Source organism: Lithobates pipiens, unplaced genomic scaffold, assembly GCF_037356315.1.
Source record: "Lithobates pipiens isolate NorthernLeopardFrog02 unplaced genomic scaffold, aLitPip1_a1.2 Scaffold_23, whole genome shotgun sequence".
NCBI lineage: Eukaryota > Metazoa > Chordata > Amphibia > Anura > Ranidae > Lithobates > Lithobates pipiens.
The window spans coordinates 125849742-125993920 of NW_027507785.1; the positions used below are offsets into that span (position 1 = coordinate 125849742).

The 144179-nt window shown below is 44.5% G+C and overlaps 1 protein-coding gene across 1 annotated transcript; it reads right to left on the bottom strand.

Annotated features, from left to right (window-relative positions):
- Positions 1–36425: 36425 nt before the first annotated feature.
- PDGFB (platelet derived growth factor subunit B) lies at positions 36426–72005 on the bottom strand. Its single transcript, XM_077452316.1, has 7 exons — positions 71697–72005; positions 60339–60435; positions 50626–50718; positions 49655–49848; positions 47275–47422; positions 43557–43732; positions 36426–38809 (listed from the first exon to the last, which is right to left on the bottom strand). Exons 1-6 carry the CDS (start codon positions 71751–71753, stop codon positions 43596–43598), a joined length of 726 nt encoding a protein of 241 aa, XP_077308442.1. The 5' UTR covers positions 71754–72005; the 3' UTR covers positions 36426–38809; positions 43557–43595.
- Between the last annotated feature and the right edge of the window lie 72174 nt (positions 72006–144179).

The following is a 144179-nucleotide window of genomic DNA, read 5'->3' on the forward strand; positions in this document are numbered from 1 at the left end:
CATGAACTTGAGAATAACATCACAATCAAAGAAATGTCCACGTAGCCCATGCAGCAAAAACATAACTGAAATGACTGTGCCGCACGTCCCTACATTTGTGATCCTTTAGATGTCCTGGTTTTATTAAACAACATTACACTAAAGCAAAATCTGTTTTTTTGTAGAGAACTTATTTAATTTTCATAAAAAATTTTATGTGGCCAATTTAAAAATCAAGAGTAGCAAAAGTAACATGAGTTATTAGTTAACTAGCGGTTAGCTTAGGTACAAACCCAGCAAAGAGTCCCTAGCATTTTAGACGTTGGCTAACATTTGCTGGCTAAATTTAATAGCTGACAAGATATCACAATAAAGAAAAAAAAATTTCAGATGCTTCTGTCACACAGGAAAGGTCATAACATTTTTCACACAAGTAACAAAATACTGGGATTGTATGGGATGGTGATAAAAATTCAAAAAAATAAATATTCACATTTACTGATAGAAAAAATGTTTACAAAGCAAAGGTACACCATTTCAGATTTTCTTTTTACTAAAGACTTTAAACAGTTTATTAAGAATGATAAATATGAATTTGATTGTGGAAGTTAACTTGTACAGTTTGTTTCTTCACAAAAATATGTAGGATTAATTCATTATTGTATACAAAAACACCTGATGAATGTGAAGAAAAATGGAAATGGAAATGGAAGCACAAACATGGCTCTCCTTCAAGCACACGTCCACCCTTCAAGCAGGGAATGGAACAATACCTTTAAAAGAGTAAGTCATGGATGAGAGTGTGAAATAGGAGTGAACTGAAGCACACCTGGCCAGCAGGCTGAACAAAGAAAAGCTAACGGTTTCCTCCATCCTCACAGCATAGTACAGGTGGAAGAGTGTCCCACTGCAGCTATTTTATTTTGACACCCATCCCTGGCAGCTGTCAAAATTCCCAGGCAGCCGCTGCAAGCGATTGGATGCAGCTGAAATTTTCCAGCAAGCATCTTTGACAAAATTCTATTGAAGGATCGACTTTTGTTGAATGGCATGAGACCAGCAGTGCCAACCACAGAGCAAATTTACGAGGCACTGGCAAAAATTTGCACAGTGCATGGCCGGCTTTAGCCAAAGCAGCTATGCTGTTATCTGGAATGACAAACCTTATCCTTAATCAGTCTTCATTTATTATGCCTTTATTGAGTAGCTGTTCATATTGATTTTTAGTTTTGTAAACTTCCTCAATGGTAATATACGAACATTGAAAATAGCAAGTGTTTACTTTTTATCATACTTTTTTTTTTAAAACAAAATAGCAGATTTAACCAAATCTGCTTCACTTGCAATTCTTTAGGTTGCACAACTTCTAAACATTAAGCTGATGACTGTTTTTTTTTTTTTTAAAGGAAAAGTGTGGAAAGTAAAAAAAAAAAAACAACATGTTGCTGAAGCATCGGTCCAATGCAGCAGTTGTCTATAGGGAAAGATACAACTAATATATCCCCCATGGCAGTGCCTCGCTTTTGTTTGGAAGGAGCTAGCTTATTAGCCCTCCAATAGCAGCCCCCCCCCCCCTTTTCACCCATAGCCTTCATTAAAGTTCACTGCAAAGATTGTAAACTTCAAGAAAGATTTGGCAGATGGGCAGCACCGTGGCTGATGGAGTAACACTTCCGCTTAGCTGTACTAGGGTTGCCAGTTTGAATCCCAAACATGGCACTACCTGCATAGAGTTTGCATGCACTCCCTGTGTGTAGGTTTCCTCTCATACTCCAAGGACATTCTGGTAGGTTAATTGGCTCCTGTCACAGAATGTATTAAGGTAAAAAAGCTTCTGACTTTAGAACCATTTTAGGGTGAAAAACCTTCTACATACAGTGCCCCTTTAAATACATACCTGAGCCTGATCTCAATCCAGCAATGTGCAGCAGCTCTCTCGGTTCTCTCTCTCCTCCATTGACAGAGAGGCAGAAGTGGAAGCCATTGGCTCATGCTGCAGTCAATCACAGTCAGTAAAGGGGATAGGGTCAATGTCAGGGACCTACCAGCCATAGACAGGAGCATTTGCGTGCGCGCATGCGAACTTCACGAACTGAGCTTCAGCGCATTCCTACTATCAGGCATTGGTGCATGCCACAGGCGGGCGCGCATGCGTGAGAAATGCGCGCGTGCGTTGGGCGCACGTGTGTGTGCGATAGTGCTGTTTGCCACCACTGAGCGCTTAAAGGTTTTCCAAGTGCGCTGGTGCGGCGCTGTTTCGTCTCAGCTCCTGTGTGCCTGATTACCTGTATCTGAACATCTCCTGTTGAACCGACCCGGCTTTGTCTGACCTCTCTACTCTCTCCAAACCCAACCCAGCCTGCCTGACCCTGCTACCACCTCTGCCTGTGATCCGTTGCCAACCTCTGCCTGTTTTACCAATGCTGTCTTTGCCTGCTGTTTCCACCTGCCTGATTGCCTACTGACCCGGACCATCCGACCTTGCTCCAGCCTGCTGCCATGTCTAGTGTTCTGCTGTGCCTTTGGCTCTTCTCATTGGCTCCTGTAACTGCTGCTTGCACTCATCAGCACTTCAGTCTTCTGCCAGCCCTGGTCCACCATCATCTGCCGTCCAGCCATCCCAGAGGGATCTCTACTCTGCCACCGATACCAGCGGACCCTACTCCAGCAGGCACTCCTACCCACTGTGTTCTCGAGACCACTGTTCCCATTCCAGTGGCTCCTGAACCTGCGTTGTAAGAGAGGTCTCCTCCTACAAGTCGGGCTTTGACACCAAGTACCTAACAGTCAAGCTGCGCTCTGTGTCAATGGCCACACGGAGCCAGCTTGGGAGAGTGCACACGCAAGTGCCCCCAGATCAAGTAGCTTGCTATGGGGACACTCAGCAGAGGGGAGGAGCCAGGAGCACAGGCAGGGGACAAGAGTAGAGGATGATAGGGACTGCTCTGTGCAAGGTAAAACTGGGAACCAAGGTAAAACTGGGAACCAAGGTTTATGAAGACACTGTTGAACAACTGTTGGTGCCCCACCCATACAGTTGGGTGGTCCTTAATCTGGCACATTAGGATATTTTAGGAGAAACCTGGGGTCTGGGAAAATAGAGGAGTGTTTCAAAAATTAGCTTTCATGGCCAGGGTTGAAAGCTCAAATAAGAAATACTGTGCATATTGTCCCACCTGCCAATTAACCAATCTGGTGTTAAACTTCTTCAGACCCTTGAGGCTCTTGCCTGTAAAGGAAGTTTTATTCAAACGTATATATCCATACATTTTGTAGCCTCACTATGAAAATCTACCCAAGGTCACCAGTACATATTGGTGATCCTCAACTATGTCACCTGATACCCCAAAGCTATTCCTCTGAGAAATATTTTGTCCATGTGAACTGTTCCAAATGTTCACTAGAGTTGGTTTTCCCAGGAAAATTCTTACCGACCAGGACACTGTGTTTATGCTGAGGGATTATGGTGAGCTATGTTCAGCAAATGCACAAATCTGTCTACCATCCACAGACAGATGGTAAATATTTCAACAAGACTCTTAAAGCCATGTTTGGGTGGTTGATACAAAAGGATGGGAATAGTTTTGACTCTTGTAAACTTTAGGTGGGTCAGGGATCACATGTGCAATCATATAAAAGGAATAAGTTTTATTTTTGAAAAAGCTAACAAAATAACGCTTCCAGCAGCAAGCTAAAATATGGCTTTTCAGCACTACAGCAACATAAAGTCAGCTTGTCTTCAAAACAAAATAAACAAGATAATATCTCACTGACTTAGGCCTTATAAAGAAGGGATATCACAGTCCAAAGAACATTTGGAGTATTGTCCCAGCCTTGACAGCTCTTAGCAGTGCTCAGCAATCCAGCAGTGCAAACAGTTTCTTTAGACACCTGTCTTACTCTCACAACTCCTGCCACTCCACACATGCTCCCAGGAGTTTCCTGAATCCAAACCCCTCCTGCAGGTAAGTTACCCACTAGTGGCCCTTAAAGGGACCATAACCCATCGCTGGTGTCCTGTACACTACCATTTGCTTTCACAGTTTTTTACCATACATGAGGTGCCTCAAACTTCCACTCATCTCTCAAAAGTTGAACTGGTATGTGGAAGGAGAGCCTAGGTATTGCTTGACCTAGTGATAGAAGAATCAGAGAGTGAGTCTACCCCTCCCAAGATTGTTCTAGAATTTTTCTCTTAAATGAAAAAAAAGATTGTCAATTTAATGTCTCTGGTCAAGGGACATTTGCAGAGTGGCTAAGATGCACAACATCGGGTTGATAATAGGTCAGTTAAAGTTAGACACTCCCAGATAGGGGATCGAAAGGGCAGTACTAATTCTTTACAGTGGAAAGTATGTTTCTGGCCAGTGGGCAAGGCCCATTTTAGATGTCTCAAGTGGGGGATGTAAATTACAGAGTGCACCAACCAGGAAAGAGGAACTCACTCTATCAAGTCAGTTTTTAGATTTGGAAAGACAGGGAACCAGTGACTGCCCTGGTGAGAGACTTGAGCCTTGAGTTTGTGCCCAATTTTGCAACTCTGTTGGCTCTGTTGACTAAGGGTTGAACATTCATAGTTGAGTGAAACACAGATGCTGAAAAGGCCTTCCCAGAGCTCAAGTTGGCACTGTGCCAACATCCTGTCCTGGTAGGTCCTGACTTCTCAAAAGAATTTGCCTCCAGTGTGGGTCTAAGAGCTGAGCTAGCCAAGATAATCTATGTTATAGTAGAACAACAACTCTTGCCCATTAAGTGGGCCCTAAACTTGCTCCAGTATTACCTTAATTATTAATGCAGCGTACACACAATCAGACTATCCGGTGGACAATCTGCCGGACTTTGCACTGGAGGTACTCCAGATTTTACAAACAAGTGGACCTGCCCACACATGCCCGTCTGTGTGCTAGTCTACCAGACTTTTGAAATGAACGGACTTGAACACACATGGAGTAAAGTCCGTTCATTTTGAACGTGGCTCCAGGTAGACGGAACCAGTCTACCTCCATTGGCGAGATTGACACCTCACGAGCCCTGTCACCTGGTATGGATTTAAAGGGGAAGCCCTACGCTTAAAAAATGACGTGGGGGTCCTCCCAAAGTCCATAGCAGACCCTTATCCGAGAACGCAGCCCGGCCGGTCAGGAAAGGGGGTGGGGACGAACGAGCACCCCCCTCCTGAGCCGTACCAGGCCGCGTGCCCTCAACATGGGGGTGCTTTGGGGAAGGGGGAATGTTGATGAGGACAAGGGCCTCTTTCTGGAAACCCTGGCCGTTGTTTGTCGGGGTCTGCGGGCGGGGGACTTATCAGAATCCAGGAGCCCCCTTTAATAAGGCGGCCCCCAGATTCTGGCCCCCTACACTATGTGAATGAGTATTGGGTACTGGATGGATGTACCCCTACCCATTCACCTGGGGAAAAACGTGTACATAAAAAAAAAACACAACACAGGTTTTTAAAATACTTTATTAGAAAGCTCTGGGGGTCTTCCCTTCTTCCGTCTTCGGGGGTCTTCTCGCCGGACTCCAGCTATCTTCTGCTCTTTTGCTAGCTCTTTTACTAGCGGAGGAGCCCGGCTTTCTCCTTCGTCGCCACCGCCGTCCGAAGGTCTTCTTCCGACTTCCGGGGTCTCTTCCCGCTCTTCGGGGGTCTTGTCCCGCTCTTCGGTTCTTCTTGCCTCCGCTTTCTTCTTCCAGCTCTTTTACTAGCGTTGGCCTGGTCTTCTGTCGCTGTCACCGCCGCCGCCTTCTGCTTTTTCTTCTTCCTCTTCTTCTTTTCTTCTTCTTCTTCCTTCTTCCGATGTTGACATGACACTCTCTCCAGCCTTAATGGCAGGGACACATTGTGTGGCGACTTATATAGGGACAAGGGGCGGGTCACCGGGTGATGTCATATGGTGACCCCGCCCTTATGATGTCACAGTCCCAGAGCATGGTGTGATGGTGACATCATAATGGGCGGGTCACCATGTGACATCACCCAGTGACCCCGCCCCTTGTCCCTATATAAGTCGCCACACAACGCGTCCCTGCCATTAAGGCTGGAGAGAGAGCGTTTTGTCAACATCGGAACATCAGAAGAAGGAAGAAGAAGAGAAGAAGAAGAAGAAGAAGCAGAAGCAGAAGAAGAAGCAGAAGGCAGCAGTGGCGACAGTGACAGCAGAAGACCGGGCCAACGTTAGTTAAAGAGTTGGAAGAAGAAAGAGAAGGCCCAGCAAGAAGAACCGAAGAGTGGGACAAGACCCCCGAAGAGCGGGACAAGACCCCCAAAGAGCGGGCTCCTCTGCTAGTAAAAGAGCTAGCAAAAGAGCAGAAGATAGCGGAGGAGTCCAGCAAGAAGACCCCCGAAGACAGAAGAAGAGAAGACCCCCGGAGCTGTCTAATAAAGTATATTAAAAACCTGTGTTGTGTTTTTTTTATGTACATGTGGCCCTTGCCCTCATCAACATGGGGACAAGGTGCTTTGGGGTGGGGGGGCACACCATGTTGAGGGCACGCGGCCGGTATGGCTCAGGATGGGGGGGGGCACTTGCTCGTCCCCACCCCCTTTCCTGACCGGCCAGGCTGCATGCTCGGATAAGGGTCTGCTATGGACCTTGGGAGGACCCCCACACCGTTTTTTCGGCATAGGGCTTCCCCTTTAAATCCATACCAGGTGACGGGGCTCGCAAAGTTGTCAATCTCGCTGATGGAGGCGGCCACATTGCTTCCTTCACTAGTTCTGTCTACCTGGAGCCACGTTCAAAATGAACTGACTTTTCTCTGTCTGTGGGCAAGTCAGTTCATTTCAAAAGTCCGGCAGACTAGCACACAGACGGGCGAATTGTCCGCCGGACTGCCGAGTCCGGCGGACAATTTTGAGTCAAAACTTCTTTCTAAGTCCACCGGATAATCCGATCGTGTGTACGCGGCATTAGTGAGGAATTTCAGGCTGATCTCAGACTGTCAAAAAAATAGGAACAAATGCCAGGATAACCCAATTGTTTTTGGCTCCACTGGTGCCTCAACCCAGAGGAAATTACTAGGACTATATTGATCCAACAAAGGTGCACCAGCATACAGGGAAATTCAGAATTTGTCAATCTCACAGCAACAGGGAAAAGGCTGTTATTCAGCCTGGTGGTTTTAGCCATTACTGCAAAACCTCTGCCCTTATGGGAGGAGAACAAACAGTTCATAAGCAGGATGATAATATTTAAGACCATCTTCCTACATATACTATTGTTAATATTACTGATGGTGGGCAGATTGCTGGCAATAATTCCTGGGCAGACTTTAGCTCCTGCTGCTGTTTATCCACAACAGAACAATTACCATACCTAACCTAATGGTAATGCAAGTATGATCTTCACCACATATCTATAAAACAAGATGAGAACTGATGTACCAAGGCCTCCGTGCTTCAATCTGCTCAGATGTTTCACCCAGCATGCCTAGACCAGCAATGTGTACAGTAAAGGGCTCAAGATGCATCCTTGGGGGAAACTGATATTGAGATAGATGTAAGAGAATTAAATATGGTGACTTTTAACAGGCTGGGACCTATTTGTTAAAAAGTTTAATGCTCATTTGTACAAATTCGCAAAGAGACAATCTAGCAAAAGAATCCTGATTTTCTGAGTGCTGGGGGTCCAAGGTGCACAGCAGACACCAGCCAGATACAGGGGAACCTCTGGAAGGGGTGGTGACTGTCTGGGGACCCTAAAGTAAGGGGGGCTCTCTGGGGACCCTAAAGTAAGGGGGGGCTGTCTGGGGACCCTGAAGGGGGGCCCTCTGGGGACATTGATTTAAGGGGGGCTCTCTGGGGACCCTGATGTAAGGAAGGGGCTCTCTGGGGACCCTGATGTAAGGAGGGGCTCTCTGAGGACCCTGATGTAAGGGGAGGCTCTCTTGGGACACTAATGTAAGAGGGGGGCTCTCTGGGGACCCTGATGCAAATTCAGGCTCTCTGGGGACCCTGATGTAAGGGGGAGCTCTCTGGGGGCCCTGATGTAAGGAAGGGGCTCTCTGAGGACCCTGATGTAAGGAGGGGCTCTCTGGGGACCCTGATGTAAGGAAGGGGCTTTTTGGGGACCCTGATGCAAAGGCAGGCTCTCTGGGGACCCTGATGCAAAGGTAGGCTCTCTGAGGACCCTGGTGTAAGGAGGAGCTCTCTGGGGACTCTGACATAAGAGGGGAGGCTCTCTGGGGACCCTGAAGTAAAGGGAGGGGTCCGCACTAAACAATGTAATAATATTTTATATACATATGAAGTAAGGGGGGGTTGGGGACCCTGATGTAAGGAAGGGGCTCTCTGGGGACTCTGATATAAGGAGGGGCTCTCTGGGGACCCTGATGTAAGGAAGAGGCTTTATGGGTACCCTGATGTAAGAGGGGGGCTCTCTGGGGATCCTGACGTAAGGAGGGGCTCTCTGAGGACCCTGATGTATGGGGGGACACTCTGGGGACCCTGATGTACGAGGGGGACTCTCTGGGGATCCTAATGTAAGTAGGGAGGCTCTCTGAGGATCCTGATGTTAGAGGTGGCTCTCTGGGGACCCTGATATAAGGGGGGATTTGCACTGTAACAATATTTTATATATGTAGGAAGGCCAGTATGGTGGCCTGAATTTATGGGAGGAGCCCAGGGGGTATTTAACCAGCCTGTGGTCTTTGTCGGTTTCCTGTGCGTGATACTACATCACTAGGCTGACTATTCGAAACTCAGCATCTGTGAATTCCCGTGTTCGTGAGTTCTCATATTCGTGAGTTCCAGTATTAGAGATTTTTTCGAGGCTCTCATTACCAATTCGCAGTTTCGTACAACGTGTCTGGCTCGGCTGTCACAGGTACTGTTTCGGCTGACATTTTTCATTTCATGCATTTGTTAGATATCATGTCACTAAACCATGATATCAAATTTACAAATCATTCGTAAAACATTACACGTAGCTGTAACGTATACCACTCACTCGTAACTTCGTTATATCAGTAATTTCTTTATTTTTGTACCTCACTCAAACACAGACACCGCTTCATTCAGGCATGTCTAAAACTGTTTTTTCCATGCTTTACAAGACAAGTCAATGTCACTCGCAAATTTTTTTCACTGATCCGTGCCGCATCAACGCTAATTCATTTCACAAACATTTCAAAACATTTCAAGCATTTCAAACCATTTTGAATCATTTCATTCATTTTTGTCACGTACTGCTCTCCGACTCGAATCCAGTCGCATCCATGATGCACCGATTCGCTCCGGTGTGCCCCAGTTGTTTACGGCCTCATTTCAGTACATGCTCCAGAGTCGGATTCATTGTCAGTCGCAGGTTACGGCTCTCCGATTCATGTCTCTGTCATGGCATATGATTTTACTGTCACGTATCACACTCCGATATGAATCCAGTCGCATCTAAAATGCACCAATTCGTCTCTGCGCGCCCCAGGTATTTCAGACGCATTTTTCGGCAGATGATCCAGAGTCCGATTCGTAGTCAATCGCAACAGCGGCATGATCGATTTGTTGCCTCTGTCATGCCAATCAAATTAATTTCACTGTCACGTATCGGGCTCCAATTCGAATCCAGTTGCATCCGTGATGCACCGATTCATTCCGGTGTGCCCTAGTTGTTTTTGCCTCATTTCAGTACATGCTCCAGAGTCCAGTTCATTGTTAGTCGCAGATGCGGTGCGACTGATCCGTATCTCTGTCATGGGAATTAATTGTCATCCATTTCACTCCCACATATTGCACCCTGTTTCAAATCCAGTCGCATCCGAGATGCACCGATTCGTTCCGGTGTGCCCCAGTTGTTTCGGCCTCATCCAGTACCTGCACCAGAGCTTGGTTCGTTGTCAGTCGTAGTCGCGGCATAACCAATTCGTGCCTCTGTCAACGCAAAACATTTAATTAATTTCACTGTTATGTACGGTGCTCCAATTTGAATCCAGTCGCATCCGAGATGCACCGATTCGTTACGGTGTGTACTGTTTTCTGTTGCCTCATTTCAATACATGCTCCAGAGTCCGGTTCGCTGTCAGTCGCAGCTGCGGCACGACGTCGTGCCTCTGTCATGGCAAGATGTTTTATTAATTTCATGTTAAGGCAAACATTTTATCCATTTCATTATCGACACACCGCACCCTGATTCAAATCCTAAGGCATTCGTGAGGCATCAATTTATCCCGGTAGGCTACAGCGGTCTTGGCCTTGTTTCATGCTATGCCCCACAGTTCGATTCGTAGCTTGTTGCAGTCGCAGCATAACATTTCATGCCACCATCAAGGCATTCACATTTCACTCATTTATTTTGTTTCATGCACCTGTCATTTAAAGTCACTATACAATTCACTTCTTCAAGTTAGTTAGTCAAAACCCTTCACTAGTTGTCACCTTTCAGGTTGGATGATATTTCCCCAGATAAAAAAAAAAAAAAAAAAAAAAAAGCACGAGCTGGGTACGCATGCCTTTTTAAGGAAATTAAGCAAACTTGAAATTCATGTCACCCTCAATAGGTTCCGGTCGACCAAAATTCAACCCCAAGGACAGGACATCGTATCTAGGGCACAAGGCACCCAGAGCCATGTCCCAGGCCGGCAGCGAAGACCTCATGGCCGCTCTGTCAGCTTCTCCGGTCTCAGAGAGCGGCAGCGTGCAGTCCCTCAGGGCATGGACCATCCCCAAGTTGACAGCAGAACTAAGGCGCATTGGTGTGCCCTTTCCCGCCACAGCTAGGAAGGGTAAGCTCTTCAAGCTCCTCTTCCCTCCACCAGCTGTAGCAGGGCTCAGCACTCAGCAGCATCGCTCCAGTCAATATCTTCTGCCATCTCAGGACTCCACACCATGGTATCATCTTTATCTGCCACAGTCACGGATGTCCAGACTAGAGTGACACTCTTAGAGGCTCGCCCAATCGCTGCTATTCCTGACCCTACCACAGTCCAGGTTCTGACACCCCTTCCGGTAGGTACCACAGGGTGGAGTCCCATCGTCTACCCATCCCATTTGGTTCCAGCCAACATTAGGAAGGACATCCTGGATGGCAGAGACATCAACCTTGCCTCCCTTCTCATTTCAGTCCACGATCTGATGAGGAACAAAGCCTATACCTGGAGCAATGTGTCAGTGGTCCTTAAGGCCAAAGACCCCAGGTTCAACTTGAAATTGTCCGTCCCAGAATTCACATTGGCCTTCGGCATGCTGAGGGATGTCATATGTTCAGCCTCTCTCAGCAGGAGGCAAGAACTGGACTTATACCTCCATACTGTCGTAGACTTGGGCTAAAAGTATGGAGGATTTTCTTTTTACGATTATCATTGTTCCTTCTCTGCCAAGGCAGCAGCCAGGCTCACACAATTCCAGGCAACTGGAGCCTTATGGACATAGAGCTGTTCTGCCGCCACTTTGCCGGCTTGCACTCACCATTGTGCGCTATTTGCCAGTCCTCCACCCACACCGCCACCTGATGCACCAATGTGAATCGAATTTCACATTGGCGCATCGAATTTTCCTCCACCTCCGGTGCAGTTCAAGGCCAGTCGGCCCCTGTACAGACGCCTCCGGTGGACAAATTTGGACATCCAGTCCGGACTGTGGGAGGAGCAGCTATCTGTAACAATTTCAACTATGACTCATGCAACTTCAGCCAGTGCTGCCTGCTCCACATCTGCACCCTATGCCATAGGGCACATCCAAGGAACTTACGCGAGGTCAAGCAGCAAAAGAAGTCGTGACTAAGCCGAGTTAATGTCCTGTGGCTAGGTCTCTACCTCACTTCACACCCCACTCCCTCCCTGGCCACCTACCTTATCCAGGAATTCACAGCAGGGTTTCACACCAGCCTCATTTCTCTTCCCCACACTACCTTCGAATGCAGGAACCTCCACCCAGTGGCCACTGACGAGCAGGCCATAGACCAGCTCTTACAGGCTGAATTAGACTGAGACTTCATCATAGGCCCTGTCACTCAGCCCCCTTTCAACACTTGAAGAGCCAGCCCTATTAAGCTTGTCAAGGGCAAGTTCTCTAATAAATTGTGTTTGGTGTATGACCTGTCTGCACCTCATTCTTCCCACATTGCCAGTCTCAATTCCCTAATCCCCTCCGAGGAGTTCTCCCTGAAGTATGCCTCTGTAGACATGGCAATTCAAGCGATCATCAAAGCAGGCACAGGAGCCTGGCTCTCCAAGGCTGACATCTCACCTCTTTGGTGCTAGCATGGCATTAAGTGGAAGGAGGCATACTATTTTGCCGACAAATTGACTTTTGGCTCGAACAGTAGCCCCTGGCTCTTCGACACCTTTGCGCAGTCCCTCTCCTGGATATTGTTGCACAAAGCTCAGTGTCAAGAGGTCATCCTTTACCTGGACGACTTTTTGTTAATCGAACCACCCAGCATGTCCCCAGGAGACCTCGACAAACTGAGAGTCGTATTTGGGAACCTCAATGTTTCCATCATTGAGCATGAAGTCGACGGTCCAGCACACACCATCACCTTTCTCTGAGTCAACCTGGACACCTACTCCTTGCAGGCCAGCCTCCCCCTCAACAAACTGACCCGCATCAGGACAGTTCTCAGAGACTTCACCCATACTAGGGGGTGTACCAAGAAGCAGCTGCAATCTCTGTTAGGAATGCTTAATTTTGCCATGCAGATCATTCCACAGGGTCGCTCCTTTGTGTCACGTCTGCTGGTATTCCTTTCACAAACACAGGATCCTGATCAGATCCTCAATCTGGATACCGCAGCAATAGCGGACCTATCTATGTACAGTGGTGTGAAAAAGTGTTTGCCCCCTTCCTCATTTCCTGTTCCTTTGCATGTTTGTCACACTTAAGTGTTTCGGAACATCAAACCAATTTAAACAATAGTCAAGGACAACACAAGTAAACACAAAATGCAATTTGTAAATGAAGGTGTTTATTATTAAAGGTGAAAAAAAATCCAAACCATCATGGCACTGTGTGAAAAAGTGATTGCCCCCCTTGTTAAAACATACTATAACTGTGGTTGTCCACACCTGAGTTCAATTTCTCTAGCCACACCCAGGCCTGATTATTGCCACACCTGTTCACAATCAAGGCATCACTTAAATAGGAGCTGCTTGACACAGTAAGGTCCACCAGAAGATCCTTAAAAGCTACACATCATGCCGAGACCCAAAGAAATTCAGGAACAATTGAGAAAGAAAGTAATTGAGATCTATCAGTCTGGAAAGGGTTATAAAGCCATTTCCAAAGCTTTGGGAATCCAGCGAACCACAGTGAGAGGCCTTATCCACAAATGGCGAAGACATGGAACAGTGGTGAACCTTCCCAGGAGTGGCCGGCCGCCCAAAATTACCCCAAGAGCGCAGCGACGACTCATCCAAGAGGTCACAAAAGACCCCACAACAACGTCCAAGGAACTGCAGGCCTCACTTGCCTCAGTTAAGGTCAGCGTTCATGCCTCCACCATCAGGAAAAGACTGGGCAAAAATGGCCTGCATGGCAGAGTTCCAAGGAGAAAACCACTGCTGAGCAAAAAGAACATCAAAGCTCGTCTCAATTTCTCCACAACACATCTTGATGATCCCCAAGACTTTTGGGACAACATTCTGTGGACCGATGAGACAAAAGTGGAACTCTTTGGAAGGTGTGTGTCCAAGTATATCTGGCGTAAAAGGAACACTGCATTTCATAAAAAGAACATTATACCAACAGTAAAATATGGTGGTGGTAGTGTGATGGTCTGGGGCTGTTTTGCTGCTTCAGGACCTGGAAGACTTGCCGTGATAAAAGGAACTATGAATTCTGCTGTCTACCAAGAGATCCTGAAGGAGAATGTCCGACCATCTGTTCATGTACTCAAGCTGAAACAAACTTGGGTTCTGCAGCAGGACAATGATCCTAAACACACCAGCAAGTCCACCACCGAATGGCTGAAGAAAAACAAAATGAAGACTTTGGAGTGGCCTAGCCAAAGTCCTGACCTGAATCCTATTGAGATGTTGTGGTATGACCTTAAAAAGGCCGTTCATGCTCGAAAACCCTCTAATGTAACTGAATTAGGACAATTCTGCAAAGATGAGTGGGCCAAAATTCCTCCAGGACGCTGTAAAAGCCTCATTGCACGTTATCGCAAACGCTTGGTTGCAGTTGTTGCTGCTAAGGGTGGCCCAACCAGTTATTAGGTTTAGGGGGCAATCACTTTTTCACACAGGGCCATGATGGTTTGGATTTTTTTGCACCTTTAATAATAAACACCTTCATTTACAAAATGCATTTTGTGTTTACTTGTGTTGTCCTTGACTATTGTTTAAATTGGTTTGATGTTCCGAAACACTTAAGTGTGACAAACATGCAAAGGAACAGGAAATGAGGAAGGGGGCAAACACTTTTTCACACCACTGTATATGTCTATGTCTATCTATATCTATCTATATCTATATCCTTTCCGCCTGGAATGGTATATCCTTATTTATACCTGCTATTTCGTCCCTATCACCCCAGGTAGTGACAGATGCTGCAGCCTCCACAGGCTTTGCGGCAATTCTTGGCCACCACTGGTTTGCAGGACCCTAGCCTTCACAGATACTTTTAATTCCTGGCTTCACCCAAACATCCTCTCTCTTTATCGGATAGTGGCAGCTGCCCAGCTCTGGGGTCATTGTTGGACAGGACAAACTGTGGCCTTCACCACCGACAATCAGGCCACGGCAGATATTATTAACAAAGACAGGTCCAAGTCCCTCTCGGTCATGTCCTTCCTGCGCAGGCTGGTACAACTGTCTTTACAACATCAGTTTAATATCCACTGTTCATTTGTTCCAAGCAACCTCGGAGCAGATGCACTATCACGCTTTAACTAAACCTCCTTCTTCTAACAGGTGCCCGGAGCCGATCCAGTTTCAGCCCCTATCCCTGCTTGGTCTCAGCTGACCCTGGATTAGTACAACATCTACATGGAGCGACCCAGCTCATCAACTACTCACTGTTCCACAACATGCTCAAAGCCTACCAGACAGTTTGGAGTGCATTCAACAAATTCCTGGTACACTGCTCCAAGAAAGCAACAGACGTCAAGCACATACTGGCCTTCATCTCATATTGCCATACTCAGTTGGCCTTATCCCATAACACTATTCGGCTATACCTAGCCGGCATCCATTTCTTGGCTCTACGAGACCCCGCAAAACCTTCCTTATACGCATCCCACGCGATCCGGTCTATCCTACTTGGCACCCAGAAACACCAACCGGTGGTCAGTGCCAAACGTCTACCATCCTGACTACTTCTCCATTTGGTCTTCTCCCCAGCGTGGTCTTACAAGCGGCCATATACTTGGCCTACTACGGGTTCTTGTGACCTGGCAAGTTCACTTGTAGCAACCCCGCAGGCCAAGTGCTACATAGACGTCACTTGCTCCGCTACCAACACCATTTCGTCCTCTACCTTACAGTTTCTAAAACCCAGCAGGCAGGCTCTGGGGTAGATATCCACCTTTACAAAACTAATAATAGCTGGTGTCCAGTTACCATACTCAATCATCTACTGTCACTCCTGCCCTAACAACTGGACTCCAGTCCCCTTCTACCTTTTTCAGTCAAATCTTTGAGTGCTTGTCAGTTCGTGAAACACATAAGGATTCTTCCCCGCAACCTTCACCTTGACCCCAGCCAGTACTCCAGCCACTCCTTCCGCATTGGAGAGGCTGCGGTGGCATAACGCCATGGGGTCCCAGACCACATCATTAAGAGACTGGGGAAGTGGAAGTCTGCCTGCTTTGCCCAGTACGTCCCCAATCCCCAAGTGGAGATGGCACCGACATTTACCAAACTAGCTTAATAAACAACTAAAAGCTAATAAAATACTATTTCCCTACTTGAATGTTTTTGCCCCCTTATTTTGGTATACCGTCCATCAAACCAGGACACACTTTCAGGTTCATTTCATGTGGTAAGTCTTATGCTAGTTCTAAATGTTATCCATAGGGCTTTAACCATAATATATATATATATATTTATGGTGTGGAGCCCTCTGACCGATATGGTTAAGGATGACAAACAAGGTTAACATAAACTCGCTTACTTGAAATGGACCTGAAAGTGTGCCCTGGTCTGACGTACGGTATACCAAAATAAGGGGGCATACCTTAGATAGAAAGTGGGTGATAAATGAAATGAATATGCATGGAGTGAAATGAGTACTCTCATGAGGAGTATGATGCTGAGAAATGCCCTGAAAAAGGGGATGGGTGGGTGGGTATCGCGCACCGGAACCGACGAGGAGGACAGGCGAGCGGGCTGGTTATATATTCCACCGGGCTCCTCCCATAATTTCAGGCCACCATACTGGCCTTTCTATTTATGGTGTGGAGCCCTCTGACCGATATGGTTAAGGATGACAAACAAGGTTAACATAAACTCGCTTACTTGAAATGGACCTGAAAGTGTGCCCTGGTCTGACGTACGGTATACCAAAATAAGGGGGCAAAATCATTCAGGTAGGGGTTGTATTTTATTGATCCAAGTTTGTTACTGGGTGCGCTCGACAAAGGCCTGGGTCATCTCCGCTTGCGGATTGGGTATGTAGCGGGCGAAACAGGTGGACCTCCATCTGCCCAACTTCTTGATAATGTGAGTAGGACAGAGGTGAAGGACACCCGGGAGTATCCTGACACGTTGCACCGGGCAGCGTTCAGAGGTTTAGTGAGAAATGGCAGAAGAGGACTAACTCCTGGTTGATCAGCCAAAAGGGGCCGACAGGCGCGTGAAAATGGCGACCGGGTACCGACGGTTGTTGGACTTATAGCGGTGTATGTCCGAACCCGAGCCAAGCTGCTGCGTCTTGGAGACTGCTAAGTGTAAGGCGAAATGGTCTTTGTATCGGACCAGGTGGTGCTGGTACAGCATGCGTGCCGTGAGGCTACAACAAGTAAACTTGCTTGGCCGTAAGAAGCCGTGGAAGGCGAGGTGTATGGCTGCTTGTAAATGACACCAATGTGGAGACCGAAAAGGTGAAGTAGCCAGGAAGTCTGACGTATTTCTAAACGTCTCCTGTGATAGGCGGTCGTTTTGGTGCCGGTCATCGGCTGGCGCTTCCTGGATACCGCGCATAACAGCCCGAACGGCGTGGTAAAATAGGAAGGGTACGGTAGGGTCCTGGAGGGACGTAAGATGTTGTACACCGGTCATGTATAGCCGGATCGTATTAAAGGATGACGCCAACTGCGAGTGACAGTAGGAAATGAAGGCTGTGACTTGCTTGACACGGGACGTCTCTGTACTGTGACACGTGACGAAGTTGGTTAAAGGCCCTCCAGGCTGATTGATAGGCCTTGAGGGTATTGCGGGAAAGGGAGTGATCAAACGAGTTGGGTAGCCGCTAGGAGGTGAGGGGCTAACCCAGGGTCAGTTGAGACCAGTCCGGGATAGCTGCTGATGTTGGTCCGGCTCCGGGTACCTGAATGAAAACGCGACAAGGTTAAAGCGGGAGAGGGCGTCCGCTGCCTGATTGAACTTACCGGGGATAAAGGAAGAATGGATGTTGAACTGAAACAACAACAAGAGCTGGACCAGTCGACGTAGGAAGTACATACCACCAGAGAGGGCGCCTTGGCGCAGCCAGGAATTGCCAGTAACTGGGGAGGCCAGGGAGCTGCGAGCCAGAGGTGGCCAAAAAATCAGCGGCAAGCCCGTGGAGGCCGCTGCGTCAGTCATCACCTGGGGAGAAAGGGAAGACGCGAAGGGAATGAACAGAGAGACGTCACTCCCAGACGATAGGAATTCCTCCCGCATAGCAAGGACTGCTATTGCCGCGGGGACCCGGCTGAGGACTTGCTCCGGATCCTGTGAGAGAGACAGTAAGACCAATCGGCGTGACACAGAGGCGCGACCCCTGAGGGATGACGTGCATAGGGACGCTCGACATGCCGTGAAGGGACTGTAGGTGTCTTTTGGATGACTAAACTGGGGAATATGCGAGGGTATTATATGTCCGTAAAGATGGCAGTTGTAATGGGCGAGCATTGGCCGAAGATTATGGGCTGATGCCTCTGGACGCATCGTAGTGGGGATCTTGCTGTATGGGCTGTAACAACAGATGGTTCTCCGAGCATTGTAAGAATAAGAAATGTTGAACGCTGGCTAGAAATAGCCTGGGCGTGCTACAGGAAGAAGCCAGTCGCGTGTGACAACATGATCCTGGTGCGGACGGAGGTTGAACTCAACTGTCCCAAGGAAGAGACAGCCGGACAGGCGACAGTGAGTGGCTTGTAAGAAAGGCCACAGGAGACGAGTGGCCAATTAAGTGCTGCTGAAAATGAGGTGTAGCCAGTTAGCGTACCACTGAGAACGTGCTTGCAACAAACGATTGCAAGAAGTTATGCTAAGTCGCGAGCCTTGGCATGACTAAAGGTTGTGTTTGTACGTGTGCTTGCGACAATTGCCCGGGAGTTTGTCGGAGGAGATGTGTACGTGGTGACTGTGAGCAATTCGCGTTCCGCATGTGCACTGCGAAGACTGCGGGAGTTATGCTTGCATGTATGTTAGGACGCGTGCTTGCGACGGTTGCAAGATGTTACTCAGTATGCGTGCTTACCATGATTGCAAGATGTTATGCTAGGACGCGTACTTGCGACGGTTGCAAGATGTTACCCAGGATGCGTGCTTGCCATGATTTGCAAGATGTTATGCTAGGACGCGTGCCTGCAGCGATTGCAAGGATTTACAGTAGGCTTCGTGGGTAGCCAGGCCGGAAAAGACAGAAGTCCATCCGGTCCAACCACAATTGAAATAATAAGGTATCACACCACCCGACACCCCAATTCTACGCCCGCAGCTGATCCAGAGGAAGGCAAAAAACCCCAACAGAGCATGGCCAATTTGCTACAGTAGGGGAAAAAATTCCTTCCTGACCCCTCGAGAGGCAATCGGATTTTCCCTGGATCAACTATGCCTATAAGTATAAGTACCCTGTAATACAACGAACATTTAGGAAGGTATCCAGGCTTCCCCCAAAGCAACCTATTGAGCAGGCAGAAGTGCCTGCCAGCAACGATTGCCATAAGTTGAGCCCGGACATCAGCTTGCAATGATCGCAAGAGGCTTATGCTTGAATGCGTGCTTGTCATGATTGCAAGAGGTCTACGCTCGAATGCGTGCTTGCAACGATCGCTAGAGGTGTATGCTCGAATGCGTGCTTGCAACGATTGAAAAAGGTCTATGCTCGAATGCGTGCTTGCAACGATTGCAAGAGGTTTATGCTCGAATGCGTGCTTGCAACGATAGCAAGAGGTTTGTGCTCGAATGCGTGCTTGCAACGACCGCAAGAGGTTTATGCTCGAATGCGTGCTTGCAACGACTGCAAGAGCTCTATGCACGAACGCGTGCTTGTAATGAGTGCAAGAGGTCTATGCTCGAATGCGTGCTTGTAACGAGTGCAAGAGGTCTAGGCTCGAATGCGTGCTTGCGACGACTGCAAGAGGTCTCTGCTCGTATGCGTGCTGGTACAATGATTGCGATTAGTCTATCTCTGGATGCGTGCTTGCAACGACTGCAAGAAGTCTGCGCTTGGATGTGTATTTACGACGATTGCACGAAGTCTGCGCTTGAATGTGGAGAAAAACAACGCAACACGCCTAAACGAAGCTGTTTTCCTTTTGAGGCAACTTTATAATGAAATGAGGCCGAGGAGCAAGGCCCCCCTGGTAGGCATCCAGACCGCATGTGATAGTGAGATGAGAGAAGCTGCCATGACAGAGATCCGGATCGCCATGCCACAACTTTGCGACTGAGCACGAAACGGATTCTGGAGCATGTACTGAAATGAGGCCGTTCCTGGGGCACGCCGAGACGAATTTGGTACACCGAAGTGACTATTCGTACCGGAACGTGATAAGGTGAAATGAAATGAAAAACCCATGACAAAGACAAGAATCAGAGGACGAGGCCCTTGAACCAAACGGATGAATCCTGTCCTTGGAGCATGTACTGAAATGAGGCCATTCCTGGGGCACGCCGGGATGAATTTGGTACACAGATGTGACTATTCGTACCGGAACGTGATAGGTGAAATGAAATGAAACCCATGACAAAGACAAGAATCGGAGGACGAGCCCTTGAACCAAACAGATGAGTCCTGTCCTTGGAGCATGTACTGAAATGAGGCGTAACAGCTGGGCGCACCGGAACGAATCGGTGCATAAATAAATGCGACAGGATTCGAATCGGAGCGTAATAAGTGACCGAAATGATATGCCATGACAGAGATAAGATTCAACGACTGGACTGATGGTTACAACAAAGAATCCGACTCTGGAGCATGTACTGAAATGAGGCGTAGCAGCTGGGCACACCAGAACAAATCGGTGCATAAAAGAATGCGACAGGATTCGAATTGGAGCGTAATAAGTGACAGAAATGATATCCCATGACAGAGACAAGATTCAACGACTGGACTGATGGTAACAATAAAGAATCCGTCTCTGGAGCATGTACTGAAATGAGGCGTAGCAGCTGGGCACACCAGAACGAATCGGTGCATAAAAGAATGCGACAGGATTCGAATTGGAGTGTAATAAGTGACAGAAATGATATCCCATGACAGAGACAGGATTCAACGACTGGACTGTAGGTTACAAAGAATCCGTCTCTGGAGCATGTACCGAAATGAGGCGTAGCAGCTGGGCACACCAAGACGAATCGGTGCATAAAAGAATGCGACAGGATTCGATTTGGAGCGTTATAAGTGACAGAAATGATATGCCATGACAAAGACAAGAATCAGGGATCGTGCGTGAACCTGCGAGTGATTCGGTCTCTGGAGCATGTACAGAAATGAGGCCAAACCCTGGGGGCACTTCAAAGCGAATCGGTGCACCAGAGGTGCAACAGGATTCGCGCCGGAGGGCGACTAGTGACAGAAATGATGCGAAATGGAAGAAATGACTGGGACTGAAATGACTTGGAATGAAATGAAATGAAATACATAACATAACTGCATGAATGAAGAGATATTCGATTTGAAGCAAAGCAAGCGAAACGTGCGGACTGCTTGCCTTATCGTAACAAGCAGTCGGCTGTGAGTCGAACGATTCGACCGATACTAATAGAAATGCTCGGGCAGTCGAACGGTTTCGAATGCCGTACCTGCGAATGAATCGCCTGACGTGGCGTAATCGAACGTGTCGAAAAAGTGATAACGACTGCATCGAAAGTAGAAAACAGCGACATGCGTACGAGGGTCACAGAAAACATTCGATTTGAAAGCAGCGAGCGGCTCGTGAGTACAGGGAATGTTGGCGGTACATCGAAAACATGGATTGACAAAGGGGGTGCCGAAGCCCTACCTGCGACAGCCAGCCCGACGTGCAGCGACAAATTCGATGGGTACGGCGACACTCCGACGGCGAAAGCGACGGACGCTGCTGAACGAGGAGACAAGCTGTCAAGACGGGGACGAAAAATGCGGGAACTGACGAACGGGCTCACTGCGTCTGGTCTGAACAGCCGGCGCTTGATACCTGACGTATCGGGTATCGCGCACCGGAACCGACGAGGAGGACAGGCGAGCGGGCTGGTTATATATTCCACCGGGCTCCTCCCATAATTTCAGGCCACCATACTGGCCTTTCTATATATATATATATATATATATATAGATATACAGTGCCTTGCGAAAGTATTCGGCCCCCTTGTACTTTTCAACCTTTTGCCACATTTCAGGCTTCAAACATAAAGATATAAAATTTTTATTTTTTGTGAAGAATCACCAACAAGTGGGACACAATTGTGAAGTGGAACGAAATATATTGGATTTTTGAAACTTTTTTAACTAATAAAAAAATGAAAAGTGGGGCATGCAAAATTATTCGCCCCCCTTGCGTTAATACTTTGTAGAGCCACCTTTTGCTGCGATTACAGCTGCAAGTCGCTTGGGGTATGTCTCTATCAGTTTTGCACATTGAGAGACTGAAATTCTTGCCCATTCTTCCTTGCAAAACAGCTCGAGCTCAGTGAGGTTGGATGGAGAGCGTTTGTGAACAGCCGTTTTCAGCTCTTTCCACAGATTCTCGATTGGATTCAGGTCTGGACTTTGACTTGGCCATTCTAACACCTGGACACGTTTATTTGTGAACCATTCCTTTGTAGATTTTGCTGTATGTTTGGGATCATTGTCTTGTTGGAAGATAAATCTCTGTCCCAGTTTCAGATCTTTTGCAGACTCCAACAGGTTTTCATCCAGAATGGTCCTGTATTTGGCTGCATCCATCTTCCCCTCAATTTTAACCATCTTCCCTGTCCCTGCTGAAGAAAAGCAGGCCCAAACCATGATGCTGCTACCACCATGTTTGACAGTGGGGATGGTGTGTTGAGGGTGATGAGCTGTGTTGCTTTTACGCCAAACATATCGTTTTGCATTGTGGGCAAAAAGTTCCATTTTGGATTCATCTGACCAGAGCACCTTCTTCCACATGTTTGGTGTGTCTCCCAGGTGGCTTGTGGCAAACTTTAGACGAGACTTTTTATGGATATCTTTGAGAAATGGCTTTCTTCTTGCCACTCTTCCATAAAGGCCAGATTTGTGCAGTGTACGACTGATTGTTGTCCTATGGACAGACTCTCCCACCTCAGCTGTAGTTCTCTGCAGTTCATCCAGAGTGATCATGGGCCTCTTGGCTGCATCTCTGATCAGTCTTCTCCTTGTCTGAGCTGAAAGTTTAGAGGGACGGCCAGGTCTTGGTAGATTTGCAGTGGTCTGATACTCCTTCCATTTCAAAATGATCGCTTGCACAGTGCTCCTTGGGATGTTTAAAGCTTAGGAAATCTTTTTGTATCCAAATCTGGCTTTAAACTTCACCACAACAGTATTACGGACCTGCCTGGTGTGTTCCTTGATCTTCATGATGCTCTCTGCGCTTTCAACAGAACCCTGAGACTATCACAGAGCAGGTGCATTTATACAGAGACTTGATTACACACAGGTGGATTCTATTTATCACCATCAGTCATTTAGGACAACATTGGATCATTCAGAGATCCTCGCTGAACTTCTGGAGTGAGTTTGCTGCACTGAAAGTAAAGGGGCCGAATAATTTTGCACACACCACTTTTCAGTTTTTTATTTGCTAAAAAAGTTTAAAATATCCAATAGATTTCGTTCCACTTCACAATTGTGTCCCACTTGTTGGTGATTCTTCACAAAAAAATTAAAATTTTATATCTTTGTTTGAAGCCTGAAATGTGGCAAAAGGTTGAAAAGTTCAAGGGGGCTGAATACTTTCGCAAGGCACTGTATATATATATATATATATATATATATATATATATATATATATATATATATATATATATATATATATGTAGCGGCAGGCTCCTGAAGAGCATGTCCTATGTTTTTAAAGTTAAAGCTTTACCCAAACTACAGTTTGATTTGGGCCTATTTGACTAAATTTGGCTTCGGTGTCAGTCTGACTGGACTGTGAGATGTTCAGCCTGGCCACAGGGGGCACTGTCTCTGGTGGCAGGCATGGAACTATGGTCTGGTTGGGGGTTTGAATTATTCCCTCTCGGAGTCAGGTCAGTGGGAGTGGCCCTCCCACTGTGCCCTCTGGGAAAGGGTATTTAAGACACGGACGTCACGTGGTTCTGGGTTACGGTCCAGTATGCTGTGCTGAGTATATGGTCCTGGTCCTCCTGACCAGCCCCCAGGAAGGCTATGGCCCGGGGTGCGGTTCCACCTGACTTTGATGCCTCGGGGCTGGCTAGCCCAAGGCAAAGGAACTAAGGGAGGATTCCGAGGTGGATAGGTGCTGTCTCCGGTCCGGGAGAGACCCAGTGTACTTCGAGCATTCCAAGGGAGGGCTCTTTAGAAAAATACCACGCGTGAGGTTGGTTTTCTTAACAAGAGCCTGGAAGGGCTGAAGTAACCGAGAGAATCCGGTCTTGCGGATATCGCCAAGTGGGCTGAAAGATCCAGGTATCCTACAAGTGTTCTACCGCTTAGTTTCCCTACGTGTTGGGCAACAACGTCAGTGATAAAGACTTTGTTCCTGAGTAAGCACCTTGTTGACTGCTAGGCCTTGTGAGAGAGGGACTGTCCAACCTGAGTGCTCATCCAGTTGCGAATGGCTATTCTCTGGATACAGTCAAAGTAAGCAAGTTCCTTAACATTTATAGACTTTGACATTGAGAGTACCTGAACTTTCCTTTCCAACCCTCTGATCCCAAGTTAAAAGACTGTTCAATGGTTGAAGTTTGCAAATAAAATCCATTCAACTGGATCTATTGTCAATCTCAAGTTACTGGGCCAGCTACCACGGGACATCCCCTAGACGTATCACAAGGAGAATGAAAAGGTAACGGTAAGCCCAAAAATAACCAGCAGCTCCTTTGGGGGTTAGTGCTACACACTTCATAGTTTCCTAGATTCTAGTTACGCCGCTGGCTCTAAGCTATGATGGAAACGAGGCAGGCCAATTATTATTAATGTGCAGAAGTTCAATGGCAAACTCAGGTAAGTAAAAAATGCTTTGAAGGGCTTAAATATAAAAAAAATTTGAAGCTGCTAGTGAGCTCTGTGTGTCTATGAATGCTCTGCCTGCTTGTGTCTGTGTCAGATCTAATTACTCTATATATTTGCACGAGAACTAGACTGAGAGACTCAGGGATAGTGGGATATGTAATTTCTTCAAAGGAAATGTTTGTTCCACCAGGGAGCCCAGGACTGTGGGCAGGCATGTACTGGCTATTGGAACTACCGGAGTTTCCCGGTGGGCCAATGGCTCAGTGGGCCACTCTGATGTAAGGGGGCTGGTGATGGGCCTCTCTGATGTAGGGGGGTGCTGATGGGACACTCTGATGTAAGGGGGTGCTGATGGGACACTCTGATGTAAGGGGGTGCTGATGGGACACTCTGATGTAAGGGGGTGCTCATGGGACACTCTGATGTAAGGGAGTGCTCATGGGACGCTCAAAATGTAAGTGGGCCGGTCTTGATGAAGTCCAGGGCCAAATTTCTGTCCCAGTCCAGCCCTGACTGTGGGAAACTGCATCCCCAGTTAAAGCAGGAGGGAGGAATGACCCAAGTAGCAACATGTATTACATCACTTCTAAGGTCACATCTGTAAAGATCTATGCTGGAATAGTTTCATTGGAGGGCAGGGGAAACATTGGGGGTTTAACAGACCTCCAATGTCTCTATAAAGGGAAACTGTCACCTGCCCTTGCTATCACATTAGAGGGCTAACAAGCCCCCTGTATGATGACAATAAAGTAAAAATAAATAAATATATATATATAAAAGAATAATTTTATAACATAAATTAAAAAATAATTAAAGAAAACATTTAAAGCACCCCCATCACACCTACACATACCTAAAAGTGCAGTATAGGGCAAGCACATGTATGTAACATCAATGGTAGCCTCACAAACGATGGAGTTTTAGCAATAATTCTTGGGTCATAGTTCATGGGTAACTCTAAATTGATGACCTGTAAAGGCTTCTAAAGCTTTGTCTATGGAGAAAAACTGAGCTGCAGCACAGTGGCCGAGACCATACAGCGGTTTAACAGGACAAGTTCCACTCAGAACAGGCCTCGCCATGATCGACCAAAGAAGTTGACTGCCCGTGCTCAACATAATATCCAGAGGTTGTCTTTGGGAAATAGACGTGTGAGTGCTGCCAGCATTGCTGCAGAGGTTGAAGGAGTGTGGGGGGGGGGGGGGTCAGCCTGTCAATGCTCAGACCATATGCTGCACACTCCATCAAATTGGTATGCATGGCTGTCGTCCCAGAAGGAGGCCTCTTCTAAAGATGTTGCACAAGAAAGCCTGCAAACAGTTTGCTAAAGACAAGCAGACTAAGGACATGGATTACTGGAACCATGTCATGTGGTCTGATGAGACCAAGATAAACTTATTTGGTTCAGATGGTGTCAAACGTGTGTGGCGGTAACCAGGTACAGAGTACAAGGACAGGTGTGTCTTGCCCACAGTCAAGTATGGTGGTGGGAGTGTCATTATCTGGGGCTGTATGAGTGCTGCCGCCACTGGGGAGCTACTGTTCATTGAGGGAACCATGAATGCCAACATGTACTGTGACGTACTGAAGCAAAGCATGATCCCCTCCATTCGGAGACTCGCCCGCAGGGCAGTATTTCAACACCCGAAACACACCTCCAAGACTGCCACTGCCTTACTAAAGAAGCTGAGGGTAAAGGTGATGGACTGACCAAGAACGTCTCCAGACCTATTGAGCATCTGTGGGGCATCCTCAAACAGAAGGTGGAGGAGCGCAAGGTCTCTAACATCCACCAGCTCCGTGATGTCGTCATGGAGGAGTGGAAGGGGGCTCCAGTGGTAACCTGTGAAGCTCTGGTGGTGGCAGTGGTAAGGCAGTGCTTGAAAATAATGGTGGCCACACAAAATATTGACACTTTCTGCCCAATTTGGACATTTTCACTTAGGGGTGTACTTACTTTTGTTTCTAACGGTTTAGACAATAATGGCTGTGTGTTGAGTTATTTTGAGGGGACAGCAAATTGACACTATTATACAAGCTGCATTACTGATTACTGCACGCAGCACCTGATGGCTCCAGCTGCATAAACAAACAGCTTATTCATGGTATATGAGTCACAGTGCCTGTGTAAATTAGGCCTTAGCTAAGCTGATCGTCATTTGATTAAAAATGTTAGTATTACAATTCTCATGCTACTGGCTGAGCCCCTAACACTACTCTTGGTTGACTCCTATGCCATTCCATCCAAAATCGCTGCACCACATTCCTGATCTCCACATAGTCCCCCTTTGTCACTGACACATCAGATTATATGATTTATGGGTTAGACATTGGCTGTCTGCACCTATGTGTGCCCACTATTACCGCTTTGGTTGGTTAGTCCCTTCACCCTCCCTTGGGTTATGATTATGAATCACAGTTGTGGGAAACTTTCCCGAAACGAGTTCGCAGGTCGGGTGATGGGAGTACCTAATTCTCTAAAGCTGGATGATATTACCTGTATGTTTTTCCTTACTTGAGCGTTTTCTCTTTCCCATGCCTTTCCCTGGGTAACATGGGGATGTTCGTCAATAAGTTTTATTAACATGTTTATAATCAAACTGCATTCTGACTGTGCTATTGTATTGTAACTCTGTAAAACGCAAATAAAAAGTTTTTATAATTAAAAATGTTAGTATATTATGTTAGCTTTTTGCTGTTTCTAAATATTGTGCACGCCTGGAAATTAATTTAATTGCATATGTTCATTGAAGAATTTTGTTTCGTCATATTCATTATGTTGACCTGATTATTTTCAGAATTCAGTTTTTTTCTTTGGCATTCACTTTTTATATTCGTCAGCCTTTGTGGAATTCGAAAAAAGCTATTTTTCCAGAAGATTGCTATATATTCAATACATTATTGAATCGGACATATTCAAATCGTAAAGATTTGACCTTTTTGGACACTACTCCAACCCACCAAGAGAAATGGCATGAGCCGAATAGACAATATAGACTGGCGTCATGTACACTCGAATTAACAAATGGAACGAAATTCCATTTTCCCCATGGGCCCGAACTTCTAAGCCTATCCAAAAGTCTGTTCAAATATGATCGGTGCACCTACTGCCAAATTATTGCTCTTCGCCTGCTCCCACTGTTAGCACACTGCACTCACCAGAAGTTGTTGACCCCTATGATTAAAAGGAAGGTAAAATACATTCATAATTTATTTCATAAACTGGCCAAAATCCTTTTACGACTGGTAAGCATCCGTCAACACGTAATGCATCTCCCGGTCACCCTTGTACACATGGATAAAATGCGAGCAACTGCACCCTTAAGCAGCTCTGTGCCCAAGAGGGTTTTGACAGGTACTTGCTTCCACTTCTGGCTCAGTACGCCATGGCGAAATGAGATGAAAGTTTGGCCCCTCCGCCTTCATCCCTGCAGCCGACCCATTGAGAAAGGGCAGCATAATTTGCGTGCATGCTAAGTAAGAAACCGTCTGTGAAACCTCAAAGCTTCACTGTTGGTTTCCCTTAGCCAAGATGGCGGCGGTGGCACCTGAAAGCTGATTCAAGAATTTTCTCAGGTGAGGACACCGCTGGATCCCTGGACAGGTAAGTACCCTAATAGTAAAAGTCAAAAGCTACAGTATTTATAGCTGCTGGCTTTTATTTTTATTTTATTTTGGGGGGGGGGGGGGGCAGAAATCCTCTTTAAGAAGTTCAATAGCATGGCAAGCAGTCCACACAGAAAGAGATAGGGAAGTGTGTCAGTGAGTGGACATTCTATCAGTGATTGTTCTCTTCAGAGTTTTATGGCAAGCAGCTTTTCTTTATTTGATTCTAATTTATTGGGACATTTTTTATTTGTGTGGGTGTAAATAAATTTTATAGGGAAAGCTGTCAGAATGCACTAGCTTCAGAAGGAAACTCGTCCATTTGCGCAGTTAACATGGATGATGGAGGAATCTATTAAGATTTCTTCCATTTAGCATGCAGGCTGAGCGAAGGAAATCTGTATGTGTATGACCAACATTAATCTGAGTAAAATGCAAGATTAGCACTGGTCAGTGAAAGGGTTAATCGTAGACCCTGGAAGCACATATATTGCTGTCTGCTCACCTCAAGCCTGACCTTACAGTCTCCGTAGGAGGGGCAGGTGAAGCTATCCCACCCTATTTCTTGGCAGGGCTCCTAAGTTTCAGAAGCAGCTGCTCCCAGCCTTTCCCAAGTTCTTTGCCATCTATAAAATCCCTTCTCACTTTCCAAGGGATATGGCAGCTACCTGATCCTTCCTCCAGCATGGGGTTATCTGTGCAGCTGCTGTCTTCCATCATAAGTCAGGGGAGAGGCAAGCTCCTTCTTAGGAAAAGTAGACTAATTAGTTTTTACAGAAGTGTAGAGGAAAATATTTGTCAGGATATTGGGGTGTATAAAATGAAGTTATCCACACACATGAGTTTTAGATACATCATAAAATCATGCAATAAAGGACAAATATAATAGAGCATCTAGTGGGACACCGACATAAAGGAATAGTTGTGGTCATTTTCTGTTTACATGCATTCACATTTTATGTATCCCACCTGTCAGCAGGATACCAAACATGCTTTTTACAATAACCACACAATGGATCATTCCTTGTTTGTTTTTTAAACAAGTTTCTTCAATGTTTTTCTTATTGCCATCATAAATGTGCAGATCTCTGATCCTTACTGATAAAAGATTAAAGATTTGTCCATGTTAATATTTAACTGTGTGCCTTCAATTAATTGCACTTAACCAGTTGCTTTAGTGCCATCAGAAAACATTAACCTTTATCAAACCTTAGGTCCCTTTGGGCAATATGCCATGTTTTTATTACAAAGACTGCTCAAGCCCTGAAGAAGGGGGGAGCTTTTCACCCTAAAACACATTGACTGTATTTGATGCTCTTAACCACTTCCCACCAGGACACCGTGGAGATATCTGAATGATGCCTGTCCCGCCACCCTCTGGTGCTTCTTCAGACTCGCCCGTGTGATTGGCGAGCTGGGGAATTAAACTGTCGGTGGCGACGGTTTACCATAGAGCTGGCCGGGGTATCATCTGGATCCTCGGAGGCCGGAGGTGATGCCATGATGTAAACCCTGCTGTTTTTTTTTTGCTGGGGAGCTAGTTTTGTTTGTTTTGTTTTTTTATCTCAGGCTTTCCAGCATATAGGAGAGATCGGGGGACTTATAGACCCAAGAATTCTCTGTAAATAGGACATGTCATGCGCTATTCCTATTACAAGGGATGTGTACATTCCTTGTAATAGAAATAAATATGATAAAAAAAATCAAAATCAAAGGAAAAGTGTAAAAAAAAAAAAATAAGAAAAAAAAATTAAAAATTAAAGTGCCCCCATCCCCTCATGCTCACACGCAGAAGCAAGCGCATACATAAGTTGAGATAAAAAATGCTATAAAAAGCCGTGCTCAGGTATATACTAGGTTGCTGCCGCCCTACAGATCCTCAGCCCCCAACAGAAGGCTGTGGATGTGTAAATATAAAAAAAAAAAGTAATAGGGCCCTAGGTGCTACCCCAAAGAATTATTATATGAACTTAATCAATATTTTGGGGGAGTGTCCAAATTCCTCTCTACCACTCGAGGCCAGAGACCCTCCTAAGCAATAGGAAGACCAAAGTGTCTTCTCTATTAGTGAAATCACGCTTTAGTTCATATAATAATTCTTTGGGGTATATAGGGCCCTATTACTTTTTTAAAATGCATACATAAGTTGCGTCCACATATGTAAAAGGCGGTCAAACCATGCATGTGAGGTATCACTCCAAACGTTAGATTCTAGCAAAAGACCTCCTCTGTAACTCTAAACTGGTAAGCTGTAACAAATTTTAAAGCGTAGCCTCTGGAGATTTTTAAGTACTGAAGTTAGATGCCATTCCATGAGTGTGCGCAATTTTAAAGTGTAACATGTTAGGTATCTATTTACTCAGCATAACATCATCATTCATATTATACAAAAAATTGGGCTAACTTTTTTCATTTGTTTTTGTTTAAATGAAAAGTGTTTTTTCTTCCAAAAAATATTGCATTGACAAAATGCTGTGCAAATACTGTTTCACATAAAAAATTGCAAAGCCCACCATTTTATTCCCTTGGGTCTCTGCTAAAAAATATATAATGTTTGGGGGTTCTAAGTAATTTTCTAGCAAAAAAAACCCTACAGATTTTTACATATGTGAGACAAAATGTCAGAAATGGCCCGGATGGCAAGTGATAACCATTAAATGTTTCAAAAAGTTAAGGAAGATGAACTTTTGTACCATGCACCCCTCCATACACATCCATGAATTCAGATGGTAGCAGAATTTCAACACCTTACATTCAGTACATAAACCTTATAAAAATGTGATCTATTTGCCAATACAAGCTACTGTTTTTGTTTTCATCAATATATAAAGTTTCTCAACAAGGGCTCCACCCCAAGCAATATGTTCAGTCACCAGTTTGTGAAATATCCCATCCTAAAATCTTGGATATTAGGGATGTGTTAAGTTCCAAAGGCCAGAGGGCACTAATGTGACACCTAGGTCACAGAATGTCTTTTTGTCCATTCACCTTTCAGCACTGAAACTTGTTCCATCTTAAGTAAAACACAGTGTTTGGCTGAACCTTCCAAAATGGCATAAATGTGAAGACTATTACAGAGAACAAATGTCATTTTCCCGATGACAAAGCGAAAAAGTCAATATTTCCTATTAATAGGATTGCTGAAACCATCACATTAGCTCCCGTATTTGCTATTGATAAAATACTTATTAAATGGCCAAATGCTGTAAATTTTGGCCCACTGAAATTCTAGTATTTGTGACTTGCCATCTTAGGCTCGATTCACATTTATGCATGTTGCTTTTGAGCATTTCAGCAGTGCTTTTTGCAGTGCTTGCCATGTTTTTGGACCCCCTTTTTACCGCGATTTGCATATTGCATTTTTTTTTTCATTGTATATAGCTGGTTGCTAAGGAGGGGGCTGGGGAGCTGAGTCATCAGCTGTCAGTGGGCTTCCCTGCTCAATGCAAAAAAAAATTGTGGAGTCCCCTCCCAGGTTCATACCAGGCCCTTGGGTCTAGTATGGATTTGGAGGAGACCCCCCCATACCAATAAATAAATAACGTGGGTCCCCCCCCAAAATCCATACCAGACAAATATCTGAGCATGCAGCCTGGCAGGTCAGGAAAGGGAGGGGACGAGCAAGTGCCCCCCCCCCGAACCATACCAGGCCATATGCTTTCTGCACCTCCCTACCCCATGTTGTGTTGATGGGGAAAAGGGCCTCTTCTCGACAACCCTTGCCCGGTGGTTGTTGGGGTCTGCTGGTGGGGGGCTTATCGAAATCTGGAAGCCCCCAGATCCCGGCCCCCCCACGTGAATGAGTATGGGGTACATTGTACCCCTACCCATTCACCACAAAAAAGTAGTGTAGTGTTGACAGTTTTTGACAAGTCCTTTATAAAAAATATCTTCTTCCCCACGTCTTTTCCTGCATTTTCCTCCTCCGGGCTTCTCCTTCTCCCGCTTCTTCTACCGCTCTTCTTTCTCCTGTCTTCTTTGTCCAGTGGTGTTCTTCCTCTTTCACTACTCCTGCCGACGACCCTCCTCTGATGCTACGTCCCGCTGATCTGTCTGCGCCGATATCAAGCATGTCTTAGATAACAATGGGGGCGTGGCCATTTGATTACATCACTCGGAGGCCCTACCCCCTTGTCACCGTCACCGCCCGGGGCATGATGGTGATGTCACCCGATGGCCATGGTGATGTCCAGGTGATGACATCATCCAGGTGATGTCACCCGATGGCCACGCCCCCATAGTTATCTAAGAAATGGTTGACATCTGCGTGGACAGATCATCGAGACGCAGCATCGGAGGAGGGTCGTCGATGGGAGCGGCGGCAGAGGAAAAAGAACACCAGACAAAGAAGGCAGGAGAAAGAAGAAGAGTGGAAGAATAAGCAAGAGAAGGAGAAGCCCAGAGCACTACACTACTTTTTTGTGGTGAATGGGTAGGGGTACAATGTACCCCATACTCATTCACATGGGGGAAGGCTGGGATCTGGGGGCCACCTTGTTAAAGGGGGCTTCCAAATTCCTTTAAGCCCCCGCTCGCAGACCCTGACCACCACTGGGCAAAGGTTGTCAGGAAGAGGCCCTTGTCTCCATCAACATGGGGGCAAGGTGCTTTGGGAGTGGGAGGCACAGAGCACCCACCCCCCCATGTTGAGGACAAGTGGCCAGGTATAGTTCAGGAAGGGGGGGGCGCTCATTTGCCTCCTCCCTTTCCCGACCTGCCAGGCTGCATGCTCAGATAAGGGCCTGGTATGGTCCTGGGGTATGGTCCTGGGGGGGGGGGGGGTGGACCCCATGTTGTTTTTTCACAATTTTTTTTTTTTGCCGGCAATGCTTTGTTTTACATTCAGCAGGGAAGCCAGCTGACAGCTGATGACTCATCGGTTGTTAAGGGGGCGGTGACCGGCTTCCCGGCCCCCTGCTTAGCAACCGGTTATATACAGTGAATGTACAGCTGAATGTACAGTGAATGTACAGCAGGAAAAAAAAGTTCCTGAACCTTTCCAAAAATGCAGAGGCACAAAAATGCATTGATGTGAACATGTTCCATAGGATCCCATGTTAAAAAAAATTCCCTGCATTTCTGCAAAATGCATAAAAAAACGCATTAGTGTGAATGGAGCCTTATACCACAGTCTTTATCCGTGCATGCAGTGCTGAAATCACAATAAGATATAAGTGGATATTGCTTTCCCAGGCACACGTCAGTGGGAAGAAGGGTAAGTATTTCTCATATATATTGGTGGTTTAGTGACACATCTAAATCCCTCTGTGCTCGCTCCACTGTTCACATAAGACTCATCAGCTCAAGTCTTAAACTATGCAGAATTAGTGACCTGGATAATCAATCCAATCTACTGAATCACCTATGTTAAAAAGACATTTGCTGGAGCTGCCATTCGCCCCAATTAAAGTACCGGTATTTAAAAAAAAGCATTTGTGGTATTACAATACCCACTATTGGATGCCACATAATATACCAACCACTTACCAGGGGAAGTTCTCTGACCAGCTGATAAAGCCATAACGGAAAATATCTAAACTATTTCACAACGTTAGAACCCACAGGATAGAAGAAGTCACCAAAACAACCTCTGACTACATAAATACCACTTGGGTGATCTTCTTAAATATATTTCTTGTTCTAATGTATTATTCAGTGTTTTTTTTATTTGCGGTTTTATACAGGTTAGCATTGCTATTTATGTGCGGTTACAGTTTTACTTGTATTTAAGGTATCAACCTGTATTTTTAGAATAATCTTTTTTTATTATTTTTTTTTTTTTAATGTGATCAGTCTATAAAATCTTTTGTTACATCTGAGCAGTCTATGACAATCTTTTGTTAACCTGTGCAGTCTATGGCAGTAACATAAGAGCATGCTTGTAATATGTGACATATAACACAAAAGGTAAAAAATCGCTGTAACGTCACCTAAGCTGGAGATATTAGAGAGAATATCATATAGCGCAGCGTCATCACACCTGTGTGGTCCATCTGTAGACAGGACTCTGCAGACACCTGTATACATGCTACTTCACAGCGGGCAAACACTGCACATGCAGGGTGGCACGAACAAAGTGTGCTCGGAAGATTACCTCTACTGGAATCCAGTTTAGGAGACACAGCAGTATCCTAGCATGGTCGGGGAGTGGTGAGATCTCACTGATTTTCACTGTGTTATACTGTCCAGACTCCATAGGACACCCACTCACCCATATACTACTGGCCTCCTAGTGCTTCACTGCACTCATCTCAGGAGGGATTTTGGTCCACTTTTCTTTACAGATCTTCTCTAAATCCTTAAGGTTTCTTGGCTGTCTCTTGGCAACTCGAAGTTTCAGCTCCCTCCATAAATTTTCTATAGGATTAGGGTCTGGAGATTGGCTAGGCCACTCCCTACACCTAAGCACGGAGGTGGAAACATTATGCTTTGGGGTTTTCTCTGCTAAAGGTACAGGCTGAATTCGCTGCATTGAGGGGCCAATGGATGGACCATGTATCGTAAAATCCTGGATGAGAACTTTCTTCCCTCATCTAGAACACTGAATATGGGTCGTGGATGGATCTTTCAGCATGACAATGACCCAAAACATACCATCAAGGCAACAAAGGAGTGGCTCAAGAAGAAGATCATTAAGGTCATCTAGTGGCCTAGCCAGTCTCCAGACCTTAATCCTATAGAAAATTAATGAAAGGAGCTAAAACTTTGAATTGCCAAGAGACAGCCAAGAAACCTTAAGGATTTAGAGAAGATCTGTAAAGAAGAGTGGACCAAAATCCCTCCTGAGATGTGTGCAAACCTAGTCACCATCTACAAGAAACTTCTTACATCTGTGCTTGCCAACAAGGGTTTCTTCACCAAGTACTAAGTCATGTTTTGGTTGGGGATCAAATACTTATTTTACTCACTGAACTGCAACTCAATTTATATCATGTGTTTTTTCTGGATTTTTGGTTGAATTTCTATCTCTATCGTTTAAAATACATCTATGATAAAAATGATAGAACCTTCATTTTTTTGTAAGTTACATAACTTACATAATCTGCAGGGGATCAAATAATTATTTTTCCACTGTACCTCCTCTGCCAGCACCCCCCTCTAGATCAGCTCCATACGCAAGGCCAGCTGTCGAGCTGCCCTTAGTATATCGGTGCACAGATATCGTTCTGTCTTGCTTACTAGAACTTATAGCCTGTCATACATATGCACCGCTGACGGACTCTGATCCAGGGGGGTCTTGCCATCCATACATATCCAGCTTTTCCTTACTGTGTCTGGCTATACATCATGCATGGTTCTATAGACTGACCAATTATGGAAATCAATTATCTTAGCCAGCCTTGCACCGTAATCAATCTGCAGTCTTCTGCGCTAGTGCGGTTGGAACTACTTTCTGGGTTGGATGAACGTGTGTTGTATGAAACTATTTTGTATTTTCAATAAAGCTGTTTATAATTGACTGGCTGATCCTCTCTGAAGTTATCTTTTTGGACCTGTTGTCCTTTTTAAATATATATATGCTTGTAATATGTGAACACTAGCAGTGGATTGCAGGTTGGGACAGCTTTTCTGACACTGAAAAACTTAAAGAAATCTTTGGATTTAAAAACATTTTGCTCAAACTGTGTTCTCCTCTCCTGTGCTAAAACCAGTTATTGCAGGTAAACTATTCCTATTTAGCTTTCTTCAATCACTGGAAGCCACAATTACTTTTCGCTTGAACAGCACTGTGGCTACCCCCCTGTTACTCTGTCCATCACTGCTGTTGCCTGCTTTACAAAGCCACTGTGCCATAAGGGAGGAAGACAACGGTAAGTATGTTGCTAAAACTGTGCCAACCGCTGACCACCACCCGACAGCATTAACTACACCACTAATTGCCACTCTATCAGTCCTGCTACCTAAATTACTTACGAGTCCCAAGATATTTTGTAACACAAGTTAAATTCTGTCCTCTGTTGCAAAGCCCATATATTTTAAGATTGTTACACAATTACTGCAAATGTATTTATATTGTGCAACACTTCAATTATTTGACTAGGTTAAGGCCCTGCTCCCCATATGGGCCTATGAGAAGCCTAAGGAAGGTCAACTACACCGGCAATGAATACCAAATGATCTCAGAAGTGTCCTAATATTGATAACTGCATGTGTCCTTCTAAAACCGTCAACAAAGGCCCTTAGGTAATCTCCAAACAGATTGTTATCCATATTGAGCGTGAACTCAAAAGCGTTGTGGATATCTTCAGGTTCTTCCAGTTTTCTTCCAAAATCCAAAGAATAGGACAATAGTTTAAAGCGGTATTAAGACCAAAGACCAAAAATGACAACTTTCCAGTTAAAACATAATACGTAGCAGTAGATTTGATTGCATTTTAATACAAATTGAGATTTTTGTTGGGTTCTTCTTCATACAATTTAAATATTGCATATAAATTACTTTACATCATAGATCAATATTTTAGTTCTTTTTTAATGACAGGCAGAGCTGTGTGCAAATAGAAAGGAATTGAAGATTGAGAGGTGTTTTTTTACAAAGGGGTTTAAGTTGTACTCCAGACGTGCAAACCTGACAAGCCCAGACTTGATAGACTAACAAATGCTCTAAAGATGGGGCCTATGTATTCTGGTGCCATAGTGAGTTTTGAAAACACCTCCACTTCCCATCTGCACTAGTATGACGAAGGGATGGTTCTTCTAAAAGTTTACATATTACCAGCTGATATTTGGAAAAGCTCAGCAACTGCTAGTGATAGATAATGTTGCATGTGTTAAGAGTTCTTGTGATCCCCTACTGGCTGCTAAACCCATGTTAAGCGGAGTGGCGAAAGTCCAAATTATGTCATACATAAGGGCTCAAAACTTCAAGTCCCGAGCTTCTAGCCAGGCCTTAAAGCATTTGTTACCCCAACACTTCATATTCCTGATATGTGCTTTGTCCTTGTATGAGAAAGTCTCAGGTTCTCTTTGTATTGTTTCCTTTATGTGAAATCCCTGGCGTTCCTGCAAGTCTCCTTGCTTTCCTATGAAAAACTGACCACACTAAGCGGGAAAGCACACTGTGATCAGTTCCCTAGCTCTGCTGGGAGCTCAGTGTGCTCTCCTCCAATGATCTGACTTGTCCTGACATGCCCCTGCTACCCAACACGCCCTCGTAAATGATCTCATGAAATTACACTGTTAAAAGTTTTATGCAGAATTAAGTTACAAAAATAAATATTAACAATATCTTTAACAATAGTAACATAAAGCATATTTCATCGATCTCACTGTGATAAATAAAATAAGGATAAAATATGATTGGCTGCTATAGGCACTGTACACATCATTACTGCCTTGTTAAGTAAATATTTTAATGCTATATTAAATATAGCATTAAAAAAATTAAAACCAATGAATGACACTCACTGATTTAGGATGCAGAGAGACTTACAGCGGAGCACAGCACTGGACAGGGGAGCCGGAGCTTCCAAAGTTAACTTTTCCTATTAACAAGCTGGTGATTGGTTGCTAGGCGGTCTGAGCAACCAATTACCAGCTTGTTAATAGGAAAAGTAAACTTTGGCAGCACCTACCCAACCTCACTACCTGCACCAACCCCACCTCATCTAGTTCTTTGCAGACTCTCCCTGTATGCCAGGCTCTGCTAAGAGAATGACAGGGGGTGGAGGCTGGGAGGAGAATCGACTCTCATTCAATCCCACCTGCCCGGTGGCACCCCCTCCCTTCCTCCAATGCGGCTCCACACTCCCTCTCAGCTCATTTCCACTCACCTAATGCAAGCAGGGGAGTGGAAATTTTGAGGGTTGCCATACATCATCATACTAGGCCCTGTGCATAGTTTTCTGGGGTGCAAAAAACGGAATCTTCTTAGCCTGAAAAGAGTAGAAAGCAGCACAGGTTTACATGGCTGGAGTAAACTTAAATGCATCAATAAACCACCTAAATGTGTCAAGAAATCGTACAAGTGGCACAGATCACTGGGAAAGATTTGATAACAGTAAGAAACATTAAAAAAAAAGCATTAAGTCAGTTTGTAGGGATACATTCTATAACCACTTCTTGTATTATATAACAGCATCAACATTGCACAGTTGTATCTGCTGTTTGGTTGAACTACAACTACTAGTAGGCCTGAAGTTACAGTCACGGCAATTGTTATCCACTGTTTGCTTTCCCTGATATGGCCCATTAGCTTAGAACAGTAACACGCATAGCACGTACAGCTTATGACCTTTCAGTGTATATGACCTGGTAAAAATACAAGGGGGGGGGGGGGGAGGTTACAAGGAAGTCAGTCCCAATCCCATTTTCCAGTCTCTGTCCTGCCTCGTGCAATCTGAGCAAAGAAAACACATTTTTACAAAAATATGCATATATTTATATAAAAAAATACAAAATAAAGTACATTAAATAAGGTGTCTATATACATCCGGTGGTTTCAAAAGAATTTTGAGCTTCCCTATCCCTCCCACCACCCCAAAAAACATTCAGCCACTTAAATTGGCGCGGAAACTGGCAGTTAGTGGTTTTAATCTTGCTGCAAATAATGAAATGTACTTCAGTGAATCTCTTGTTAGGAGAAATATCCAGTCTGGGGTAGCAGGTAGAGATAAAATATAGTCTCTTCTTATTTGAAAATTGTCTTTTACAAAGCACCACTGCCAAGTCTGGCATATACAAATATGCAGTCATAAGTGAACCGGAGGACCCCATGGGGGCCAAATGTATTCTTTAGTCATCCTGTAAAATAAGGAAGGAAATGTCAGTGACTATGAAGTTATACAGCAGACCTGCCAATATAAACCATTTTCTTCACGTTTATATGCTACCACTTGCAGAACATTTGGCTAAATTAAAATTTATGTGAACCAGTGAAGTGCAAGAAAACATTAAATATTAAAAGTATAGCTAAACCCAAAAACAAAAATTTTATATATTGCAGATCCTTAGATGTGGTGGCTCCATTTGTTTTCTTTTTTAGGCTACATAAATTTTTTGCAAGTACAAAAAGTATCTGTTGATTCTTGTATCATGATAACCTCCGGTGTACTGAACTGAAATCTCAAACAACACCGTTTCCAGCTATCTTCTATAAATAACCATACGCATAACCAGTGGCGGCTGGTGCTCCATTTTTTTTTCTGCAAAAAAACTCCCCTAAACTCACCACCCCCATAGCTCGGTGTACTAAACCCCCCCGTTGCTCACCCATCCGCCAGCCTCGCACTTACCCCATCCAGGTCACGGGCAGCTTCGGTGGCTTCCCTCCCTGCTTCTTCTCCCGGCTGGCCAATACGAATGCTTCTCCTCTCAGCCAATCAGGTCTTAAGACCCACTCCCTGATTGGCTGGGAGGAGAAGCAGAAAGACAATAGTGAATATTAATTCGCTATTGTCACATACCCTTTTTGAAGCCAATTAGAGCTTCAGGCTCTAATCATGTGCTTAAAAAAAAAAATCCATTGAAATCCATGCGTTCTGACGCCCTGTATGTAGATTAGGGAGCGACCGCTAATTCACATACCCCTAAGTAATGGGGATGAAAAGAGGGGGATGTGTTTGTACTCCAAATCAAAGGAGCACCGTAGGGTTGCAATGCTGCTCCTCCATATTTATTGTACTGTAAGTGAGGACTGTCGTTCTAAGATTAGAATTGTGTTACTGGAAAGATCACCAAGAAAAAATGCACTGAAATAATAACACAGCCACCTAATCTAAGGACAGGTATGCTGCAATATACTGTATGTTTTACATTTGTACACTTTTAAGAGGAATAAATAAGGATATCGTTTGGACCACAATAGGGCACATTAATGAATACTTGTGCTTGTAATGCCACATCTTCCTCTGTGGTGGTGTGCAATGAACACATTAGGAAATTAAAGTAAACATTAGGCTTCTAGTCTGCCTGTTAGGAGCAGAAGTAACATTCTGTCATCCAAACAGATTTATTTTGCATTCATCCTTTAAAGGAATCTTGTACTAAGAGAAGATGAAGGTTGCCATTGCTGACTTCTCTAAGCCCTGGTTCATACAGCTGCGCAGTCAAAGTCAAAACGCATTCATTTCAATGGGTACCATCTTAATTGACTCAGGTCGCAGAGACAAAAAAAAATAGTTACTGTATTACTTTTTTGCGTCTTACTTTGTCTCATCTTTATCTTAGCGACTTTGGCTGTGACTTCAGAAGGTTTTGTAGGTTCAATAATGTGTGCCACGCTATGTATTGTTGTGATTTGCCAAATACAAAGTAGTAAAACATCAAATTAACATGAAAGTCACACTGAAGTTGCATGAAGTCGCAATGTAAAGGAACTGGAACTGGAAGTGGCACAACTTTGGGGTCGCAGCAGTGTAAACTGAGCCTTAGATTCTAGTTGCCTGACTGTCTTACTGATCTGATGACTTCAATGCTTTCTGAGACACTGACCTAAAGCAGATACACAAATCAGTAGCTCTTATCTCATTGCGACTTTCTAATTTTGGTGCTTGTTCTGGGTCAAAATATTGAAGCTGCAGGCAGCCAGGCAGCTAGTATTCTTAGGAGGTGGGAAGTGATGGCAGTGATGGCAAACCCATATTTTTCTTAGTATGATTTGTCTTAAAAAAACAAAACAAAAAAAAAGTATTTATTTTACCTTATACCACTTAATACTCTATTTGTTACAATATCTGAACACATGGGATTATTAGTGGATTGGTTAATTAGAGAAAGAAAGCATCTGTGCATTTGTAAAACATGGCACATTGGCAGTTTTTGGGCACAGTTGAGGAAAATTTGTCTCGGAGACAAGCATATTATATCATGTAAATAATCCATCTTGCCAAAAATAATAATTGCCTTGACGAAGAAGCAATAAGAAGAGATTAACATCTCAAAATAGAATAATTCCAATTGTACTTTTAGTACCGAGATTTCAGAATTGCAGCTTAGCACATAACAATAAAACAAGATATTTGAGGGTTATTTGATGTGTACCATAAGCCCTGGATGGTAGTGGAGTGGTGGTGTGATCTCCTGTGGGGTTGGAGGCATTTACCATTATCCCATCCGATTTACCCTTTTGCCTGATTAGACCTCATAATTTGGAGGTCAATACAAATGTGATACGTTTTACATATACAGTTGGTTTTGTGGTGTTTATTGGAGAAGGTTACATAAAGTAGATATACTGTGCATCCGGAAAGTATTCACAGCGCTTCACTTTTTCCACATTTTGTTATGTTACAGCCTTATTCCAAAAAATATTAAAATTCATTATTTTCCTCAAAATTCTACAAACAATACCCCATAATGACAACGTGAAAGATGTTTGAAATCTTTGCAAATTTAAAAAAATTACATGTACATAAGTATTCACAGCCTTTGCCATGATACTCAAAATTGAGCTCAGGTGCATCCTGTTTCCACTGATCACCCTTAAGATGTTTCTACAACTTGATCGGAGTCCATATGTGGTAAATTAATTTGATTAGACATGATTTAGAAAGGCACACACCTGTCTATATAAGGTTCCATGGTTACCAGTGATGTCCAAGGAATTTTCTGTAGACAGGATAGTATTGAGGCACACATCTAGGTAAGGGTACAGAAAAATGTCTGCAGCATTGAAGGTCCCAATGAGCACAGTGGCCTCCATCATCTGTAAATGGAAGAAAGTTTGGAACCACCAGAACTCTTTCTAGAGAGAAGGGCCTTTGTCAGGGAGGTAACCAAGAATCGATGGTCACTCTGGCAGAGCTCCGGCATTTCTCTGTGGAGAGAAGAGAACCTTCTAGAAGAACAACCATCTCTGCAGCACTCCACCATCAGGCCTGGATGGCCAGACAGAAGCCACTCCTCAGTAAAAGGCACATGACAGCCTGCCTGGAGTTTGTCAAAAGGCACCTGAAGGACTCGGACCATGAGAAACAAAATTCTCTGGTCTGATGAAACAAAGATTAAACTCTTTGACCTGAATGGCAAGTGCCATGTCTGGAGGAAATCAGGCACCGTTCATCAACTGGCCAATACCATGTGATTTTTTTCAGTTTTTATTTTTAATAAATTTGCAAAAATTTCAACCAAACTTCTTTCACGTTGTCATTATGGTGTATTGTTTGTAGAATTTTGAGGAAAATAATGAATTTAATGAATTTTTGATTAAGGCTCTAACATAACAAAATGTGAAAAAAGTGAAGCGATGTGAATATTTTCCGGATGCGCTGTACATATTTGTATATTTGTTTCTGATCCATTACTGTGTGTGAGCCACAGAACGTGTCGGTTTGTTTTTTTGTGTTTAGGATTGTTACGCTGTGACATTATTTTATTAGATTATTAATTTTAAAGCCTAAATTAACCTAAAAGATGCAAAATAAGCACAAGGGGCATTACCTACCTTCAGAGTGTTGTGTCTTTTTTGTGCATCTGTCTTCTAGTTCAACAGAAATCCTCCTCCTTCAAGGCTCCCCCCTTCACCTGCCACCACCATAATCTTCCAGTGCACAGGGTGGTCCATGGTGTTAATAGAATTAAGGGAGCTATCACAGGCACACATCAAGGGTGCCCAATTATGCTCACCCTTTCTGCCCAGGTCTTTCATTCATAGAAGCCCTACTACAACTTCTATGAATATAGCACAATCTATGAATGGAGGGGGTGGACCTATCAATCATCAACCAATCCTCCTTTCATAGATCCTGTTTCATTCATAGAAGCTGTAGCATGGCTTCTATGAATGGAAATGTTGGGTGCAAAGGATGGGCATAGGGCAGCTCTCTTAATGAATGCCTGTGACAGCTCCTCGGTTCTATTATCTCTTGCCCCACCAGAAGATAATGATGGCAAAGGGGGAGGGGAGGGGGGATGCAGGGGGCACTGGATGGGGAAGATTATTACTGAACGGGAAAACATCTCACTGAAGTGCTTATTTTGTATTTTGTTAATGTAAACTAAGGCTTCAACCTGAATATGATTTCAGTTAAAGCAAATGAACAAATAAATGTTATTTTTTTTTTCAATTTGTGCCTATTTAACCCATTTACTCTTAGTTTGTTTATAAGCTAACACTGATCGTGTAAAAAAAAGTGCATTTTTAACTTTTTTTTGTTTTTGGTCTTTGGATTGCATAAGAAATACAACCATTTTTGAAGACTATATCAGCAATTTCACAAAAAATGACAATATATATTACTTTATCTTAAGTAATGACAAAGTTATTGTATAAATAGTAGAAATGTAAAAATTGCTCTGGTCCATTGGGGTGTACATGTGTGAGAACTGAAATGGTTAAATAATTGTTCCTAGGTCAAATGCAGAGGAATATATTATACTTGCAAACTTAATCTTGTAACTGTTTGTAAATGGAAGCTGCTGATTTAGTGTTTAAAGATTTGCTTTTCCCTTCCAATACCACTTAATCCCACTAGAACTTGTGGCGAAAGCCTCCGGCAGTCCTAGGATTAACTGAATGTGTTAGAAATTGTGGAGGATTACGATCGCTCACCTGTTCAGTGACAGATACTAAGAATCATTTTCACGGTCACTACGTGACTAGGAGGTCTCTCTGCTCCTTCTTGCTTGGAAGATATTTGAATTTTTTATTTTTCTTCTTTGACGGTCGAAGTGGGGGCTCTTCCTTTCGAATTGTAGTGGGGGGAGGCGCTGTAGCTACAGATACACCTGTGAAATTCATAAATACAAAAGCCTTTCAAGTTCAAAGCTGTCATTAGAGTAATTCCAGGCAAAAGTTACTTTTATGTATTTTAAAAAATATACTGTACATGCAAACTATGCAGGAGCAATGACTTTCTTCTCTACTTCATGAAAGCAATGGACAGTGGAAAACTGATTTCTATCGTAAATCAGGACTTAGTAGCAAGTTGGAACAGAAATGAACATACAAATGCTCATGAGTGCAAGTAATTGTTTGCATTCGTGAACATGCAGAGGAACAGCCTAGACATTTAAACTAAGGATACCCATTAATTGACGACTGTGCTATAGTAAATGCAGAAGCAGTATGTATGTACTAAAATGTACCAAGTGCATTAATAGGGAAATCAAAAAGAAATTTAGAAAAACCAGCAAGGAAACGGAACTGAATTTTATAATGAAGGCCCCTTGACCCACTTGTCTCCTAGGGTAAGGGAGCCTTCACTGCTGGGAGATTGCCAGCTATGTAGGCGGTAATCAAAAGCAGGGAGTTTAAGTGGCTCCAACGGGATTGGCCACTAAAGCACAAGGTGACTGGGTGGACCTGGAACTCTAGAAAAAGGCTACACAAGGGCACGTCCCACCACTTTGATGTCACAAGAGTTGCCTGCCCACCGATTGTGATTTTCGTCACAGCTTTATTGGCGGTTTTACCTGGCCAGCGATGGATATTGCTTTACGGACTGTTCCCTTAAGTTTAAGTCTGGGATAAGTTTAATGCCTGTCTCGTATTGATGGTTGGAGACAGGCCTCTTAGACTAGCTGTGTTTGTTATGGAGGCTCAGGGTATAACTGTAACTGACATTATGCGGTATGTTGAACACTTTTACAGTTGTAAGTAAATAAAGCTGTGGCCTTGCCCTAATTCCAACTAAAATAAGTCTGTGTGTCTTTTCTGGTTTTAGTTGGTAATAGCTGGTTAAAACACGCCTACGCTTCTCAGCAGTCATGATAATCCAAAAAGCATGAGAGTCTAATAATCAAATAACTCTTACTCAAAGAGACTTAGCCCACCCCCCATGTTCAGACCTAAGCAGCACTAAGTCCCCAATATACAAGAACAGCCAAAACGACAGCTAGCCCAAGGGACTTTTTAAGTGGCGCTAAAGTAAAATAGTGCAACGAAAGTATATATAAAAAAAATACAAAATGTATTTCATTTGGATGTTCACATTGCATGTGCAGAAATAAGAAACACACTGTTTCACCAATGTACACTTCAGATGCCAAATGCATTATTCATTTGCAGGAGCTGTAATCTCTATGTATTTCACAGGACAACGCCAACTTCATCAGGAGACAGTTGGTTAGTATATGCATATGAAACTTAGGGTGAAGTCAAAAACCACATGTGAAGATTAAAAAAAGTAAAAACCAACTGTGGCTGTCTCCTGAGGAAGTTGGCGTTGACCCGCGAAATGCATAAAGATTACAGTTCCTGCAAATGAATAATAAATTTGCCATCTGGAATGTACATTAGTGAAACAGTGTTTTTTACTTCTACACAAACAATGTGAACGTCTATATGTGGTTTTATGTAATTTGAAATAGATTTAGTATTTTTTTATATATACATTTGTTTCACTATTTAGCTTTAGTACCAAAAACAAAGTCCCTCGGACTAACTGTTGTTTTGGCTTTTCTAAAAAAAAATGAAGAACTGCTTGGTTACCTATCCTATCTCCGAAAAAAATAACCCCAAGCTGTTTCTCCTAATATACAGTACTACAAAAAAATCTGTTGCTTCTAGGAAAAGCAGCTTGCCTCCACCCTCATGTTGGTGCAAGGGTTTAAGGTTTAGCTTCCTTAATACAAATTTCCCAATATGATACAAACAACACTGATCTCCAGACATCAGAGCTTATTCATCCAGTTAAAATTGTAGTAACAGCATGAACAAACAGAGCCTTGACGCATTTTGCTGATGCAGCTTTATCATAAGGCCTTGTTTGCTCACACTTAATCATAAGTGTTGTTTGTTCGTGATGTTTCTTTGCTTGTAACTGAATAAAGAAGATCTTATATCTGGAAATAAATGTGCTGTTTTTCCTGCCATTGGTATTCTTGTTACACATTTTGTAACCCCAACCTTCACTTGAAAGTACAGACCATTTAAAGTCTAATTTTAAGCAATCATAACTTTTGCTACTCATGCTCCGTGTAGCACATGCGCCCAGTTTATGGATGTCCTCGCAGCAATAGGTTACAAGAAGAAATACCTTACCTCTCTAGCTGCTTGTACTGTGAACTAATCAAAGCTGAAGCTTATGCATTAATATTTTTTCCCCTTGGACCAATGTAAGTATGTAATGTATGTGCCATACCTGGCTGATCCCTTTGGAAACTGGAAATCACCAAAGTAGACACTACTACTAGAGTGATCCCCACTAGCTTCCAAGTCCCATGCCCATCACTGCACCAGCTCTCCACCAATGAGAGAATGCTTTGCAGCATTCTCTGAAAGGAAACGGTGCTGAATGAGCAACTCCCTGGGGTTAATTTACTAAAGGCAAAAATATGGTGCACTTTGCAAAGTGCAGCTGCACTCTGAAAAAGCAGTTGCTCCAGAGCTTAGTAAAGTAAATGAGCAGACGTTCTGCTGACTTCCATCGTCCAATCATGTGCAAGCAAAAATGCTGTTTTGTTTTTTTTTGCAATCTAATTTACTCAGCTCTAGAGCAATTCCACTTACAGAACGCAACTGCACTTTGCAAAGTGCATAGTCTATTTTCTTTTAGTAAATGACCCCCCTGTGTTCACTAAGCAGCAGGGGAGCCACACTGCATGAATTTGGACTAGAGAGAGATAGAATAATATCATCAGCAAATAGTCCAATTTTATGTTCCTGTTGACCAGTTTTGATACCTTTTAATGTTAGTGTTTGAGTGGAAGTGTTCTACTAATGGCTCTATGGCTGATAAAAAAATAAGGGTGATAATGGACACCCTTGTCTAGTTACATTTGATAAGTTGAAACTTTTGGATAGCATTCCTGAGGTGTAGACCTTAGCTCAGGGATCCTCAAACTACGGCCCTCCAGCTGTTGTGGAACTACACATCCCACGAGGCATTGTAAAACCCTGACATTCACAGACATGACTAGGCATGATGGGAATTGTAGTTCCTGAACAACTGGAGGGCCATAGTTTGAAGACCCATGCCTTAGCTGATGGTTGCGTATATAATGATATAATGAACATATGAATAAATACGGCAAACCCAAACCTAAGCCCAAGCACTAGAGGTAATCACCATAGTAGCGTGTGAATTCCAGCTTCCACAGGGATTGGCCAGGTATTTGGTTGGCTTCTAACAGCTTAGTAACACCTCATATGTGTTTACTGCTTGTTCAGAATATGTACCAACTATAGGGTGCATGGACTTAGAACCTCTTACCCCCAGCTCATGGTCTTGTTACTTGTTAAAGCTGAATAACATACATTAAAATAGTAAATACATGTAGAAAATTCTTAATATGTACTAAAATGCAAAACATTTAAAGACAATTACCTGCAGCCCCCCTGTGCTCATGGGAAGTGTGGTGACTCCTGACAGATAAGGGACTGACTGCCTCACACCTGCACTCCAGATGGTCCTCCAGAGGAATGGGGACAAGTTGAACATCCTTCTTGGATTTCCTGATCACAATTTTCTTCACCTGTATCAATAGCACATATATTAGAACTACTTCAAGCAGCTGAGTGACTGGCCCTACCAGTGTTCTGATTATTATCTCTAGTAAAATTGTCAGTAAATTGTAAAAAGTAACACTGATGCTTACTGATGATAGCTACAGCTGACATCAGGTCAATCATTACTAATATCTTCATGCAATAGCCAGACCCGAAAACTTTCCATTACCCAATAAGTGGAAATTCTATCTCTTTTCAGATTCACATTAAAACAAACTGGGTTCTTCTCCTCACATTCTGCCTGTAGAATCATCATACTGTGCATTGAGCAGATATTTCCATTGCCCCAATCACAGATTCCATAACACAAATAGTCCAACTAAGAATTTTCCATAAAAAACATCACATTTTTCCAAAGCACAATTTCCTGGAAAGTACCCCCAACAGTGGGGTACATAAGCATCATGAGAGAAATTCTTTGCAGTATAAAATCTGTCTAATGTACTCATAAACCCCCATTTTATCTTTTTTTTTTTAACTAGATATTGTTTCTTAACTCTGGATGTAAAATGTCAGAAATCTTTTTTTTTTTTTTTTGTACAGCATTTTTTACATATTATACACTTCCAAAGAAGTCCAGAAATGAAATGTTCCGGCGACACATGCCACACTGTCAGGAAATTTGGCAGACTGTCAAGTGAAACATTGCTTTGATCCCGTGGAAATGGGGAGGGCTATGCATTCCAGGTGGGATATTTTCATTTATATTTTCCAGTGTGAATGTGTATTTTCAATTAATCAAGTTTTAGAAGTCTTAAATGATATGATGTTAATCAAAGCTTTTGTGCAGCTAACCATGAAGATAGCATTAGTAGCAGAAACGACCAGCATGGATGAGTGTAATCATTAAGGCTGGATACAAACCTTCGCCTTTTTTGCTCAATACCTTTTCTGTTGAAATCAATGGAAACACATCAAAATGCATCTCATCACATACCTTCAGATGTAAATCAACACGGGTTCTAATGCCATGCAGCATATACTGTACACACACACACACACCACAATGTGCATTCAATATAAAGTGCATTTCCGTGCATTGGAAACCAAAGTAATTCACAATAACTGGCATCAACGTCCCTTGACATGCACTCTGATGTGTTTTCATCTGTTTTAAATAGATGATAGGATTGGGGAAAACACATAGGTGCAATTTCAGCATGGCTTTTCTCGTCTTATCTGAAAAATCCTTATTGTTTAACCCCATACACCAACCCAAAGTTTTCTGTATATATATATTTTTTTTCTTTTTTTTTTTATGCAGTAAAATGGTATGTGCAGCTTTAGAACCCATAAACAAGCTGATTAAAAATCATACCGATTAATTTAAAGAGAATGTTACCTCAACATTTCATCTTTTTGATGTGAGTCTGCTATACCATGTACCTGGTTTAAAAAGTATCCTGTTCTCTTTTGTATTTACAGCATAACAACCTTGAAAATTTGTGCTGTAGTGATTAACAACAGATGGTTTGTGAATTCAAGTGACATATAAATCACCAGCACGTTATCATCTTCAAATTACAATTTATTTTTTTAAACAATCACATCATGAAACAATAGGAGAAGGGATGAGTCATAAGAGGGCCAAAGAAAGCTGCAGGGCTGCAGAGTTGGAGGTGTGCCTCTGTGTAAATCCAGGAAGTAAACAGGCAGCAGCTTCAGCTGCCAACAGTTAAAATGGCTGCAGCCAGACTCAGTGGAGGGAGATTTCTGAAGCATATTTGGCAAGTACAGAATCACTATATATATAAAATCACTGTATGTGGAATACATTTTTTTTTCTGTTTGGACGTCAGCTGTAGTAACTTACAGGAGATGGGTCTTAACAGGTTGCTATGAGATACTGCAATTAAAAATGATAAACCTTTAGGGCAGTAGGTTATTATGGCTCATTGGGGTTGATTTACAAAATCAGGTGCAGCTCTACATAGAATCAGCTTCCAGGTTTTTCTGTCAAGACTCAATTGAACAAGCTGAAGTTACAAGCGAATCAGCTACCATGAACAGCGGCACCAGATTTTGCACTCTCCAGTTTTAGCAAATCAATCAACCCCCATTGGCTACCACATTCGGACTTTTTAGCATACTTGTAACCTTAACTAGGCATGGTTGCATGCTAAACAGGACTGCCGAGATATCTTACATATAACATTGTCAGAACTGAAAAGTAAAAAACCTGCAGAGTTATGCATTACCTGCACATGTCGGATGCGCACGAGGGATGGAACACATTTCATGTTTCTGGAGTTACAACACCCTGAGCACCTCTCAACCTCCACACACGGTGGCTGCACAATGAAGTTGGCGTTGGTTGGATCCACCATCTGGCGGGTGATTTCAAACACTTCTGTTCTGGGTTTGCACTCTGCAATCTGGGCCTGCTGCGCATCTGCAAAGAATCAATGTCTAGGGTTAATGATATAGTGAGCATGCTGCTGAAAGTTCGAAATAGTGTGTTGTGAGTCCATGTGACAGAATCCTGATGCTCACATCAAAGATACACATCACAGTAGAGGTGGATTAAGGTAGAATAGGCCCTAGGCAAGGTAAAATCTCTTTGATTGACATTGATAAAGATTACAGTAAGCACAGAGCTACTTACTCATTTGCATTGCCGGTACTGGCATAACCCCCTCCTCATCGGACATCAACTGACTACAGGCATGTGAATTCTCCCTTGTGATGTGACACTCAGTTGTACAACTTTGTCCAACTGTGCTATCTCTCTGGTTTTCAGCATAGCAGTTGTAGCTATGCCTCCTAGATATCCACCAGGTTGTAGGCCCCTAAACAGGTTGACTTGTTAACGAGGTGGCTCTACTAAAATGCGGCATCAATTATCATCTGATTTAACGCCAGTGTATTTTAAACCAATAACTATAATATCTGTTACATTGTAAACGCTTTCCTACTAATAAATTTAGAGGTTGTGCAAAGAGTGCTTGTCCAATATCACCTCTATCATGAAAACGTCTGTTATATACTGTGAACAGCTGTGTGCTTTCTGACTTATATGTAGTTGTGAAACCTTTGTATATGCACAAGTACACACTGTGAGTACAATTTTGATAAGACCAGTTAACCATAAAGTAGGTATGCATGATGTAATTTGCAAGCTATGCTTCTTTGTCATTGAGAAATGGTTTAGCCCAGGGATATCTCTTACCTAAGCTGCGAATGACCCGGGAGTGGCTGGAACTGCCCCTAGGCAAACTTCTTGTTTCATTTCTGGTTAATTCATAAACATCGTCCTCGTCATCTAGCAAGGGGAACAGGATTTAAAAGAAATTTCAACATTTTCATCTACTATAAAAAAAAAAAAGCAATGTGTCCTTCAAGGTCAGTTTACAAAGAAATAGGTGCTCTGCAAAGCAAACATCAGCTGTGGTTAAAGCTTAGATTATATCACTAAAGCATGCAGAGCTGTATGAGCTACAATTTTCACACTTACATTGTCACAGATTTACTTCCTGTAAAAGTTAATGTGTCCACTGGTAAAAGATACGAAAACTTAGTTTATATTACACTGTAGATGGTAAAGATTAATAGGTGTTCTTAAAAGAAAAAAAAAAAGAAACAAGTCCTGTGAGCAGCGCAGTAGTATGTAGACTGCATTCATTTTCTGTAGCTAATAAGCTATGTGCATAGAGTCTGTGTTTGCATTGGTATCTTCTAGTTGCTCTGGCTTGTTCCCAGAACCCATAAAGATACAGTGACGTTATTTGGCGTCGACCCAAAATAACTCTAACATAGTGGGAAACTTAAATTGTTTTTGGACTGATTTGAATGGGTCAATGGTTCCTGTAAAATATGTTAATGCATATAAATTGGTAAAATATATAATAACAAATAAATACATAAATAAATATAAAAATGATCTGTGTTAAGTTTCCTACACTACATCTGTATCTATTTTGGCTCTATTTACAGTTCATTCACCTATCAACATTTAAGTAGGTATCACGTTAAATTAGCAGGAACTATTTCTAACATTAAACAGAAAATGTACATTAAAGCTCTGCTATTGTACAATCTGACCAATCAGATTGTTATTTTTATTTCCAGTAATAGCTGGTATCTGACTTGTTGCTAATGGCACAAAAAAAAAAAACTAAGTATGTATGTTATGCCCTGTACACACGGTCGGACATTCCGACCACAAAATCCATCGGATTTTTTCTGACGGATTTTGGACGAAACTTGTCTTGCATACACACGGTCGCACAAAGTTGTCGGAAAATCCGATCGTTCTGAACGAGGTGACGTCAAACATGTACGTCGGGACTATAAACGAGCCAGTAGCCAATAGCTTTCGTCCCTTAGTTTATTCTGAGCATGCGTGGCACTTTGTCCGTCGGAATTGTCTACACACGATCAGAATTTATGCGATCGGATTTTGTTGTCGGAAAATTTCAGATCCTGCCCTCAAACTTTGTGCGTCGGAAAATCCAATGGAAAAAGTCTGATGGAGCCCACACACTCTCGGACAACATGATCCGATTGCACATTTTCCATCTGAAAATCCGACCGTGTGTAGAGGGCATAATACATAAGCAGCAAGGCTATAATAGACAACCATCTATTTGACAGCTTTCTGGTTTAACATAAATTGGACATTGTCTGCATAATGTTAGCCGCATGCATGATCTTTTGGGTCAGTATGCTCTCAGTGCCCTGTGTGAACTTCATTTTTTACAGTTTTCACTTTTAAGTACAAAAAATAAGGGTCATATTCATAAAGCAGTGAATGTAGCATCCACCAAACGTTCACTGCAGGTAAAAAAAAAAAAAATCCTTAAGAATGGTACCACTGCAATGAAAGGTCTCCAACAATGCTTCTACCTGAGGACAGAAGCAACCACAACTGTACATGTACACCAGCCCTAAGAATAATGTGTAGAGTACTAAAACTCACAGCAACCAATCACCTTTCACTTGCTGACCTTTGTTTATTTTTGTTTAATTACAATTAAAACAGGATCGTACAACAAAGATCCATGTGTTTAGCACTGTTAACACAACAAACCATAAATGGACGGGAGTGGGCACCAAGAGGAATGACATCATCGTTTCCCCCAAAGACCTGGCACCAGTAAAAACACAACCTGCTGAGAGCTTCCATGGAACAAGCAGAATGCTGATGTGACCATTCCCTATCTCAATATGTACATGCATTGGATGCCTCATTTACTTAGAGCCTAAGGGGGATAGTTAATTGCAGTTATCTAATTTACAGTAAAGCATTTAGGATTTAGAATTCGGAGCCTGGGGAGGTTGTACTGTATCATTTCATCTCAACTGGATTTACATAAGGAGAAAACACATTCCTAAATGTTAACAACAAGCCATATTTGTGATTCTTCATAGAACCTCAAAATAAGTTTAAAGAGTATGTAACACTCAAAAACAGGCCGACTATCGGCCTGTGTGTAAGCCAGCCGGTCTGACAGAAGCCAGCCATTTGGCCGGCTTTTGTTGGACGAACATGCTGTAAAACCAGCAGCCGACCGGCTCCTGATCACCGCTCTCAGCCAATGGCCATTCGTTTTGAACGTGATGACATAAGACAGGACTAGAAAAGGGAGTTCAATAGCCAGTAGCCAATAGCTTCCCTTGTGTCGTATTTGTTCCGTCGGACCAGCATACAGACGAATGGTTTTCCCAATAGGAATTGAGTCAGTCGGACAGATTTGAAACATGTTCTATTTCTAGGTCTGTCAGATTTTTAGAATGAAAAATGATCGGATTAGCCCACACACGATCGGATTGTCTGACGGACTGATCCCATCGGACCTAGTCTGCCAGAAAGTCCGGTCGTGTGTATGTGGCATAACACTGAAAGTGTGTTACTGGTTGGATCACCAGGTGCAAATAAAGGAAAATACTATTTTGTTCTAGGGTTTAGATACAGTTTAAGTAAAACGGTATGGGCTTGATACTGTTGAATAAAATTCTATTCATGTACATTTTATATTGCACAGCAAAATTAGAATTTGTATTTTATAGACAATACAGAAACCATAAAAGATACAGAGATCTGACAGATATGAGCTAAGTTGTTGTCTGATTTGTTCAATACCATGGATACACTGTCACCTCTGCAGAAACCTCCTAGTCTGCCTATCTAGAAGGGAAAGAATAAAATGGACCTGCTAGGACAATCACTTTTCTTCAAATTACAATAACATAAAGGGGCCCAGTATATGAATATGCACATTCCACTGAAATCATTATCATCAGTCATAATCAAGTTTATATCATAATGACTTTATGGAATGACTCCAAAGGGATGGATCTTCTGACCACCAATTCATATCTATAGTTGACCTTAGGCTGGCCATAAACGGATTCTGCCATCTACTCAAATTAAGCAGATAGAGGAATCACCCCCAGCGGCACCCGCCACTGTCAGAATAGATGGATCATACAGATAAAAATGTTTCAACATATCTCTTCGATGGAAGTTGATCAAATAATTGACTGGGGGAGGCCACACACTAATTTAAATCTGGACTGTTAGAATTTCGATCATTGTATGACCCACTTAAGGCTTCATAACATAAGATATCGCAAACACTTGCTGCAAACAACATGGAGGCCAGGCATCTAGCATTTTCGAAAAAGAAGGAGCGAGAGCATTGGCAGCCCCTGTGTTTCTCTTAATATAGGTTTCCCCTAATTGTAACTTGGAGAAAAGTTGAAGACTTATAATTAGGGTAAATTTAGGGTCCAAGGCCCTCCATAAACACAAAAGGGATGATTTGATGATAAGGAACAATACTTTAGGCACTATCAGGAGCCAAGTGTGGCCAGGCTAAGGTTTAGTAATACTTAGAATTTTTTCTCGCATTCATTCCCATAGGCTGAAGGAGAAAAATCAATTGATTTCCCCTATACAGCATGGATGATGGAAACCACGCTCCTGTTTATTGTATTCAGATAGCAGCAGCACCTGCGACTATTTAAGTACCCAAACAGTGAATGCATCATAGAAGCAGTTATTGTTGTGCCAACAATTTTTTTCACCTGGCTCTTTTGATTTTGATATCGACTTTTGTTGAGCTGGAAGGTGCCAACAGGGAGATTCAGCAGAAATTGCTCTAAATCTGAGCCTTGTATGACCAGTTTACCTTTTAAGCAGTAACTTAAGTACTTTGAGCTTCCAACATTTTAATGGTTTTTATTAAACATATTACAAGAAACTATATACTATAATACTAATTACCCTCCAGCACTACTCTAGCAAGTTTGGTGATAAATGTCATTAAAACACACAATAAAACTGACAGTAGTATATAACATGTATATGAAATTACAAAGTCTACATAGCTCAGTGTTAATATTATTAACTCATTAAACTGCCTTGAAGCGAAAAATATATTTTATTCTGGGAAAGGAATAAAAGAAGACAATAGCTATTATTTAGATTTTTGGTAACCCTCAGTAAGTTATGTTTCCAAAACAGCACATTCACCACACCCTGTCTGTATGAGAACACACCAAGGACAAACAGTGAATAGGCCAGGAGACGCTGGGGTCTGACTGTCCCCAGGCTTATTAATGACACTTCATTGTGTATGTCACAACTCATGAAATGACCATTTCTAGAAATAAATGAGGCTTCTAGAAGGAATTATAATAGCACACTGGAGTTTCTAAAGTTCATTGTAAGCACCCAAATCCTTGTAAATGAGTTTAAAGTACATGCCCAAGCACATTTCCTTAAGACCTTTTTACATGATATGTCGCTTAAATGCAAATCCAAATCCAAAATATCTAGATCTAATTCCGTGCAACCTCCTTTGCCAAATTTTGATCCATGTATGGCCGGCTTATAGAAGATATATCTATATTTAGTTGATTTAATGCACTGCTGAAATGATAGCTCTTTAAATGTACTTGTTTGGATAGTTTGTAGATGAAACAATTTGTCTCCCCAATTTTGAATCTACTCTCGTATTTACTATGATCAAAACTAAAGCTAGAAACAGGTTAAGCTAACATGCTTGTGTCTGCCATTTTTTGCCCTGTAAATCTTTTTATACTTTCCTGGATTACATATAATATACAAAATAACTCTAAAAGTAAAAAATACAGCAACAGTAAAAATAGTTATTTGAATAAAAGAGGATGAAGTATTTAATATGCAAGTGTGGGGCCTTTACTCTAACTGATAAAAGATCCTTATATGATTAGACTTTCATGTTCATTTGAGAAATGAACACTGACCAGTAAAAAATTGTATCGCCTTGTAGATGGGAAGGTGGGTCTTACTGATAGGATAAATAGCTGTATTCTGTACTATATGGGGCTGTCCTCTTATAATTATACGGAGCATAATTTTTTTTTTTTTAAAACTAGGGTACAAATCCTTTAAAGGTTGCTATGGGTTCCTTGGGCACCAGTGAATTGATCTCCCACCTGCCTGCTTATTTCTGGCACCAACATCACTCAGCAAACCATCCTCTCATTAAGTAACCACCAACACCAATGATCTTTTAACTGTCTGTAAGAGGGCATATTTATCACTGATCTTCAAAGTAAGGGGGCACAACATTGACTACCAATGTGAGGTGCATTCTTCTCGCTAACCATCAACGTAAGGGGCATTCCACATAACACCAGTGTAAATAGTTCCTCTGACCAGAAATGTAAAAGGTTCCTTCTCTGCTGACCACCAACATAAAGGGTTCCATCTCTGCTGACCACCAATTAAATGGCTCCTTCTCCACTGACCACCACTGTAAAGGGTTCCTTCTCCACTGACCACCATTGTAAAGGGTTTCTTCTCCACTGACCACCATTGTAAAGGGTTTCTTCTCCACTGATCACCAATCCAAATGGTTCCTTTTGCACCAACTAAAAATGTTAAGGGTTCTTTCTCCACTAACCACCAAGGTAAAGGGTTCCTTCTCTGCTGACCACCAGTGCAAAGGGTTTCCTCTCTACTGACCACTGATTTTAAGAACTCCTTCTCCACTGATCAATAATTTAAAGGGTCTACTGATGTAAGTTGTACAAAGCATGGGATGGTAAAACATGATTTGTTCTAGGTATCACTAAGTATGTCACATTGTTTATCCCTTTATTTATTATCACATCTACAACATACTAATCATGCTAATATACTGTAAGCTGTAGATATAATATTTTTTTGCTGAGGTTTTTTGAGGCCTGAAAATTGTTTTAAGGGTTCCTCTATCTTATGAAGGTTGAAAAAGGCTGACCAAGAGGTTCAAGAGACAACTGGATACATCTGAAACAAAAAACCCCTTTACACAAAATCTGATTGAGGTTGCCATTGCTGACCCCTTTTTTTGAAAGCCGGCATGCGTGTGTGGGTATGGGAGGGGGAGCGATGATCGTTCCTTCAATGGTGATTGTTACTTCTGTCCTAATATAACTAGCTTAGACCAGGACAACGCATCTGTTGCTGTTGAAACATGTACATTTACAGCATTGTTCACTCCCATCTAAATTTACATAATAATAATTTATTGTTGATTGAGGAAGGAGATAATTAAGAGGGAGCGCATTGGTTTGCAGGAAGATAATTTCATACCAGGGAAGCGTGATATAAACAAGGCCCATCATCAATTGTTTTAACATAATTAGCAGGGAGGGTTAAAAACAAACAGCCCGTCTGCTTGTTTTAAACCTGGAAATACTTCGATTTATATATAAATATTTACACACACAGTATCTCACAAAAGTGAGTACACTCCCCACATTTTTGTAAATATTTTATTATATCTTTTCATGTGACAACACTGAAGAAATGACACTTTGCTACAATGTAAAGTAGTGAGTGTACAGCTTGTATAACAGTGTAAATTTGCTGTGCTCTCAAAATAACCCAACACACAGCCATTAATGTCTAAACTGCGGCAACAAAAGTGAGTACACCACTAAGTGAAAATGTCCAAATTGGGACCAAAGTGTCAATATTTTGTGTGGCCACTATTATTTACCAGCACTGCCTTAAAGTGGATGTAAACCCAAATTTTCTTTTTTTTTTTTTTTGATGTCGTAATGTAGAGTAGATTTCCTATCATTTGAGCCCAGTCTTGCCACAAAGAGTTAATCCATCTCTGAGCAATCATCTTTTATTGTTCAGTCAGATAAATCTTGACAAACAGAGAAAAACTTTGTCAAATCCTCCCCCTTGCTGTGAGTGACAGGTGATTTACATATCTCGTGCACTAGCCTAAGAGACATGCATTATTTTTTAATTCCCTCCAATTCCTTTCTTCTGCTGCATTGCCAGAATTGGATGTTCCCCACCTCAGCATGATTTGGCATGCTGAAGTCATGTGGGGACTTTCCTGTCTTTTCACTGGATGTTCAGTGTAAGAAATACACAGGAGAAATTGCATATTGACAACTGGAGTGTAGAGGTGGGCGGGGAGTCTACTGACATCAGGACTCCACCCACTGAGCTCCAGACAACAGACCCACCCACGGAATATGCAGTTTTTTGGGTCTCATAGCAGACAGAGGGAAGACATTTGACAGGTAAAGATACATGCAGGAGGCATGTATATCCTTCTAGATAACCCTAATGGCAGTAGTTTAGAAAGCATGACATTGGGTTTACATCCACCTTAATTCTCTTGGGCATGGAGATCACCAGAGCTTCACAGGTAGCCACTGGAGTCCTCTTTCACTCTTCCATGATGACTTCACTGAGCTGGTGGATGTTAGAGACCTTTCGCTCCTCCATATTCTGTTTGAGTATGCCCCACAGATGCTCAATAGGGTTTAGGTCTGGAGACATGCTTGGCCAGTCCACCATCTTTACCCTTAGCTTCTGTAGCAAGGCAGAGGTTGTCTTTGAGGTGTGTTTTGGGTCGTTATTATGTTGGAATACTGCCCTGCAGTCCAGTCTCTGAAGGGATGGTATCATGCTCTGCTTCAGTATATCACAGACATGTTGGCATTCCTTCAATGAACTGTAGCTCCCCAGTGCCGGCAGAACTCATGCAGCCCCAGACCATGACACTCCCACCACCATGCTTGATTGTAGGCAACACACACTTGTCTTTATACACCTCACCTGGTTGCTGCCACGCACACTTGACACCATCTAAACCAAATACGTTTATCTTGGTCTCATCAGACCACAGGACGTGGTTTCTGTAATCCATGTCCTTAGTCTGCCTGTCTTCAGCAAACGGCTTTCAGTCTTTCTTGTGCATCATCTTTAGAAGAGGCTTCCTTCTGGGACAACAGCCATGTAGACCAGTTTGATGCAGTGTGCACGTAAGGTCTGAGCACTGACAGGCTGACCCCCCACCCCTTCAACCTCTGCAGCAATGCTGGCAGCGCTCATATGTCTATTTCCCAAAGACAACCTCTGGATATAACTCTGAGCACATGCACTCAACTCCTTTGGTCGACCATGGCGAGACCTGTTCTGAGTGGAACCTGTCCTGTTAAACTACTGTATGGTCTTGGCCACCATGCTGCAGCTCAGTTTAGGGGTCTTGGCAATCTTCTTATAGCCTAGGCCACCTTTATGTAGAGCAACAATTCTTTTTTTCAGATCCTCAGAGAGTTCTTTGCCATGGGGTGCTTTGTTGAACTTCCAGTGACCAGTATGAGAGAGTGAAAGAGATAACACCAAATTTAAAACACCTGCTCCCCATTCGCATCTAAGACCTTGTAACACTAACGAGTGACATGACACCGGGAGGGAAAATGGCTATTTGGGCACAATTTTGACATTTTCACTTAGGGGTGTACTTACTTTTGTTGCCAGCGGTTTAGACATTAATGGCTGTGTGTTCAGTTATTTTGAGGGGACAGAAAGTTTACACTGTTATACAAGCTGTACACTCACTACTTTACATTGTAGCAAAGTGTAATTTCTTCAGTGTTGTCACATGAAAAGATATAATAAAATAATGACAAAAACGTGAGGGGTGTACTCACTTTTGTTTGTGAGATACTGTATATATATATATATATATATATATATATATACACATATATATATATATATATATATATACACACACACACACACATATACATATATATATATATATATATATATATACACATATATATATATATATATATATATATATACATACGTACACACACACAGAAAGGTGTATAATTTATAAACAAGTAAAGGGCAACCAAATGCAAAATCCTCCCCTGCTGCATCCCTAATATTTTCATGCCAGATTCCCATTGGCATGGCCATGGTTTAGCGCCACTTTATATACCCTACAGGTATTAATAGCACACACAGCTGCTACAGCTGGATGAAGTCTGGAAGCGAGAGGGCGGTTAGTGGAAAAGGGGGGGGGGACGCAAAGAATTCTTTTCAAGCACAAGCCAGAGATGGAGACTTGCACAACAGACAAAGAGGGGAAGTTGTGTCCAGACACAGATAGCCGAGTGCAAGGGTCTGACGTGCGTACAGAGACAATAGCAGAAAGGGAGGTCGCAGTGCCGCATAGCAAACTCTGAGCTACAGCAAACACTGTGCTCCTGGCTGAACTCCCTGCACACATGGGTCAGACATGTGTACTAATTAACCTCTAGACTGGGGTGAAGTGTGTGTGCATGTGTATATATATATATATATATATATATATATATATATATATATATATATATATACACACACACATATACATATACACAGTGTATATTTATATGCCATTGACATGAAAAAGGTTTGTACCCACATGATATCATACAGAACATTTCCAGCAGACAGATAGACTTTATGATCAGTCAGAAACTATTTACAATTTGTTACACACAAATGCAAAGATTATAACTATCAGGCCAAAAACTTCACCTGTATATAACCATCTTAAAATAAAATGCGTATGAAAAGACAGTTCTGTAGAGATTTACCTACGGAATCTATTTGCAGTAGTCTTCGTATATCGTTTATAGACTTGACAGATCCTGCTGCAATCTTCTCGTACATCTCTTCTGGAATAGGGTCCCCCTGTCAATGAATTAGCAGTAATCTTTTAATATGATCATCAGAAAAGCATGTTTAATAATTACTGAAAATAATAAATCTATATAAAGACAACAGATTTAATATACATGTTAGAGAAAATGAGCAATGACCATTCTTATCTGCAGACATTTACAATCTCCTGGCCTAGAATGACTTGTCTTATCATGTAATTAGTTTGAAATATACCTCATCACATACTGAGTCAAATACTGTCACTGAATAAATCAGCCGACTGTCTACAGGCAGAATATTTGCATTCAGTCCCTAAATTAAGATTATTTTCTCTTCGGGTGGCATGACTGAATGCTACATGAACATTTGATATGATTTTCGCATCCTTTGTACTTTAATTAGGGGCATTTTATTCAATTAAAAAGGGTGTGGTTCTACAAGAGCCTAGTTATGATATTACCCCCTTACTCCTACATTATACCTACCATTCCAATTTTCTGATCTCTGTAAGATCCCCACCCCCTTTCTGTAGAAGACTGTAGGATGCCTAACCAAACACAACCCCTTTACAGATTGCTGCAGGGAAATATTTTCTTACTGGCAGATCACTGTACAGGCCCCAGTAGCCACCTTTGCCATAATCATTAAAGGGTCCCTAACATACAACTCCACTTGCCGGTAACTGTAGAGTTCCTAGCCACATAAACCACATTACCAGATAACTTTACAGATTACTTTGGGGTCTCTGGCCAACCCACTAACCGTTTCACAGATTATAGAAGGGTACTCAGTGTGAGCTCTTACTGTGGGGTCCCCAATGATCCATCCTGTTTTCTTCACAGATTAATGTGGGGTAAACAGCCTACCACCCCACCATCCCCTTAAAGATCCCTGTGGAGTCCCAAGGCTACCCCTTCCTACCAATATCACTTTGGTGTCCACAGATCTCTGTGGCATCCCCAGTCTCCAACCCCCTCACAGATCACTGCGGGGTCCAGAGCCAACCCCCCATTCCCTACACAGGTGGAATTCCTAGTCCCCTAAGTTGCAGAATGCTTTGTGATTCCAGTCATCTACCTAACAATATCGATTTTGCTAGTGTTATAGGATGGGGACCCCCTTTATAAGTAGGATTCTTATCTAGTGTGTCCCACCCAAAAGACTAACCAGATACTCAAGGTTTGTAGGCCTGAGGAATACCATGAGGCCGCACAGGAAGTGTCCACTAAGGCCCAGCAGAAGTGTAGCAATATGCTACAAGACACAACACTGACAATGAACAGTGTCAGCCTTGCATTGCCAATAGCTAAACTGGCCAGTCAATGTTGCAGAGGCATGTATGTGGAAGTCTAACATGCAAGTAATCAAGCAGGTGACAAAACCCTCTGGTTATATGGGAATTGCACACACACTCCGCTCTGGGCACACTCCACGACACAACCGAAGCAGGACAACAGATTAAAAAGCAGAACTGTCTTTGCAAATCTGGGACTTTTAGAAAGTATGGAATATTTGACGCAGTTTACTCTTCAGATACACGAATGGATGTTTCGTGAACAATTGACATGTTGCTGTTGAGCAAGCACAGCCAATCCAATTCAGTACACAAGCAACAAAATAAGGATAGACTGCCTATTCTTAGTATGGGCAAAAAACAATGGTGATGTGAAAAGTGTAGCCACCCACAGCAAACAATCATATTTTACTTTCATGGAAGAAGATGAATGAAATAAGAGAGATGAAACCTCTGAGAGTAAAGTCAATAGTTCAGTAGCAAAGAAACCTTCTACCACTTCAAGTTTCAAAGCAAAGTGCATTAGAGATAACAATTGCCATCACTAATTGTTCCATTACCGCCATATCAAGATATATGATCAGAAGAGTTAAACTAAATAAGAAATAAATGTGTTAACATGTACACATTGGGTTGCCTCTCCAATACAGTAACTAAGCTGACATCTCTGTTTTGGAGGAGTCAGATAAAACATATCAAGTCAACTGGAAACATCAGAGCACATCTAATACACAGCTTGAATTCCCTTCTTAAATTTTGTGAAGGTGTTTAGGCTCTGCACACAGTTCTCCCACACATAAAAACCCAGCCCAGAGAGAGAAACAAGCTGGGACAAAGAAAATTCTGGCATGCAGCCTTTCTAGGAAAGAAATACTAGGACCACAAGGAACGGTGCCAGCTATTGTTCAGAGATGAATGCCCTGATGTAAAGGTGAGAAGGCTAAACAGAGTAAGCGGAGCTGAGGGAGGAAAGGACTGGAGGTTGGCAATCACAAACCACTTTCTGAAATATTAAGCATCTCTCTACTATAGGCACAAGCATCTTGATAAGTCTCAGCTGCAGTGGAACTACAAGTCCCAGGATTCTCGACAGCCTTTTGGCGATAGGAAGTGCCGTGGCTTCTAAAACTGTATTACTGAGATCCTTCTCTGCAGCTGATGAACTTGACAAATCTCAGGCTACGTTCACACTTGGGCAATATGAAGTGCATTTCCCAAAGTGCTTCAATGCTCAACATCAAGATTCCATATATATGAGTGTCACATGCATTTTTCAGGTGCTCCAACTGAATACTACACGGACTAAAAATACACAACTCTGCCCAAAAAATAAAATTTACTTTTTCAAGCTTCAAGCGACATGAAGCTCAAGTGAAAGGGTCAGTTCACAACATAGAAACGCTGTCCGGATGCGTTGCAGATGGTTTTCTGCATGTGTGTTTTTGATGCAGTCCAGAGCATTTTCTCTCTCTCTTTTTTCTGGAACTGGAACGCACTAGAACTGCAAGCACTAGTGTGAACTATGCCATTGGAAACCAGGCACTATATATATGGTCACTGTAGGTTGGTGTAAGGGTACTAAATCTAAAGGCTCCAAGGAACAAGGAAGAGCACAAAAGGAACAATTGATGAAACCACAGGAAGCAGAAAGTCGACCCCCTATAGGTCCATAGTCATCCGTATAGTTGTGCATATAGATGTCTCCCTTTACTTAAGGTGGTGAGGAAAGCCAGAAATATTTCAAAAACGGGCTCCAAAAAACAAATTCAAAGGGACCTTCAAAAGATTGCTCCCCAAATTTGCTCTCCCTCTCCTCTTTGGTTTCACCAATTGATCCTTTTTTGCTCTTCCTTGTTCCTTGGAGCCTTTAGATTTAGTACTCTTACACCAACCTACAGTGACCCTATATATAGTGTCTGATATAAAGTTCTTCTGAAGAAGCCATCGTTATGGCGAAACATGTAGAGACGCAATCAGTTGCACCTATTTATGTACTGTATGGCCTTGTTTCAACATTAATATATTGAATTTTAAGATGCTTGTCTTCATAAAATTTTAATATTTTTATATATACTTTTTTTGGTTGTGTCGTCAGCACCTTATAAATCCAATTTCTCTTGATTTGTTATACCATGTATAAACAAGCAATGCAGCGCTAATGGTTATTCAGACAATCAGGGAACCTCCTTTCAACTTGAAGAAGCTCAAGTTCAGGTGTAAACCTAGCCTAAAGCAAAGAATTGCATATATATGCATAGAGTAAAAGTACCGAAATACTAATGTGTTAATATGTCTTATCTAAGAGGAATGCTAAGAGAACATTGCTATTATTAAACAAAGATAAGAGTAGCAATAAACTGAACTTGTAAAAAGAAAAAAAAAAACATACTATAAACAAAGAAACAAAGGAGGCAAGGAGGTCCAGACATCCTGACATGTTGCACCTGTACTGGAAGGCAGCCAAGGAACATGTATCATTACAAGAAGTGCTTCAAAACCTGCCCAGTCTAAGCGCCCCAAATGTTTTCACATTCCTGTTATGTCCTGCCAGGCAGGTAGGCAACAGCTGGAAAGCCAGCTCCTGTCTACCCCTGCCATGACACGTGCTCTTAGATGTACTGAAGTTCTAGACATGGGGCACCACTAAACCCATCCTGTACAATTATGCATCAAACCCAAGTGCTGTTACTTCAGTTAACCACAGCTGGGATCTACATGCATAACTTTGACATTACTTGGGGAGAAGCTATTGGTTAATTCACATTGCTTAGACCTAAAACTGACACAGGATGAGTCCTAACTTAGTTACAACCAGCAACCAGCGTACGTGTATGGGCACCATGATGCCATTTCCTCCACCATGTATAAACTTTAGAAGATAACAAAGCTAACAGACAAGTCCTTACTTTCAAAAAAGTGACAGTTATTTTTCATTACAGTCACATGGCTGAAGACAAAGATCATCATTAAAATTTGTGACTTGAGTCCTATGCATGTTTCTTTCATTTACGTTCTATGAAACAGTCATGTGTACATTTTCATCCTGCTTTTTATGTGCCTTGCACCCAATTAGTAATGATATACAAACAATTGTTTTCCTGTTCATTTTTTCTCTGATGTTCCACAGCCACTTGGATGCCAAGTCCACAGTCCACACTACTCATCTAAACCAGAGTTCCATTGAAACCACAAGATTCCTCCAGATGTTGCTAGGGGTAGCTAGCGCAATGGCGATTTCTGCATCTAAGATACGCTACCACTGACATCAATGAGCTTTTCGACTGTCTGTAAAGGGGGAATTCTTCCCACTGACCAGCAATGTAAGCAGCATTTTTTCAGTGACTGCCAGTATAATGGGGCTCTCTTTCACTGCCCACCAATCTAAAGGGGGTCCTTCAGTCTAAGAGGCCCTTCTCAACTGACCGCCAATGTAACAGAGCACTTTACTGACCAGTAATGTAACTGAGCACTTACAGACCAGTATTGTAACTGAGTACTTTACTGACCAGTAAAGTAACTGAGCACTTTACTGACCAGTAATGTAACTGAGCACTTACTGACCAGTAATGTATGGAGCAGTTTTCTCAGTGATCATCAGTGTATTGGCTCTTCTCCACTGCCCACCAATCTTAAAGTAGCTCTTCTCCGCGGACCTCCAAATTACGGGGGTCCTTCTCAACTGAGCAACAATGTAACAGGGCACTTCACTGAGCAACAATGTAAGGAGAAATTTTCTCACTGACCACCAATGGAAGGGGCACTGCACTGACCACCAGTGTAATGGGACCCTTCTTTACATCCCATCAATGTAAGGGGACTCTTCTTCAATGACTCACAAAGCACCAATGTTAGGGAAATCTTGCTGACCGCCAATGTAAACGGGGACTTTATTGACCACCAGTGTAAGGGGTACCACAATGACCACCAATATAGCAGAGCACTTCACTGACCACCAATGGAACCTGAGCACTTCACTGACCACCAATGGAACCTGAGCACTTCACTGACCACCAATGTAAGGGGCACTACACTGGCCACTAGTGTAGTGGGCTCTTCTTCACAGACCACCAGTCTCATGCCGGGTACACACTATACTTTTTTTTTTTTTCGTTTTTTCGTTCAACCCATCTTAGCCGCTGTAATAACATGCAAGGTTAGTTCAGTGATCTCCCACGCTGAGCTGTTGTGTTCTGACAAGGGGATGCCGCCCCCCCCCAAGAACACTCCAATCAGCACTCTCTGCCATTGGCCCATGTGTATGACTGGCTTCTGTCAGACAGATCGGACATATACAGGGGCCAAATGTCCGACGTTTTTTTTTTAACCACTTGCCGACCGCCTCACGCCGATGTACGTCGGCAGAATGGCACGGGCAGGCATAAGCACGTACATGTACGTGATTTGCCTCCCGCGGGTCGGGGGCCCGATCGGGCCCCCGCCCGGTGCCTGCGGCGGTCGGTTTTCGTTCGGGAGCGATCCCGGACGAGGGGACGGCCATTCATTCATGGCCACCCCCTCGCGATCGCTCCCGACGAATGGAAATCCCCGGTGACATCACTTCCTCTCCTGTAATGTAAACACAGGAGAGGAAGTGATGTATTCTCTCCTCCGTGTCGGTATTTTTCGTTCCGACACGGAGGAGAGCGGATCAGTGAGTTGCACCAACACATCCCACACACAGTAGAACATGCCAGGCACACTCACACCCCCCCTTTACCCCCCGATCACCCCCCCAATTACCCCTGCCCCCCCAGTCACAGTGACACCAATGTCATTTTTTTTTTTTTTTTTTTTTTTTTTGCATTGGTGTCATTTGTGACTGTAATAACTGTTAGGGCAGTTAGGGTTAGCCCCCTTTAGTTCTAATGTACCCCCCTAACCCCCCCAATAAAGGTTTAACCCCGTGATCACCCCCCGTCGCCAGTGTCACTAAGGCTGGGTTCACATTGCAGCGGTTTATGAGAACGAATGTGATTCGCACCGCACTGCAGTGCAAATCACATCCGATCTCTGTGCGATTCGAGTTCAGCCATTCGCCGCACCCGCCGCACCCGCCACACCCGCCGCACCCGCCGCAAATTCGCACGGGACCCTTTTTTTGGCCCGCAGCAGAATCGGATCGCATGGGTGTTCACACCATGCGATCCGAGTTTGCAGATCGCACTGCGATATGCGAACTGATCTGGGGGTGTCAGTAACATTTCACTGACACTCCCAGCAGTTCGCATAGGGCAGTGTGAACTGCCGCCGGGAGGCATGCGATGCGGGAACCCGCCGCGGATTCGCGGCGTTTCCGCATCGCTCCAGTGTGAACCCAGCCTAATAAGCGATCATTTTTCTGATCGCCGTATTAGTGTCACAGGTGACGCTAGTTAGGCAGGTAGGTATTTAGGTTCGCCGCAGCTTTTTATAGCGCTAGGGACCCCCATATACTACCGCATAAAGCCCCCTGATTGCCCCCTAGTTAACCCTTTCACCAGTGATCACCATATAACTGTTACAGGTGACGCTGGTTGGTTAGTTATTTTTTTATAGTTTCAGGGCACCCGCCATTTATTACCTAATAAAGGTTTAACCCCCTGATCACCCGGCAGGTGTCATTTGTGACTAATAACTGTTAGGGCAGTTAGGGTTAGCCCCCTTTAGTTCTAAGGTACCCCCCTAACCCCCCCAATAAAGGTTTAACCCCGTGATCACCCCCCGTCGCCAGTGTCACTAAGGCTGGGTTCACATTGCAGCGGTTTATGAGAACGGATGTGATTCGCACCGCACTGCAGTGCAAATCACATCCGATCTCTGTGCGATTCGAGTTCAGCTATACAGATAGTATGGCTGAATTCGTGTCGCACCCGCCGCACCCGCCGCAAACTCGCACGGGACCCTTTTTTTGGTCCGCAGCAGAATCGGATCGCATGGGTGTTCACACCATGCGATCCAAGTTTGCAGATCGCACTGCGATATGCGAACTGATCTGGGGGTGTCATTAACATTTCACTGACACTCCCAGCAGTTCGCATAGGGCAGTGTGAACTGCCGCCGGGAGGCATGCGATGCGGGAACCCGCCGCGCATTCGTGGCGTTCCCGCATCGCTCCAGTGTGAACCCAGCCTAATAAGCGATCGTTTTTCTGATCGCTGTATTAGTGTCACAGGTGACGCTAGTTAGGCAGGTAGGTATTTAGGTTCGCCGCAGCTTTTTATAGCGCCAGGGACCCCCATATACTACCGCATAAAGCCCCCTGATTGCCCCCTAGTTAACCCTTTCACCAGTGATCACCATATAACTGTTACAGGTGACGCTGGTTGGTTAGTTATTTTTTTATAGTTTCAGGGCACCCGCCATTTATTACCTAGTCTCACTAGTGTACCCCTAAATTTAGGGGTGTCTACTTTCTAAAATGGGGTCATTTGGGGGGGGGGGGGTTTGTGCCATCTTGGCATTTTATGGCCTTCAAAACTGTAACGCCCTTAGAAAGCCTGAAGGCGGTGCTTGGTTTTTGGGGCCCCGTACGCGGCTAGGCTCCCAAAAAGTCCCACATATGTGGTATCCCCGTACTCAGGAGAAGCAGCAGAATTTATTTTGGGGTGTCATTTCACATATGCCCATGGCATGCGTGAGCAATATATCATTTAGTGACAACTTTGTGAAAAAAAAAAAAAGTTTGTAATTTTCCCGCAACTTGTGGCAAAATATAAAATATTCCATGGACTCAACATGCCTCTCAGCAAATAGCTTGGGGTGTCTACTTTCTAAAATGGGGTCATTTGTGGGGGTTTTGTGCCATCTTGGCATTTTATGGCCTTCAAAACTGTAATAGGTAGTGAGAAGTGAACTCAAAAAATTACGCCCTTAGAAAGCCTGAAGGCGGTGCTTGGATTTCGGGGCCCCGTACGCGGCTAGGCTCCCAAAAAGTCCCACATATGTGGTATCCCCGTACTCAGGAGAAGCAGCAGAATTTATTTTGGGGTGTCATTTCACATATGCCCATGGCATGCATGAGCAATATATCATTTAGTGACAACTTTGTGAAAAAAAAAAAAAAAAAAAAAAAGTTTGTAATTTTCCCGCAACTTGTGGCAAAATATAAAATATTCCATGGACTCAACATGCCTCTCAGCAAATAGCTTGGGGTGTCTACTTTCTAAAATGGGGTCATTTGTGGGGGTTTTGTGCCATCTTGGCATTTTATGGCCTTCAAAACTGTAATAGGTAGTGAGGCGTGAAATCAAAAATTTACGCCCTTAGAAAGCCTGAAGGCGGTGCTTGGTTTTCGGGGCCCTGTACGCGGCTAGGCTCCCAAAAAGTCCCACATATGTGGTATCCCCGTACTCAGGAGAAGCAGCAGAATTTATTTTGGGGTGTCATTTCACATACGCCCATAGCATGTGTGAGCAATATATCATTTAGTGACAACTTTGTGTAAAAAAAAAAAAAAAATTTTTTTTTTGTCATTATTCAATCGCTTGAGGCAAAAAAATAAAATATTCAATGGGCTCAACATGCCTCTTATCAATTTCCTTAGGGGGTCTACTTTCCAAAATGGGGTCATTTGGGGGGGTTTTGTACTGCCCTGTCATTTTAGCACCTCAAGAAATGAGATAGGCAGTCGTAAACTAAAAGCTGCGTAAATTCCAGAAAACGTACCTTAGTTTGTAGATGTGACAACTTTTGCGCAAACCAATAAATATACAATTATTGACTTTTTTTTTACCAAAGACATGTGGCTGAATACATTTTGGCCTAAATGTATGACTAAAATTGAGTTTATTGGATTTTTCTAATAACAAAAAGTAGAAAATATCATTTTTTTTCAAAATTTGCGGTCTTTTTACGTTTATATCGCAAAAAATAAAAATCGCAGAGGCAATCAAATACCATCAAAAGAAAGCTCTATTTGTGGGAAGAAAAGGACGCAAATTTTGTTTGGGTACAACATTGCATGACCGCGCAATTACCAGTTAAAGCAGCGCAGTGCCAAAGTGTAAAAAGACCTCTGGTCATTTACCAGCAAAATGGTCCGGTCTGAAAGTGGTTAAACCAGCCATTGTTTCTTACTGACCACCAATCTGACAAAGCACTTTGCTTACCCCCAATATAAGGGAAAATTTGATCACCACCAATGTAACTTCACTGTTTACCAGTCTAAGGGGCACTATGCTGACCATTAATGTAATAGAGCATTTCACTGACCACCAGTGTAAATGGGGACTTCACTGACCACCAGTGTAAATGGGCACTTCACTAACCACCAGTGTAAATGGGCACTTCACTAACCACCAGTGTAAATGGGGACTTCACTGACCACCAGTGTAAATGGCCACTTCACTGACCACCAGTGTAAATGGGGACTTCACTGACTATCAGTGTAAGAGGCACTACTTTGACCATCAATGTAATAAAGCAATTCACTAGTTTCCAGTGTAAAGGGGAACCTCACTACTCGCCAATACATGTGGGCACTACATTTCTACTGACCACCAATGTGAGGTTTCTTTCCTGGCCATCATCATTATTATTTGCATTTCAATATTACTGGGAAAAAATGATTGTATAGGGAAGCCCCATGTACCCCATACAGTAAGTATGCCACATTCCTTACTCTTCTATTATTATATACAAACTTGCCGTTGATGTTACAGTCCTGGGAACTGTGGATATAGCAGTTATAAGCAGCTCCCTGAGACCTGCACATTATTTCAAGGGTTATTGTGTAATAAAAAATGTTGATAAAGGCTGATCTAAAGGAATCCATCAAAGATACTTATCAGTGTTCTTTTTTAACGCTCTCCAAGTTTATCTCCTCCATGCCTGTCCTCTCCCTGCCTCCCAGGCGAGTATTTGTGTTGTAATGTAACCTGCCCTCCTCAGGCATCTCAGAACTCTGTCCCTGAGGCTGCACATTCATTGCTGTGATCACACTTCCGCAAACACACACATACAGTCCCTGGCAGGTGCAGCAGGCCATGACTTGGGACAGCACAGGTCACCTCTACAACTGGCACCCACTGCCAACCACCTTCCCACATCACCTATGTGCAAACACACCATTCCCTCTGCTCTTATCATAGGCAACCACCACATAACACTTCTATGGAACTGTCCCTTCTATAAATGCACTTTATATCAGAAGGCATTATCTTATGTCCACCCAGAATCTGCCATGGACACCTAGAAAGTCACCATTATTGCCAGCTGAAGGACAGGATTCATTTAGGGGAAAACATCGGTGCAATAATCTTTTACATAGAAAATCCCACAAAGAGCCATGAAAGAATGAAACATTCAGCACAATAAATGAGCAAATAACCCATAATAAAAAGAAAAATTATAATAAAAGAAAATGAAGAAACAATTATAATAATCATAAAAATATATATAACAAAATATGAATGTATTATTAATGATAATAATATTATAACAGGGAATAATAAAAAATAATGATAACAAATATTAATAAATAATACCAATAATAAAAAGGAATGCTAATACAAATAATAATAATAATAAACACATATGATATGCTTTTGTAAGTTGACACTGCGGGGACTATTTATTATCTACCTTTACCCAACATTCGCAACACTTTCACCAAATATTTACACAATTTTCTACCTGGATCCAATCAGACAAATGTGTGAATCCTGGGTGAAAGTTGCATTGATCATGGGTGAAAACATTCACAAACAGACACCAATATGTTTAGTAAAACCAAAAAAAAAAAGCAAAAAAAAACGAGCAGCTTCCATCCGATGTGTTCTGTATAATGGACAGTCCATCCGATCTGTACACACACTATGGATATGACCAAGTTGCCCATACAGTAGAGCCAAGGTGCCCAACAACTCAGAGCAGACCAATCTGCAATAACCTTTCATTAGTTGAGTATATACTGATTGATGAACTCTCATCTCTAATTGGTTGCTATGGTAATGTACATTTTAGGTGTCTCTAGTAAGGCTGGTGATTGGTTATGATTATCCCGGATGATCGGACTCACCTCAGCACGAACCGTATAGAGGAGCCCCACATACATTAGCAGACCCCCCAGATTCATCCTGTAGTCCGGGGCAGAATGTGTGGTTCATGTATATAGCAGCTGTCAGCTCGGTGTAGACAGGGAATGTGACAGCAGGGTCCTCCTCCCTCCCCAGACAACAGCGATACTTATTCCACAGAGAAGAGATGCCAAGGTGCCAGGCGGTGGGGAGGGATGGCTGGCATCAATAGTCCGTGTCCGCTCCACATGTACACAACCAGCCGGGCACTGCAGGCACTGAAAGTCAGCTCTAGTCTTTAGATGTCGGAGTGAAGGGGCGGGGCGCACAGGGGCGGGGCCAAAACTCATACTAAGGTGTGTAGGGGGCGGGGTGATGGGCGGAGGGACACTGACAGCGCACACAACATGTGGGCAAACCATCCGAATCATTTACCAATGTGTCATCATGTGTGCTGCTAATGATCGCTGAGGACCTCACACCGAGCTCAGCACCTTCTGACTGCACACAGTACCCTGGGGCCACATAGGACTGTGGTCACATGGACCTACCGACCGCACATATCACCCTGGGGCCACTCTATGAACCCCGGATGCACATTAGACACATGGACCTACTGACTGCACATATCACCCTGGGGTAACTCTATGAACCCCGGATGGACATAGGACACATGGACCTACCGACCGCACACATCACCCTGGGGTAACTCTATGAACCCCGGATGAACATAGGACACATAGACCATGATGAATGCATAGCACCATGTGTGACTACTCTTTCTATACTCTGGATGTCCAGCAATCAGCTTTAGCACTAGGAGTGGGCTTGCATCTGTTCGGAAATCAGTTTGGGTCTGAACCCAGACTCCAGCTGTCACTCTTGGTACAATTACCTACAGGCAGGGGATTCCCTATGACATCATTGCTCTAATATGGCCACATGGCCATTAAAGGTCAATGGCATTGACCTTATATGGCTATGTGGCCATATAAGGCCAATGATGTCTTGTAAATGTCAGCTGTGAAGTAGGGAATCCCCTGGCCCTGCCTGCAGCTCATGTAGTATGTATAATAGTAGTATAATAGTGACTGGATCCTGGGCAAACAATTCTCTGAGACATACAATAAATAGCAACTAGATTTAAAATAAGTTTACTGAATCAGATCAGACAGTTGGTTGCCAGAGGTTACAGTGTATTATTACCGCTCACTGACTGGCTGCTAGGGGTTGCAGCACACATTATGGCTTACTGACTATGTGCTATAGGTTTCAGAACATGACTTCTGCTTGTTAATTGGTTGCTAGAGATTACTGTACATCAATACTGCTCACTGATTGGTTACTAAAGGTTACAGCATATCACCTCCTCACTGCCTGCACACCATGGGATGGGGAGGTGAGGGGACCCATCAAAAGATGGAAGACTCATAGGACTCCTGGGATCAGTGGCAATGCTGTGTGTGTGTGTGTGTGTCAGTGGCGGCTGGTGAAGTTTTTGGATGGGGGGGCGCCAGACCCCGCCCGTCACGACCCCACCCATCATTTTGGCCCCTCCCACTTCTCATAAACCACGCCCCTTATGTAATCTGAGAAAAAAAATTGGCGTGGGTTCCCCCCTCCGAGAGCCTGGTATGGATTCCAAGGGGAACCCCCTACGCCGAAAAAACGGCGTGGGGGTCCCCCCAGATCCACACCAGACCCTTATCCGAGCACGCTACCCGGCCGGCCAGGAAAGGGGGTGGGGACGAGCGGGTGCCTTGGGGGAGGGGGGGCGTGTACCCCCCCATGTTGAGGCCCCCCCACCCCAAAGCCCCTTGTCCCCATGTTGATGAGGACAAGGGCCTCTTCCCGACAACCCTGGCCGTTGGTTGTCGGGGTCTGCGGGCGGGGGGGCTTATCGGAAACCAGGAGCCCCCTTTAATAAGGGGGCCCCAGATACCGGCCCCCCACCCTATGTGAATGAGTATGGGGTACAATGTACCCCTACCCATTCACCTGTGAAAAAAAGTTTAAAAAAAACACAACACAGGGTTAAAATATTTTATTGCACAGCTCCGGGGGTCTTCCGTCTTCGGGGGTCTTCTCGCCGGACTCCTCCGCTATCTTCTTGTAGCTCTTTTGCTAGCGGAGGAGCCCGGCTTTCTTCCTCGCCGCCGGCCTCTTCTTCCGACTTCGGGGGTCTTGTCCCCCTCTTCGGTTCTTCTGTCGCCGCCGCCGCCGCCCGTTCTTCTTCTTCTTCTTCTTCTTCTTCTTCTCCAGGAGATGTTGACTCGACGATCTCTCCGGCCGCAATGCCAGGGACGCGCTGCGCTGCCACTTATATAGGGACAATGGGGCGGTGTCACATGGGTTGATGTCACATGGGTTGGTCACATGGGTTGATGTCACATGGTGACCCCGCCCCATTATGATGTCACAGTCCCGGAGGATGCTGGGACTGTCGCCATGTGACATCAACCCATGTGACCAACCCATGTGACATTTTTTACACCTAGGGGGAGGGGGGGCGGCGCCCGGGCGCCCCCTATGGGCGGGCCGCCACTGGTGTGTGTGTGTGTGTGTGGGGGGGGGGGGTCAGTGGCAATGGTGGGGGGGTTGATGGGATCAGTGGCAGTGGTGGGGAGATGGATTAGTTAGGAGGTAGTACACTGTGGCAAATTCTGAATTATGTAGAGCAAAGCTGGAAATCTTTGGCAAGTGTATAGTGGAGGATTCTACACTGACTACCAATGTGAGGGGTGATTTGCACTGGCCACCATGTAAAGGGGCATTTTATGCCACCCATCAATATAAAGAGGCATTTCTACACTGACACCATTATAATAGGAGTATTTACACCAACCACCAGCATAAGAGGGAATATACAATGACCTCCATGTAAGGGGGAATTAACACTGACAATTTAAAGGGTGCTTCTTCATGGACCACCAATGTAAGGAAAGATTTGGAACCAACCACAAATGCAAGTTTGGATTTTTTACTAATATAAAGAGGTGTTTCTACACCACCACTGTCATGGGGATTTACACTGACCACTAATGTATTAAGGATTTACACTGACCACTAATGTAATGAGGATTTACACTGACCACTAATGTAATGAGGATTTACAGTGACTGCATGTGTAATGAGGATTTACACTCACCACTAATATAATGAGGATTTACACTGACCACTTATCTAATGAGGATTTACACTAACCACTAATGTAATGAGAATTTACACTGACCACTAATGTAATGGGCACCTTCCCACTGGTGTAAGGAGGGATTTACACTGACCACTAATGTAAGGAGGGAGTTACACTGGCCACTAATGTCAAGGAGACCTTGACACTAGCCACTAGTGTAAATAAAAGGATAGAACACCAAGCCCCAATGTAATGATAAGATTTAGTCTGACCACCAATATAACTGAGACATGTAGCCTGTGTTCAAATTTGTGTGTGTCGGGAAGGCATGCAAAATCGTTTTCCTGGCACCACAGTAACATGCTGCCCTTTCGCAGATACACAGCACTGTCATTAATTGATAATAACACCCTCACGTATCTGCTGAGATGTGCGTATTCACATGCAACAAAATTTGCAGTGCTGTGGTACCATGATATTTAGAAAAAGGGTTCCACCTCCAATTTGATTACCTTTGCAGAACAGGCTGATGGTAGGTTTATTGGGCACAGATATAGGCAGGACTTTCAAGCTTGCCCCTTTACCTACCCAGTGGGTAGCATTCAGCAGAAATGATGGGGATATGACCTCAGGAGGGCATGATATACATATGAATTTATTTACATAGCAATGCAGCGGTCTGCGGCTATTTACATGTTAATGTAGCCGCTATTTACATATCACTGCCTGTTATTTACATGTAAACACAGGGTCTGGAGGTAAGTCATCTGTATATCGCAATAGGGCAGAGCTGGGCAGCATTAGTAATAGAACTTCACACTGAGATATTGGGACACGGCACAGGACTGAAACTTTAAGGGACGAGGGAATTTAAACTAGTATAGTTGGCAAGTATAAGGCAGCTGCTTTGGGCCCCACAACAACGATGGGGCCCAGGGCAGCTGCCCCTTTTTACCCTGCCTTAAAGACATTCCTGAACGAATGCAAGCTTATCCCTACATATAACTCATAGGGGTTGATTTACTAAAGGAAAAAAGCTGTTCACTTTAAAAGAGAAGTTGCACTCTGCATAATACAATAAAAAAGGTCATACTTACCTGCTCTGTGCAGTGATTCTACCTGCTCTTCAGGAGTGCTGTCTGCTTCTCCCTCTACCGGATCCTCCTTATCAAGCCATGTGCTATGTGAGCAACCATGCGGGTGCACTCCCAAGTATCCATAGACACACACAACGCCAGTAATCCATGCCCCCGCTCCACCCTCACAGGTGTTTGACAGCAGCAAGAGTCTATAGCTCCCACTGCCCTCATTGTCTCCTATGAGACCAGGAGGAGAGCGGTGCTGCAGCCAGGATCAGCACTGGATCATTTTTACCTTAGAGGGATTGTAAAGGTTTGTTTAAAAAAATAAAATAAAAAAATAAACATGTCATGATTAAGGCTTACCTGTAGGTCCAAGAAATATCTCTTAAACCTACACGGTTTAGGAGATATTTGCCAAAACACAGGCGCCGCTGTCAACGGCGATATGCCGTGAGTGGTGGCTCCCGTGCGCATGTGCGGGAGTGACATCATTGCTGCTTCGTCGAATTACAGCGCCGGAGCAGTGAGACCCACAGAGAAGATGGAGGCTCCGTACACAAGGGGACAGCGGTGATTTTGCTGGCTCCTGTGTCAGATAAGTGACACATAATGGACTACTATGCGATGCATAGTAGCCCATTATGCTTTAACTTTGCAGGGAATCAAAGAGGAAGCAAACCCATCAGGGTTTACTTCCTCTTTAAAGCTGAACTCCAGAAATGATCTTTTTTTTTAAAACTTACATTGGTCCAGCTTGGTTACATCTAGAGATGAGTTAGGCTTGGATCTGAACCCGGTACAAACCCAGTTTGCCCGTACCCATAGGAATTTGTCACCATTCAAAGAATTCAAGAATTTTTTAATGAATACAAGGTGTTCACTAATTACACAAGCAGGAGATTGTGATATCATCCATCCCTCCTCTCTGTCCTATCATAGAACACCTTGTATTCATTAAAATAAATACAGAATAATAGACATTCTTTAAATGGCGGAGGGCCTTAGTGAGTGACCCCTTGTGGTCGGTATACACTATGCAAGTTGCTCAAGCACCACCCAGACAAAACAATTCTGACTGTACTGTATGTAGGACAGACTACTATAGGAAATTTCTTCATCCCCTGGGGCCCTCTGGATATGAGATATGAAGAATTGGATACAACCAAGCTGTAGTAATGTAAGTTTAAAGTAGAGATCATTCCCAGAGTCCAGCTTTAAGATGAGTGTGTTTTCAGCACTTATTGCAAGTTTACCAGAAACCAATTTTCTGATTTGTATGTCTTTATCTTCCTTATTTTTTTACCATATTGAATCTAGAGCTTTGTAGGCTGGCCATTAGAGGGAAAGTAGATTTGTTCCTTGGAAAAAAACATAAGGAAAAAAAATAGTAAAATATAAAATAAATAAATAACATTAAATAAAAATAAAAACTAAGGACACTGTCCACTGCCTCAACCCCCCACCCCACACACACACACAAAAAGCATTGTAAAAGAAATAAAACAATATTGTAAAAAAAAAAAAAAGTTAAAAGATTAATTTGTAAAAAAAAATACATAAAAACAAAAAACGACTGACACTGTCCATTGCCATACTGACACCGTCCACTGCCCCCCTCCCCCCCCCCCCAACTGTGTTAAAAAGATACATTTAAAAAATAGGAAGTAAAAAACTAATAGAAAATAAAATAATAAGAGCAAAAAGCGACTGACGCTGTCCACTGCACTACTGATACCATCCAACTGTCCACTCCATGCCCCCAAAGCATTGTGAAAAAAAATTAATAATAATAACTACAATTGTAAAAAATAAAAAATATAATAAGAAAAATAAAAAAAATCTGACACTGTGCATTGATCTACTGACACCGTCCACTGTTCTGCTGACACCATCCACTGGCCCCCAAAAAACATTTTGAAAAAATGAAAAAAAAATACAAAAAAATGTAAATGTAAATGTAAAAAATGTAATTGTAAAAAAAAGAAATAATAAAAATACTACTGACATCATCCACTGCCCTACTGATACCATTCTGCACATACTACCCGCCGCCGTACACTCCACACTCATCTCCTGCACATGCTATCTGCTGCCATAGACTCCATACTCCTCTTCGGCACAAACTACTCATCGCTGTACACTCTGCACTCCTCTCCTACACATACTGCCCACCCCCATACACTCGGCACTAACAGCATAGTTGCTTATAAACTGACAATACTATATGCATTATACCTATCTGGGTAGCAGGTGGCGCTGCAGTGTTATAGTGTATTATCTATGGTAATGTAACTAGAGGAAGTGTTTGCTTTCCTCACTGTGTTTTTGTATGTTCCTGTTTCCTGTTCCATGATAAAGACATGCTGTAAGATATGTTCTGCTAATCCTCCATAAAAGCAAAGCTATTTTTGCAAACAAGAAGCTTCTAGTGCATGATTTCAATACTCTGCACAAGCACAACAGGTTATGCACCCAACGGCACCCAGGCATCCAGGCACTGGAAAGGATACTGCAAATTAGTGAGCACTGTGTACAGGATGCTGAAAGATGGCAAATGGTTCAGATGTGAATTTTGCAATTGCAAAGCTGAACAATGCCAATTACCAGCTGTGGAATTTCAAACAAAAAAATGCTTCTTAACAAGGACGACTTGTGGCAACTGATGAATACAGGCAAACCCACAATGTAGAGACGAAGGAATGGGACAGGAAAGATAGATAGGCAAATGCAACTATAAGCTTTCTAGTGGAACATGACCAACTTATCCATGTAAAAACAGAGAAAACAGTCAAAGGTATGTGGACTTCATTACAGAAACTGCATGAGCATTCAGGTCTAAACAGCAAGCTATTTCTGCTAAGAGAATTGCATAAGATGAGACTAGAAGAAGGCCAGCATATGTGTGACCACGTGAATGCTATGATAGCGATCATAGAGTAGCTACGCGCCATCGGAGAGAACATCAAAGATAACCATATTGTTGCCCTACTCCTCTGCAGCCTTCCAGAGACATATACTGCTCTTATGAACGCTTTAGAAACCAGACCCAAGCAGTAGCTGACACTGTAATACATTAAAGGGAAATTAATTGATGAATGACAGAAGGAAAGAAAAAACACGCACCATAATGACAAAGCTCTTAAGATGTACAAAGGCACAAAAGCACAACAGAGAAAGCAGAGCCTGTTTTCACAGTAAAAGGACCAGTCACTTAAAAAAGGACTGCTTTATCTGGAAAGCCGAGCAGTGAAAGCTAAGAAAGAGTCAAAGCAATCACAAAGGAAACTGCAGACACATCATGGAGTGGCACCTTTAAAGTGACACAGAGCAGCAAGCCATGCGGCTGGTGCATAGACTAAGGCAGGGCTCTCAAACTGGCGGCCCTCCAGCTGTTACAAAACTACAAGTCCCATGAGGCATTGCAAGGCTGACAGTTACAGGCATGACTTCCACAGGCAGAGGCATGATGGTAGTTTCGCAACAGCTGGAGGGCCGCCAGTTTGAGACCCCTGGACTAAGGTGCGATAAGCCACATGACTAGCGATGAGACCTTCTTTACAAACATTGATTACAGTGCAAAAGACAATGTTTTTCTAGCAAATAGAAAAAGCATCACTGCCGAAGGTAAAGGCCATGCTTTCCCGAACTGCATTACACCACAAGGCAAGCAGAGTATCCTTGTAAATAAAGTGTTGTGTTTCAGAACTAGAAGACAGCCGTCTATCAGAGAAAAGTCTTGCAAACAACAGTCTCACAGTTAAATTCCAGGGTGATGAGTGCACAATTAAAAATAATAAGTAATTCCTCACAAAAGGAAAACTGGATGATCACCTATACAGGCTCATCACCACAGGCCAGCAAGCCAATATAGTATCTAATGACATACGCAACAAATGTATTCACTTATGGCACAGACAGCTGGGGCACAGAAGTCCAGAAGCTATACAGGACATTATAAAGAGAGGTTTGACAGAAGATTTGACAATAGCGCCTTGCAAAGTGCTCATGAAATGCAAATGCTGTATGGAAGCAAAAGCCACACATGCTCCCCTTCCAGAGGCATCTCAAAGAACAACTACCCACCTCCTGCAGATCATACACAGTGACGTATGAATGAAAACTTCCAATGAATGAAAACTTCCATGTCAGGCGGGAACAGATATCTACTGAACTTCATTGATGATTATTCCAGGTACACAAATACTTATCTGATGAAACACAAGAATGAAACATCAGAGAAACTTCAAGAGTTTGTTGCCAAGTCTAGCAACAAATTCCAAAGAAAAGGAATAATACACACAATGGGGAGAATACATAAGCAAAAAGTGGCCTCATAACTGAAGAGACAAGGAATAGTACACCAGACAACCACACCATACACTCCTCGACAAAACAGTGTAGCAGAAAGGAAAAATTGCACTCTTATGCCACGTACACATGACTGTTTTTTCCATCAGACTAAACTCTGACGGTCTTTCCGACGGAGTTCCGCTAAAACGGACTTGCCTACACACTTCACACCAAAGTCTGTTCGTTTAGAATGCAATGACATAACACAGGATTAAAAAAAGGAAGTTCAATAGCCAGTAGCCAATAGCTGCCCTTGCGTCGTTTTTGGTCCGTTGGAATAGCATACAGACGATTGGTTTTCCGATAGGAATTGATTCCGTCAGAAAGATTTAAAACATGTTCTATTTCAGAATTGTCCGTCAGAATTTTTAAAAAAGAAAGTCCGATGAAGACCACACAAGATCTATATTCCATAGTGAAAAGTGATCCAAGCTGGAGAATAGAGCCATAGAGGGCATTCTAGAAGGCTACAGTGAGCAAACTAAGGGTAACAGATACTACACCCAAAGATTGACAAAGTGACAATAAGACAATAATTTTTATTTTGATGAGAGCCCATTACCAGAAACACTGATTCCTGAAAGTTAATATGCCAAGCAAACCAGAAGAAAAGGTTGATCAAAGCAAGAGTCAGAACAAGAGGTGGAACTCACATTGCCTAAATCAAGTTCCCCACCAGATCCTGCTAAACTGGCTGATATCAGAATATCCACTCGGACTAAATAGGTGATACCCCCCTGCAAGCTGTCATACACTGTCAAAACACACAGCATACTTCAACCAACATCCTGGGAAGACATAGAAAAACGGACAAAATGTGAAGCCAATAGCAGCAGAAGAAGAATCAAAGTCACGTCAAGAAAATAAAACCTGGACACTCATAGAGCTCCCCCCTAACCATAAAACTTTAGGAAGTAAGTGGACTTTCAAAGTAAAGTCAGACACAGAAGGGACTATCCACAAATAGAAAGCCAGACTAGTTGCCAAGGGTTACTCTTTGAAATTTGGTGAAGATTACAATGAAACATTCATTCCCCTCGTAAAACATTCACCATCAGAGCGCTTCTTTGCAGCCAGGAAGGGCATACAAGTGAAACACCTAGACGTTAAAATTGCTTTCCTATATGGAGACATTAAGGAAGATCTCTACATGGAGCCACCACCAGGGTTTGAGCAAAGAGACAACCGTGTGTGTAAACTTACTTCAGAAGAGCATCTACAGTCTTAAGTAATCTGCAAGGATGTGGAATGAGAAGGAAGTGCTTACCAGAGAGGGATTCTCAAGAAGTAAAGCAGACCCCTGTCTCTACTCCACGAATCAAGAAGACATATGTATATACATCCTTATCTATGTTGATGACATTATAACTTGTTTTGAACAAGAAGGGATTACAATCAGATAGTTCACAAGCTGAAAGAAAATTTTGAAATCAAAGAGCTAGGGAACATTAGCTAAAATCCAAATAGAGGGAGAAGACATGTAAGTTATCTTCTCAACCAATTTCAGAAAATCTCTGAAATCCTGGAACAAAGAAGTGAAAACTCCTATGGAACCAGGCTATCAAAAGAGCAATGAAGCAGAAAACATGCTACCCAACAATGACATATATCGCAGAGCAATCAGTAATCTGCTATATGTTGCCACTGTGAAAAGACCAGACATAGCCACAGCAGTGGGCATACTATGCAGGAAAGTTTCAGCTCCCTGTCAATGTGACTGGAACGCAGTGAAAAGAGTGATACGATAGCTCAAAGGAACAATTCAGATGAAGTTATGGTTACCAGCAACATCCAATCCAAAACTGTCCGTGTATGTGGATGCTGATTGGCCGGGGACTGTACAGACCATAAATCCACAAGTGGATTCATCTTCCAATATGGGGAAGGAACCATAACCATAAAAACTGTCGCTCTATCTTCAACTGAAGCAGAGTACATTGCAGCACACGCATGTCAAGAAGCTACATGGACTTGTCAACTTTTTGTGGACATTGGGATGGCAACATGAATTCCAATTTTTAAAAACAACCAGGGATGTATAAAGCTCACGCAATCAGAAAGGGTCAAACCTAGGACCAAACACATCGGCGTCAAGTATCACCTACTGAGGGACAATCAAGAGCAATGTGTTATTCACATTCAGTACTGCCCTTCAGAGGAGATGACTGCCGGTGCACTCACCAAGCCTTTGTTGAAGGAACATCATCGTTATATCCAGAGAAAGCTGAATATAATATGACAAAGTACATGCTGTTGAGAAGGGGTGTTGGAAGTACAACAGTATAGTTGCTTATAAACTGACAATACTGTATGCATTATACCTATCTATGCAGCAAGTGGCGCTGCAGTTTTATAGTGTGTTATCTATGGTAATGTATGTGTCAGTTTCCGGTTCCATGATAAAGACATGCTGTACGATATGTTGTGCTTATCCTCCATAAAAGCAAAGCTATTTTTTGCAAACAAGAAGCTTCCAATGCAAGATTTCAATACTCTGCACAACATCCTGCACATACTATCAGCCGCCATGCACTTCTCTCCTGCATATACTACCCACACTGTACATTCCCTATTTAACATGACTACATTCTGTAAATTATTGACTCTATTTAACCAAACACCCTTTAGGCCACCCCAATACTTAGCACAATTTAAAACCACGCCCACTTTTCGTGCCACATTTGTTTCTTTATCGATGCCTAGGGCCCACTTTTGATCTTGCACAGGGCACACTGATTTCATGATATGCCCCTGCCCAGGACGTCATCAGTAGTTACCTCTGGTTCATGTATATATATTCTGGGAGTGTCTGGTGCAGATGTCACATCTGATGTGCAGTGTGGAGAAGCAGGAAAGTGAGCAGGGTTTAGACTGGAGTGGAGCAACTAGCAGACTGTACACGTGGTGTGCAGCATAGGAATGAAATAGCTGAAAGTGAGCAGAGAGAGAGAAAATTGATTGGCAGAGGATCAGTACACATGTGGTGCACAGTGTGGGAGCAATATAGTGGGTGGTGAGTGAGGCCCAGAGAGAGAGGAGTATTTATAAGCCAAAGTATCAGCAGAGCTGGGGGGGTACTACTGAGTGGGGAATCAGCAGGGCTGGGGGTTACGACTGAGCAGGGGATCTGCTGAATGAGGGTACTAATAAGCTGGAGATCTGCTGAGTGGGGCTACTACTGAGCTGGGGTTCTACTAGGCCCCTTTAAAACAAACTGAAAATCAACACACACACACACAGGACATTTGCCAAGCTTCATTAAAGCTTTAAAAAAGCACCATTGAAGCATCACAGAAGCATCAAAATAGCATGTTGTAGTAGCAGGCACTTTCATTTGTGTCGAAGTAAGTGTAAATGAGCCTTGACTTAATCAATTTTAAAAAATTTAAGTAAAATTAATAGAATATAACAAAAAGTGTTAAACAGTTTGATACTTAAAAATCCCAAAAATGTGAAAGTTATTTTCAAAGATTGTCATCCATTAGATTGTAGGACCAGTTACCTTTGTGTAAGGCTGGGTATGAACGTTTATTTTTTTCTCAATTAGCTGGCAGGCTGAATGAAAAAACAAATGCATTTCCCATTCTCACAAGTGAGTTGGATGGAGAAACCCTCCCCACTGTGCTATTGTATTCTGCCCCTGTCAAAATACACTGATCAGCGATGCAGCAGCTGATTGAATTCTAGGTTTCCAGAAGGACCTTTATTCTTTGTGCTGGCCCAGTTCCATGAACTTTTATGTAGCTGCTGAGCATAGAGAAATACTATATTGTGTCACTTAAAGTGGTTGTAAACTCTTACAAACCACTTTGACCTACAGGTAAGCCTAGATTAAGGCTTACATGTAGGTCCAAGAAATATCTCCTAAACCTACATGGTTTAGGAGATATTTACAAAAAGACAGGCACTGCTGTCTACGGCGCATGTGCCATAGACAGCGGCGCGCAGGCGCACTATCATGGTTAGCAACATGCCGCTGCTAAAGGCAATGTGCCGTTAGTGGTGGCTCCCGCGCGCAGGCGCGGGAGTGACGTCATCGCTGCTCCGGTGCTGTGAGAGGCCGGAGCAGCGATACCCGGAAGAAGATGGATGCTCCGTGCTACAGGGGACATCGCTGGCTCCTGTGTCAGGTAAGTGACACATAATGGGCTACTATGCGATACAGTCGACCAGCCCCTCCTCCTCAAAAAACTCAATTTGCTTGGTCTCCAAAGCTGCACTCTCCGTTGGTTCGAATCTTACCTATCTCATCAAACCTTCAGTGTCACCTACAACTCTACTTCCTCTTCTGAAACTCCCTTTTCCATTGGGGTCCCCCAATGTTCTGTCCTTGGACCTCTACTATTCTCGATCTACATCAGCTGGGTCAGCTGATAGCCTCCTATGGCTTTCACTACCATTTATATTCCAATGACACACAAATCTATCTCTCTGCCCCTCAGCTCACCCCATCAATCTCCTCACGCATCACTCATCTACTAACAGACATATCAGCCTGGATGTCAAACTACTTCCTCAAACTTAATCTATCTAAAACACGTGCCCCTTCCCCTGACTTCTCTGTCAAGATTAATGCTAGGGGTAACCTTATGCCCCATACAAACTATCAGTTTTTCTGCGGAGTTTTTCCATCAGGTTTACCAAAACCATGTAGTATAAGGGCCTGCCTGATTGCATACAATTGGAAACTCCTAAGGTTTGACCTCATATTATATGGTTTTGGTAAATCTGAAGGAAAAACTCAGCAGAAAAATTGATAGTGTGTATGGGGCTTTAGACTCTAAACTGTCCTTTCATGCCCACATACAATCCCTGTCCAAATCATGCCGCCTTAGCCTCCGCAACATTTCCAGAATACGATCCTTTTTAACTAATGACACCGCAAGCTTCTTATTCACTCCCTGGTTATCTCTCGCCTCCACTACTGCAACTCCCTCCTCATTGGATTACCTTTACATAGACTATCACCCCTTCAGTCCATAATGAATGCCGCTGCCAGACTCATACACCTTAACAGCCATTCAGTGTCCTCCACCGCTCTCTGCCAATCCCTCCACTGGCTTCCACTCACCCAACAAATAATATTCAAAGTACTAACAATAATTTACAAAGCCATCCATAACTCTGCCCCCAGCTACATCACTAACCTAGTCCCAAAATACCAACCAAGATGCTTGCTTCGGTCATCCCAAGACCTCCTGTTCTCTAGCTCCCTTGTCACCTCCTCCCATGCTTGCCTCCAGGATTTCTCCAGAGCTTCTCCCATCCTTTGGAACTCCCTATCCCAATCTGTCCGACTGTCCCCTAATCTATCCATCTTTAGGCGATTCCTGAAAACCCTTCTCTTCAAAGAAGCCTATCCTGCTTCTAACTATCACTGTTTTACTTCCTCCATCAGCTCATCTCCCCACAGCTATTACCTTTTGTATCAATTGATTTCAGATTGTAAGCTCTAATGACCGGGATCTCACAGAGAACCTCCGGGCCCCGTATTAACAATCACGACCAGGAACTCCCGATTTCAAGTCACCTGGTTGCAGTGATAGCCTCTGATTGGATATGAAGCCCACCCCTTATTTTTTTCCTCTGTGAATGGATAAGAGAGATGCACTGTATCTCTTGCCTGTCAGGAGCAGGAGAATTCTTTTTTTTTTTTTTTTACTATTTTGGGCCAGTTTTCCTTCGATATAAAAAAAAAAAATCAAGAGATATCCATAACCATTTACTACCAAAAGAAAGCACAATTTGTCCTGAAAAAAAAAACCTTTTATGAAAGAGCCACTAAACTTCATTTGTCGAGTTCTTTCTCAAAATGGTAACTACTTGGCTGTTATTTGAACCCAATGGCTTCAATACATTGAATTACTGAAGAAGTATATAGATCAATGTCAAAAGTCCCTACTAGTATACTTTTTCTGGATCAACTAAAACTGGAGGGTGCAAAATCTGGTGCAGTTCTGCACAGAAATCAATCAGCTTTCATATTTTTTTTGTCAAAGCGTAAATGAACAAGCTGAAGTTAGAAACTATCATGCACAGATGCACCAGATTTTGCGCTCTCTAATTTTAGTAAATTAAGTGTGTATAAAAAATAGAGGCAAAAAAGCTTATCAAGGGCAACCACAAGCAAAGCTTTAATCCCAAATTCCTCCCCAGTAGATTCTTTCCTTCTGTCTCCCACTGCTGCATTCAGTGCTGGGAACTGAAGAAAATACTTCCCATTATAGAGGAAGATGTAACACACTTCATGAAGCATACAGGGAGTTCATAGCCTGATGAAAGGTTTGACTTTGGTGACAATTAGCTTTAGGCAGGCTGTACATACAGGGCTGTAGATTAGGGGGTACCACCAGCCCTCCTGTATGGGGCCCAGGATTGTTTTTAAGGCAGGGCAAAAGGGGCAGCTGCCCTGGGCCCTGTCATTGTTATGGGGCCCAAAGCAGCTGCTTCATACTTGCCAACTATCCTGGTTTAAATTCCCTCGTCCCTTGAGGTTTTAGTCCTGTGATGTGTCCCAATATCTCAGTGTGAAGTTCTGCTACTAATGCTGCCCAGCTCTGCCCTATTGTTGTGTACAGATGACTCAGCTGCAGACCCTGTGTTTACATGTAAATTACTACAACAATAAAAGACCCCTAGTGGTGGGCTTTAATGGCACGTACAACCAAAAATGACAAATAAGAACAATTAGCTTTCTTTATTAAATTGGTATAAAATCATATAAAAAACAGAGTTGATACATATCATATACGTTTGTAACAATAGCAGAAACGCATTACTTATACAGAATCGACTATAGAAGCGATCACCCTATGCTTTTTCGGAGCTGAAATAGTCTCCTTCTTCAGGAGTATAGATACGGCATAGGATATAATTCTATTGAAGGACAAATAACAGGATATTAAAACAGGCAAACGGTGGAACAAAGTACATAAAAAAGAGGTGGACTCCAAATAGTACTTACATAGCCAGGTACAGTAACATATGAATGTATCTCACGGTTACATTAAGAACAATGGACAGTGTTGGGTGGACTGCGTGACTTTCCAGTATCCAAGGCTTCCCAAGGGGAGAGGGCAAGATGGTAAAGCAGTAATAAATGCGATGGTCATTTACAATTTGGATTAATTTGTCTGCTGTTGTTGTCCAAAGGCAAGAAAGATCATGTATAAACCTCCCCTAGAGAGCCCCTGTGAAGGAAACAAGGGGGAATAGTTTTTAGCTGGGCCAATACCAGGGAAACACTGGGGCGGGCAATAAAGTGTTGGGTCCAAGAAAATAGGTTGGGAATCAAACATGCATATGTAAATAGCAGTGGCATTCATATGTAAATAGGGGCGACTGGCAGCATGGATATGTATATAATGCCTCCCTGATGTCATATCCACAGTAATCTCTATCAACCAATCAACAAGCAGAAATCATGTGCTGTAACCTCTAGAAACTACTCATTGAGCCATAATGATACACTGTAACCTCTGGCAACCAATTGCAATAGCCACCTGATCTGATTCGGTAAACTGATTTTGAGTCTAGCTGCTATTTATTGTATGTCTCAGAGCAGATGGAGAGCAAACCTGCATGGGGGGGCCCCAAGAAAAGTTTTGCCCAGGGTCCAATCAATATTAAAGATGGCCCTGATGGGGCCCAGGCCAGCAGAGGGGCCCAGGTAGCTGAGTGAATTGGATGTGGGCACACGTCGGGTGATCGGCATGGTGGGGCAATTACTGGAACAAATCTCCTGTATAGCATTCTGTAGCAGCTGAAAGCTGGCTTCTTCTCCTCTCCTTCCTGCTGGCTTTCAGCTGCCGCAGAAAGCGCCATACACGGGATCGGTGTGAGGACTTACCTAGATTGGAGTCCATGGCGCAGAGATGTAGGCTCACCCTTGTAAATAGACACAGCCCACGGTAACAAAGATATAAGCTACCTAGGCTGTGAATCTGTGCACAGGGGCTTGACAGGAATTTGCCAAAGGATTGTCCAGGTAAAGCCATAGTCAGGGATTCCAGAAGTCATAATAAACGATAAACAACCCAGGGTCAGAAGCCGGGGTCAGTCTTGGAACACTGTAACTTGAACACAGGAACACAGGAACACTTAGGCAAAACAAGAGACACAGGAACACAGGAACCTTTGGCAATGATAGAGACAAGAGACACTTGGGGTGTGAACACGCTTGGCGGTATGCCTTGGATGGTAGGGACCGTGACAGTTCCCTCCCCTTAGGAATGCCCTCAGAGCAAGGAACAGCCTATTTCCTTTTGGCTTTCTTTGTTTTAGAAGTTCCAGCTGGGGAGACTTTTGTCGCTCGCAAGGCTCTTTCGAAAGTCTTCAGGTCCTGCTTACGGACTATGGTGCCATTTGAGGCATATGTATAGTCAGGAGGTAGTGGGGACACGAGCACAGGAACAAGTGGGGACACGGGCACAGGTAATTCAAGCGGGGACACCGGCAAAGGAACTGGGGACACAGGCCCAGGAACTGGGGACAGAGGAACTTCAACTGGGGACACAGGCACCAGAAATGCAATTGTGGGCACAGGAACTTCAAGCTGGATAGCAGACAGAGATTCAGGGGTACCAGGAAGGATCCTAAAAGTACCCGCTTGGAGAACCTTGTGCCGAGGTGGGCGAATGGGACAGAGAGAGATAGGATGCCTTCTCCCCCCACAGTAAAAACAAAGACCACAGTCTCTCCTCCGCTTTCTTTCATCTATAGATAGCTTGGGCCGGATGGCCCCGATCTCCATGGGTTCCACGTCTCTCAGGGAAGGTGTGCGTGTGACCTTAGGAGCGTCTAGGCTTTGTGGCTTGGAACATACTGTGATGGCATGGAGTCGTATCTGTACCGGGTACTCCTGTCCCTGGATGCCCGTAGGCCACGTGAGCAGAGAACAGACTTGGGAACTCTGGTTTTCTTAGAAAGAGGAATGTAAGAGTCCAGAGCAAACATGAATGCTTCCCAGCTATCCAAGATTGGACTCCTTTCCTGTAAAAGCTGATGAGCCCATGTTTTGCATTGTCCACTGAGCAGGTTGATGGAAGCAAGAATCTTAATATAGTTGGTGGCATAGGTCCTAGGCTTAAGGGCAAACAACAGTTCACAATCCATCTTAAAACAAAAGAAGGATGCACGATTACCATCAAACTTCTCAGGCATCAAAACAAACGGTACCAAACATGCAGGTTCAAGGGTTGGGTGTACTGTGCCTTTAAACAAGCGGACTTCTTGCTGCAGCTCAGCAACGGTCAGGCCCAGGCTGGAGACTTGCAGAGCAAGGGAGGTCAGCATCCTATACATCTATGCGGACTCCATGTTGGGCAGTTTATTATGTGAGGCAGGGGCGTAACTATAGGGGGTGCAGCAGTCGCGACCGCAACTGGGCCCTGTGATGCAGGGGGCCCATGCATCTCCCTCTACATATGGCCGGCAGCAGCATAGGCAGCTAGGGGTACCAGTGCACCATGCACACGGGTGGCTGGAGGTGGAGGGTGACTAGCAGAGCTCCATGCTCGACTATCGCACTGGCTGGTCTTTAGTTGTGCATTCCCCACATGACCTGTGTCCTCGGCCAGCTCCTCAGAGTACCTCTCTCCTGCTCCATGCATTGCCGCTCAGTCCGATGTCTGTTCTCCCCAGCCAGAGTCCCGCCCCCCCCTCCTGAGTCCGGCCCACACTGCACTGCATACTTCTCCCAGGTAAACAAACTTTAAGCACACAGATGCATTGCAGCCCTATGAGAGCTCCCCGGAGGACACTGCAGGCTTGTCTGCCAGCTCCCCTCCTCCCCCGTCATACACAGATGATGAAAGGTCTTTCTGGGAGATATGCTGATCGCCCATCCAGCACACTGGATGGAGCCCAGGCCAACATGGATGAGTGCGCGGCCTGCAGTTTGGTCATGGTTACATACCCCCTCCTTCTCCCCCTGGGGACAGGGACCCCTTCTCACCTGGGGGCAGTAACTTCATCTGCCCTAGAGAAAAGGACCTCATCTCTTCTGGGGATGGGGACCCCATCCTGCCTAGGGACAGTCCCCCAATGGGGCACCTAAAAATAAAAATAAAAATAATAAAAAAAACTACTGATACCAGTGGTGGAACTACAGGGCTCACAAAGGTCATACCTGTGACCACGCCCTGGAGTTCCACAGTTGGACTCGGAGGGAAGGGCCCTGGCTGGGGTTCAGGGGGGCCCTTCATGGTTTCTTGCATCGGGGCCCTGAAGGTTCTAGTTACGCCACTGATGTGAGGGCTTACCTAGGTTGGAGTCCATGGCGCAGAGATGTAGGCTCACCCTTGCAAATAGACACAGCACACAGTAACAAAGATATAAGCTACCTGGGCTGTGAATCTGTGCACGGGGGCTTGACAGGAATTTGCCAAAGGATTGTCCAGGTAAAGCCATAGTCAGGGATTCCAGAAGTCAGAATAAATGATAAACAAGCCAGGGTCAGAAGCCGGGGTCAGTCTTGGAACACTGTAACTTGAACATAGGAACACTTAGGCAAAACAAGAGACACAGGAACACAGGAACCTTTGGCAATGATAGAGACAAGAGACACTTGGGGTGTGAACACACCTGGCGGTATACATGGCACGGTAGGGACCGTGACAATGGGTTCCAGTAATTGCCTCCCTATGCACCATAGGTTTCTCCCTGCTGCTCACACCTGCCTGTGCGCTACCCCACAGTGCTGCTGGCTTCCCTCCTTTCCTTTCCACTGGCAGTTGCAAGCGCACAACATGATCCTTCAGGAAGGAGAGTGGGGGAAAGGTCCAGTAAATGTCACAATTACCAGACCCTACCTTTCCTGAATGGACACAATGAGTGGCCTGTACTGATCGCTCATTGTGTTCATTCATAACTGAAGCATTGTAAACTGTTTATTTTTGGGAGGGGGGCCCTGTCAGGTTGGCTGTATGGGGTCTCATGGTTTCTAACAGCAGCCCTGCATACACAGTTTGAATCCTGCTGAACTGGCCAAGATTAACCACTTCAGCCCCGGACCATTTTGCTGGCCAAAGACCAGACCACTTTTTGCGATTCGGCACTGCGTCGCTTTAACTGCCAATTGCACGGTTATGCGATGTGGCTCCCAAACAAAATTGACGTACTTTTTTTCCCACAAAAAGAGCTTTCTTTTGGTGGTATTTGATCACCCCTGTGATTTTTATTTTTTTCCCTTTAAAAAAAATAGAGCGACAATTTTGAAAAAAACACATTATTTTTTACTTTTTGTTATAATAAATATGACCCCAAAATATATAAAAAACTAATTTTTTCCCTCAGTTTAGGCCGATACATATTCTACATATTTTTGGTAAAAAAATCGCAATAAGCGATTATTGATTGGTTTGTGCAAAAGTTATAGCGTTTACAAAATAGGGGATAGTTTTATGGCATTTTTATTAATAATTTTTTTTTACTAGTAATGGCAGCAATCAGCGATTTTTATTGTGACTGCGACATTATGGCGGACACATCGGACATTTTTGGGACCATTGACATTTATACAGCAATCACTGCTATATAAATGCAGTGATTCCTGTGTAAATGACACTGGCAGTAAAGGGGATAACCAGTGGGTGGCAGTGTAGGGGTTAAGTGTTCCTAGGGGTGTGTTACTAACTGTTGGGGGCTGGGCTTTAATTTAGTGAACACTGATCTCTGCTCCAATCACATGAAGCAGAGATCAGTGTCACTAGTTGCTAGGCAGAATGGGGATATGCTGTTTACAACGGCATCTCTCCGTTCAGCCGCCCCGTGAGACAATCGCGGGTACGCCCGCGCCGATCGAGTCTGCGGGACCCGCGACCGGACTCACGGGGTCCCGACCAGCACGCGAGCTAGCCGCTGCTGGCGCGCTCGCGGTGGCAGGGCGGCAAATTTAAAGGGACATACAGGTACGCCCATTTGCCTGCCTGTGCCATTCTGCCGACGTACATCATCGGCGTGCGCTGGTCGGGAACTGGTTAAAACTGTGTATAAGCATGCTGAAAGTACCAAGTTGACAGATCAATCAACTTTAGTAAAGCATGCTGGGTTTTCCCTGCGATTAACACTAGTGGCTGCTATAGCTGCTTAAAAAAAACACTTCTTCTCCCGGCAGGGAGCCAGACGCATGGATTCCAATGGGTTTTTTTTTTAAGCACGTCATTAAAGCTAGAGGCTCTAATCGGCTTAAAAAGAATGAATGAATATTCGCTATTGTCTTCCTGATTCTCCTCCCGGTCAGGTCATAAGACACGTCACCCGATTGGTCGAAAGGAGAAGCACTTCTATTGGCAGCCTAGGAGGAGGAAGAAGGAGACGCACGGTGGAAGCCGAGGAAGAGATGCAGAGGAAGCCGCCGCCCAGAGGAAGTGCTGCCTGTTTGTTGGGGTAAGTGCAGGGCTGGTGACCGACCCACTGGGGGGATGGTTGCGGGCGCATTGTTTGCCACCCCCCTAAAAAATATACCACCAGCCACCACTGCTAGAGACATTAGATGATAGTTCCTAAATCCAGCAAGTTTCCAATGTTTATGGGACAGCATACATTAGCCATAATACCACGGCTTTAAAAAGGAAAAAAGGCATCACACATGTTTTAGGTAAACCGATGTGCCAATGTTCTCCACAATCTTCAGTAGTCTGAAGCCAGCTGAGCGCAATAAAAAGGAATAAGGGTTAAAAAAAAAAAAAAAAAAAAGCAGGGAGGAAAGCCTGGCCATGCCACCTATTAAATTGGTAATTTCACCTTTGTATTAACAAGGTTATCTATGCTGCATCAGGAAGAGATTTCTATGGGCTGCATTTTATTAAAGTGAAGCAAAATGCAGCTGCAGAAACATTGCAGAGTATAAGCTCTGTACACTAGAGGTAGCCCTCTGAAGAGCAATCTGTGGCATTATGGCATCTCCTTACTACCTGTTTTGTCCACCCTAAAACCTTGTGCCACCATGCTGCAACCACATGAATTACACAGAGCTGTGGGGTGGTAGCAGTATGGCAGCCTTCACTTAAACGATTCACATTCAGTGGTCAGTAAAGCCGGCTGAAACCTACGCTGTGGGGGGCAGTAAAAACACATTAAGCAAACAGTTTTTTACCACCCCTTAATTACTAGTGTAAATCAGGCCTAACAGAGAGAGTATAGCAATAGACACTCTCCACTATAAATTGATCTAAATGATCTAGCATATAGGAAAACCTTGCTTAATTGCTATTATATTCTCTGATGCCAGGATTGTTTGCATACAATTGCCTCTTCCACCTCCATTGTCTTATAAAGAGGTGCTCATGTGAATAGAGGAGTGGAGCCACTTCAGTAAAAGCTAAATATTGAATTAAATACTGCATTCATTTTTGTAATAAAATAACTCATGCAGTATTTATTTCAGGCTCAATCAGTGACTCATCCCTGCCCACTCTTTCAGCTGTCAGTGGGGGATTCCCAGCTTAAAAAATACAATGTAAAATTAACAAGGGGCACCAACATAATTGTATCTAACAAAAAAAAAAACAGAATATTATTCATGATATCACTAGAAAAAAAAAAGCCTTTGAAAAATAATTTGCAATAACTCCATCAGTATCAGCAGCAAAGCAGCTTCATTATTATCTCATTAAAGAAGAAGAGAATTGTGCGCTGCATTTGGAGATTTCATAATTTGCCACGTCACGAATGTTAATTCTCCATTACAAACGCTAGTTTACAAGACCAACCGCTTCTGCACCCGAGCATGCGTGTTTGTACTTTTGACTTTTGTCCGACAGACTTGTGTACACACAATTGGAAAATTCGACAACAGACATTTGTTGGTGGAAAATTTGAAAACATGCTAGCCGACAGCAATTGTCCTATGGTGCATACACACGGTTGGATTTTCCGCCAACAGCCTGACATCCAACATTTCTCGTTGGAAAGTCTGATCGTGTGTACGGAGCATTAGTCTTCTTTCTCTCTGTTTCTGCCATAGTTCTCCCGCCACCCAGCCATCTTCCTTTTTGCCACCAACCCTTTTTTTACCTATTCCACAAATGGTTTTCTATCGCAAGCTAGATTCTACTGGCTTCTCTCTCTTCCCCTAGTTCATGATCTTCTCAGTGCCTCTCTTTTCTCCCATCAGATCCTTCCCTGCATTACCTAATGTTCAATGATCTGCTGGCGCTTGTCTCTCCGATCTGCCCAAGATCAGCTTCAACTCTGCCTCCCCTATGCCTCTATGGCCTGCAAGTTACCTTTCTGCCTACTCTACTCCATCTTAAACGTCCATGTTTAGCCATCATTTGGGGTTGATTTACTAAAACCGGAGAGTAAAAAGTCTGGTTCAGTTTTGCCTAGAAATCAATCAGCTTCCAGATTTTATTGTCAATGCTTCATTGAACAAGATGAAGTTAGAAGCTGATTGGCTACAATGCACAGCTACAGCTGATTTTGCAATCTCCGTTTTAGTAAATCTATGCGTCTTCTAACCATTGAGTCTCTTCTGCAGCCATACACCACAAATATTTTAGAAAATCATTAAAATTTTCAGCTCATTCATTCAATGTTGGAACGGTTAGAAGGGTCAAATCGATTTTTGTTTTTAATGTAGTGATGGGAAAATTTGATGGAGCAGGATGGAACATTTTTCTTGAATGAATGAAATTCTCATTTCTCACTGTTACATGTTCAGGAGAAAAAATATGGACATATTATAATGAAACCTGTTAACCATTTCAGCCCCGCAAGGATTTACCCACTTCTTGACCAGGACATTTTTTGCGATACAGCACTGCGTCACTTTAACCACTTGCTTACTGGGCACTTAAACACCCCTCCTGCCCAGACCAATTTTCAGCTTTCGGTGCTCTCACACTTTGAATGACAGAATTATCCAAATTATTAATTTTTCTTTATAAATTTTGGCCACAATTTATACTGCTACATATCTTTGGTAAAAATAACCCAAATTAGTGGATATTATTTGGTCTTTGTGAAAGTTAGAGAGTCTACAAGCTGTGGTGCGAATCGCACAAAATTGATCACATCTGATGTACTGGTGGCCTATCTCGCTTCTTGTGACCCGAACAAGCCAGGAAAGTACAAATACCCCCAAATGACCCCTTTTTTGGAAAGTAGACATTCCAAGGTATTTAGTAAGAGGCATAGTGAGCTTTTTGATCTTGTCATTTTTTTCCCACAATTCTTTGCAAAATTAAGATTTTTCATTTTTCTCCACAAAATTGTCATTGTAATAGGTTATTTCCTGACAGACTCCATGGCAGCAACGTGTGGGTTAAGTCCCGCCTCCACTACCCATAGGACACTACTCCCATAAATCTTTGCTCCCTGCCCCTGGCCGTGTTCTTTTTTTGTCCTCCTCCGAAGGACCCAGAAGTGGTTTTTCTACCTGAAGATTTATCATCCCCACGATCGAGGTCGGCCGGTCTGCGACTCTGGGTCTGGAAAGTCGCATTACTCCGCTAAGCCCTAGCTATTAGCAGGGTATGGAGTGGGCAGTGGAAGAGGCGCTGTGAAGAAGCCCATGTCCTGGCCACTGGCAGGCAGGCTGCGCATTGGTCGGATAGCCAGCTATTAGCAGGTGACCTGTTTTGCCCCCTGGAAAGTCCGGTGTCATCTTACCTTATCTTCGGCCGAGTGATCGATCGTGGTGGGAGTGGTGAGAGGTTCTAAAAGTTCTTTATGGCAGCAGTTTTTGTATCTTATTATCTGTCTTCGTTTGTTTCTGTTTGTTTGTGTGTGCAGGCATGGCGGCTGGTTCTTCCGCGTTCCAGCCGCCGTTCTACTTCCGGGTTTGCGTTTTCGGCCGTACTGCGCATGCGCGAACGCGGTTGAGATCGAGGCTTGGTTTCGCGCATGCGCGATAGCGGCAAATTGCCGCTATTTCGCGCATGCGCACAGGCACGGCGGTGACATCACAGGGGCGGGCTATTTAAATGTGGAATTTGTCTGCAAGCTTTGGGAATGCTTGCGGGCTGTTGCGGTGACTTCCCCCTGCCTCTGTGTTGCATCCACTGGTAAGTGGCATTCTGGGATAGGGAGGCTATCCCTTCCCTGTCCCTTGCACTGATCCCTTGTCATCTTTTCAGCGCGTATGGATATCGCTGAGGACATGGATTCCTTACCGCCTGCTTGTGGCCAACCCTCTCATAAAAGGTATTTCTAATGATCACCTGAAGGTCTGGTGGGGGAGGGGTATTTATCTGTTAGCTCTGTCCTGATGTCTTGTCTCTTGTGGTTTCTTGTCTTGTTCCTTTTTCAGCCCTTCCAGGTCAGAACAGCATCGCAGCTCTCATAGAGGGAGCGACTCCTCCAAGTCGCATCACCGGCACTCCTCTTCCAAATCTAAACATTATGGTTCCTCCTCAAGATCAGGACACCGTAGTGAAGAAAGATCGCACTCCTCGAGGACTCAATCTAGTCACTCAGCTAGTGCCTGTTGGGGGTGTAGAGCTCTTGTACCGGCAGGAAAATCTTTATGCGACCCTTGCTACGCCAAGGCTTTCAATGAAAGGGGTGACGCGGATCCACAACTTAAAACCCTGGTGGAAAAAGTTGTTAAGGAGTCCCTCAGAAATATTGAGGGCCAGTCCTATGTTCCCCCGGCAGAGCCGCCACTTTCTCCAGGAAGGGAGACTCAGTTGCAGGATACTTGGGAATCCTCTGCGCATAGCCACCCCTCAGCTGCCATATCTGACAGTGACTCTGATGAAAGTGATCCCTGTGTGGGCTTTGATTTCGCTCTACTGCCTCCTCTGGTCAGAGCTGTTAGAGAGACACTGAACTGGGAAGATTCTGTGGCTGCTCCTTCCAAACAAAGAAAATTCTTTAAGCAATTAAAGAAGGAACGGATTAATTTTCCTTTTATCTCTGAGCTAGGTGAGATTATCACAGATGAATGGGGCAAGGTGGAGAAGAAAAATTCCATGCTATCAAAGGTTTCGAAACTCTATCCTTTCAATGAAGAAGAGGTGAAGCATTTGGAGTCAGCGCTATTAGTAGACGCAGCAGTCATGAGGTTGGTGAAACATGTCACTCTTCCCTTAGAGGATACCGTGTCTTTTAAGTACGTTCTGGACAGACGAATTGATGCTGATTTGAAGAGAGTGTATCTCACAGCAGGAATGGCCTGTAAGCCAGCGCTAGCTCTGGCCGCTATGTCCAAAGCAATGGAGATATGGACAGATAGTGTAGATGAGACACTTAGAAATATCTCTGAAGATACAGCTAAGAGCTCCCCTATCCAAGAGCTTAGGCTGGCCTCCGCCTTTCTTGGGGAGGCCTCTATCGACATTATACGCCTGGTGGCTCGGGTGATGCTTTCTTCTGTTACGGCTAAACGGGCTCTTTGGCTCCGCCCCTGGCTGGCAGACCCAGCCTCTAAACAAGTATGGTGCCGCATCCCCTTTGAAGGGTCCTCCCTTTTCGGCAATAAGTTGGATGAGGCTATTACCCGAGCCACTGGTGGGAAGTCGGGGTTCCTCCCCCAGGACCGGCGTTTGCAAGCCCAGAGAAGGTCTTTTCCAAAGAGACAGTACCAGGAACGAGCCAGGGAAGCTCACAGTTACAGACCAGGCCGTGAATTTTCCAGGTCCTGGAAATCAAGACAATCCTCTTTCAAAAAATCTACAAAAAGTGATTTGAAGGGAGAGAGGGAACCAACTAAATCCTTTTGAGGTTGGGCCCGCTCAGACAGGGCAGGTGGGGGCTCGTCTTTTCCACTTTCGCCATGTCTGGGCGGCCTCGATCCAAGACTTCTGGACCGTCAAGACCGTCTCCTCAGGTCATGTTTGGACCTTCAAGGAATCTCCCAGACTCAGATGGGTCCCCACCTCTCTCCTGGCCTCAGACGAAAAAAGGCTAATTCTTCTAGCCTACGTGGAATCTTTGTTGGCTCAAGGCGCCATTATCCATGTTCCAGTCATTCAGTGAGGCATGGGAATCTACTCTCCTTTGTTTATGGTCCGGAAAAAGAGCGGGGCCTGGTGGCCGGTCATAGATCTAACCCACTTGAACAGTTTTATCAAAAAAGAAAAATTCAAGATGGAGTCTTTATCCACAATTCAACAATCTGTCCAAGCAGGGGATTGGATGGTCTCCATAGACCTCAAGGACGCCTATTTTCATGTCCCAGTAGCAGGAAATTACCTGCAGTATCTCCGCTTCTCCGTGGGCGAAAGCCATTTTCAATTTACTTGCCTTCCCTTCGGGCTATCAACTTCTCCTCGTGTATTTTCCAAAGTATTGTTGGCAGTGGTAGCTCTTCTGAGAACCAAAGGGATTTGTCTACATCACTACCTAGACGACCTTCTGTTGTTGGCTCAAGACAAGGATCAACTTCTGGTACACAGAGAGCAGGTCATCTCCACCCTACAGGAATTCGGGTGGATCTTGAACTTGGAGAAGAGCCAGCTGGTCCCATCTCAGCGGCTGGTGTTCTTAGGGGCCCTATTCAACACTGTCAGAGGCACCATCTCATTACCAGAAGAGAAGTTGTCAGTGGTCAGGGACAGAATCCGTCCAGCCCTCTCTGCCTCTCATCTCCAGGCTCTCCAGTGCCTGAAAATTATAGGCACTATGGTAGCGACAATCCCGATGGTGAGGTGGTCACAGTGGAGGATGAGGCCCTTTCAGAAGGGTTTCCTTCATCAATGGTCAGGCAGCAAAACCCAGCTGATTCGGATCACCTTATCCATGAGGAATTCCCTTCTGTGGTGGCTCCAACGGGAAAATCTCTGCAACTGCCATTCCATTCTCCCCATCTCATGGGTCACCATAACAACAGATGCCAGCAACAGGGGTTGGGGCGCACACTGTCTGGCGGAAGTGGCTCAGGGCACCTGGATTCTCCCCTCCAGAGGGACGGTGTCGAACATCCTGGAGTTAAGGGCAGCTTTTCAAGCTCTGCTAGCCTTTCGGCATCTGATTTCAGGAGCCTCGGTCTCACTCAGGCTAGACAATACCACAGCAGTGGCGTACATAAGAAGGCAAGGGGGTACCCGAAGTCTATCCCTTCTCCAGGAGGTGGAACCGATCATGACCTGGGCTCAGAGGAACCTGAAGGATCTGACAGCATCTTATGTCCCAAGGATTCAGAACGTTCAGGCAGACTTTCTTTCCCGGATACTTCTGGACAACAACGAGTGGTCTCTCCACGAGGAAGTGTTCAACTGGATCCTGACGATGGGGCTCTCCCCAGAAGTCGACCTGTTTGCCTCCCCTTGCAACAAAAAACTAGAGAAGTATTATTCAAGGTACAGGGATCCTCAAGCCTACGGGGTGGATGCCTTGACAGAGAAATGGTGGTTCCACAAGGCCTATGCCTTTCCCCCAACTCCTATTATTCATCAGTTCCTGAGGAGACTCAGGTCAGAGACAGCAGAAGTGATAGCCATAATTCCCTATTGGCCCAACAGACCCTGGTTTCCGCTTCTGATGCTCCTCAGTGTCAGGGATCCAATTCCTTTACCATCCAGGCCAGACCTTCTGTCTCAAGGGTCGAGATTACATCCTTGCCCGGATCACCTGCGCCTAAAGGCTTGGTTTTTGAAAGGGGACGGTTGAAGGCTTTAGGCTGTCCTGAAGAAGTCATTCCCACTCTTCTTAGTGCTCGAAGAAGCAGTACTAACCGGGTATATGAGAGAATTTGGGCGAAGTTTGCAGATCACTTGTCTTCAAGGTCCAGTTCCTGTAATACCCTGACAGTCCGGGACGTCTTAAGCTTCTTGCAATCAGGATTGGATATCTCCCTTTCGGTTAGTGCTCTCCGGGTCCAGGTTTCAGCAATTTCAGCTTTTTCTGGAGTCGCATGGGCCAATTATCCCTTGGTCCAACAATTCTTCAAAGGAGCAGTCAGGCTTAGGCCACAAAGGAAGCCTAGATTCCCCAAATGGGACCTTCCATTGGTTCTAGATTTCTTCTCTCAACTTGACAGAACGCTCTCAATCAGAGAATTAACCCTTAAAACCTCTTTTCTGGTGGCCATAACTTCGGCGAAGAGAATCTCCGAAATTCAGTCTCTAGGTACAAAGGAACCTTTTCTCACCTTCTTTCCAGATAGGGTGGTCCTAATTCCGATGTTGGGGACAAATCCCAAGGTGACCTCTGTTTTCCATGAAAACCAGGAAATCACTCTTCCTACCTTCAATTCTGCTGGAAGTCAAGATCCACATCCACTCGATTTGGAAGTTACTCTAAAACAATATCTGGATATTACAGCTTCTTTTCGTCAATCTGACTTCCTCTTCGTACTATTCAACGGGAAAAGTAGAGGCGCCAAGGCCTCCGTTAGATCCATCGCTGCTTGGGTGGTTCAGGCAATTCAATGGGCTTATAGAGAGAAGGGCTTGGCTCCTCCTGAGGCGGTTACAGCTCACTCTACCAGAAGTCTCTCAACCTCATGGGCAGCTTCGCGCCACGTTGCACCTGATGTAATCTGCAGAACGGCCTCCTGGTCTTCTATTCATACTTTCATGTCTCACTATTGTGTTGAGCCAGCTTCCTTATCCTCTGTTGATTTTGGTTTGAAAGTCCTGTCGGCCGACAGTGTTAAATAAATCTTTTGTTCAGCATTTTTGCCCACCCGGGTGTGTTTGGCGAGTTATTTCCCACACGTTGCTGCCATGGAGTCTGTCAGGAAAATTGAAAATTCCTATCAAAATACTTACCGTAATTTTCCTTTCCTGATGGACTCCATGGCAGCAGGAGTTCCCTCCCAAATGGCTGGAGTAGGCTAGTTACCGAACACGGCCAGGGGCAGGGAGCAAAGATTTATGGGAGTAGTGTCCTATGGGTAGTGGAGGCGGGACTTAACCCACACGTTGCTGCCATGGAGTCCATCAGGAAAGGAAAATTACGGTAAGTATTTTGATAGGAATTTTCCATTTTCTCTCACCTAGCATGTGTATACCACAAATGACACCCCCAAAAAAATTCTGCTACTCCTCCTGAGTATTACAATACCACATGTGTGGGACTTTTTCACAGCCTGGCCACATAGAGAGGCCCAACATGCAGGGAGCGCCATCATGTGTTCTAGGAACATAAATTACACATCTAACTTGTTGACTATTTATTACACTTTTGAAGCACCAGGACAATGACACGTGACACTGATGACAGATGGCACTAATACGTGGCAATGATGACACTTATACGTGGCACTGATGGCACGTGGCACTGATGACAGATGGCACTAATATGTGGCACTGATGACACGTGGCACTTATACGTGGCACTGATGACACGTGGCACTAATACGTGGCACTGAAGACACGTGGCACTAATACGTGGCACTGATGACAGATGGCACTAATACGTGGCACTAATACGTGCCACCGATGACAGATGGCACTAATACATGGCACCGATGACGCGTGACACTGGTGACAGATTGAACTGATAAGTGGCATTGATGACACGTGACACTGACAACAGATGGCACGTGACACTGACAGGTAGCATTGATGACAAATGGCACTGATACGTGGCACTGATGACAGATGGCCCTAATACGTGGCACTGATGACAGATGGCACTAATACGTGGCACTGATGACAGATGGCACTCTGTGGCACTGATGACACGTGGCACTGATGACAGATGGCACAGGGGACAAATGGCACTGACAACAGGTGGCACTGGGGGCAGGAGGCACTGGGGTGGATGGCACTGGGGCAGGATGGCACTGGGGCAGGATGGCACTGGGGGAGGATGGCACTTTTTTTTTTAAAATCAAATCAAAGCAAAGCAGAACGGCTGCCACTGCAGCCGTTCATCTCCGCTGTGATTGGCCGTTTACAGCGATCTGTGTTTGCCTGTTCCCGGGGGACACGGCAAACACAGAACTTCCCCGATGCGCGCCAGCGGCGGCGCACATTGCGGAAGTAAACATTAGGACGTCCAGGGACGGCCACCCGGACGAAAGCGGCCGTCATTCGGCTATAGGGCGGGCGCGAGGTGGTTAACTGACAATTGCGTCGTGCGACGCTGTATCCAAACAAAATTGATGTCCCTTTTTTCCCCACAAATAGAGTTTTATTTTGGTGCTACTTGATCACCTCTGCAGTTTTTATTTTTTGCGCTATAAACAAACAAATAGAGTGACAATTTCCGAAAAAAAAACAATGGGGGTTATTTACGAAAGGCAAATCCACTTTGCGCTGCAAGTGCACTTGGAAGTGCAGTCGCTCTGAATCTAAGGGGTAGATATGAAATGTGGGGAAGCTCTGCTGATTTCATCATCCAATCATGTGCATGCTAAAGTGCTGTTTTTTATTTTCCTTGCATGTCCCCCTCGGATCTACAGTGACTTCACTTCCAAGTGCACTTGCGGTGCAAAGTGGATTTTCCTTTAGTAAATAACCCCCAATATTTTAAACTTTTTGGTAAAATAAATATCCCCCCCCAAAAAAAAATATGTCTTTCTCAGTTGAGGCCAATATGTATTCTTCTACATATTTTTGGTAAAAAAAATCCCAATTAACGTATACTGATAGAGTCTGCCGGACCCGATGATTGGCTCCTCCGCTAGCGAATGGGTACGCGCCCACAGATCACGTGATCAAACTACTACATACCTTTCCTCATCAGCAGTTAGAGCAGTCTTGTGACCTCTATCAGTGTCCAGCCAAGCACTGGTTAACCACTTGCTTACCAGGCACTTAAACCCCCCTTCTGACAAAACCAATTTTCAGCTTTCAGTGCTGACGTACTTTGAATGACAATTGCATGGTCATACAACACTGTACCCAAATTACATTTTTATCATTTTTTCCCTACAAATATAGCTTTCTTTTGGTGGTATTTAATTACAGCTTGGGTTTTTATTTTTTGCTAAACAAAAAAAGATGGAAAATTTAGAAGAAAAAAAATCATGTTTAATAATTTGTTATAAAATTTTGCAAACAGGTAATTTTTCTGCTTCATTGATATGCGCTGATGAGGCAGCACTGGTGGACACTGATAGGCTGCACTGGTGGGCACTGATAGGCTGCACTGATGGGCACTAATAGGCACAGTTAAGGCGGCACTGATAGGCACAGATAAGTCGGTACTGATGGGGACAGATAAAGCGGCACTGATGGCCACTGATAAGATGGCACTGATGGGCCCTGATGGGTGGAACCGATGGGTGGTAATGATGGGCACTGATAGGTACCACTGATAGATGGCACTGATGGGCACTGATAGGTGGCACTGATGGGCACTGGTGGACACTTCAGGCACTGATTGTAGGCAGGCTGTCAGTGCAAGGAGAAAAAATAGCCAATTACCGGCTGTGTTGACATCATATGATCAGCTGTCATTGGCTGACAGTTGATCACATGGTAAGGGGTTGGGATCGACCCCTTACTCCGATCTGTGATCCAGCATGTCTCATAGACTCACTGATCACAGAGCGCGCCACGTGGGGCGCGCAGGCTGCTCGTGCACGGGACAATGTCAATAGACATAGTCCCAGCAATGCAAGTCCGCGCTGTAGCCGTGGATCTCTAGTGGTTAAAGCTTGTAGGAGGAGTTTTCTGACTGTCCCGTGAGACTGCAAGCCTCCTGACCCTCTGTCTGGACAATGCTTATTTGCCCTGTGCTGATCACATGCATCCTTCCAAGAAAAAAAAAAACTCTCTAGCAATACACACCAAACTGATCATGTGCAACCTGACTCCATAGACCAGTGATGGCTAAACTTGGCACCCCAGATGTTTTGGAACTACATTTCCTATGATGCTCAACTTCACTGCAGAGTGCATGGGTATCATTGGAAATGTAATTTCAAAACATCTGAGGTGCCAAGGTTCGCCATCACTGCCATAGACTCTGTGTTATCAGGAAATTAATAGGGGACATTGGAAGGAGGGGAGGATCAGAGAGGACAGGATCAAACAGCCTTTTTACACAGTGCAGAGGATTAACCCTTTAGGTTCCCCAGTGAGTATAACAAGCATGCTTTACTGCATATAGAGACTGATTTTACTGTTGTGGGTTTAGTAACACTTTAACCCCCTGGCGGTATTCCCGAGTGTGGCTTGGGGTGAGATTTCAGTACCATTAGTGGTAACCCTGGGATCGCATCGCTGGATCCTGGAAGAGGTGACTTACCTTGTCCCCGGGATCCCGCAATGTACTCCCGCTGTGTACGGCAGCCACATCTTCCTGTGTGCCCTGGCTTCCGTTCCCTGCGAGCATCGCAACGCAGGGAGGTGGAACCAGGGGCAAAGTCAAAAAGTATAAAACACAAACACACTGATACATTGTAATCCTGTTCGATTACATTACTAAATAAAATAAAATTGACCTTAGTTTTCCCCCAGTGCTTTATCCAGTGCCCTTGACTGCAGTTTTACTGTACTTTGTGTCTGGAAACTGCAGAGCGACCATGGCATCAAAAAAGCACGCCTCTACCTCAAAAGCGGCATATGACCTGTTGGAAAACAGCGATACAGAATAGTTTGCAGAATTGAGTGATTTGTGATTTGTGGGGAAGTTTGTCATCAGACACGGAAAGCGATTTCAGTGATGATCCAGCGACTGTGCCCAGTGATGTGCGGACTTGGTGCTTGATTGACTGCGGTACGGAGCACGCAGCAACCCCAAGATTCCCATTTACTGGAACACCTGGTATCAAAATGGATGTGGAAAATGAAAACCCACTGGCATACCTCCAACTTTTTTTGACCGATGAGGTTATAGAAAAAATTGTTACGGAGACAAATCGGTACCAGGAACAACAAGCTTCTATGCATCAGAGGTTTGCAAGGAGTAGAAAGTGGGAACCAGCGACCAAAGAGGACATCTGGAAATTTCTGGGCCTCATAATTCTTCAGGGAGTGGTAGGGAAACCCCTGCAGAAGTGGTATTGGACAACCAACAAATTACTAGCCCCTCCTTTTTTTGGCACCGTCATGTCGGAGTACAAATTTTCTCTTATAAAATATTTGCACTTTGAAAATAATGAAGAATTTGATGAGACTTCTCATCCAGCACCAAAACTCAAAAAGATTTGGGAGGTATATCAAACTATTCAGAAAAATTTCCAGCAGACCTACCGTATGTACCAGATAGAGACATCAGTATCGACGAAAGTCTAATGGCCTACAAAGGAAGACTCAGCTGGATATAGTATATCGCATTTAAGAGAACACGATTTGGCATAAAATCATTCATGCTCTGTGAATCCAGCACTGGTTACATATGGAATTCGATCCTTTACACTGGGGAAGGAACCAAGTTCAATGAAAGATTCAGTAATTATGGAATGGCAACCGCTTCCGTTCTTACTTTGATTGAACAATTGCTGAATTAGGGCTACTGTGAAACCACAGATCATTTTTACACTATTCCAGGACTCTATTGCCGCGTACACACGAGCGGACTTTTCAACATCCAAAGTCCGAAGGACCGAGTCCGTCAGACTATCCGATCGTGTGTGGGCTGCAACGGACTTTTGATTCACCAAAGTCTGACGGACTTTAGAATATGGAACATGCTTCAAATTTTCCCGAAGGAACTCCGCCGGACCCGGTCCCCTTCGAAAACTCCGCTCGTGTGTATGCTACTCCGACGGACTAAAACCGACGCTAGGGCAGCTATTGGCTACTGGCTATGAACTTCCTTATTCGAGTCGGGTCGTACGTCATCACGTTCGAATCCGTCGGAGTTTAGTGTGATTGTGTGTGGCCAAGTCCGTTCGGCCGAAAAGTCTGTCAGAACTCCGTCGGAATTCCAGCAGAACTCCGACGGAACTCCTTTGGAAGTCTGTCGGACTTAAGTCCGCTCGTGTGTACGGGCATATGAGTTCCTTCTACAGACGGATGCATATGGGACCGTTAGAGCTAACCGACGTGACTTTCCACCAACCTTTGGCAATAAAAAGCTCAAGGCAGGAGAAATAGTTGCCTGGCAGAAAGGCAAAATGATGGCACTGTGATGACGCGACAAAAAAGATGTGTGCCTAATGGGTACTATTCACAACACCTCTTCTGTACTGGCACACACAAAAGGTGGAAAAGACGTAATGAAGTCGTGATGGACTACAACCACACCATGGGAGGTGTTGACCGAGCTGACCAGGCCATGACTTTTTATCCAGCCATGAGAAAACAAAAAAAAAAGTATTACAAAAAAATCTTCAGGCATCTTTTTGAGCAGTGCCTGTGGAATGCTTTCATTCTTCTAAAAAAAAATGAGTGACAAGCCTGTGGTTCATGTGGACTTTGTTTGGAAAGTTGCCAAACTTATATTTCTCAAGCACCAAACATCAATGACTGTAAATAGATCTGGACGTCGTGCTGCTGGCGTTGTAAACCCAGAATACCTGACTGATCGTCACTTTATGGACCACATTCCACCAACGGAAAAGAAGGCAGCACCCACAAGGATGCGTGTGGTTTGCTGATATAAGCGTGATGACACTGGAAGGAGAATCAGAAAAGAAACCAGGTTCTACTGTCCTGACTGTGACGTCGGACTTTCTGCTGTACCATGTTTTAAAATTTTCCATACCCAGGACGTTTACTGCAGCAATATGACTACTAACATTGCACCCTTGTTTGGCCAAAAAAAAGTCAGTGTTTTTGATTATATTATGTACTAAAAATGTAATTTATTGAATAAAAAGTATTATTATTATATTATTATTTGTTATTATTTATAGTTATTTATTATATTATAATTTATGATTTTGTGTTTTTAACTTTATCATACCGGAGATTTTAGTGAGTTATTCCTAAGAATTACAGGCCTACAATATAAAACGCCAAATTTCCATGCAAAATAATGGTACCGCTTTCAGCACCTAAAACCTGAAATAATCATACCGCCAGGGAGGTTAAATACCATCTATTCATTAGGTGGTTCAATAATGGAAAGAAAGAATGTCCAGAAGAATGACTTTTCATAATTTCCGTACAAATGTTCGTATAAAAATCAAACCCTTTATGGGCAACTGTACCTCATGGTCCTTGATCCATTTCCCCTCTACTTCTTGTTGTATATGATCAGCCCCAACTTTGTGTCGTCTAACTCCAACTCTACAATTAGTCTACACACTCTCCCTCCCCTATGATCAGCTGTAGTAAGATGGTCCACCTGACCAAGCGATCCAGTGTCTAATTAAAATACTGTCTGCCTGGACAGTAATACATACCATTGGCTATGAGTCATTCAGAGGCCATAAATTGTTCAGCCTAAATTAACCCATTCATACACAGTCACACATCTGCTGGTATTAAAACATTTCAAAAACGTCTTTAAAATTGTATTTGAACTGTTCTTTAAAATGGCACCTGAAATAAAAGTCGTGTTTTCGGCTTTATTATAGATACAGTATATATAGTTCTTGGTATCAGCACACAGCACCACCTCTGCCACTGTCTGGATGTCCTGCTCCTCTATATAGACAGTGATATCATCAAGTTACTATAATTAGATACAGTTCTCTGTACTCATCACTATCTATAGATAGAAACCAGAAAAAAAAAGTCATCATAGGCTTTCAAGGGGAGCTTATGATGGTGCAAGGTCTTTCATGTTCACATTCTCAATATTAATGTTGCTACCAGGCGACTAGTCACGTGTTTTTTATTGTATATCAATTTGTATATCAATTTCACTTTACCTTTAAAATGTATGTAAAGCCATAACTTTCCCTTTAGTTTAGGATAGTTGGAAAAGGTTAGAAGCCCGGTAAAGCAGTGTTAAACCCAAAACTAAAAATGATATATATTGTAACTTACCAATCATTAGATGTGGTGGCTGCATTTATTTTATTTTTTAAGGTTTTTCCCCTCTGTTTTCACCTGGTGATCTGGCCAGTAACACACCTCCTGTATTAGCCCTTGTACACACGGTCGGAGATTCCGACGGAATGTGTCCGATCGGATCGTTTTGTCGGATATTCCGACTGTGTGTGGTCTACATCGGACTGTTTCCGTCTGAGTATCCGACGGACCAAGTTTTCCAACTTGTTGGTAAAATTTTCAGACAAAATGCTCCGATCGGACATACTCCGATCATGTGTAGAGAATTCCAATCGGACAAAGTGCCACACATGCTCAGATCAAATTCCTACACCAAAGCTATTGGCTACTAGCGTGAACGTAGTCCCGTCGTAACAAAATAACGCAATCACGTAGGATTTTCCGACAACTTTGTCCGACCGTGTGTATGCAACAGTTTCGGACAAAATCCGTCAGACAAAATCCGACGGATTTGGTTGTCGGAATCTCCGACCGTGTGTACAAGGGCTTAGAGTGCTTCCACGCTGGATGAAGGAGCACAGAGGGCACATTTGAATAGCAACATTGTTAATCTAGAGGGAGGGGAATGTTAGCTGAAGTAGCACATTTAGATACACTAAAAATTGAAGCCAAACTCCAACTAACGTTTCACAAGCATTTACAGCAACAGTTTTTTAAGAGATAAAGGTTTTTCACATATTGATCATTGTAAGCACCCCTGTTAGTATTAAAGAGGAAGTAAACTCTGATGCCTCTTTTAATTTAGTCCATTATAATAAGTAACTATCAAAGTATAGCCACTGTAATCCAGCTCAAATCACATATTACTCACTGTTTAAAGAAACTTGAAAAATCTTGTTTCCAGGGGTTAGGCAGTCCCATCTTAAGTATTGTTTTCTGAGTCCACAGTGGAGTGTATTTCTGTCCTTACATTGAGCACTTCCTGTACTGTTAACCAAGCCTCCTTCTCAATCCAGCGTTTCTATGGCAACCCTGCTTCCCTGTTCATAGCTGACTTGTTTTATTTCATAGTATTTACTTGTGCTGATTACCTAGTGTTTGCCTGGATGAGTCCTATCAGCTTCAGCTGATAAGACTGCAGTTATTTCTGTCCCATGCCCTGCTTTACTCTGTATGTGAGGTCACATGGTCACATGGTGTCTAGAAGGAAGCTCTGAGTGATTAGCAGCCTCCTGTGAGTTCAGTGTGGTATGCTGTAGGAAGTACTGATAACAGATAGATAAGCCATAGAAAGTGTGCCGTAAATCAGAGGAGATCTGGGCATGCTCAGTGACGTCATTCTAAACAACAAAAAGGATTACAACAATACTAAGCAAGTAAGGAGATATCTACAAGCAGTGTTCATTAGGGTTTTTTGTGCTGATTTACATGGGACAAAGTTGTGGGTGAGGGTTTACAACCACTTTAACAGTTTTCCTCATTCCTCTAAGGCCGCGTACACACGGGCGGATTGTCTGCCCAACTAAGTTCGTCAGACAATCCGACAGACAGTCCGTTCAAAATTTGCATGAACGGACTTGACCACACACGATGAGCAGACAGTCCGCTGAAAGCGTGCGCGATGACGTGTACAGCACGTACAACGGGACTAGAAAAACGACGTCCTATACACTGCAATGCAACCTTCGGCCGTGTAAATCCTTTCTGAGCATGCGCCATACTTAGTCCGTCCAACTTGCCTACACACGAGCGGACTGTCCGCTGAAACCAAGTTTGGACGGACAAAACCAAGTTTGAACGGACTGTCTTACGGAAATTCCGTAAGACTTTGTTCGTCAGATTGTCCGCTGAAAAAGTCCGCTGAAGCCCACACACGAGCGGATTGTCCGCTGAAACACGGTTCAGCGGACTAAGTTGGACAGACAATCCGCCCGTGTGTACGCGGCCTAAGGCCTGGTTCATACTGGTGTGATTTCAGATGGGACTTCAGAATCGCGTGACAATGGAAATCACATTGATTTCTAAGATGCCTGTTCACATCAAGGCAACAGAACTGCAATGTGACTTTGGGAAAGGTGCATGTGCTATGTTGGTGCAATGCAGTGTGATTTTATGCCCCATAAACTTCAATTGAAATGCATCAAAGTCGCTTGTACACATGTTTTTGATGTTTTTTTGATGCAATTTTCCCCCAACTCTTGTCTTCTTCCTCCTCTCCCCCTGCAGAAATTACAGCTGCACCAGTATGAACCAGGCCTAACTGCTACATCTGCAAGAAATGTTTTGAAAAACAAAAGACTTACTGGCAGGATTGGCAGATGAAAACAGTCAAAAGGAAGTCTAAAAAGGAAAACTAATGCAGCCATTACATTTAAGAAGTGGTAAACTGCAATAATAACTGCATTAAAAACTGCATAATAAATGTTTGCCTTTGGATTTAATACCAGTTTGATGCGGAGGTACAGTGTTCCCTTTATAACATAAGTATGGTCAAACATCAACTGAAACAAGCTAGTCCAAAAGTGAGGGATATCTACAATGTTTCACTGTCACTACAACGGGGAGAAGAAGAATCTTACAGAGAGGGACATTTGTTCTGGTGACTCTGAGCAAAAGGGGATTTCCCCATACTTTTTTTCCTCAAATGCATGTTACAGACATCTCAAGTCTCCTGCGACTGCAGCGCGATCTCCCGACTGAGCCTGCACTGCCACTCAGCCTGGAGTAATCACAAGCAGCGGGTGTCTCCCGCTATGTCATGCAGCTGCAGTCTTAACTGTTCGACGGCTGCCCACTGTAAGAAAGCCCCGCCTCCTCATCCATAATAGACAGAACACTGATTTAATTTCCCAGAATTGTATCAGAATTCAGTTTACCATCTATCAAGGATGAGGAGGAGGGGCTTTGTTACAGTGGATGGCCGCCGAACAGTTAGGACTGCAGCTTCATGACACAGCGGGAGACACCCACTGTGTGTAATCAAGGTACTGGCGAGGCTGCAGATGGGCACTGATGAGGATACAGATGAGCACAGTGAGGCTGCATTGTTGGCACAGTGAGGCTGCAGATGGGCACTGATGAGGATACAGATGGGCACAGTGAGGCTGCATTGTTGTTGGCACAGTGAGGCTGCAGATGGGCACTGATGAGGATACAGATGGGCACAGTGAGGCTGAATTGTTGACACAGTGAGGCTGCAGATGGGCACAGTGAGACTGCATATGGGCATTAATGAGGATACAGATGGGCACAGTGAGGTTGCAGATGGGCACAGTGAAGCTGCAGATGAGCACTGATGAGGATACAGATGGGCACAGTGAGGCTGCATTGTTGGCACTGATGAGGCTGAAAATTGGCACAGTGAGGCCACGTACACACGCGGGGACTGTTCGCCCAACTTTGTCCGTCAAACAGTTTCGGCAAACAGTCCGCTCAAAATTAGCATGGACGGACATGGCCACACACGACGGACGAACAGTTTGCTGAAACCGTGCGCGATGACGTGAACGGCACGTACGACGGGACGAAAAATACGACGTCCTATACACTGCATTATAACTTTCGGCGTGAAAATCCTTTCTGAGCATGCGCGCAACTTTGTTTGATGAACAAGCCTACACACGCGGGGACTGTCCGCTGAAACAAGGTTTCAGCGGACAGTTTTTCGGAATTTCCGAAAAACCTTGTTCAGCGGACTGTTCGCTGAAACTGTCCGCTGAAAGCCCACACACGAGCGGACTGTCCGCTGAAACTTGGTTTCAGCGGACAGTTTCAGCGAACAGTCCCCGCGTGTGTACGCGGCCTGAGGGTGCATTGTTGGTTAGTGTGACACAACATCTTTTAAAGTACTATTTTAGGGTGTCACAGTGGTGTAGTGGTTAGCACTCTCACCTAGCAGTAAAAAAGGGTCACTAGTTTGAATCCTAACCATGACACTACCTGCCTGGAGTTTTCATGTTCTCCCTGTGCCTGCGTGGGTTTCCCTTGGGTGCTCTGGTTTCCTCCCACACTCCAAAGACATGCAGGTAGGTTAATTGGTTTCTGTCCAAAATTGGCCCTAGTATATGAATGGGGACTTTGGATTGTGGGCTCCTTGAGGGTAGGGACCAATGTGAGTGTGCAATGTACAGGGATAGGGACAATTGTAGACACTCACTCAGGATGGACTGGTGTCTTTATTCAACCTTACCAACTATGTAACTATGTATTTTATTATGGCATTACATTATTATCTTTAAAGTATTATTTTATTATAGTATTTTATCATGAATGGGGTGTGGGGGGGGGTTGGGGGTTGTTGGCACAGAGTGTGACCTCCCTGAAATTCATTTTTGCAGGTTGGGATGTCTGATGTGTCTGAGTCAGGAATTCATTTCCATGCCAAACTCCTAGTTCATTACCAATTAAATATTATATTGTCACTATTTATGAAATATCAGAATAATTGCCCCTGATTTTTCAATAAGCCACTAGCTAATCCCATCAAATATGCCTTGGGAGTGCACATTGCCCTGAAAATGTATGCTTGTACATAGAACACAAGCACATTATATGACCAAAAGCATGTATGTGTCCCTCTAAAATATTCACCATCACTCACAATAGTGTAGAGCTCTACCAAGCACTGCGATTATGTGCGTTTGTCACGCATTGTCATGCTTTGCATGTAGGGCAGCCCATTCAGTTCTATACATACACACATTTATGTCTTCATATGAGAATCGTGGCAATGGCAGATTTTACGGCGGTCATATGATTGTCTGCCAACTGATTGCTCATTTCAGTCTACAGTCAGCTCTGGCATTGGATTCCCTTGCCTTCTAACATTTTTTAACTGAAAAAATAACGAGAAAGTGCCATAAAAACAGTACAGCTATATAAAAATAAGACATATAAATATACTGTAGCTTTATATATTTTCTTCTCCTGATATGCTGCCATAGCTTTAGCTGCATGCTAATCACAGTATATGTTATTGTGAATGATACTATTTGCAGTAAACAGCCCATCTCTGTTTAGGCTGCAATGCAAAGTATTGTTAAAGCATTACTAGCAATCTGTGTAATGTGATTAGTGCCTTATCCCAGGAATGGCCTGTGTTTTATGTGGAACTGCCTGGAATTTGTTCATTTGTCTCCATGATTACCACTTGTGACTTAAATGCTGCAAAAAACTAGACTAGTCTGTATCCAACAAAGATGTATTGTTGCTAAAGTAGCTAATAGCTTTGTTTATAATGGAAGACAGGGCACTAGGATAAAGGCATAGTTCATTAGAAGAAGCAACCATTCCATACATCCATGTAAATCTGTTTTATGTGCAACAAAATCATCCTTTTAGTTCTTGTTCACACCGATGCATTTTTTAGCACGTTTTCAGTTTTGCAGAAACTCACTACAGTCCATTTAACATGGTTTCCTATGGATGTAGTTCACATCTCTGCATTTTATGGAAAGGGTCACTATTTTCTGGATTTTGGTTCCATAGGCTTCAATGGATCAATAGCGTGTATTAAAAAAATGCAAAATGCACCCGGAATATGCAAACTGCAACCTGCATAGGTGTGAACCAGGCCTTACAATCAGGTCACATAATCCTTCTCCCAAGGAGATGAAGCTGAGAAAGAAGCTCGTGAGTGGTGACTGGCGTTTTTCCAAACTTAACCACTTGACATCCGTGCTATGGCCAAATGACGGCCACAGCGCGGACCTGAATTCCCGGATGGCCGTCATATGATGGGCTCCACTGTTCACGGTCCCTGTGCGCCCCCTACAGTGCTGTGATCACCGAGTCAATGAGACTCGGGTGATCACCGATCCGAGTAAGGGGCCGGTCCCGGCCACTTACCATGTGATCACCTGTCAGCCAATGACAGCTGATCACATGATCAAAACAAAAGCTTGGTGATCGTTTTGTTTTTCCTCCTCACACTAACAGCGGAGGAGAAAAAAAAAAGCCGATCACCAGCTCATCTTAAAGGGACATCGGTCCGAAAAGGAAGAGGTAATTATGGCTAATTTATGCCTCTAGCAGTGCCCACAAGTGCCACCTATCAATGCCCACCAGTGGTGCCAATCAGTGCCACCAAGAAGTGCTGCCTATCAGTTTAACCGATCAGTGGCCATCACTGCCACCCATCAGTGCCCATCACTGCCACCTATCAGTGCCACCTCATCAGCGTACATCAATGACAGACAAAAATTACCCGTTTTAAAATTTTATAACAAAATTTAAAAAAAATCAGTATTTTTACATTTAAAAAAAGAAAATCGCACAGGTGATTAACCACTTGCTTACTGGGCACTTAAACCCCCCTCAGTCCCAGAGCAATTTTCAGCTTTCAGCGCTGATGCACTTTGAATGACAATTGCGCGGGCATACAACACTGTACCCAAATGAAATTTTTATCATTTTTTTCCCACAAATAGAGCTTTCTTTTGGTGGTATTTAGTTACAGCTCAGAGTTTTATTTTTTGCTAAACAAACAAAAAAATATGCAAAAAAAAGTAAATAAAAAATCATGTTTAAAAGTTTGTTATAAAATTTTGCAAACGGGTCATTTTTCTCCTTCATTGAAGTGCGCTGATGAGGTGGCACTGATAGGCTGCACTGGTGGGCACTGATGGGCTGCATTGGTGGGCACTGATAGGCTGCATTGGTGGGCACTGATAGGCTGCACTGGTGGGCACTGATAGGCATAGTTAAGGCGGCACAAATAGGCACAGATAAGGCAGCACAGATGGGCACAGATAAGGTGGCACTGATGGGCAAAGATGGGCACATAAGATGGCACAGATGGGTGGCACAGATGGGTGGCACGGATGGGTGGCACGGATGGGTGGCACGGATGGGCACTGATAGGTACCACTGATAGATGGGACTGATGGGCACTGATAGGTGGCACTGATAGGTGGCTCTGATAGGTGGCACTGCTGGGCACTGATGAGCGGCACTGCTGGGCACTGGTAGATGACACTGATGGGCACGGATATGTGGCATGGGTGCAGCACCTTTGTTAAGGCAGATTGTGGGCACTGCTGGGTGGCACTGTGAGCACTGCTGGGTGGCACTGTGGGCACTGCTGGGTGGCACTGTGGGCACTGCTGGGTGGCACTATGGGCACTGCTGGGTGGCACTGACGGGGGGCACTTATTTTTTTTTATTGTTGCACTGGCAGGGGGCAGGTGGGCACTGACAGGGTTGCAGGTGGGCACTAGCAGTGCTGGCCATGATCGGGACTGATGTCCCGATCACGGCCGCCGGTGATCGGCTTTTTTTTTTCTCCTCGCGCTGTCAGCGCGAGGAGGAATAATAGCCGATTAGCGGCTCAGTTATATCACATGATCAGCTGTCATTGGCTGACAGCTGATCACGTGATAAGGGGTCGGGATCGACCCCTTGCACGGATCGGTGATCAGGCCGCTCGTGCACGGGACGACGTCAATAGACGTAGTCCCGGAAAAGGAGATCCGCGCTGTAGCCGTCAATTGACTATAGCGCGGATCTCAAGTGGTTAAATACCACCAAAAGAAAGCTCTATTTATGGGAACAAACTGATAAAAATTTCATTTGAGTACAGCGCAATTGTCATTCAAAGTGCATCAGCGCTGAAAACTGAAAATTGGTCTGGATAGGAGGAGGGTTTATATGCTCAGTAAGCAAGTGGTTAAACAGCATCAGTTATCGGTAAAAACACACAGAATATAATGTTTTCTATGTGCCCTGTTAGCACTGCAATGTAGCCCTGAAGTGTGGTGCAATGAGCTGCGATAAAATGTAGACATGCTGCATTTTATTGCTGAGCACAGGAAGGCACCACATGCCACTGTACAGCAGTGCAAAACAACGCACTGCTGTACTCTAATGAAATTTCTATCATTTTGTTCCCATAAATAGAGCGTTCTTTTGGTGGTATTTGATCACCTGTGCGATTTTTTTTTTAAATGTAAAAAGACCGAATTTTTTTTTTATTTTGTTATAAAATTTTAAAACGGGTAATTTTTTGTAAAGCAACGCACTGCTGTAGATGACAAGAATGAAGTGTCACTTTATGCATAAAAAAGTTCACAAAAAAAAAGGGAGCTGTGTAATGCAGTACAATGTGTATTGCACTGCCCCTTACCGTCAATTTACTGCAGCCAGAAAAAACAGTAGCGCATACTAAACGTCTCTGATTTTGCCCACATTCACATGGAGGGCCGGCTTGAAATTGTGCGAGTTCAGCTGAATTCACATGATTTCAAACTGGCATTTCAGTCCGACTTGGGGGGTGGGGGTGGGGGGCCATTAGACAGATATCTGTGTGGATTCATGCACAGATGTCTATCCAAATCGCCCCCCAAAGTCGGTAAAAGTAGTGCAGGAACTACTTTTGTGGAATCGGCGAGGTGCCGCAAAGTCCGTGTTGCATTGATTCGGACGGTGCTGTTGCTGGCAATAGGTGGCAATTTGACATGTCAAATCACATGTCAAAATGGCCTGATGTGAATGTGGGCTATGTGTGCTGGAAGTATAAACTGCCTATGTGATGTTGTCAGATGATTCACATGTGTGGAGTCCTACATTTTTCTGCACTTGTGAAATGCAGGTCTCTGCAAGGGTACAACTGGAAGAAACATGAACATACCCTCTCCTGTGCAGAAGCCTTGTGTAATTTAAATGTAAAATATTGCAGCTTACCAATCCTTGTAGTAGCTGCATTTGTTTTACCTTTTTAGGCTAATGACATTTTTAGCAAGTACAGAAAATATCCACTAATCTTGCCAGACATGCACTGTCCTTGCCATTTTCTGTGAGCTGAAGTGAAAGCAAATGTATCTTATCTTTCTTCTGTAAACTACTAATAGCCCCAACCCAATGTAATGAACAAAAGTAGACATATTTAACCACTTCAGCCCCGGAAGGATTTACCCCCTTCCTGACCAGAGCGTTTTTTGCGATTCGGCACTGCGTCGCTTTAACTGACAATTGCACGGTCGTGCAACGTGGCTCCCAAACAAAATTGGCGTCCTTTTTTTCCCACAAATAGAGCTTTCTTTTGATGGCATTTGATCACCTCTGCAGTTTTTATTTTTTGTGCTATAAACAGAAAAATAGCGACAATTTTGAAAAAAACACATTATTTTTTACTTTTTGCTATAATAAATATCCACCAAAAATATATAATAAGAAAACATTTTTTTCCCTCAGTTTAGGCCGATACGTATTCTTATAGATATTTTCAGTCTGATCTGACCAGAACACCTTTTTCCATGTGGCCTCCGAATCTTCAAGCGCATTTTGGCAATGCTCAGTCATGACTGCATGTGGCCTTTCTTGAGGAGTGGCTTTTTTTTTGCAACCCTCCCATACAAGCCACAATTGTGGAGAACTTGTGATATTGTTGTCACATGCACACAATGACCACACTTTGTCATAAATTCCTGAAACTGCTTCAGAGTTGCTGTAGGCCTCTTGGTAGCCTCTCTGACCAGTTTTCTCCTGGCTTTTTAATCCAGTTTGGATCAATGTCCTGATCCTCATAAACCCTTTGAAATGTGTTTGTATCCATATCCTGACTTGTGCCTGTCCACAACTTTATACCAGAGATCTTTTGACAGTACCTTGCCACCCACAGTTGATTGTTTGCTTCAGTTGCACTACCAGGGACTACAATGCTCCAGTAAAGCTCTTTTCAGGCTGGGTTCACTGCTACGACAAACGCTCCTACATCGGGAGCTCATGTCGCATGACGTGTGAAAATACATTTTTCCCTATGAAAGCTGTCTTAACTGGTCCAACACAAGTCGACTTCGAAAATGCTCCATGCACTACTTTGGTCTGACTTTGATCCTACTTCAGCCCATTGAATATCACTAAAGTGGGATCAAAGTCGGATCGCGGTCTTAACTGATCCAACATTGGCATGCGACTTGTGCTCTGATGATCTTGAAGGGGAACTCTACGCCAAAAAAAACCCAGCACGGGTTCCCCCTTCAAGACCATACCAGGTCTTTAGGTCTGGCATGGATTTTAAGGGGAACGTTCCATGCTGAAAAAACGGCGTGGGGTTCCCCCAAAATCCATACCAGACCCTTATCTGAGCATGCAGCTCAGCAGGTCAGAAAAGGGGGTGGGGACAAGCGAGAGCACCCCTCCTGAACCCTTCCAGTCCACATGCCCTCCACCCCAAAGCACCTTGTCCCTATGTTGATGAGGGCAAGGGACTCTTGCCTACAACCCTGGCCGTTGGTTGTCGGGATCTGCAGGCCCATTGGTTATCGGAATCTGGAAGCCCCCTTTAACAAGGTGGTCCCCCGATCCCGGCCCCCCTCCCTATATGAATGAGTATGGGGTACATTGTACCCCTACCCATTCACCTAAAAAAAAAGTGTCAAAAATAAAAACTCAGTACACAGTTAAAGTTTTTTATTAAGGCAGTTCCGGCGTCAATCCGAACTCTTCTCACCTCTCACCTCTCTGGCTCTTCTGCCTCCTTCGCTGATGTCTTCTGCCTCTGCCGGTTCTTCTCCCCTCTCCGGTTCTTCTCCGCTGATGTCTTCTAGTCCTCTCTGGTTCTTCTCCCTCTGCACGCTGTCTTCTGCCTCTGCCGGGTCTTGTCCACTGTCTTATAGTTTATAGCCCCGCTATAAAGCCGGATTTGCGGTGGACTTAACCCTTTCTCGGCCAAGTGGCTGAATGGCACCACAAATTTGAAAATAGCAGTGTTTTACCGCTGACGCACCCACTGCCCCAGTGTGAAAGGGCCCTTAACCCCTTGATGGCCCCCTAGTGTTTAACCCCTTCCCTGGCAGTGACATTTATACAGTAATCAGTGAGTATTTTTAGCTCTGATCGCTGTATAAATGTCGATGGCCCCAAAATAGTGTCAAATCTGTCCCCCCGCAATGTCGCAGTCATGATAAAAATTGCAGATCCCCACCATTACTAGTAAAAAAAAAAAAAAAGGAATAATAACAATGCCATAAATCTATCTCCTATTTTTTGAGCGCTATAACTTTTGCGATATTGATTATAGCAAAAAGTAAAAAAATCTTGCTTTTTTTTTCACAATGATCGCTCTTATTTTGTTTATATTGCTAAAAATAAAAAACGCAGAGGTAATCAAATACCACCAAACGGAAGTTCTATTTTTGGGGGAAAAAAAGGACATACATTTTGCTTGGGTACAACGCCGCACGACCGCGCAATTGTCAGCTAAATCAACACAGTGCCGAATCGCAAAAAATGCTCTGGTCAGGAAGGGGGTAAATCCTTCCAGGGCTGAAGTAGTTAAACACACAACGCTTAAAGGCACACAAAAAAATACTTCAAAGGAGCTTGTGGGCATAATTTACACATGTACGCACCTAAATGTGCATGAATGTGTGCATATGAATTTAAATGTATTCCAGTGGCTAGAATGAATTAATATTCTGGCCATTAGAATGAGTTTATGCTCGTATGCTTCTAAATGCTAATATGCCTGTAAACGCGCATAAACATGCATAATAAAATGAAAAGGGTTTTTCGATATGGCCGTGTGCATGTAGCCTTAATGTCTATGACCTGTGACAAACTGTTACTAGCATGTCATCATTTTTCTATAATACATTGAGTAGGATTTAGATGGAAATATTAAGCTACATTCTATGCATATACATTAACAACAGAAACGATTTACACTCTACAGCGAGTAAAGACAACATGTAGATCTTTTTGCGTGTATGCTTTGATGAAACATGCTGAAATTCTTGGACAGGTTGTCATTCTCTAAAGGTGGAGTGTGCATGCAGAGGGAAATTTGAGGAAAGTCTACAAGGAGTGACTGTCTGTAATTGTAGACACTGGCAAGGCCAAGAAAAGGGTAAGTAGAAAATACTCGCTGGTAGTGAGTGTGTTACTCAGTCAAGTCTCTAGTGACTAACAGACTACTATATCCCAAAGGCGTAAGTGTAATAACAGATTTCTTAAATGGTTAAATCCACAGAGATGCAAATACTATATAACAAAAGGTGTTAGTGAAAGCAGTAGGATAATATTATTTTAAATGTCTTAAACCAAATCAAGGGCATTGAAGCAATAGGTAAATCATTCCCCACTTTTGCTAAATTTCAAATCAGCGTGTATCGCCGCAAAAGGAACCTGACTGAAATTCGAATCCCCCATCACTATAAGGCCTCACGCACACTGGTTTATTGTAAACGCTGTTTCTCCTGATAGGAGAAGATCAGCGCTAAAAACTCACCTTTTCAAACGTGTTTAGATGCGTTCTGGCGTGTTTGGTGTTTGGGCGTTTATTTCTTTCATTGGCCAGAACTTTTATTTATTCTGGCAATTGGGATGAATAAATGCTTAGAAATGTTTAGCCACGTTTGTCTTTTTTATGCTCAAAAGATCCTCTCCTGAATGAGATTCTTCTGAGTTCAGGAGAGGAGTTTTGTCTGTCTCTAAACGCTGCTGCTCCAAAACCCTTCTAATGGCGCGTACACACGACCAGACTTTCCGGCAGACTAGGTCCGACGGTCTTCCTGACGGACTTTCGGCGGAGTTCCGACGGACTTTCCAGACAAACGGACTTGGACACACACAATCACACCAAAGTCAGACGGATTCTAACGTGATGAGGTACGATCGGACCAGAATAAGGAAGTTCATAGCCAGTAGCCAATAGCTGCCCTAGCGTCGGTTTTTGTCCGTCAGACTAGCATACACACGAACCAAAGCAGCTGCCTCATACTTGCCAAATATCCTGGTTTAAATTCTTTCATCCCTTGAGGATTTAGTCCTGTGTTGTGTCTCAATATCTCAGTGCTGCTACTAATGCTGCCCAGCTCTGCCCTATTGTTGTGTACAGATGACTCACCTGCAGACCCTGTGTTTACATGTAAATTACCAGCATTCATATGTAAATAGAGGTGGCATTCATATGTAAACAGAGGTGGCTGGCGGCATTGATATGTGTATCATGACTCCCTGAGGTCATGTCCACAGTAATCTCTAGCAACCAATCAACAAGCAGAAATCATGTGCTGTAACCTCTAGCAAATAATCAGTGAGCTGTAATGTGTGCTGTAACCTCTAGCAACCAGTCAGTGAGCGGTAATGATACACTGTAACCTCCAGAAACCAATCGCAATAGCTGCCTGATCTGATTCAGTGAACGGATTTTTAGTCTAGCTGCTATTTATTGTATGTCTCAGAGCAGGGGGAGAGCGAAACTGCATGGGGGGGGGGAGCAAGAAATTTTAAAGACGGCCCTGCATGTGATAGAGCTCTGCCTCTACTCCGCCTTCAGGACTAGTGAATAGCATAAATTAAAGGGCATAGCCCCTCCCCCAACATTCTCTTTTTTTTCCTCATACCTCTTGACTTGTGAAAAGTAGCAGTACATCCATACCTCTGCAGTCGGCAGCGTCCGCCGGGTTAATCCTCTCCCATGCGCAGTCCCTGTTCTTGGTCCGCTATTAGCGCTGGTAAGACTGGGAACCCCTTCTGAGGATCTTTTCGGCTCTTGCAGAGTTTCCTCATAGAAACACAGTTTGGTGAATTTCCAGAAAAACGAATGCTGGTGATGATGGCGGGAGGATCAGCTTCTCTTCCTTCTTGGTCTGGTCAGGTCCTTCTTTTTACTTTTCTTCCATAGCTGCAGTGTATAGACCCTGGTGGTAAGAGTTTACAAAAAAAAGGAAATTTTTGTCCCCTTTAAGACATTTATTCTCAATTGGCGCATGAGCAAAATGGGCGATTTTTGCTTTCCTTTTCCCGATATATGTCTTGGGTTAGTTTTTGACCCTATAGTCTTCATTTTTCTCCTCAAGCTGTTTGCTCCTTACCGTAGCTTTGGTTCCTGTTCTCCCTTTCCCCCATCCACCATGTGGGCGGGGGAGAGAGAAAGGACAGCTGAGTTGAGCGACGGAGAGGGGGCGGTGACTTGTGTGTGTCATATTCGGAGGCTCAGTGCGCCTGTGCGGCCCGCAATGAGGACATTCAGAGTCTGTATCTGCAATAACTCTCTCCGATCGCTACTGTGCATGCGCAAGTGCACGCGCTTTGGGCGGGGAGGCTTTGGTGGCCATCTTGGTATAGGGAAAATGGCTTAAATTGTGTATTTTTTGCCAGTAATAGGGAAGTCCAGCCAATTAAAATTCCCCTCCCTTTTTACTTAAAATTTTGGCTCCAAATTGGGTTCAGGGCTGCTCTGCATATCAAGTGTGTGCCCTGCAGTCAAAATTACTTCAGTATTACAGGTATGTGTTATACTTTATTCTCACTTGGTGACTTTGGTCAAACTGTTTTGCAAATAGACTCTATATTTCTTTTTGTTTTCTTACTTTGCCTTCCTACAGCTGATCCTCCTGCCCATAACTCACCATGAGACATTTGTCTCACAGCCAAGATCCTCTTGTATCCAATAGGTATGTGGACCACCTGTACGCGAGTATTAAAAAAAAAGAAAAGAGTGCGCCACTAACAAACTGTTTGTTTTAGCCCTGTTCCTTCAAAGCGGTCCAGAAAGTCCTCAAGGCGCCGTGACAATGACGATAGTCCTGAGCAGAGTTCACACTCTTCTCATCATAAATCTTTTAGAAGATCAGAATCTCATAGACGTCGTCAATTGACTTTGCCTTGACGCCCACTTGGCCTTGACGTGGGCGTCAAGGAAAAAATGTTGGGACTGCGATTGACACAATCCGTTGTTCGGCCAATTCAATGCTGCACTCGGTTATGGCAAAGCAGGCCTTATGGCTAAAACCTTGGACAGCTGATCTACCATCAAAGCAGAATTGGTGCAAGATTCCCTTTGATGGAAAATCTTTGTTTGGTGAGAAACTTGACAAAGCAATCTCCAGGGGACAAATCTGGCTTACTTCCTCAGGACAGTAAGGTCTGGAGAACAAAGGGTTATTCACCCCGATTCCGGCAATCAAATTCTAGAGACTTCAGGCAGTCTCACCCCTTTAGGGACAACAAGAAATTGTGGAGAGGCACCCAGACTTCTTTTTTGGGAGCCAGAAAGAATAAGTCCCTCACCGCGCTCCAGGAGGGGACAAAGTCTTTTTGACGTCAAAAGGACGGAGACGCCCCCCGTGGGAGCCCGGTTGACAAAACTTTTTCCCCATCTGGGCCTCCCAGTGTCAAGATCCATGTGTCCTATCAACAATCTGGTACGTTCACTTCTGGACTTTCTCTCAGCAGCCTCCTCGCATGTCCCTATTCTACCATCCTTCCAAAAATACTTAAGGTTCACAGTGGGTGATGTGCACCTGCAATTTCAGGCTCTGCCATTTGGGCTGTGCACCTCCCCTCGGGTGTTCACAAAAGTGTTGATATATGTCTTGGCCCCTCTGAGAGAGCCAATTTGTTCCAACACAACAGATGATCTACCTAGAAGCAATGTTTGATACGCACCTAGGCACAGTCTCTTTACTCTAGATGGAGGGCATCATTCAGAAGGTATCCAAGACCATACAGAGGTCCCATCTATCAGCCTCATAGTGTCTGAGCCTTATTGGCATGATGTCCTCGTGCATACCTCCAGTTCCTTGGTCTCACTGGCATCTGAGACACTTCCAGATGGGATTTTTAACACAATGGAGATGGCAACATCTTTCTTAGACTATCCGTTTAACAATGCTAATGAGCAGTAATCTGCACTGGTGGACGAATTCAGAGAATCTCTCTCGGTCCCATCATTTGAGTTCCCACTCATGGACCACAATTACTTCAGAAGTGAGTGGCCAGGGTTGGGGTGCCCATTGCAGAGAATTCCAGAATTCAGGGAAGGTCCTTTCCCACCAGAGGGATATTTTCCAACGTCCTACTTCCACAAGCGGAGGCGGAGGCAGTAGATGCGGTATCTTGTCCTTGGACCTTCGAGACAGCTTGCGCCTTTCCTCTGCCCACTCATATCGAGGTTTCACCTCAGACTCCTGAGCGAACCAGTCCAAGTGCTGGCAGTACTAAACTATTGGCTGAAGAGACCTTGGTTTCCACTAGCCATGCACATCAGTGTGGATCCTCCGATCAGAATTCCTCCCGTCCCGCAGTTGTTGACCCAGAGCAGGCTGGCCCACCCAGAGCCACAGAAGCTGGATCTTCGTGTGTGGAGGTTGAAAGGAGGAGGGTTGAATCGTTAGGCTGTTCCCAAGAGGTTATATCCACCCTGTTGAAAGCCAGAAAATCTACAAACAATACAATCAATGCAAGGATTTGGGACAAGTTCTTATCCTACACCACAGGAAAAGGATTTGATCCTATCTCTGCTTCCACTGCTGATGTTCTGAGTTTTCTGCAAACTGGTCTCGATTTGGGGCTCAGCCAGAGTTCCCTCAAGGTACAAGTGTCCGCAATTTCTGCAGCAATTAACATCAGGTGGGCAGAAGACCCTCTAGTGGTTATGTTCCTCAGGGGAGTATTGAAGATGCGTCCTTCATCCAGGCGTTCCTTCCCAAAGTGGGATCTTCCTCTAATATTGGAAGTCCTATCAACTCATCCATTTGTGCCGGTTGAAGAGGTCTCAATTTTGAACTTAACTTTAAAAACAACTTTTCTGTTGGCTATTACATTCGGCAGGAGAATCGCAGAACTCCACTCTCTGGGCATCGGGGATGAACATATATCCTTTTTCCCAGATAGGGTAGAACTTCGCCCCCCTCAGAGGGTTTACGCCTAAGGTCACCTCAAGGGCAAACCTGTTAGAACCATGGGCGTTACCAGTTTTCATGGACTCAGAATCAAACTCCTGTCATGAGTTGGACATATCCAATGTTCTCAGGGCCTACTTGGAAGCCACGGCAAGTTTCAGGAACTCTGAAAGATTATTTATCATCCCATGGGGCAAGAATAGAGGAAAGGAAGCTTCTACCAGAACCTTGGCATCCTGGGTTGTCAAGCTAATCCAGAAAGCATACAGGGTGAAGAACTTGGAACCTCTGGCTCAGGTAAATGCTCATTCAACAAGAGCGGTATCAATTTCTTGGGCAGCGAGGGCAAATGTTTCTTTGGAAACAATATGCAGGGCCGCCACTTAGTCTTCTGGACATACGTTCCCTAAACACTATTGTGTTGATCCCAGGGCTCTTACGACTGTAGAGTTTTGGAGAAGAGCAACCGGAAACTAGGTGAGATCACTGCAGTAGTCATGTATACTGCAGTAATTTTCAGCCTCCAGATGTGATATATACCCAATTACATTGGTCCAAGCTGGACAGTGTAACTATGTAAAAATATCCATACTTGTATTTCCTCCCAATACTCTGTTTACACTGCGGTATGTTCGTGATTTTTTTTTTTATCTGAACTTTGATCTCTTGAGCTATCTGTAACCTCATCAAATATTGTATATGTCACACATGAAAGATTCCTGTGGTCTGCTATTGGTTGCAGTAGTCGGAACAAAAAGCCCAAGGGCAAAGACTTGTCATTTGTGACCAAACAATTTAACCATGGAAGATCAACTTTGTTTGCTCAGAGATTAAAGCTTTTTTAAAAAGCATTTTTGCTATAAACATTTTTAGCCATGAAAACGATGTGTGAACTGAACGAAGCTCACTCGCCAGACTCATTCATTCACCTTTGTGTATGCTGTAGATTATTTTTGGAATTAAAATTGCAGCTGTAAAACAGAAAGACAGCCATAGCAAACAATTGTTGAAGCCCAGAGGCTTAACTAGAACCTTCAAGACCCCAGTACCAGAAACCATGGCGGGCCCCCCTAATAAAGAGAACTTGTTTTAATCCAACTGTATGTGCTACCTCAGTGACAACCTCACATCCATGAAAGTCCTGCTGCCTCATATGGGAATTTCCATCTTTTGGAATCTGTTTATTTACTAGCCCTTCCCTGCTCTCCATCCCGACACATCCCTCACAGCAGCCGGCGGGAGAGGGGAAGGGGGAAGTCGGAATTACTGGTGGGGGAGGGGAGGACCAGGGAAGCACACAGGAGCCCAGGGGCAGCAGAAGACAAGTAATCTGGATAGGAATGATGGCAGGGCGGCATATAGAGAAACTGATATCCTCCAATTTCCTTCTGCAACCGCTGAATGCCTGCAAGAGGGAGAGGTAGAGAAGCATGTTACTGACTGCATTCATTGTATCCAAACTTCTGCCATCTCCCTTAGCAACAGCTGCCTGTGCCAGTCAGGAATCCAGGACAGAGTCCCCACAAGTAGCACACAGATAAGATTGGTCTGGCTGTGTGATTCCAGGTTCCATTTCCTGATGAGCACATGGCAGCCAGGTACATGGAATTTCCCATTCACTTGAGTCAGAAAGAAGGCTGTGCATGTCTTTTTTTAGGTTTGTACATATTGGGTATGAACTTGGATAGGACGAGCCAATAACTGTAATCTTGAAAATAGGGACACTCACTCTGCACAAGACTTTGAGGTGAAGATACCCCCTTTAAAGTGGTTGTAAACCCTTTACAACCACTTTATACTACAGGCAAGACTATAATTAGGCTTACCTGTAGCTACACTGGATATCTTCTACACCTCCACGGTTTAGGAGATATCCCTGCATGTGCATGTACCGAGGTCATCGGCACATGCGCTCTTAAGCAAACTGAAGCAATGCACGTATGTGTCGCTGCTTTAGTTGTACTGTGCTGTTACCAGCGGCTCCCGCACGCATGCTCCGGCCAATAGCGGCTCCGGCCAATCACAACGCTTGGGATGCCTTATCGCTACACCATTGGTGAGTATATTTCCATTTTAATTGTCACCAGAACAGGTTTCCTTATTGGAATATTTCCTTTCTTCACTTGTTCTGGAGACCACTTCAATATTTTGGATTTTATATAATTTCCAATCCTGCTGACTGTGGTCCCTGCAACAAAGAGAGTAGTTGAATCTCCCCAGTAGGGCCATCGACAGAGTTCAAAACCTGATAAGGGTTCTAACCCTTCCCCACTCCACCCAAAACTAAAATCTTTACATAAAATTCAAAGAAAAAAGAAACGCTGCGCTATCTAGATATTAAAAAGTAGCTAACACACTAAAATTGATATTTTAGTTCAAAATATTTTAGTTCAAAATAGTGTACAAAATTACAAAAAGTGTAGCGCTAAAAAAATAAATAAATATTGTGCATAAATCAGTGAAAGAATGTATGTATGTACGCACGTAGACTCACGTGATTCCTATACTTTGTGTTACATTGATTAACAACAAAAAGTGTTATACCACTTCCATATAAAAGTGTACTTATATGCACATAAATGAAAATAATCAACATGAAAAAGAAAACGGTGAATAAAAAGTCCCTTTTAAGAGGAGAAATTCCCACGTGTATGATTGAATATCAAATGAACCATCCAATCCTAGAAGTATGACATACGAACACCCGTGTGCCAATACCACTACCTTAGCAGATGCTGACTTACCAGATATTTCTGACCCAAAAGAATATATATTCCAAGGGTTGTACACGCTTTTATAATAACTGTAGAAAATTCAAACTCGCAGGTGCTGAAATGCCAAGATCTTACAGAGAAATTTCTTCCAAACACAAATGGATATAAACAGGTTCTCTGCAAACGCATAAAGGGCCCAACTTCAAATGGTGAACATATAAAATGGAAAGATAAGGCCAAATAGCGTAATTCTGTTTAAAATTACATTTATGAAAAAAAGGTAACAAACTCACATTTAAGTCGTTTATCAAGTGCTTTCAGTAAGAAAAGGTGGCAGTGGAGTTCTCCCGAAGCGTTTCGTCCTCATAGACATCGTCTCAATCTTTACATACACTTAAGGAATTGGTCTTCCAAATTAGATTTTTTTTTTTTGCAAAAGTGCAGTAGATGACAGCAATTGTATTACAATACATTAATCAACTAAAAACAGGCAAACTGGCCAAGTAGATTACACTTTTTTTTGTCTCCTAAAAAAATGGTGGGACTTGTTTGTTCAAATGATGTGTAAACTGTAAATCTGGTCCCGCCCATTAAACAGCATAATGTTCTAAAATTAAAAACTGTGCTCTGTGTTTAAAACTAGAAAGCTGGGTATGTTTATGTTTTATATTCTTAGTCCTAAACTCAGCTTTGGTGTGTCTGATAAAAAAGGAAGCTAACAGACAGGGCACATTTACCACTTTAATTAGATGGACTGAAGCTTTCCTGCCAGGACTGCATTTCCAGTTATTTATAGACCTGGAACTTCCCTACGAAGACATCACTGCAATAGGGTATTCCTCTCCTATGCTGAGCTTAAAGAGAAACTTTACATTTAAATTGAAAATGTGTGCACAGGCAGGCCTTACGTTGCAGAGGAGAGGGGAAGTGTGGCAGCACGCAGGTAAAGTCACCTGGTTGTATCCAGGATGGGAAATATGTGTGCCCTAGATTCAGGCTTTATGCAGACTTGTACAACTAGAGAGGAAGAGTTAATGAGCCCAGCTGAAGTAAGTGGGCTCATTAAGACCTCTACAAAAAACCCCAGCATGCTTAGGGAGATGCTCCATACTGGAACCAGTTTTGTGTGTATAGACTGGGGAGTGTGACACCTGTTCTGTGCAGTGAGTTAACGCCTGTGTGGCAAACCTCTACAACAGAAACAGGGACTGGTGCAGCACAAGGCTGCACTCAGTTGTTAGACAGGGAAACTAAGTGTGTAATTAGAGGTCAAGCTGACCTGGATTTATTTTCATGTTTTTCTTTTGTTTTGGCTGTTATATTTTTTACTGCATGTAGCATGAATAAACCGCACCTTTTGTTTTTTCCACTTACAACGCTGTCTGCTGTGCCTGATTTTGTGTTGTGAACCCATCCAGGGGGTCACACACACCCGCTGCCGAGCTAACCCCTCACAGTTGGTGGAGAATTTTGGCAGTTTTTTTTCTATTTTTTTTTTTTTAAGGCCAGCATGGAGGAGATACTGAGACAGCTGGCTCTAGCAAATGCAAATCAGCAGCAAACAAATGCGGATTTACAAAGGAGCCTTGCAGCCCAGCAGCAGACAAATGCAACTTTGCAGCAGAGTCTGGAAGCTCAGCAGAAGGCTCACCAGCAGAGTCTGGAAGCTCAGCAACAAGCCCAGCAGCAGACAAATGCAACTTTGCAGCAGAGTCTGGAAGCTCAGCAACAAGCCCAGCAGCAATCTGAAGCCCGCTTCATAGACCTGTTTCAGAAGCAAGAGCAGAGTTTTCAACAGCAAATAGAGACACTGATACAGCAACGTCCGCAGACCAATGAAGCAAGTGGTTACAATAATACCGCATCCTTTGGTGTGAGCCGTTTACTGACAAAAATGACTGGAGAGGATGATCCAGAGGTGTTTTTGACCACATTTGAAAGGACTGCTGAAAGGGAAAAGTGGCCTAAGGAGCAATGGGCTGGACTGGTGGCCCCTCTGTTAACTGGGGAATCGCAGAAAGCTTATTATGACCTAGAGCCTGACCAAGCAAAAGACTATGTGGTACTAAAAACAGAAATATTGGCACGGCTGGGTGTCACCCTGGCCGTCCGTGCTCAGCGTGTGCATAATTGGACTTTTCAGGTTGGAAAACCTCCCAGGTCTCAAATGTATGATCTCATTCACCTGAGTAGGAAGTGGCTGCAGCCAGAGACTTTGACCGCACCAAACATTGTGGAACGTGTTGTCATGGATCGTTTCCTGAGAGCTCTTCCTACTGCCATCCAAAAATGGGTAAGCCATGGAGACCCAGAAAATGCAGATAAACTTGTGGATCTGGTTGAGAGGTACTTGGCTACAGAGAACCTGACCACCTCTTCCAGGGACTCACGGACTTTCTACCCTAAGACCAGATCATCCCCAGTGGCGGGTAAGATGACTTCAAGGGGTGAGGGTGGAGAAAGTGAGAGGGTGGGAGTTCTACCTAAGGTCTGGCGGGAGCAGCCCAGGAAGCCCATGCTGCAAGAGGCAGCGAAAAAAGATTATTTGCTACCGCTGCCGGCAAGAGGGATATATTGCAGCCAATTGCCCAGTTGTGGATGAGCCTATGCAATGTGACTTTATAAGGGAGAGACATCAGTCGCTGTTTGCGACAGTTGCATGCACTGCCATTCGGGGACCTGAGAAACATTTATGTAAAATGTGTATTAATGGTAGAAATGTTGATGTGTTGCTGGATTCAGGTAGCCTGGTAACGTTGATAAAAGCTGAATTAGTTACTACAAAGGTCTCTGGGAAGAACAAGGTGGCTGTTATTTGTGTGCATGGGGACACCCGAGAGTATCCTGTAACTTCAGTGTTTTTTGAGACCCCCAAAGGTAACCTCTCTCATCAGGTGGGGTTAGTGTCTCACTTACCACATGATGCTATTGTGGGAAGGGATTTTCCAAAATTCTGGGAACTCTGGGATTGTCCTGAGCCCCCCACTGGTGCCCCTATAGACCAGGAAGATGACCAGAATTCCTCTGGGAGTGGTGAGGACTCTCCTGAATTTCCCTTGTCGGTATTGGCGGGGGAAACTCGAGAAACTGGGGAGGAGCCAACATCCTCAGATGAAAACATGCCGTCTGTGGAGTTTTCAGATCTTGAGGTTCACAGGGAAAATTTTGCCACAGAACAGTTAAAAGACCCCACCCTAATAAAGGCACGGGAAAATGTGGTGAAAATAGATGGCGAGTTAGTGAACCCAGATAAGACTTGCACTTATCCGTACTTCACTATGGAAAGGGACCTGCTGTATCGAGTGGCTCAAAGGGTAGAAGAAACCATTGAGCAACTTGTGGTGCCCAAACCTTACAGAAAGTTGGTGTTAGAATTGACCCATGGGCACATTCTGGGAGGTCATCTGGGGACCGAGAAAACCAGAGAGAGGGTACTGCAGAGATTCTATTGGCCTGGGGTCATGAAGGAAACAGAAAGTTATTGTTCCTCCTGCCCTGTGTGTCAGAAGTCGGCACCTATGCCACATTTCCGAAACCCGCTGGTACCTCTTCCTATCATTGAGGTCCCCTTTGAGAGGATCGCAATGGATTTGGTAGGTCCGATAATGAAGTCTGCTAGGGGGCATCAGTACATTTTGGTTATATTGGACTATGCTACCCGTTATCCGGAAGCAATTCCTCTTCGAAATACCTCGGCCAAAGCCATAGCCAAAGAGCTATCTCTTGTTTTTAGCCGAGTGGGTATTTGTAAGGAACTGCTCACGGACCAAGGTACACCCTTTATGTCCAGGGTTATGAAAGAACTATGCAAGTTGTACAAAGTGACACAATTGCGTACATCTGTGTATCACCCCCAAACAGATGGGTTGGTTGAAAGATTCAACAAAACCCTAAAACAAATGTTAAAGAAGGTAGTGGATAGAGATGGAAAGAATTGGGACTAATACCCTATCTGATGTTTGCCATTAGGGAGGTACCCCAATCCTCTACGGGTTTCTCACCCTCCGAGTTGCTCTATGGGAGACACCCAAGAGGGCTGCTGGATATCGCCAAGGAAACTTGGGAAAATGAGAGTTCTCCTCACAGGAGCGTGATTGAGCATGTCGCCCTGATGCAAGATAAAATTGCACAGGTAATGCCAATCGTAAAGGAACATTTGACCCAAGCGCAGTTAGCACAGCAGAGAGTGTACAACCGTGGGGCCAAGACCCGTACTTTTTCCCCGGGGGATAGGGTCTTGGTGCTAGTCCCTACGGTTGAAAGCAAATTTCTGGCAAAATGGCAAGGTCCATACGAAGTAATTAAAAAAATTAGTGAGGTGAACTACAGGGTTAGACAGCCAGGAAGGCGAAAGCCGGAGCAGATCTATCACGTCAATCTGCTGAAAGCCTGGAGGGATAGGGAATCCTTAGTCACAGAGACTTTGTCACAAGCACAGCCTGATTGCTTAGTTCCTGAGGTTGGAATAGCAGACACCTTATCAAAAGCCCAACAACAGGAGGTTAAAGAGTTTGTACTTTGTAACAAAGAGATTTTCTCTGAGCTGCCGGGACAAACATCTGGCGTAGAGCATGACATTATCACCCCGCCAGGAGAAAGGGTAAAACTAAAACCTTATAGAATACCAGAGGCCCGACGGGAGGCAATACGTGGGGAGGTTCAAAGGATGTTGGAATTGGGTGTGATAGAGGAGTCCCAGAGTGACTGGTCCAGTCCTATCGTACTAGTGCCCAAACCTGATGGGAGCTGGCGTTTTTGTAACGATTTTCGACAATTGAATAAAGCTACAAAATTTGACACCTACCCCATGCCGCGTATAGATGAGTTGATTGACCGGCTGGGAACAGCCCGATATATGACAACTCTTGATCTCACCAAAGGGTATTGGCAAATTCCCCTGGCCGAGTCGGCCAAGGAGAAAACTGCGTTTGTAACCCCAGATGGGGCATTCCAATATAAGAGAATGCCGTTTGGGTTACAGAATGCACCGGCAACATTCCAGCGGAAAATGGATAAGATTCTGAGGCCCCATCAGAAATATGCTGCAGCTTACCTGGATGATGTGATTATCCATAGCACAGACTGGGTCTCACATTTGCCAAAAGTACAAGCAGTCCTAGACTCTATCCGGGAAGCTGGGTTTACGGCCAATCCAAAGAAGTGTACCATTGGACAGGAGGAGGCCAAATATCTTGGGTACACTATTGGGAGGGGGGTGATAAAACCCCAAGTCAATAAAGTCGAGGCCATACAGAGTTGGCCACGTCCCAACAGCAAGAAACAGGTACGAGCCTTTCTGGGAATCGCTGGCTATTATCGATGATTCATTCCCCATTTTGCTTCTCAGGCTGTGCCCCTCACCAACCTGACAAAAGGGAAAGAGTCGGTCATGGTTAAATGGTCCCCAGAGGCTGAAGAAGCATTTCAGTCCTTAAAAACAGCCTTATGTAGCCAGCCAGTGTTGTACTCACCAGACTTCTCTAAGGACTTCGTGGTACAAACTGATGCATCAGACGTTGGGTTAGGAGCAGTGTTATCCCAGGTCTGGAACGGGGAAGAGCACCCAGTCATTTACCTCAGCAGGAAGTTGAAGTCCCATGAGGTAAATTACTCCACGATTGAGAAGGAATGTTTAGCAGTGAAGTGGGCTCTAGATTCCCTTCGGTACTATCTGCTAGGTAGGCACTTTGACCTGGTGACTGATCACGCTCCTTTAAAGTGGATGGCTCAGAACAAGGAGACCAATAGAAGGGTAAATAGGTGGTTCCTGGCCCTACAGGAATTTAACTTTACAGTTAAGCATCGCCCTGGTGTTAAAATGGGGAATGTGGATGCTTTGTCTCGGATACATGCGTGTCTGACTGCTTGTGTTACAACCCCAAGGTTGAAACAAGAGGGGGGGGGTATGTGGCAGCACGCAGGTAAAGTCACCTGGTTGTATCCAGGATGGGAAATATGTGTGCCCTAGATTCAGGCTTTATGCAGACTTGTACAACTAGAGGGGAAGAGTTAATGAGCCCAGCTGAAGTAAGTGGGCTCATTAAGACCTCTACAAAAAACCCCAGCATGCTTAGGGAGATGCTCCATCCTGGAACCAGTTTTGTGTGTATAGACTGGGGAGTGTGACACCTGTTCTGTGCGGTGAGTTAACGCCTGTGTGGCAAACCTCTACAACAGAGACAGGGACTGGTGCAGCACAAGGCTGCACTCAGTTGTTAGACAGGGAAACTAAGTGTGTAATTAGAGGTCAAGCTGACCAGGATTTATTTTAATGTTTTTCTTTTTTTTTTGGCTGTTATATTTTTTACTGCATGTAGCATGAATAAACCGCACCTTTTGTTTTTTCCACTTACAACGCTGTCTGCTGTGCCTGATTTTGTGTTGTGAACCCATCCAGGGGGTCACACACACCCGCTGCCGAGCTAACCCCTCACAGGAAGTCATAAAGAGTGTTCATGATACTCTTTGCAATTCTGCTGTGCCTCCGCAAGATAAATGTCAGTGCTTGCCCCAAATTAATGTACCTATTCTAAAACAGACACATCAATGTGAGGCAAGCACCCCAGCCATGCGGGGGGGGGGGGGGGGGGGCACTGAGACTGGAGTATTCATATGGACACTCCATCCTCAGTGAGGCTCAGCTCCCTTCATGTCACTGCATCTGTCACACAGACAGTGTAGCAGGCAGGGGCATTGCTAGGTCTGCAAAAGATCTGGGGCTAGAGCCCATAGCAGCGGTCAGCAACCAGGGGGGAATGCCGGTGGTAAGCGATTTTTCGCTGGCAAAGGCTGGTGTTGGCGTTTCAATCATCATGGCACCATGGTTGATGTGGTGTCAGGTTGATCAAAGCGCATTGTTTCTATTGTTACATTCTAATATATAATGAAGTGGTTCAACTCACCATAATGCAGAATCAGTGGGAGCCTCACTTGCCACATCTCCTGCCATCAGATGCAGCATGTCACTTGCCACCGTCGCCTGTCACCAGATGCAGCTTTTTAACTTGCCACCGTCACCTGCCACTAGATGTGGCTTGTCACTTGCCATGTCACTTGCCATCATTTTCAGATTGCCACGTCACCTGCCACCATTTGCATATTCTCTCTTGCTATGTCACTTGCCACCATTTGTGGATTGTCACTTGCCACGTCACCTGTCACCATTTGCAGATTGTCACTTGCCACCATTTGCAGATTGTCACTTGCCACGTCACCTGCCACTATTTGCAGATTGTCACTTGTCACTTCACCTGCCACCATTTGCCGATTGTCACTTGTCACGTCACCTGCCACCATTTGCAGATTGTCACTTGCCACGTCACCTGCCACCATTTGTAGTTTGCCACTTGCCACATCACTTGTCACGTCACCTGCCATAATTTTCAGATTGTCACTTGCCATGTCACCTGCCACCATTCGCAGATTGTCACTTGTCACGTCACCTGCCGACATTTGCAGATTGTCACTTGCCACATCACTTGTCACATTACCTTCCACCATTTGCAGATTGTTATTTGCCACGTCACCTGCCACTTTTTGCATATTGTCACTTACCACGTCACTTGTCACGTCACCTGTCACCATTTTCAGATTGTCACTTGTCACAATTTGCAGATTGACACTTGCCACCATTTGCAGATTGTCACTTGCTACGTTACCTGCCACCTGATGCGGATTGTCATTTGCCACGTCACCTGCCACCATTTGCAGACTGTTACTTGCCACGACATCTGCTACCATTAGCAGATTATCACTTGCCACATCACCTGCCACTAAATGTGGGTTGTCACTTGCCAACAGATGTGTATTTTCACATGCTATGCCAGCCAGTGCCACCAAATATGCATTATTGCTGCATTGGTGGCAGGCTGGCAGCACTGGTCCATTTAGTGAGGGCAGGAGAGCGGAAATGCTGGGCGGGCATTGAGAGATGATGTAATCTCTCTGCTCCCTGCCGCACCTCTGACATTGAAGAGGCCCGCGCTGTATGGGCAGAAGAGCGCAGATGTGTGGTGGGCAGTGAGAGATGATGTCATCTCTATGCTCCCCGCCGCACATCACTCCCTCATTGAAGTTGCCCGACTCTGAGGGCGGAAGAGTGGTGATGTGTAGCGGGTGGAGAGAGATGATGTCATGCTAATGCAGCTGCGACCCGCTGGTTAGGTAGGGACCCTGCGGCAAGAGACTTGGGCTATGGGCTCCAGATTCGGGGCTACAGCCTCAATAGCCACCCCCTGGTGACACCTACGGTAGCGGGCAAGGAGTGTTGTTGCTGGGGGGGAAGCCTCACGGGGTTCAAAGACACTGTAGAGTCTTCCTATTGTCTGTCAATCAAAAGGAGAGAGCTGACCTGATGGGGAGCTAACATTTGCAACATTTTGCCATCATAAAAATTTAATTCTAATGAGCCTTACAATAATAACTGTAAATGTTTATTTACTGAAAATGAAGAACTCATTCTGGTAAAACCAGGCATGCTGATTTGCATTTTACCGCTTTTGTACAGTATGGGCAAAAGGCTTGGGAAAAAATCTCATCACAGAAAAAAGTAATGCTTAATTTATGGGCATTGCCTCTTGTATTATGCAAAATACATATTTATTAGTACTCACTGCATAGGCATAGCTATTGGTAATGAAATTGGTAGCCTTCAAAACCAGAAGAATGCAGCTGAGTCCTTGTACATAGGAAAGTGCGAACCAGGGAAGAGAAAATAGACGCAGGGTTGGTATGACTAAGGGTGGAACAGGTTTGAGAAGTGTTAAAGAACTCCGTAGTTAGTGGGGTAGGGGCGTAGCATACCTGATTGGTGGATTATAGGTCAGATGGTCAGGGTGGAGCCGCAAGGATTTTCTGTGCAAGGGCTAATGGGTAATCATTCTGGAAAGTTTAGTTGATGTGAATAGTTTTACTGTTCCCCTGTGGAGAGAGAGAAAAATCATGAGCATCCTGGCCTTGTGGGACCAGGTTAGGGTCGCTGCAGTGGTGCGGGGTCCGCAGTGGCTCTAGCAACAGCCGATGGCCAATGGTAGGGGTCGGGGGTTGATCCGTCTCCTGCTGGATCTCCACCATCGTCAAAACATGCTAGGAGGATTTGTCCTCCTGAGTGCCTGAGCTCATCATAAACCCCTGGGTCCAGCGGCCTCATGGGAGCCCCCCTTTTGGGGACCCTTCAGTGTCTGCTGCTGGGCCGCATGCCTCCAGCACCAGCAAGGGGACTGGAAGGAATCCCCATCATCTGCAGGACCCATGGGAGGAGGGGAGGCCATACACTTACCCCCCCCTCCTCCTCTCTTCACTGATCCAGGAGCTGGCGGCTGGCTCACCTACTGAGGAGCCGAGTGGGGGCCAGCTTGGCGTGGGAATCGCTCTGCAGTGGACAACAGCAGGAGCCCTGTCCCTTCTGGTGCAGGGAGGATAGTTACCCGATCTTGAGGACGCTGGGAGCAGAGGCCATAGGTTTCCCCTCCTTCACAGCTTGAAAGGGACCCAGAGCAGTCAGCCCCCTCCCCTGTGACTGAGAGAGTGGCTCCATGGGGGAAGGGACCAGCTTCAAGCACCGAATCAGTCTGGCGTCATCTGCTGTTTCTTCAGCAGCAATGCAGCCTTCCAGGTCTACAGTTGGAGTGACGGTTGCACAGGGGAGTGGCTCCATCCTCTTAAAGGGCCGGAGGCCCCCTTCTACAGCTGGGGGTGCACGGGGACCCCGCAGCTTTCTTCAGCTTTCTTCCACTTTCTGACGCGCCTGAGTTGGGTGAAGATGAATCAGAGCACTCTGGCTGTGAGTCTCTGGCAAGTGAAGCACCTGGCACAGTACCTTGATGAGAATCATCCAGTGAACCCAGCAAGGTTCCCAGTGATGGCGGCGACGGGCAATCGGCAGCCAAGTGCCCTGCCCTGCGGAGCCAGCTGAGATACGGAAGTGCGGCTGATCACCATCCGGGGCAAAGGCAGCCTGTTAAGTCCCATTCATTACCTATATTTTTAGCTCAGAATGTGGGGATTGGTGCAGGGGATCGGGATGAGTCTCCTGGTGGGTATGTGCCGTTAACGAACCCTGGGGGTACGTTGGGCTTGGCAGAATTTTTTGCTGGTTTTTGTGAGTTGTTGGACCGCTGTGCTCTGCCCGGGACCGCACATCTGTGGAGACTGGCATTTGAATAGCTGGTGCCCTGGTGCCACGCTCGGTGAGTGAAGGTACCTGGGTAGCGTACTGGTCAGTTTGAAGGGAATGGTCCAAATTGATAAGTTTCATTGGTGGTTGCTCTTTGGATCAGGATAGACTTTTCCTGCTGTTGCATGTTATCAGGACGGAGTTCACAGTGGGTGCATCTGTATCCAAAATGAACCAGAGGTTAGCTGCTCTAGCTTTCCTTTTCCAGCTACAGGGCCTGCACGTGTGGTGGAATGGGTAAAAATAATAAAGAAAAAAGATTAGAAAATGGGATCAGTAAAGTCTTTTTGGGTAAAATGATATGGATTCCACCACATTTCAGAGAATTAGATGGACACACACACACGATCACTCAGATAGCAATCATAATATGGGATAGGGTCCATAAAAAACAAAACTGGGAATATAATTCCCCACTGATACCATTATGCGTCACGGATTATTTCGCACCGGGGAAAGAACGTTTTCAGGGTGGGTGGTTTAGGAATAAGGATGCACAATTAAAAGACATTATAAGTAAAGGTAAAATATGCACTTTTCAGGAGCTTAGGAGTAAAAAAGAGGTGTTAGACATAAATTGGTGGAGGTATGCACAGTTGAAACACTTTGTGGAATCTCTCCCCTCTCCGATCAGGCCGGCAGACAGCCTGCGTCGATTTGAGCGGCTGTGTGTGGCGACGGACAGAAGAAGAGGGATTTCGAAGATATATAAAATCCTCATGAGATTTAAAATATCGGAAATGCATAAAATACTAAGGATGCTGCACACGATTTCACCAGATTGTAGAGTTTTGGAAATCAACTACAAATGTATGGCTCGTGGTATTTAACCCTACCCTTAAAACATACCATTTTCAAAGAGAGGCCTCTAACTTATGTTGGCGAGGATGTTCAGAAATAGGATCTGTGATCCATATATGGTGGACTTGCCCCAAAATTAGAGAATTCTGGAAAGCGGTAATATTAACAACCGAGGAAATTACGGGCTTAAAAATACCAGAAGAACCAAGGGCATGTTTGCTACACAGAGTTACGTTGCCCATTAATCAATACAGAAAAACACGTATTCCCTGCTTTTTAAATGCAGCAAAGAGTTTAATTCCTTGGATGTGGAAAAATCCAAAAAGTCCCTCTTTGAAATGTTGGTTTTGTAATATAAATAAAATCTACAACTTTTTCCGCGTACACACGATCAAACTATCTGGCGGACCAGAGTCTGGGGCTGTGACTGTGACATCATAATGGGCAGGGACATCACCCGGTGACCCCGCCCATTGTCCCTATATAAGTCGCCACGCAACACGTTCCTGTCATTACGGCCAGAGACAGTGTTGAGTCAACATCTCAAGGAAGAAGAAGAGAAGAGAAGAACAGAAGAAGAGAAGGCGGCAACAGAAGACCGGGCCACCGCTAGTAAAAGAGCTGGAAGAAGGAGCCGAGGCCCGGCAAGAAGAATCGAAGAGGGGGGCAAGACCCCCGCAGAGGGGGACAAGACCCCCGAAGTCAGAAGAAGACCCCCGGATGGCGGCGATGAAGAAGAAAGCCGGGCTCCTCAGCTAGTAAAAGAGCAGAAGATAGCGGAGGAGGCCGGCAAGAAGACCCCCAAGATGGAAGAAGACCACCAGAGCTGTGCAATAAATCATTTTAAAAACATGTGTTGTGTTTTATTTTTACACTTTTTTTCACAGGTGAATGGGTAAGGGTACATGGTACCCCAATACTCATTCACATAGGGTGGGGGGCCGGGATCTGGGGGCCCCCGGATTCCGATAAGCCCCCTGCCCGCAGACCCCGACAACCAACGTCCAGGGTTGTCGGGAAGAGGCCCTTGTCCTCATCAACATGGGGACAAGGTGCTTTGGGGTAGGGGGGGCACAGGGCCCCCCTTCCCTAAAGCACCCACCCATGTTGAGGGCACACAGCCTGGTACAGCTCAGGAGGGAGGGGACGCTCGCTCGTCCCCACCCCCTTTCCTGACCGGGTGGGTAGCATGCTCGGATAAGGGTCTGATATGGACCTTGGGGGGGACTCCCACGCCGTTTTTTCGGCATTGGGATTCCCCTTTAAGTCCATACCAGGTGACGGGGCCAGCAACGTGTCAATCTCACCGCCGAAGGCTAGTCCCGGCTACCTGGAGCCGCGTTCAAAATGAATGGACTTTCCTCCGTGTGTGGGCAAGTCTGTTCATTTTAAAAGTACAGTGGACTCACGCCATAGTCCGGCGGACCTAGTCCGCCGGAAAAGTCCGGTCATGTGTGAGCGGGTCCGCTCGTTCGGAAAGTCCGGCGGTTTGTTCACCAGACTAAGTCCGCCGGATGGTCTAATCGTGTGTACGCGGCATAAGAGTATGTAAAGTGCATTGGAGAAATAGGTAAAGTGGGGTTTGTAACGAGATGGAAAGATTGGAAAAAATATAAGCAATCAATGAGATATGCTGAAAGGATGGCGGTTGCATAACAGGACCCAGGGCCGAAAGGGTAGGTTTTTATATATTTGGCGAGACCGAGGGTGGGTGCGGGTGGGGAGATGGGTGAGACGGGATATTATTTGGTAACATTGTATACGGTGAAATGTTTGATGTCCATGGGGCAAAAAAATACACCACACTCAAGGGTAGGGATGAGCTTCGTGTTCGAGTCGAACGTACGTTCGACTCGAACATTGGCTGTTCGTCCGTTCGGCGAAATCCGAACTCTTAGTCCGTTCGCGTCAAAATTCGTGTGGCGCGCACGGCCCACAATGCACTGCGATGGCGCAGTGCATTGCTGGCTCGTGATTGGCCAAGCATGCACTGTGACCCCGCATGCTTGGCCAATCGCAGCGCCAGCAGCGAGGAGAGCCATGATTGGCCACAGGCATCCTGCCTGTGGCCAATCATAGCTCAGGCTGTGTAGTGCACGCCCCACACTATATAAGGCCGCCTTTGAGGCGGCCTCGTGTAGTGTGTTGGCATCTGAAGCAGTGGGTGTTCTGTGTACCTTCAACACAGTTACTCAGTAGTGTCAGGAGATAGTGCGTGCTGTCTGCGTGCTCTGTACCCAGTACATACCGCTATAATCCACCTACATAGCTGTTCTCTATTTGGGCCCAATTGTCATCTGCAGGAGTTATTGGAAGTTGTGTGTGCTTCCAGCACAGCACAGTATACATCTGTATATACCCCTTTAACTCTGCTGTTTTCTGGTTATTGTCTGCGTGCCCTGACCGCAGTATACACCGTGATATTCACCTCACCTATATAGCTAGTGGTCCATCTTTAATAATAGAGCTTGCAGTCAGTAGTGTCAGGAGATAGTGCGTGCTGTCTGCGTGCTCTGTACCCAGTACATACCGCTATAATCCACCTACATAGCTGTTCTCTATTTGAGCCCAATTGCCATCTGCAGGAGTTATTGGAAGTTGTGTGTGCTTCCAGCACAGCACAGTATACATCTGTATATACCCGTTTATCTCTGCTGTTCTATAAAAAAGGCATCTGCAGGAGTTAGTGGGTGTTGTGTGCCTCCAGCACAATATAAACTACCCAACTACTGTTTTACCCAACTCCCTTCGGGCCATTACCATGTCTGGAAGGCCAGCAAGGAGAGGCAGACAGGCGCGAGCCGATAAAAGAGGGCAAGCAGGCTCTGTGTCTAGACACAACAGTGCTGGTCGTGGACGCGGTGCATTGTCATCAGCACGTGGCCATGGGACATGCTTGTCCTTCTTTTCTGAAGCTGGACATGTTGAACCGCAACATGCCAACGACTTGGTAGAGTGGATGACCAAGCCCTCTTAATCCTCCTCATCCTCATCCTCTCTCACCCAGTCTCAGGGTAGTAGCAAAGCAGCTGCCAACGCATTGTCTTCCCTCCTCTCAATGTCATCATCAGTGACTCCTTCCCTAGACCCACCATGTCCTCCTGAGGAGTCTCCTGAACTCTTTCAGCACAGTGTTGGGTACATGCTCCAGGAGGATGCCCGGTGTTTGGTGGGCTCTGATGATGACACTCAGCTAGAGGAAGGCAGTAGCGTGAGCGCAGAGAGAGGGGATGCTCAAGAAGGACAGCAATCTGGCAGTCATGTTCCACAAGCTGCAGCATACTGCCAGTTTTGCTACAGCGATGAAGAGGGAGGGGATGATGAGGGCACTGACTCCACGTGGGTGCCTGGAAGGAGGGAGGAGGAGGAGGAGGAGGAGGCACATGTCCAACGAGGCAGGATGCCCTCCGGGGGCCAGCTTAGGGGCAGCACACCGACTGAATCACACCGCAGAGCGCTTCCTCTGCGCGTTATTCTAAAAGTTCTTTGGTGTGGGCCTTTTTTGAGACGAGTGCATCAGATCGCACCGCTGCTATTTGCAACATATGTCTCAAGCGTATCTCACGTGGCCAAAACATCAGCCGCTTGGGCACCACATGCTTGACCAGACATATGTTGACCTGCCATGCAGCTCGTTGGCAAGCGTACCTCAAAGACCCACACCAAAGAACAAAGCGGACCTCTCTCTTTTTCTCACGGAAGGCGATTCCGGCTCTCTACCGGCATGTGGAAGGCAATGTCCTTGCCTCGCTGGACAGGGCGGTCAGCGGTAAGGTGCATATTACCGCTGACTCATGGTCCAGCAGGCATGGACAGGGACGTTACCTGTCTTTCACGGCCCATTGGGTCACTCTTCTGGCTGCTGGGAAGGATGCAGGGCAAGGTGCAGTAGTGTTGGAGGTTGTTCCGCCACCACGCCTCCAAAATGCTACTATTGGTTGTGACACACCTCTCTCCTCCACCCCCTCCTCTTCTTCTTCCTCCATGGCCTCTTCCAGTGCTCTGTCCTCAGAACCAGCGGTGCTCCGTAGGCGTTCCAGGGGCTACGCAAGTACGCAGGCAAAACGATGCCATGCCGTGCTTGCGCTGGTTTGTTTGGGGGACAGGAGCCACACTGGGGCGGATGTTTTGTCAGCTCTGCAGGGGCAGGCCGAGAGGTGGTTGACGCCACGCCAGCTTAAGCCAGGAATGGTGGTTTGCGACAATGGCACCAACCTCCTCTCCGCCCTCCGACAGGGACAACTGACCCATGTGCCCTGTGTAGCTCACGTCCTTAACCTGGTGGTGCAGCGGTTCTTGGGCAGGTACCCCGGCTTACATGATGTCCTGAAGCAGGCCAGGAAAGTCTGTGTGCATTTCCGCCGATCATTTAATGCCTGTGCTCGGCTGGCTGAGCTCCAAAAGGAGTTGAACCTGCCCAAGAACCGCCTTATATGTGACATGCCCACCAGATGGAACGCAACATTGGCCATGCTGCAGCGGCTGCACACGCAGCAGAGGGCCATCAATGAGTACCTGTGCGGTACTCATGCAGGACAGGGTCAGGGGAGCTTGGTTTTTTCTCACCACGCCAGTGGGGCATGATCAGGGATGCATGCACTGTCCTGTCACCGTTTGAGGAGGCCACAAGGATGGTGAGCAGTGACAGTGCATGCACCAGTGACACTGTACCTCTTGTCCACCTCTTGGAGCATACGCTGCGTGGAATAATGGACAGGGCACTTGAGGCAGAACAGAGGCATGAAGAGGAGGACTTCCTTGCCTCTCAAGGCCCCCTTTATCCAGACAGTGTTCCTGCTGTGCCACCCATCACACAGGAAGAGGGTGAGGAGGAGGAAGAGGAGGAGGAGGATGATTGTGTCAGCATGGAGGTGGAGGCTGGCACTCAGCATCAGCATCAGCAGTCTTATAGGGATGATTTACAGTCCCAATAAACACGTGGACTTGTACGTGGCTGGGAGGAGGTAGCTGCGGATCATGTTGTCCTTAGTGACCCAGAGGACTCCGGACCGAATGCCTCAGCTAACCTACGCTGCATGGCCTCCCTGATCCTGCAAAGCCTGCGGAAGGATCCTCGTATTCTTCGGATCAAGGAGAGGGACCATTACTGGCTGGCCACTCTCCTTGATCCACGGTACAAGGGTAAGGTTGCCGACCTTATCTTGCCATCGCAGAGGGAGCAGAGGATGAGACATCTCCGGGAGGCCTTGCAGAAAGCTCTGTGCAACGCGTTCCCAGAGACTGGGAGGTCACAAACTCCTGGTCCTGGACAACGTGTTGCTGAGGCATCAGTCAGAAGGAGCGGTGGAGAAGGTGGCCGTCTGACTGATGCTTTCAGACAATTTTTTAGTCCGCAGCCCCAAGGTATGATTGGTTCCAGCACCCATCGCCAGCGTCTAATTTACATGGTGCAGGAATACCTAGGGGCAAGGTCAGACTTGGACACCTTTCCCACTGAAAATCCTCTGGCTTACTGGGTCTTGAGGATGGATCACTGGCCAGAGCTTGCACAGTATGCAATTGAGCTACTGGCCTGTCCTGCATCCAGCGTTCTTTCGGAACGCACCTTCAGTGCTGCTGGTGGCTTTGTTACCGATCACAGGGTGCGCCTGTCCACCGAATCAGTTGATCGACTGACCTTCATCAAGATGAATCAGTCTTGGATCACCCACAGCTACCAAGCACCTGAAGCTGATGTAACCGAATAATTTTTTTTGAAATACCACATCCCTTCAAGACTGCCTATGCTGATGCTGAGTGACTGTCCTGTTATGTTGATTGTCTATCCTCTTCCTCCTCCGCTGATATGTTGGAAGAACATTTTTGGTTCTGGGTGATGCCAGCAGCCCAATTTTTCTGCCCCTGTTTAACAGGGGCGTTTAAGTACAATTTTTGATGCAATGCTTTGCAGCAG

Coding starts and splice junctions, on each gene's coding strand:
- PDGFB (XM_077452316.1), bottom strand. CDS start 71,753: ATGAATCTGGGGGGTCTGCTAATGTATGTGGGGCTCCTCTATACGGTT. Junction 49,849..50,625: donor CCGGGTCATTCGCAGCTTAG/GTAAGAGATATC, acceptor GATTCTTTGCAG/ATGCGCAGCAGGCCCAGATT. Junction 43,733..47,274: donor TGAGCACAGGGGGGCTGCAG/GTAATTGTCTTT, acceptor TGAATTTCACAG/GTGTATCTGTAGCTACAGCG.